Here is a 144,179-nt window from a genome sequence, read left to right as displayed (position 1 = left end):
TCAGAGCCATGTATTCAGTAATCAGTAACTGATTACATTTACAAAGTAACCCTCCTAACCCTGCGCGCAGTGCACTCACAAAACAGGCAGACAGGTCCACAGAAACTATAGGTTACTTACGTAACCCCAGTCTCAGAGTAACATGAAGTGAGATGTCTCACTATGGGATGCGCCTCATCGCGGAGCAAACAGAAGCATCAATCTCATTACGCCAATCCTGATTGGCTGGTGATCTTGACGTCAACGTCAGGGGAAATCACCCCCTATAAGTAGCCTGCGCCACGACGCATGCGTCATTCAAAATAAGCACCTCTTCTCGCTTCACCATAGCAAGGAGGGCCGTCTGGTGAGACATCTCACTTCATGTTACTCTGAGACTGGGGTTACGTAAGTAACCTATAGTTCTCATTCATAACACTCCGTTCGATGTCTCACTATGGGATATTGTAGCTCCCGTATTGCCAGACGAGCTTATCTCGAAGATCACCGATCAACCAGAATTTAACAGGTGGAGTCCCGACTCAACAAGGTGCCCAGCACTGCTCGGGCCACGCTTGGAGCGGAGACGTCTAGCTTGTAAAAGCGGACAAAAGTGAGCGGCGAAGACCAGCTTGCCGCTGCACAGATGTCTTGGATGGAAACACCCTTGAACAAAGCCCAGGATGTAGCCAGGCCCCGAGTCGAGTGAGCCCGCAGACCCGAAGGTGCTTGCAGATTCTGACTCGTATAGGCCAAAGCAATCGCCTCCACGATCCAGTGGGAGAGCCGTTGCTTAGTAACAGGCTTACCCTTGTGAGGGTTAGCCCAGGACACGAAGAGTTGGTCATTAAGACGAAGCTCTTTTGATCTGTCCATATATGTGTGTAAAGCCCGGACTGGACACAACAGATCCTGCTGCTGCTCCCCGGAGGAAACCAGCTGGGTAGGAAATGCCTCAATGTCAATCGGGGTACAAGAACCAACCACCTTTGGTGTAAAGGCAGGGTTGGGTTTCAACAACACTCTCGTTTGCCCTGGGGCTAATCTGAGTGCATGAAGGATGTACAGACAGTGCATGGATATCGCTGACCCGCTTGGCGGACGCCAGGGCCAGTAACAGCACTGTCTTGAGTGACAGATGTTTCATGTCAGCTCCTTCCAGGGGTTCAAATGGGGTCATTTTGAGCCCATTTAAAACCACTGCCAGGTCCCATAAGGGCACCAGCGACCTGGAGACAGGGAGGAGCCTGCGAGCTCCCTTCATAAAACGGCAGACCAAAGGATGTTGGCTAGCCGTCTTACCCTCAAAGCCCACATGGCATGCAGCAATAGCAGCCAGGTACACCTTGATCGTGGAGAAAGCTCTGTGTTTTTCGATCAAGTCCTGTAGGAATGATAAAATCACCCCGACAGGACATTGAAAAGAGATGTGTCCTTCTTGAAGGCACCACTCCTCAAACACCCTCCACTTACAGTCGTAAAGAGACCTGGTGGAGGAAGCTCTCGCACTCTGAATAGTGTTTATCACCTTCTGAGGGAGTCCCACTGTATTCAGATTGTACCACTCACGGGTCAGGCCCATAGTGCCCCGTGCTCTGGGCGTGGGTGAAGGATCGCCCCCCCCCCGCCTGAGACAATCTGTCCCTGCGTGGTGGGGGCTGCCATGGCTGCCCGCACAACAGCTGATATATCTCCGCCAGCCCGTATATTGCGGGCTAGGGCGGAAACATCAGAGTAAGTGTGTGGCGTTGCTCCTTCACTCTGGCCAGAGTTGGGGGTAACATAGCCAGGGGTGGGAACACGCACAGAGGACCCGGAGGTCAATCGTGTACGAGTGTGTCCCCGCCTAACGGTGCGTTTAAATCGTGCATTAAAGAGAACAGCTGTCATTGAGCATTTTCTCCTTTTACGAACAGACTTAACGCGGCTCCGCCGTAACGCACCCACAGCGGACTCCCGATCCTTGGATGAGGAGTCCAGTCTGCATAGAGTGGTGCACCTCTGGACAGTAATTCTGTCCCGAGGTGCATCACTCCCGATACCTGTGTCGCTCTCAGAGAGAGGAGACGTCTGCCGCTCCAAGGGATCAGTTTGTGTGCCAGTGTGTGTGACTGGAGACAACGCAACCTCCCCTGGCGGTTCATACACGATATCGTGTTGTCTGTCCTCACGAGGACATGGTGTCCTCTCAGAGAAGGCAGGAAGCGTTTTAGGGTGGGGAACACCGCTAAAAGCTCCGGGTAGTTTACGTGTGCCCGCTGGAGGTCTCTGCTCTAGGGACCTCTCACCGGGCGACCCTCGTAAATACCCTATCAGCCCGTCTGACCTGCGTCCGTGGTGACCACCTTCCGTGAAAGGACAGCACCCGTAGGCACGTCCCGCACTAGAAAAGTCGGGTGTAGTGCCACTACGCATTACATAATAACCCAAACTCACGGCGTGCGGGGTTTAGTTTTATTATGAGACCCATGTTGAGTGGGTGCTTTACGAGGACATTTCCCCCCGTAATCTGACTCCGCTCGGTGGGCATTATAGATAAAACCCTTCTTTCTAGGAGAGAGAGAACCTCTCTCTCCAGAATATGGGTTGACTCTCTCTGGGTTTGTGAAAACAGATAAAGTATAACTGTTTTGAGAAGCCCAGGCAGATGTCGTGAGTATCTCCTGCTGTATGCTCCTTAGAGCCAGCTGAGATGTCACGCTTACGGCTCCGGCCGGCACTGCGCATGCGTGTGACGGTGGTGCCTTCACAGCTCCAGTCGGCACTGCGCCTGCGCGTGCCGGTGGTGCCCTTACAGCTCTAGCCGGCACTGCGCATGCGAGAGACGGTGGAGCCTTCACGACCCCAGCCGGCACTGTGCATGTGCGTGATGGTAGTGCCCTTAAAGCCCCAACCGGCACTGCGCATGCGCGTGGCGGTGGTGCCTTCACAGACCTGTTTATTATCCGCCTTTTGAGAGAGGCCGTAGCTGCTCTCAGAAGGGGATTTATAGTTAACGGACTGTTTATTGTTTTTCTTTTCATTTTTTTGAGCTGCGCCCTTGGCCGAAGCCTGGATGCGTCAGCGGAAAATGGTTTATTTAAGATGTGACATGTGTCTTATGCGGACTTGAGGATGACGTTGAGGCATCTCTCGAGGCAGCGGGTGTTAGAGAAATATTTTAATGATATCTGTGCCTGGGAGAATGTTAGTGTTTTCCCTAGGTGTCCTGTTTGTAGTTTACACAGGGCACAGGCCAAAAGGCCCTGCCTCCCTGAGGGGAAGTGTGACCAAATGCACAGATGGTTGTTAATGGATCAGTCCTTGGTCTCAACATGTGTTGCATCGATTAGGATGAAAAGGGCGCGAACAGAGGCTCCTCCTTGATTATCTGTGTAGATTTGCGCTGTGTTTCTGTGTAATCTTGAGTGTTGGCTGGGGAATTACATGATGAAGTCGTGTGAAAACCCTGCCAATGCTCCCGGCCGTGACTCTCAAATAAACTCAGGTGTTTGATATAAAGCGGACTCCAGCTTCCAGTTCTTCCATCAACATTGCTGAGCAGAAGTTTCTCTCACAGCGGGGACACGTTTAGAGCCGGGGAAAGAACTTCCAGCTCTGTCACAGAGGGGAGAAGGAGGGGCTGTCAGGCCGCTCGCTTCTTCTTCCTCGACTGCTGGCCGAAATTCTCGGTTGGCTGAGCCTGGGCTGCAGCCGGAACCGGAGATTTTCTCGGCCAACTTGCCCTTGTCTCCAGCCTGGGCTGGGGACTCGGGATGGGCTGCGACCTCTGCGTCTTCGGTGTTTTAAACCGAGCAGAGTTCGAGGCAGCTTGGGTGTCGTGAGTATCTCCTGCTGTATGCTCCTAGAGCCAGCTGAGATGTCACGCTTACGGCTCCAGCCGGCACTGCGCATGCGTGTGACGGTGGTGCCTTTACAGCTCCAGCCGGCACTGCGCGTGGCGGTGGTGCCTTCACAGACCCGTCAATAATCCGCCTTTTGAGAGATGCCGTAGCTGCTCTCAAAAGGGGAGAAAATTGGCTGGCTGCTTATTGGTTTTATTGATTTTCTTTTCATTTTTTTTGAGCTGCGCCCTCGGCCTGAAGCCTGGATGCGTCAGCGGCAAATGTTTTATGACAGAGGAATCAATCAGCATGTGACATGTGTTTGTGCGGACTTGAGGATGGTGTTTAGGCATCTCTCGAGGCGGCGGGAACACATTCACGGAGGGGAGAAGGAGGGGCTGTCACGCCGCTCGCTTCTTCTTCCTCGACTGCTGGCCGAAATTCTGGGTTGGCTGAGCCTGAGCTGCAGCCGGAACCGGAGATTTTCTCGGCCAACTTGCCCTTGTCTCCAGCCTGGGCTGGGGACTCGGGGTGGGCTGCGACCTCTGCGTCTTCGGTGTTTTAAACCGAGCAGAGTTCGAGGCAGCTTGGGCAGAGGACTGTTCATCCGAGTCAGACAGGAGGAACTCAGAGGCATCCTCTTCGTCCTCCATGTAATCCAATTCTAGGACATCCTCCGCGGGTGAAACCATGGTGAGGTCCAGCCGGGAGCCCCAGCTTGGTATAGCGTGGGGCCCCGTTCCCGCGTCTTTTGCCGCCACCGGGTCCCGGCCTGATATGGCACGGGAATCCGGTTCCGCGGCTGCCGCTCTTGATGAGCCCCAGACCGTAATGGTGAGGGACTCAGTCTCTGCGCCGGACGCCCCCGCGTCTTGATTGCCAGCCGGCCAATCAGTGGACATGAGGGGATCCTGTCCCGACAGGCTAGCTTGTCGTGCTAACCGTCGGCGGAGGCTCTTCATGCACGAGCCGGGGTTGTCAATAGCCTCCTGGGCGTGTTCCAGCCCGAGGCAGGACGAGCAGACCTGGTGTGAGTCTGTGCCTGATATCTTCAACCCGCAGCCGCAGAGTCGAGCCTCCGAGTCCCTGACTCCTCTGGTGTGAAAAAAGGTGTTACCAATCTGTCTTTAATCCGGAGAAAAAAGGACAGTGTGGGTCTTTTTCCTCAAAGAATATTACCTGGTGTGGTAATATTCTTTTAATCCTTTTCTCCTCCGTGAGAAGAGAAAAGAAAAAACGTCCTCGCTACCGTGGTGTCGGCAGTGAGGGAAAAAACACAAGCTGGCAACGGGTGTGTTGCTAGCTTGAGAATCAAAACCTTACCTTAATTCCAGAGGAAGAACGGCGAGGTTGATTATAATACTAACTGGTGTGTTAGTACTATACTCTTCTGCGAGGCAGAATAGGGTAGCCGGCTAACGCCCGTCGACCGAAATTAGCTTTTGGTTCAGTCTGTGGACTGTTAAGCTAGCCCGGCTACCATTAGAGATGTGCTCTGAAGCGAGAAGAGGTGTTTGAATGACGCATGCGTCGTGGCGCAGGCTACTTATAGGGGGTGATTTCCCCTGACGTTGACGTCAAGATCACCAGCCAATCAGGATTGGCGTAATGAGATTAATGCTTCTGTTTGCTCCGCGATGAGGCACATCCCATAGTGAGACATCGAACGGAGTGTTATGAATGAGAACTACCGGTATGCTTAGTCCTACTTTAGTTACTGTACTGCAAAAAGCAGACGGCGCTGCGCTCAACACACAGACTCAAAACCATGGACACACTGGCACATAGGCAGGGGTGCACATAACTTTGTTGCCCTGGTTCTCAAAGGAGCACCTGGAGATGTTGCTTGGTGCGCATCCTTAAAATGAAATAAACCGGACCTTTTGAGGGGTACTTGACTTTATGAAGGGGGGAGGTGCGCTAGTGAGCACGCGCAGGGTTACTGTGCGGAGCGCATAAAGCAGACCCTTCACGCGATAGCGAGGGGTAGAGCGAGGGATCGCAGATGCCGTGGTGCTCGCGGATGGATTAAAACAATTAAACCTAAATAGCTCGCAAATTATACTTTGGCGGCCGTTCATGTACCTGGGCGGCCCGCCCAAGTAAAGTCTATGTGTGGGAAACCCTGCTATTGTAACGTCCGAGGTGCAACTCTCAAATATCTCTCTCTCTCTCTCTCTCTCTCTCTCTCTCTCTCTCTCTCTCTTCTCTCTCTCTCTCTCTCTCTCTCTTTTTTTTTTTTCTCTCTCTCTCTCTCTCTCTCGTGCGCATGCGCACCTGCGCACCAGTTATGTGCAGCCCTGCACATAGGTAACATAAACAATGTATAGGCCTACATTGCATAAGCTGCTTCTCTCTCTATCTCCACTTTCAAAATCTATTTAAAACTCAACAAACAAAATTCCCAAAGTTATCCTGAAATTAACTTATTAAATAAGCCTACTTAATTATTCTGATTAGGCCTAGCCTACTTTGCAAATAAGCAGACAGCGCTGTTTTTCTTTCTTTCTCTTTGTGCAGATAGCATTAAGTAGAAAAGATCGCTTTGCCAGTTATGTGCTAAAGTAGCGTTAGCCCCGTTAGCTGTTTTCGCTAAGTGCTGATTTTCTTGGTGTTAGACTTGTGTTTCGTTTAGTTAAAAATGGTTAATATCGTCAGTTAGCTGAGTTTCTTAACGTTAAGTGGGTAAGCATCATTAATAGGTTGTTACATTTTAAGAAGTCCTGAGATGCTGTTTCTTGCAAGATGTCCCACCGGCGGGACAATCGGGCTTTACAGGTTAACAAGGTGGCTGCTAACGTTAGCTTACAGCTTATTGCAGTGCTGCCGGTGTTACCGAATAAGATGTGGGCCGAACAACTGGTGATATTCTAAAGGCAGATGTATCAGGGGCGTGGCCTTTGTCGAATAACCAGGAAATACACATTTTGATCGCTTCTTCTGTCGTTTACATAAATCTTTTGGTATATTTGGCTCCAGAGGAACACTTTGATGCACTTTCAGTACAAGTGGGTGAGGTTGTGGTTGCGATGCCGATGTGCGGACACGTACAGCGAGGACTACAAAAAGACACATGAGGTGACTGGGGATGTGTGTTCAAAACATTGCAAGCTTGAATAAATCTGTGAAGCTGACAATTGAGCGGCCCAGACCAAGCAAGGAGGCAGAGGCAGCACGTCCCAAATATAACCCGGTGTGGGCATTTATTACAGCATGAACACAATACACACAGCCTCAATCCTGCTGCTGCTGTTCACGTGGGCACAGCCTGCAGCCACCGGGATCTCACACACACTACCAGCCTCCAAACAGACAGGGCAACAGACCCTAAATACACACACTAATCAGCAATTCGACACAGGTGGGGGGGAGGAGACAACACAGGGCACCAGGTGCACACAATCAACAGCCACAGACATGGGGGAAGGGGAACACTTTTAACTTGAAACCAGGAAACAGAGACTTATTACTGAATATCATTCTTAATGTGATACCAAGTCCATCTGAGACCTGTGTACACCTTCAGACAGCCTACAAGTGAAGCACACGTTGTTTACTCACAGTTTGAAAGCAGCGTGAAGAAGTCTTCAGCTGTGGAGAGCTCCGTCCAGGATAAACTGTGATACGACTTCTGTGGCTTGTTCTTGTTGTCAGTCAGTATATTATATATTATATTTGTAGCGCAAAATGCGTACATGAAGCGCTACGTCATGAACACAGGAAATCTAACCTCGTGGGGGCGCGCTCATGTGATTGGCTTAGAATTGAGGAGACATCTGATTGGCTACAGATAGAAAAAATTACAAGTATGAATCGGCTGACCGTCAGGGGAGTCTCAAAAAACCCACACACGAATGCACAGCGATCCGTGCACAGAAAGCGGTTTGTGTTTGTAGATGCAGCGGTTTTAAATGGAAAACTAATATGTGAGGATCAAAAATACACATGTAAGACTTTTTTCTGTATTTGGATTTTATTTACATGTATATGAAACGGAACACATTTGTGTGTGCTTTGAAAAACACAAGTGTGGATCCGGAAATACAAGTGTGTGTGCATGTGTATTATGAGACTGTTCTGAGCCCATATTTTTTTGGTTGCAGGAGATATATCCAACAATTTGCTCAGGTAAACTCCTTGTTTTATTACGGTATTGTTTTAAATAGGACACTGAGTGCTGAGTATTTATAAAATGTTGTAACTGAGCAAAATACTAATGTTATTATTACCAGGCGAACCTTAATGAAGCATTTCATTACTCCAGCACTATCTATTGAGGCTGAATGTGCTGAAAAAACCCACCTGTTGATGACAAACTATAAAAAAGCATGTGTGACACACCGCACTGTCCACTAAATGCTTGGAAATAATGACGTCAATAAAGGGAAAGGAAAAGAGGCCCATTTTAATATGATCCATTAGCAGTAAACAATAGTGTATTTTCTGGTTATTAGGATTGTTGTAGCAAACTTTAATTGTCTTGTATCCATGTTTACTCTGATTTGTCTTATTACAAATTAAATATCGCCTTAAAGGAAGAAAAAGCATTGTCAAATTTAACATTTACTTCTAGTTTGCTTATCCTGCACACCTGCCTGTCGGGCCTATATTGATCCCCGTGGGGAAATTCAGTAGTTTAAAAAGCAGCAGGGTAAGAATGAAAAACAGGACAGCACAGATTCACACAGATAAGAGATTCAGAAAATTAAAGATAAAATCAAAGATACAATTATAATTATATAAAGTTAAGTAACTTTATAATAATAAATGAATTAAAATGAACATACATAATTATTTGGGTCATATATACTGTACTAGATATATTTACATGTATGTGTGAAAACTGTGTATTTTATGTCCAGTACTGTTGGGCCTGATGGCTACAGGCACATGGACTGTCCGAGGCGCTTGGTGCTGTGCCGAGGAGGGATGAGTCTGAGGCTGAACTCCTCTTCTTCACTAGCTCTGCATGGAGGGATGAGGCTGAACTCCTCTTCTTCACTAGCTCTGCATGGAGGGATGAGGCTGAACTCCTCTTCTTCACTAGCTCTGCATGGAGGGATGAGTCTGAGGCTGAACTCCTCTTCTTCACTAGCTCTGCATGGAGGGATGAGTCTGAGGCTGAACTCCTCTTCTTCACTAGCTCTGCATGGAGGGATGAGTCTGAGGCTGAACTCCTCTTCTTCACTAGCTCTGCATGGAGGGATGAGTCTGAGGCTGAACTCCTCTTCTTCACTAGCTCTGCATGGAGGGGGTGGGAGGGGTTCTCTAGGATACAGTCCAGCTTCCTCCTCCCCTCTGCCACTTGCTCCAGATTGTCCAGTTTTACTCCAACTACAGAGCTAGCCTTCCTCACAAGTATTGAATGGATTTTACTACAGCTCGGAAGCCTCTGAGACAGGGTTCCTCTTCCTCATTGTGCGGCTCGCCAAGCTTTAATAGGTGGCTTGCATGGCAGTAGGCTAAATAAAGGGGTGATAGATAGGATTATACAGTGCATGCATACACATACAAACATAAACAAGCAGGGCTTTTACATATAACGCATTAGAACACTGTACGTGTTTGCTCTATTAGCATACAAATAATACAAATAGTTGATAAAAGATGCAAAAATTACGGTGGCCCTGAGAGGCCAGGGTGCTGCAAATAAAAGAACGCTGCAAATAAAAAAAACGCTGCAAATAAAAAGAAACAGAAACGCCGCGCAAATAAAAACGCCGCGATGCAAATAAAAAAGCCACAACGGAAGTGAATTACCGGGGACTATTATTGCTGATGCACATGCTGTTTTTTATGCGAGAGAAGAAGAAGGCTGGGGGATCTCCAGGAAACATCTCATCGGTAAGTTTATAATGTTAAAGTTACACAGGATGTAGATAATATCTGTCGCTGCCGTATTTATGACTTTAAATGACGTTATTTTGTGTGTGGGAGCAGATTATGTGTGTAGTGTATAATGTTAGTAGAACATAGCTTTGATCAAAACTGCAGAAAGCTATTTTCAAGTTGTTTGCTTGTCTGTGAAAACTGTTTGATTCTGCTCGATTTATCCGTGCAGCTTGAACCGTTTTAAATCTAGACACACACACACACACACACACACACACACACACACACACACACACACACACACACACACACACACACACACACACACACACACACACACACACACACACACACACACACACACACACAGTATTCTTGCGTGTTTAACTGCCTGAGGCTTGTCTTGCCCTTGTCAGTGGGGAATGTCGTGATTAAGACACACTTGCAATCCATGTTGGGATATTCCTTGTATTAAGCCAGCGTTGAAAGTAGTACTGATTAGTCTTTCCAAATGTGTTAGTGTTATTTAAAAACTAGTGCAGTGCCCGTTCGGGGCATGGCCGTTCAGAGCTTGTGCCCGTACTAAGCGGACCGATTGTTTGGCTCCCATAATTGCTGCTCGCGTACCCGATCGGAGCGCGTAGATTCGTCAAAAAATAAAGGTTTAGGGAAAATTAATCCCAAAACATTCTAAATGAAGGATGCACATCATCGTGCAATCCGCAAGCCATATCCGAAAGCTTAGGTCGATCTGACAAACAGTCAGAGAGATATGCGAGCCACAGACAGACACACACACACACACACACACACACACACACACACACACACACACACACACACACACACACACACACACACACACACACACACACACACACACACACAGACATGTCTTGATTTATAGATATATAGATAGATAGATGTTCATGCAATTGAAGCGCAAAGCAACCTAATGATACTTTATTTGTTTTGTTGCAGGTCATAATGTATTGTCCTTTTTGTGGACAGCAGCAGCAGGCTTCTAAATCAGCCTTTTGCTGTTCATGTGGCAAGGACATCAAATTCCTGTGTGATGTTGATAAAACAGGCACAAGTGGAGGTAATTTTTATTTTTTTATTTTTTGAATTAGGCTTAGGCAATGTACACTATATTATGAGTATGGGTGAGAACACTGTATGTCTCTCTGTTCTTTGTCATTGACGATTGATTGGACTCTTATTTCAAGCAGAGGCTACAGGAAAAAACACACTGGAGTTATTTCGGACATTCCGGAGTGTAAAAGAGGAGGAGAGACGAGCAGGTTTTAAGAAAAAAAAAACACCATCAAAAGACAACCTGAAGGTTGTGAAGGTACATTTTTTTTGCTGAGATATACTAATAATTTGCCGACAGTCCATTCTGTCATGTATTTATAGTGTCACTGAACTAGTTGAACATTCGCCTATTTCATTGTTTCTCTGTAGATTTCAGTAGGCCTTATGAGGCTGAAAGATGGTGTACTGAAGACTGTAAGAGGAACAGTACTTCCCCTTTTGATACGACCAGAGTCGGATGCGGACGAATTGCAGAGAGCTGCTGAGCAAAAAATGAAGACCTTCGACAGAAATTTACATGGCGGTCCCTACGTACTGCTCTACCCTGACGGTACAAAGATAACCAATATACCAGGAACAGAAGTACCCTTCACTCTAAACAAGTACAAAGAGGTAGTGGGGAAGGCCTACCAACGTATCACACTGTACATTTGTACAGCTGAAGATTTCTTTACATCTTGTAAGTAATTGTGAAATGAATTGCCAACCAAGAAGAGCTTTTTTAATGTATTTGTTTGTCAAGGAAAGCACTCTGTTGTTCTGAGTAGTCTAAAATCCTCTTATACCTGTTCTTGTATTTCACAGCTCAGGAAACCAGCTCTGAATCCAACTCATCGGATTCAGAGGTGATCATCATGAGTCCAACTTCTGCAGAATTCAATGCAGCTGATACATTAGTGAGTACTACATTTGTTGTATCTTAGATCGCTTATATTGTAAATTCTATCTGGAAGTGAAAATGTTTCTAGATTTCACATAGACGGCATATTTTTACGATGAAACATGTCCCAAAATAGCATTTTTAAATTGCGGTAATTGTTGCAGCGTCCTGGCCTACACATATTTTACAAACTTAAGAAAACAACTTTATTTAGTGCAGATCGCTGCAAAATCACACCATAATAATTTGTATGTTTTTCACTGAAAGTGATAATGTAAGAAGGATCATTGCCCCTCTCGCAAATCACATACACTATCAGTCAGAATAATATAATTCAATATTTATGTTCAAATGTGTTAAGCTCTAGTTCTGTCAAATTTGAAGTGTCACACTGATATATTGTTTTTTACTTCCAGATATGGGAACCTGCAGATGGAGAGTCAGGCACTGATTCAGCAGCTCCGGTAATTGTGGCTCTTAAACATTGTCTATTGTTCACATTTAGCCTTGTCTGAAAATATTGTCACTCAATTAATGTCTTAAACTACATGAAATAATGTGTCACACTGACCCAGAGATCCACGTTTGTGTACATTAGAATAGTCTTTTCTTTCTAAATCAGCCCTCTGACAGCCATGATTTAAAATACTTCAACTTACCTGTCCTATCCCTGTTATGGTTTGTGATTCAGGTCTTATTTTCTGACTCACAAGAGGGCCCAGGAACATCAGGAGGTGTGCTGGAAACTGCGTGCTATAGGTATTATACTTTCCTTTCTACAATTCAAGTATGTTTTATATGAAAACATCAACAATGTAAACTTGTGTATGTCAATTTCTCAGCAAATATACTCAGCTGTATGCGCCCATTGTGATAGAGGATAAGGATGACTCAGACAGTGTTGAGTGCAGTCATGACATTCCAGAGGATACAAAGTAAGAGAAAAGTTACCCTTACTTCAACTGTGGTTGTTATTTTTCCTGATCAAAAATGTGTGCTATGGTGTACCATTTCACATGGTCATAATGTATCTGATGACAGGGTGGACCAGCAATCACTTTCTGAGATAACTGCAAACCTGGCCCTAGAGATTGACCATCGAGCTGTCAGCAGATTTAACATCTGTCGCTCGAACATCTGGGATGGAGCAGTCAGAGGATTCAAAAGGGCAACATTCTCAGAAAAGAAAGACATCCTGGTGAAATTCTCTGACGATGAAGGGAGGTTTGAGGAAGGTCTCGATACAGGTGGCCCCAAGAGAGAATTCCTCTCCCTTCTCATGAAAGAGCTGAACAAACGGCCCATATTTGATGGACCTGTGGAGAGCCGCTACCTGGTCTACAATTCAACAGGTTCTGTTTTGTGTATAATGTTTTAAAAGAACCCATATTTCAACCTTGCAGTGTTTTCAAATGTGGAAACTGATTTAATATTTCTTTATTCTGCATTATCTTGGACAGCTATCAGAGAGGATGAGTATTATTTAGCAGGGAAGATGATTGCGGTGTCCATTGTGCATGGTGGACCTGGTCCTAATTTTCTGTCAGAGGATCTGGTCAGCTACATCTCAGGGCAGAGCAGTTTCAAGGCATCTGTTGGAGACATTACAGATGAGGAGATAGGGAGAGTCCTACAAGAGGTATGAGAAGGGTGTGACATTCTAGAATAGGTAAAGAGAGAGTTTTGTCCACTTAAACCATTCTTTCAAGATATACTTCTGGCATTACCATTTTTTATAATTACGTGTCATATTTTGAAATGTATGGGACTCTGTTATCTCTTCTTTTAGATTCAGAATTCACCCTCAGTGGAGATCCTTCAGGACTTAATGATACGGAACAGTGCCATGTTGCAGACTGCTGGGTGCTTCAGACATGTCAGGTCATGTGAAGAAAAAAAAACGATTGTAGAGGATTACCTGAAGTGGTACATAATCCACAGGAACAACACTGCAATCGAAAGGTAGGTTTTTGTATTTCATTGTTATTGCTAAAATAATTATGAAAAACGTGTTGCTGTTGTCCCAGTTTCTTGCTTACTTACTTCTACATGATGCACATGTATCTTTGCATGCATCTTTTAATTGTATTTTAGATTCAAGGCTGGACTTGAAAGTTTGCAGTTTCTGACAGCTCTGCAGCAGCATCCGACGGTCCTGACCCCTGCTCTCTGTCATGCCGATGTGAAGCTGTCTGCTGCAGAGATGGAAAATCTGTTCCAGCCTGAATTTAGTCAACAGGGAAGCAACAGAAGGGCTCAGGAAGAGAACGCTATGAGTTACTGGGCAGACTATCTTCTCGATTGTGAAGGTTAGTCAATTTGCTCTTGTCTGATTTGTATACACACAGATTATAAAAAGTTCCGGTGTTGATGTAGATAGTATTTACTGTCAATTGATTCCAATGTTCTCTACTTTTTAGAAAATGACAGCTCAGTGACCTTGGAGGAGGTGTTAATGTTCGCTACAGGTGTGCCATGTGTGCCTCCTGCTGGTATGAGTCCTCTGCCACGCCTTCAGTTCCTATGTTCTACAACGTCAACATTCCCAATGGCAAATACCTGTGCCAACATTTTAAAGCTTCCTCTTTTGGACACTTATGGTGCCTTCAAAGCCAACATGAACTTTGGCATTAATAATTCCCCCGGCTTTGGGTGCATTTAAACAATTAAATAACTTGTGTTAAAGTTAATGTTGCCACACACAGTACACAGTCCATTGTTTTAATGTTGTGATGTAAGAGAGATGTGAGTATTTTTCATGGCAGATTTGTCCTATTTCATATCTAACATGTGAACAACACCACACATTTGTATTGTATTGTTATTGTATTCTCGTTAGGTAAGGTAGACCGTGGTTAAATCAAGAGTTCAGAACATGTGTTAAGATGTTTTACAAATATTTACATAAACAGTAAATAAAGACTGCAAAAGGCACCTTGTCGTGCAAATGTGCCAATTTTGTTTTGGCCATGTTATCATGTTTTTACATGGACTTTGTGAAAGAGTAAAGCTGAATGACTCTTCATTAAATGGTTTAAAAGTGTTTCATTTTAACGTAAGGACTTGTTTTTCTACGTATAGCATATATGTTACACACTCGCTACAAAGATGACACGGCTGTAGCTGGTTCACAAGATTTTATTCTCAGACCCACTGTGAAAACAGAAATAACAGTAGCATATGTGACTGATGCAATGAATGTTATTGTTGATTCATCAACTTGTACACACAAAAAGTTCTGGGGGTCTGGTGGGGCAATGTGTTCTACACTCCAGACATGTTTTTCATGGAAATGTAATTCTGAACAGCAGCTGTCCAGTTCCCTGGTGGAGCCAACCCACTCCTTCTTTGCAAGTCCACAAAATGCATCTCCAGATTCTCATCACCACACAAATTGTACTGAGATGATGCTTGCATGATGCCATCAAAGTGGTGTAGGGCTTCCCAGGACACTGTGAAATCCACACTCCCTTCCGCCAAACCTAAGACCAGTCATACATTGAAACATAATGAGTCAAGTGATTACAAATGGATAATTTAACCCCCCAAACATGCTAGATAAGCATTATAACTAAGACTCCATTGAGTCAGTTCTTTGTTAATTAATTCCTAAACAAAGAGCTTTGACTTGAGAAGTTAATGTCAGGTTGACAGCAGCTCTTTCAGTCAAATATGGTCATTCTACTCACTTTCTAACACAAGGTACTTTTTGGAATTGAGTAAGATAAATCGACAGAATAGCTTTGGACATCATTTTTAAATAATGAGTTTTCAGACTAAATGAATCACGTTATTTATCAAGTGACAAACTTGTCATATTGGGCTGATACACCAAATGATATGAAGTCAGATATATTTTAAAGTAATATTACCAAACAATTTCAATACAAACCTGTGAGGCAGGTGGTACATGGCATCAGGTTTGCCTGATGGACACGGCGAACAGGTCGGATGGTGTGGTGGTTCCACAGCTGTCTGTACTCAGCGAGGTCTTTTTGTATGATGCCCAAAAACACATATCGCAGCAGACACTTGTGCTCATGGCTCCCACTGAAGAGGTGCCTCTCTCTAAGGTCACTGAAGAGCTCGATCCAGAACTGAGTCCTAATGGTGGAATTCAAAACTTTTGTATTTCATGAAAAAAAAGACAACGTCAAGTAAAAAGTCACAATATTTCTAGAAATGTTGTACATTTCTTGGTGCGCTCCTAAATTATTTCATTTGGGAGCACATAAACTCCCTTGGGAAAATGTTAGTGTATAGCTCTAATGTAATTTCACAATTTTTTTCATCCAGATTTAAAGTATTTGGGCACCTCTGTACTATATACACACACACACACACACACACATTCTTGGACCTGACCTTAAAAGGCTATACCTTTGCTTTCTGAAGAAAGACCACCAACTCTCGATGCGCTGGTTTGCAGTTGAGGTACCGTACATGTGACTGAGGGCTCCTGCAAAATCATCTGTGTGTTGAGATCGTAATGTGCAGTTAATGGCTGCCATAGTGCCATTTTCAGTTCCACAGTCAGTGCGAAGGCGGGCTGGAAGTAGTCCAAACTCCGATACACACTGCAGGTAATACTGCGCAATGATGCCCGGATCGTTGTTAGTGCTGCCACTCCTGAGCCACATAACTTTCCTTGAAAAGCCGTCGATGCAGCCACTGATGGCAATACCAAAGGGTTTAAGTTTATCATATCCATCAGCGTGCCACACTTGGTTTGGTCCTGCTGTGACGTATCCTCTTCGGACAAACCTTCGCCTGGTACGAAGTTGAACACCAGATGGATCCAGTCTGGAAATCATCTGTCTAACATCCTCCCTTTTTACTGTCAGGTGATACTTTTGTTGCAATGTCTGCCACATAGCTCTGTAACCCAACAGCCGACCCGAGCCTCTCAGTTCATGTGCAACAGTTTGGTGTACAGTGCCAATGGGAGTGTAGTCTGTCCTTCTTGTTAAGCCAGCGTTCTGTAGCCTCCTCTTTAAGGTCCTCAGACTAAGAAAAATGTTGTGTTTTTTTTCTAGAAAATCAAGTATCACTTCATAAGCGTGTCCCTCCGTGAAGTACTTGTGGATGAGGCCTGCCTCGATTCCTTCATTAGATTCTGTGACTGAAGGGAAAAGACAACAGTGTCATTAGGAATGAAACTTAATAACAAAAAACCTATTAAGAAAAAAATGAAAATGTATCAGTAATGAGGAAAATACATGAACTGTTTGATGCATAAGTGTATGTTTTCAGTATGTTCAATGCGTGAACAATTCCAGACATGAGGAGCAACAAATAAGAGAAATAAACAGGCAAAGGACAAAATATTGGGATACTTACATAATTGCTAAGGATAAAAATACATATCAATCTAGAGGTAGCGAACAAAAAGGTACCCTTTTAATGCCTGTATTTGTACATAAACGCATCAGAAGGCTCAACCCTCAGCACATGAAGGAGCACATAATTGGTCAACTTTGGTATTTCACCTGATTTTTTTTACTTGTTGGCATTTTTTTTAATCAGTAGTTCTAAATCATGTTGAAATTGCCATGACTGACAATAATATGTGTATAGCATATATTAAAATGGCAACAAATCATATACAAATAAGACATTATCACTGTACTGGTGAAATTCTTGACTTTTAAGGAGGAGCTTACCATCTTCGAGAAAGGGAGCCAAACATTCAATGTTGCTGCCACAGGAACCGCAAAACCTCCCAAAACACCCACCAGTCCCACAATATGGACAATACATTGCCTGTGGAAAAGGAGCAATGTGAATGTTATTCATTTGCAATGAAGTAACAGCTACTTGGTAAGCTATTGCAGCAGGTAATGTTACCTGCAAACAGCTGACACTAATTTAACAGCAGATATCAGCTACAATCACTTAATATCTGAACCATGCATCCATCTACAATGTCAAAATACATTAAAAAAGAAAGATTTAAAGCCAGCCAAAGGAAGCACGTCTTGGATAGGATAGAGACCCTTCTCTATCTCTACGCAGGATAAGAGACCCTCATTTATCTCTAGACAGGACATTTAGATGACTACAGGATGTTAGTGAAGATCTATACTTGTAAGTATTCAATATAGGGCTGGGCAACGATTAAAAGTTGTAATCGTGTATCCTGCGATTAACGCGCTAATAACGCGTTAATTTGCCAAGCTCTAATTCAGTAAAAGTTGTTCATTCAGAGCATGTTGAGGAGAGGACCCGAGCTCGTGTATTGAATAAAGGCATATTCAACTTACTTTGTGTGTCTTAGTCCCGTTCGGCTCAGATCCGTTTGGTTAGAAAACAGCTAACGTTAGCAGATAAAAGTAGCTATGTTCTACTAACATTATACACTACACACATAATCTGCTCCCACACACAAAATAACGTAATTTAAAGTCATAAATACGGCAGTGACAGATATTATCTACATCCTGTGTAACTTTAACATTATAAACTTACCCATGAGATGTTTCCTGGAGATCCCCCAGCCTTCTTCTTCTCTCGCATAAAAAACCGCATGTGCATCAGCAATAATAGTCCCTGGTAATTCACTTCCGTTGTGGCTTTTTTATTTGCATCGCGGCGTTTGTTTCTTTTTATTTGCAGCGTTTTTTTTATTTGCAGCGTTCTTTTATTTGCAGCACCCTGGCCTCTCAGGGCCACCGTAAAAAATAGACAAGAAACAAGATATTGAAACGTGCCATTACAGGCCATTACAAATATGTTATATGCATGCTGATGAATATGGACATTTACTTAAAAATCATTTATATGGCTAAATTGGAGCATTTAAAGTGAAGGATACGCCCAACCTGGCACTTTTTACTTTCGCTAGCTTGGCTATGATCGAATAGCTTCTCCATGTCATGCTAGTTAGAAAGTGTTTGTAGAGAAACATGTATCGATTTCTCATAATAAAATGTTGCAAACCGGGTGAACAGAAACAAAGTGTAACAAATATGACATGAAGAAAGTCAAGGAGATGCATGCATGCTTCCGCTCATCGCAGTATTAAGGTAATCCTGCTTTTAATTCATGTATATAATAATAATATTTTTATTTAAGTAGCGCTTTTCCGAGTGCTCAAAGATGCTTTACATTGCAGTATTGGTTGGCTGCATTGCATATTGTATGTTCTGGGTGGGATGACAGATTGACCTGTTAAGCCCTGAGCCTATTTTACATGTCCAGAATGAATGAATATCTTCACTTCTAAAAGGGTTATATGAATATATGTTTTTATCAAAGCAATGATACACCTGTGAGTTGGCTGTAGAAGTGTCAGAATCAATATGGATGTTGCTGTGTCAGAGTAAATTCAGATGGAACATTCCAGAGGTGTGGACTCGAGTCACCAATTGGATGACTTTGGACTCGACTTGACAACATCACAAAACACTTGCTACTCGACTTGGACTTGAACACCAATGACTCGGGACTTGACTTGGACTTGAGCCTTCTGACTTGAGGTGACTTGATAATTTAATTCAGGGGTCTCCAACACGCCGATCACGAGATGCCGCTAGAAGAGCAGACTCCCGTCGGGGAGAGCAGCATCTTCAGCCGCACCTACTCTTGTTGGGGAATCCATGCAGGCAGGGGGGGACTTCATTTTCATCATATGCGAGGTCACACTAGGATCATACCATTATGTGAAAGAAGGGTATGGGGCAGACGCTCCAAAGACAGGAGGTGTAGTGGTGGTACAGGCCAGCTACAGAGCGACAGGGAGACGGGGAGCTGGATTTAAATACATGCGTGTCGGAAAAAGTCAAGAAATTTGCGAAAACCGAAAAAAGAAGCAGCATCTGGCTGCATTTCAATGATATTGGAGAAAGCAAAACTGAGTGCAGGATTTGTAAAATGAAAATAACCTTCAGAGCAGGTTTTTTTTTTGGTAACTACTCAGGATTTAGAATTAAGAAACTACTGTAGATATTTAAAAGTTCAAATATCAGTCATTTTAAAGTGTCCCTCTGCTGTCTGCGGTCGTGAACCAGTAGCAGTTTACTTAACCCTCTGATTGTTACGGTTATCTGAGAGAACCCAAACGCAGGACACGGCAGTGTGTTACAAAGGTTTTATTTGGAGGAGATAATCCGGCTGGAGAGTATCCACTGGAGCGTAATCCATTGAAGACTATCCTCCGGAGTTTTAATCCACTTGAACGTAATCCACTGAAGCGTAATCCTGGAGCACAAGAAGAACAGGTAAGAATATATTCAGGTGTAGCGAAAATAGTCACTATACTTTAAGAAGGCTGAGAAGGCTAAGAGTTTTACCACTGGGGTTTAACAACGATCTGGCGCTGACAGGTTGTGGAGCCTCCGCTGATATACCATCCGTAATGGCTGATGGGAATCAGGTGTGTCGCAGAGGAGAGTGCTCAACTGTTTGCAGCTGGTGGAGATTTGAGCCGGGAGCCAGGAGTGACAGGCACCACGCCCACACAGACAGGGAAAGGGAAAACACACACACAAGGAAGGTGGCTGGAGAGTGCAACCACCACAGTACCCCCCCCTTAAGGGACGCCTCCAGGCGGTCTACCAGGTCTTCCAGGGTTATCCCGGTGGAAGTCCCGTATCAGAGATGCGCCCACGATGTCTCGCCGGGGAACCCAACACCTCTCCCCTATACCATAGCCCTCCCAATCCACCAGATATTGGAATCCCCTTCCACGGCGACGAACATCCAACAATCGCCTGACGGTGTAGGTTGGATGATTATTGATGATGCGGGGGGGTGGGGGAACACTCACTGGAGGAGACAAAGGACTGCTGGCAACAGGTTTCAACAGAGATACATGAAATGTTGGATGAACCTTCATGTGTGAGGGAAGTTTGAGTTTGACTGCAGATGGATTAATAATGGAGTCGATGATGAAGGGGCCGACATACCGTGGGGTAAGTTTCTTGACTCTGTCTTGAGTGGGAGATCTTTGGACGAAAGCCAAACACTCTGACCTGGTAAGTAGTTGGGGGCCTGGGTCCTGTGGCGGTCTGCGATGAGGCGGTTGCGGGCAGCGGAGCAGGGATGCTCGGGTGTCCCTCCACACCTTACGACAGCGACGAAGGTGGGCCTGAACGGAGGGAACAGCAACTTCCTCTTCCTGGGCTGGAAACAGAGGTGGTTGGAAACCCATGGCACAATGAAAAGGTGAAATACCTGTGGCTGCACTTGGCAGGGAGTTGTGGGCATACTCGATCCATGGCAGATGTGGGACCCATGACGAAGGGTTCTTGAAAGCCACACAACGAAGGGCCTGGTTGGCCCGTTCTGTTTGCCCGTTCGTCTGAGGATGATAGCCAGATGACAGGCTCACCGATGCTCCCAGAGCCTGACAGAAGGCCTTCCAAACGTGGGAAATGAACTGGGGGCCCCGGTCAGAGACGATGTCGGTGGGGATCCCATGAAGTCGAACTACATGGTTGACCAGAAGATCTGCAGTCTCTCGGGCAGTGGGAAGTTTGGAAAGAGCCACAAAGTGTACCATCTTTGAGAATCTGTCCACAATAGTTAGGATGATGGTATTTCCTTGTGAAAGTGGAAGTCCAGTAACAAAATCCAATGCCACATGCGACCAAGGGCGACTAGGTACTGGCAGTGGGCGAAGCAGGCCAGCGGGAGGCTGGTGGGAGGACTTGGCGCGGGCACACACTGTACAGGCAGCAACAAAGGCCCTGGTGTCTTGAGCCATGGAAGGCCACCAGAAGCGTTGTTTGAGAACGAACAGTGTGCGATGGACACCAGGATGACATGAGAAACGAGAGGTGTGTGCCCACTGCAGGACCTTGGAGCGAACAGGGGTAGGCACAAAAAGACAATTAGCTGGGCAGTTACCTGGGCTAGGCTGCGCTCGCTGGGCCTCCCTGACCAATGACTCAATCTCCAAGGTAACAGCCCCCACCACGCAGGAGGCAGGCAGGATAGTGTCTGGACTGGCAGCTGGTCCATCGGAAGCGAACTGGCGAGAGAGGGCGTCAGGCTTGAGGTTCCGTGACCCTGGACGGTAGGTGAGGGTGAATGAGAAGCGGCCGAAATACAGGGCCCATCGAGCCTGACGGGAGTTAAGGCGCTTGGCAGATTGGATGTACGCCAGGTTCTTGTGGTCCGTCCATACAATAAAAGGGAGTTCAGCTCCCTCCAGCCAGTGCCTCCACTCCTCTAGGGCAAGTTTGACAGCCAGCAGCTCTCTGTTACCCACGTCATAGTTCTTCTCAGCTGGGGTGAGGCGGCGAGAGAAAAATGCACAAGGATGCAATTTTTGGTCTCGTTCCGAGCGCTGGGAAAGAACTGCTCCTACCCCGGTGTTGGAGGCATCGACCTCCACAACGAACTGGCGAGAGGAATCAGGGTGGATGAGCACAGGGGCAGTGGTGAAGAGTCTCTTTAGCTCTGAAAAGGCTGCATCGCACTCTGGGGTCCAGGAAAAGCCAGTTGTGGGGGAAGTGAGTCTGGTTAAAGGACCCGCCACTCTGCTGTAGTCCCTGATGAAGCGCCGATAGAAATTGGCGAAACCAAGAAACTGTTGAAGCAGTTTGACTGAGGTTGGTTTGGGCCACCCCACCACCGCTTGGATCTTCTCAGGGTCGGACCTAAGCTTTCCTTCCTCAACGATGTAGCCCAGGAATGAGACTGTGTTGACATGGAATTCGCATTTCTCCGCCTTTACAAAGAGTCTGTTCTCCCGGAGTCTCTGCAGCACCTGCCTGACATGGATAATGTGCTCCTCCTTGTTACGAGAGAATATGAGGATGTCATCCAGGTAGACAAAGACTGATCGGTTGAGGAGGTCACGGAGCACATCGTTCACCATTGACTGAAAGACTGCAGGGGCATTCGTCAGTCCAAAAGGCATCACCAGATACTCGAAGTGACCGAGTGGTGTGTTAAAGGCCGTCTTCCACTCGTCCCCTTCTCGGATTCTGACGAGGTGGTAGGCATTGCGGAGGTCCAGTTTGGAAAAAATGGTGGCTTCCTGGAGGGGTTCAAAGGCGGAGTTAATGAGGGGTAGTGGGTATTTGTTTTTTACAGTGATGGCATTGAGACCCCTGTAATCAATGCAGGGCCGCAGTGAGCGGTCCTTCTTGGTGCCAGCACCGACCGGGGAGGAGGATGGCCGAATGACACCAGCAGCCAGGGAGTCAAGGATGTAATTCTCCATGGATTTTCTCTCAGGGCGAGATAGGTTGAACAGACGTGAGGAAGGCAGAGGGGCCCCGGGAAGGAGGTCAATGGGACAGTCGTAGGGTCGATGAGGAGGAAGAGAAAGAGCTCGCTGTTTACTGAACACCTCTCCTAGGTTATGATATTCAGTGGGAACAGATGACAGGTCAGGCGGCTCGATCTTGAGTGGTGGAGAGGCGGCCTCTGCTGGCGGTAGGGCAGACTGCAGGCATGAGGATAAGCAAAAAGAACTCCAACTAATGATCTTGCCAGTTACCCAATCAATCTGGGGGTTGTGAGTTCTTAACCAGGGATGGCCCAACACTATGGGGGCCTGAGGTGAGGAAATTAGGTGAAACTGAATAAACTCACGATGGTTTCCAGACAGAATGAGGTTTACTGGCTTGGTGCGGTGAGTGACTTGGGCCAGGAATTTTCCATTTAGAGCATTAGCACTAAGAGGTGAATCTAACACTTCGCAGGAAATTCCTGCCTGAGCTGCAATGTCAATGTCCAAAAAATTCTCATCCGCCCCCGAGTCCACTAAGGCGAGCAGGGGTAGGGACTGTTGGTTGCAGCAAAGCATGGCTTCTAGCTGTGTTCTGGGTCGGGGGTTGAGAGAGGAGGAAGGGCTCGCCAGAATCCCCACAGCTACTGACGAGCCTGACCTTTTGGCAGACTAGGACAGGAGGAAACGAGATGACTGGTTTGGCTGCAATAAACACATTCCCCAGCATGGATCCTTCTAGCACGCTCAGATGGTGAGAGGCGGGCCCTTCCCACTTGCATGGGCTCATCTCCATGGGATGAGGCTGAGTAAGGAGTCGGGAAAGATCGGGGGTTTGGGGTAGTGGCGGTTCCAATTTGGGGATCAAGTGAGAAGTCGCTGGGATTGGAGTGACGGCTAGTCCTATCCCTACGTCTCTCTCTGAGGCGATTATCAATCTTAATGGCTGTGGCTATTAAATTATCCAAGCTACCTGGATCATCCCTAGCCGCTAGCTCGTCTTTAATTGCTTCGTTCAGCCCCTGAAGAAAAGCATCCTGTAGTGACTCGTTATTCCAGCGTGAGTCGGAAGCCACTGTTCTAAACTCCACTGAAAATTCGGCTACACTACGGGAGCCCTGCCGGAGAGAAAGAAGGCGCCTAGCAGCATCCCTCCCCCGTACCGGGTGATCAAAAACTTTTTTCATTTCGGAAATGAAAGTATCATATGACCAGCAAATGTGTGGCTGGCTCTCCCTAACAGCTGTAGCCCAATCTAAAGCCCTCCCCCTCAACAGGCTCATTACATATGCTACCCTAGCCCCATCTGTGTGATAAGTACTAGGCTGCTGCTCAAAAACTAACGTACACTGGAACAAAAAGGCTCTACAATTACCCAAATCTCCAGCGTATCGTTCAGGTGTGGGAATGACAGCCTCTCGTAGCTGATGGAGGAGTGCGGCAGGAGGGGGGAAGGGGCTGTCGGCTGTGCAGCGTGCTGCGGAGGAAAAGCCTGTGAAGTGAGCAGTTCTACCTGCGTGCCGATTCTTTGCACATTAACGGAGAGGTTCCGGAGAGTCTCCAATGCCTCACGGAGAACTGTATCATGATGCCCCACGAGAGCGCCTTGACTGGCCAGGGCTTGGCAGAGTTCGTCCGTAGTTTTGGCCTGGTAGCCGGTGTCCGCTGGGTCCATACTGGCCAGATCGTTCTGTTACGGTTATCTGAGAGAACCCAAACGCAGGACACGGCAGTGTGTTACAAAGGTTTTATTTGGAGGAGATAATCCGGCTGGAGAGTATCCACTGGAGCGTAATCTATTGAAGAGTATCCTCCGGAGTTTTAATCCACTGGAACGTAATCCACTGAAGCGTAATCCTGGAGCACAAGAAGAACAGGTAAGAATATATTCAGGTGTAGCGAAAATAGTCACTATACTTTAAGAAGGCTGAGAAAGCTAAGAGTTTTCCACTGGGGTTTAACAACGATCTGGCGCTGACAGGTTGTGGAGCCTCCGCTGATATACCATCTGTAATGGCTGAAGGGAATCAGGTGTGTCGCAGAGGAGAGTGCTCAACTGTTTGCAGCTGGTGGAGATTTGAGCCGGGAGCCAGGAGTGACAGGCACCACGCCCACACAGACAGGGAAAGGGAAAACACACACACAAGAGAGGCTTCTCAATACTCAAATTTCCCCTCCTCGACTCCCCTCCTCGACTCCCCTCCTCGATACTTAGACCCGCCCACAGGAGATGCGAGCGGAGGACCGAGGAGGGGAACCGAGGAGAGAGGAGGGGAAGCAGCAGACGTTTAACAGCTGCATCAGCTGTCGAGTGTTTCGTCATATTTTATAATCTCTGTTAGATCAGCTGAACATTGTTCCCCCACATATTTACTTTGAGTTCATTGAGAGTGCGGTATAATGAGGCAATACCAGGCTACAGATGCGGACACACAGACACACATATATTTATATAAATATAAGCAATTTAAAGTATGAGAGCACTCTCATAATAACGTAACACAATCAGAGACTGGATATATCCCCCCCCCCCCCCCCCCTCTCTCTGGTCGCTGAAATGGGGAATTGAAATTACGGGCCAAAAGTTGTATTTGCAAGTATTAAAAGTAAGGACATCAAACCAACTGAGACCCGTCTGTCCGCCGCACCTACACACAGTACAACACACACCTACACACTGTACCACACGCACCTACACACTGTACCACACGCACCGACACTATAGGCCTACCACACACATGCTTGGAACAATCTTCAGCAAGAATTGAAACTGAGCATCTCATTCCTCTGCATGTTTTTAAAGCTAGGGTAAATGAAATGCTTGCTGATACAATGGGCACTTGTAAATGTCTATAACTATGTATCCTGTAAATATAATGTATAATGTCCTTATTGTTTCATGTTTCATGTGGGACCTATATGCTGCAGGTCTCCCTTGAAAAAGAGATCTATGATCTCAATGGGACCAATCTGGTTAAATAAAGGTTTGAAATGAAATGAAAACACCTACAGCTCCTAAAGCATAATCAGGCTACAGCCGTTGTGTATTTTATTGTGAAGCACTAAATGTTCTTAGAAAAATATGGACTCTTTGTAGATATCTACTAAACTAAAGCAAATAAAGAGAGTAGGCCTGTTATACTGAGTGATATATATTTTACACACTGCTCTGCTTTCTGCACGGACCTCACAGCTGTTCTCTCTGTAAACATCGCGTTGCGATGAGAGCAGTTTCTAAAATAATATCCAGGGGATGCATGCAGAGCTGTCATTGGCTGAGATAAGTCCGGCCGTGCGTCACGCCGCCACCGTTCCCGGAAATGCATCCGCGGAGGACCCGTGGAGGAACCATCAGTGTATCCTCGGTTATAGCTCCTCCAGAGAGCCTCCTCGACGCTCGATCCTCGGTCCTCGGTGTGCATTTAGAGAAATGAGACGTCCTTCAAAATGGCACGCTGAAATTCATTTCCGGGTCACTACCGGAGGACCGAGGAGTCGAGGAGTTGAGGAGGGGAAATTTGAGTATTGAGAAGCCTCTAAGGAAGGTGGCTGGAGAGTGCAACCACCACACTGATACACAAGCTATGGAAACCCCCTCTAAGACACAACATGGGTCAAAAATGACCCGTATTGACTTACAGTGTTATTTAATGCATGGTTGAGTGTTTCTTTGCTATATTTTTGGAAATCAACTTATTTCATCATTAAATACATATTCAAAATATTCATTAAATATCTTGTTTTTGAAAACCCTAAATCATTACTTTTGTTTCTCCTTTGTTAATTACTAAACTAAAATAGTTTTTATAATATTACATCAAGTTTACAGACATGGGTCAAAAATGACCCATGTGTGGTATTTAAAAATAAATAAAAGACATACTATAATAATGATTTTGTCAAAAAACATTTTAGCAGTGATTTGGACCAAAGAATAACACGTTTAATATTTGAAATGTTTATTTGTCACTTTGTCACACTCACACATAGCATACACCATACAACTGATCAAACTAACTTTGAACTTTTTGAACTGTATTGTTACTGCAGTGATGTGGTGAATGCTGAATGTTTAAAATGAACTCATGACACTCATGAAACAAACTCATGAAATGAACTCATATGAGTAAGTTGCAATCTAGTGCATACATGCCTCACAAATCACAACAACATGTGTGTGCTCCTTGCACACAGGGCTGGTGCACTTGGAACACCAGCTGCTGGCTTTTCGATCTTTGGCAGTTGGGCAGATCTTGCACCTCTTCCTCTTCACTTGGCCCTCCTGTGGCTGGCTGGTGGCTGCGCTTACTTTTTTAACCCACATCTTTCCATTGCCTCTGTGATATGGGTTTGGAGGTGGGACGTGCCCTCCATGCGTCTCCTCATGTGTGGCATGACCAGCTCTTTGCCCAGCTCCTTTATGAAGAGCCGCCGTGCATTAGTCACACCACCCATGTAACCAGGGTGTTGTGCAGTGTAGCTGGTGAAGGCGTTGAGGGTGGCAACATCCAGCACATTGTGCCAGAGCACCATGGGCCACCTCCGTGTTCTCCGCTTGCAGGTGTACGTGCGAACCATTTGATCCATTGTGTCCACTCCTGATTTTGTGTGGTTGTAATATTGGATCACTTCTGGCTTCCTCTTAACACTCTGGTCATCCACTGCTGTGTCATCATGCATTGTGCTTAGCAGCACAACAGCCTTCCCCTTTTTCGGGACATAGCTCACCATTGTCATGTTGCCACAGAATCCAAATTTGGAGCTGTACTTCTCTCTCAGTTTGTTTGGCTTCATGACAGGTGGTATGTCTGGCTTGTTCTGGCGAAGAGTCCCCACAAGCGTAAGGTTCTTCTCTAGGAGCTTCTCAGCCAAAGGAATGCTGGTAAAGAAGTTATCCATGGTTATGTTGCGACCTATGAACAGAACAAAAAAAATGAATGGTCAATTTAGTCAACATGTAATTCTCTAAATTCTAACATTAAAATAAACCTGATGGAATATTGATTATTATTATTATGGAGTACTGCATTGTATTTTATTCCATTCTATGCTTATAAATTAATCAATTTCTCACAATGGTAATACAAAATGAAATAGACACTATGAGAGAGTGGAAAAGTGATCTAGGTATTGTGCTAGAACTTCAAGAGTATATTCACTGTATGTATACTCTGTATTCTATATTCACCTGTGTGTCTTATTCCGCTGGACAACTGTTGCACAATATTCTCGCCAAGGTTCCTCTGAACATCCTCTCCTGGCTGTCGTCCTGTATAGATCATGCCATTGAATGCATAATGGACCCTTGCATCGCACATCCAAAAGATTTTGATCCCATATTTTGCTGGCTTGCTGGGCATGTATTGTAAGAACTTGCACCTTCCACGGAATGGCACAAGCTGCTCATCTATAGTGACACAATCACTGGGGACGAACACTTTCTTGCAATTGGCCAGGAAACAGTCCCACACATATCTGAATGCAGCCATGTGGTCTGTTTCCAGTCTAACAGCCCTAGTCCTCTTATCATCAAACCGTATGAGGCGGCGGATATCCTCATATCTGTGGAACCCCATGGTGGCCTTATACATCAGATTGTGCAGGGGATCCAGAAAGAGCTCCCGCAAGGCCACATCCCAGCTCTTGTCCCCCCCTGCAAGGAGGGTCAAACCAATACATGCTGTGAATTCCACTTTGTCGAGGCATCTCCACTCTTTTCCTTTTGCTGCTGCGGCTCTGCGTCCCTCTAAGTTAGTGCATCTTAAAACCTCCTCTATGATGTTATCACTAATGAACAACTCCCAGGCATCTTTTGGTGAAATGATTGTTCAACCAGATACGGGTCCTGGACACCTCCTCAGGATGTTATGGGTTTTGCTCTGCCTTGAGTGGGGGATTGCTCATTCCAGTAAGACCCCTTTTTACTTATCCTATTGGCCTGGATCTGAGTTTCCTCTTCAGAGGACTCATCAGACGAGTCTTCTAGCTCGTCCAAGGAGTCTTCTTCATCACCAGCAACTTCAGCTTGACCCTGTGGCACATAGTCTACGTCATCATCAGAGAGGTCAGAGTCAGAATCAAGGATTGCTCCATCGTCCTTATCCTGTTCTTGATGTAACATCTCGATGACCATTTCAGCCATGAAAGGTGAATGAGTGTGACGAGCCATACTGTGGATGAAGAAAATCTAAATAATATTTACAACATCAGTTGATAAATTATACAGTACACTTTTCTAATTCAAGTTTTATTTTGTTGCCCTAGCTGACATTAGCTTATACCTTTATATGACTGTATTTAAACGTATTTATTTATTATTATGTATGTATTTCCAGATTGACAAATGGGTTGAAAATAGTATAGCGTATTTATTGTGTAAGACATGATTACATTTCATACATGATCTGGCAAGAGAGTTGGCATGTATGCATTAGCTAATATTAACGACCGCGATCTAGAATTGACCTAGCTAACACAAGCTAACATTAGCTAGCTAGAATATAATATGCTAATGTAATGCTAGCTAGAATAGAATATGCTTATGTAATATTTCTCTTTCCCAACAGGTAGGGATAATGTTCAAATGTTATGTGCAGTTATCTTTTCTCAATATCTTTTTCTTAGGTAAAACAAGACTTACATGAATCAGATCTGAAGACGCAGCCTGTTTCCTTCTGACAAGAGTGGAATGTGAAATGTTGTCCAGTTGTTTAGTTCTGACCAGCGCCATATTCTGACAAGTGAAAAGTTGTCCACATTAAAAATTTTCCTAACTACACACATTTTATAAATGAAAGGTTCCTATCAAATTCACACTTGCACGGGTCATTTCTGACCCATGTTATTACATTGCATTTAGCTGACGCTTTTATCCAAAGCGACTTACAATAAGTACATTCGACCAGGAAGACACAACCTTGAAGAAAACGGAATCATATAAGTACATCAGGTTTCATACAGTAGAGCCAAACATTTCAAGTGCTACTCAACTGGCTGTAGATAAGCCAGACCTTTATTAGTATATAAGTGCTCTGTTAGAAGTTCTTTGTTAGTAATTCTATCGCTCGAGGTGGAGTCGAAAGAGATGAGTTTTCAGTCTGGAAGGTGTGTAAGCTTTCTGCTGTCCTGATGTCAATGGGGAGCTCATTCCACCATTTTGGAGCCAGGATAGCAAACCCACGTGTTTTTGCTGATGGGAACTTGGGTCCCCCTCGCAGTGCGGGTGCAGCGAGCTGTTTGGCTGATGCAGAGCGGAGTGCACGTGCTGGGGTGTACAGTTTAACCATGTCCTGGATGTAGGAAGGGCCAGATCCATTCGCAGCATGGTATGCAAGTACCAGTGTCTTGAAGTGGATTCTAGCAGTTACTGGAAGCTCGTGGAGGGAGTGGAGGAGTGGCGTGGTGTGGGAACATTTAGGAAGGTTGAAGACCAGACGAGCCGCTGCATTCTGGATGAGCTGCAGAGGTCGGATGGCACATGCAGGTAGACCAGCCAGGAGTGAGTTGCAGTAGTCTAGGCGTGAGCTGACGAGAGCCTGGACCAGAACCTGCGTCGCTTTCTGGGTCAGCTGGGGACGTATCTTCCTGATGTTGTAAAGCGTGTATCTGCAGCAACGGGTTGTAGCAGCGATGTTTGCAGTGAAGGACAGTTTGTTATCTAGGATCACACCCAGATTCCTTGCAGTCTGAGTCGGGGAAACAACAGAGGTGCCGATGTTGATTGTTAGGTCAAGAGTGGGACAAGCTTTTCCCGGAAGGAAAAGCAGTTCAGTCTTGTCAAGGTTGAGCTTGAGGTGATGAGCAGACATCCACTGAGATATGTCAGCTAGACAAGCAGAGATGCGTGCGACGACCTGGGTCTCTGAGCGGGGAAAGGACAGAATTAATTGGGTGTCGTCAGCGTAGCAGTGGTATGAAAAACCATGCGGGCTCATGACTGATCCGAGCGAGTGTACAAGGAGAAGAGGAGGGGACCAAGAACAGAGCCCTGAGGGACCCCTGTTAATTGACAAGGGTCGGACTCGGACCCTCTCCAAGGTACCCTGTAGGTACGGTCTTTGAGGTATGAGGTGAGGAGGGAAAGTGCAGAGCCTGAAACTCCAAGTTCTTGGAGAGTGCGAAGGAGGATCTGATGGTTCACCGTGTCGAATGCAGCAGACAGGTCCAACAGAATAATGACAGAGGAGAGGGAGGCTGCTTTAGCAGTGTGCAGTTCCTCAGTGACAGCAATGAGAGCAGTTTCTGTGGAGTGACCTGCCTTGAAACCAGACTGGTGCGGATCCAGAAGGTTGTTCTGATGGAGATAACAGGAGAGTTGTTTAAAGACAGCGTGTTCAAGTGTTTTAGACAGGAACGGGAGGAGAGAGACAGGCCTGTAGTTTATAACATCAGACGGGTTGAGAGTGGGTTTCTTTAGGAGAGGGTTTACTCTTGCCTCCTTAAGACTATTTGGGAAGTGACCAGAAGTTAGAGAAGTGTTGATGAAATGGGTGAGAAACGGTAGAATATCAGGAGCGATAGTCTGAAGGAGGTTTGAAGGGATAGGGTCCAGAGGACAGGTGGTAGGGCAGGCAGAGGTAATGAGGGTAAGAACCTCACTTGGAGATAGAGGGGAAAAGGAGGTCAGTGTGTGAGTGAAAGGAGGGTCTGGTGACCCAGCGGTGAGTAAAGGTGAGTCAGAAAAAGAAGAGTGAATATCATCAACCTTTTTTTCAAAGTGGTTAACAAAGTCGCTTGACAGAAGGGAGGAGGGGGGAGGGGCTTTGGGAGGGTCCAAGAGGGTGGAGAAGATGGGAAATAGTTTTTTGGGATTGGAATAGGAAGATTGGATCTTATCTTGAAAGAAAGTGCTTTTTGCCTGAGAGATGGAAGCAGAGAAAGAGGAGAGGAGAGCCTGATAGGTTAGGAGGTCGTCACGGTGTTTGGATTTCCACCGTTTCCGCTCTGCTGCCCGAAGGATGGTTCTATTAGCACGCAGTGCGTCATTTAGCGAGGGAGCAGGAGGGGAATGACGAGCCTGCCGAGATGTGAGAGGACAGAGAGAGTCCAGAGAGGATGAGAGTAGAGAGGAGAGTTTCTGCAGCAGAGTTTGGAGGCAGGAGTTGGAACGAGTCAGAGGAAGGGAGGGCTGAGAGCACCGATGAGGCCAAGGTAGAGGGGGAGAGGGAACGAAGGTTACGGCGGACAGGTGTAGGATGAGAAGAGATTAGTTTGTTATGTTTGGAAAGGGGTAGAGAGAATGAAATGAAGTGATCGGATGTGTGGAGTGGGTTTAGAACTAGTGCAGTTCCTTGAGAATATGAGATCAAGGACATTGCCAGCTTTATGAGTTGGTGGCGACGGAGACAGTGAGAAAGCAAAGGCGGTTAACAGAGATGTTAGTTCGTCTATCTTCCCTGTCTGGAGGTTGAAGTCTCCGAGAAGTACAGCGGGAGGGCCAGTTTCAGGGATGTGTGAGAGGAGATGATCTAATTCCTCCAAGAAGTCCCCCAAGGCGCCTGGTGGACGGTAGAGAACAACAATGATTAATTGTATAGTATGGGTTACTGTGACGGCATGGAATTCAAAGGTGGAAGGAGTGAAGTTAGGAAGCTTGAAGAGGGAAAAGCTCCATTTGGGAGAGAGCAGGAGACCAGTGCCACCTCCTCTGCCAGTGGGTCTGGGTGTATGGGAGAAGGAATATGCTGTGGAGAGAGCTGCTGGGGTGGATGTGTTGGATGGAGTAATCCACGTCTCAGTGAGAGCAAGGAAATCCAGGGTCTGCAGGGAGGCGGAGCCAGAGATGAAGTCAGCCTTAGGAACAGCTGACTGGCAGTTCCACAGGCCGCCTGAAACTAGATGTTGGATCTCAGTGGAGCATGTGGGATAGACGAGAGCAGGCCGGTTATAGCGATTAGGAGATACACGGGGCCAGTGATAATTGCGAGAAGACACATGAACAGGAATGGAGAAAATACACATGATTATAGCGTGAGGGGCTAGAAAACTAAAGAAAATAAAACACCAGCGGTAATTAGCGTAATCAGAGGAGGATTTGCCTCCTCTTTGCCACCCTCGTGACTCCCGCAGGACTCCAATGTCTTTGTCTGTCTGACGCTGACGCTCCAGGAAAGAGCTACCTAAAATGGACGCCTGATTGCTGAGTTCTCACAGCTGTGGGGCCACGCCCCTCTAATTAGTTAACTCTCTACAGCTGATGGGCGACAGCAGAGTGGCCCTGCCTATATTGTAATGCAGGCTTGAGTGCCCCACTGAGACCTGTGTAACAGGTTCACTTGAGCAGATCTGAGATTTAAAATCTCTCAAAAGCGCCGTTTTAGCTACAATAACTACAGAACAATTATACAGAGTAGAATAAATGAAACGGAGAAGTCTAATTAAACAAGAATATAACTTGTGAGAGAAACTTCTGCTCAGCAATGTTGATGGAAGGAATGGAGGCTGGAGTCCGCTTTATATCAAACACCTGAGTTTATTGTTAGGTCAAGAGTGGGACAAGCTTTTCCCGGAAGGAAAAGCAGTTCAGTCTTGTCAAGGTTGAGCTTGAGGTGATGAGCAGACATCCACTGAGATATGTCAGCTAGACAAGCAGAGATGCGTGCGACGACCTGGGTCTCTGAGCGGGGAAAGGACAGAATTAATTGGGTGTCGTCAGCGTAGCAGTGGTATGAAAAACCATGCGGGCTCATGACTGATCCGAGCGAGTGTACAAGGAGAAGAGGAGGGGACCAAGAACAGAGCCCTGAGGGACCCCTGTTAATTGACAAGGGTCGGACTCGGACCCTCTCCAAGGTACCCTGTAGGTACGGTCTTTGAGGTATGAGGTGAGGAGGGAAAGTGCAGAGCCTGAAACTCCAAGTTCTTGGAGAGTGCGAAGGAGGATCTGATGGTTCACCGTGTCGAATGCAGCAGACAGGTCCAACAGAATAATGACAGAGGAGAGGGAGGCTGCTTTAGCAGTGTGCAGTTCCTCAGTGACAGCAATGAGAGCAGTTTCTGTGGAGTGACCTGCCTTGAAACCAGACTGGTGCGGATCCAGAAGGTTGTTCTGATGGAGATAACAGGAGAGTTGTTTAAAGACAGCGTGTTCAAGTGTTTTAGACAGGAACGGGAGGAGAGAGACAGGCCTGTAGTTTATAACATCAGACGGGTTGAGAGTGGGTTTCTTTAGGAGAGGGTTTACTCTTGCCTCCTTAAGACTATTTGGGAAGTGACCAGAAGTTAGAGAAGTGTTGATGAAATGGGTGAGAAACGGTAGAATATCAGGAGCGATAGTCTGAAGGAGGTTTGAAGGGATAGGGTCCAGAGGACAGGTGGTAGGGCAGGCAGAGGTAATGAGGGTAAGAACCTCACTTGGAGATAGAGGGGAAAAGGAGGTCAGTGTGTGAGTGAACGGAGGGTCTGGTGACCCAGCGGTGAGTAAAGGTGAGTCAGAAAAAGAAGAGTGAATATCATCAACCTTTTTTTCAAAGGGGTTAACAAAGTCGCTTGACAGAAGGGAGGAGGGGGGGAGGGGCTTTGGGAGGGTCCAAGAGGGTGGAGAAGATGGAAATAGTTTTTTGGGATTGGAATAGGAAGATTGGATCTTATCTTGAAAGAAAGTGCTTTTTGCCTGAGAGATGGAAGCAGAGAAAGAGGAGAGGAGAGCCTGATAGGTTAGGAGGTCGTCACGGTGTTTGGATTTCCACCGTTTCCGCTCTGCTGCCCGAAGGATGGTTCTATTAGCACGCAGTGCGTCATTTAGCGAGGGAGCAGGAGGGGAATGACGAGCCTGCCGAGATGTGAGAGGACAGAGAGAGTCCAGAGAGGATGAGAGTAGAGAGGAGAGTTTCTGCAGCAGAGTTTGGAGGCAGGAGTTGGAACGAGTCAGAGGAAGGGAGGGCTGAGAGCACCGATGAGGCAAAGGTAGAGGGGGAGAGGGAACGAAGGTTACGGCGGACAGGTGTAGGATGAGAAGAGATTAGTTTGTTATGTTTGGAAAGGGGTAGAGAGAATGAAATGAAGTGATCGGATGTGTGGAGTGGGTTTAGAACTAGTGTAGTTCCTTGAGAATATGAGATCAAGGACATTGCCAGCTTTATGAGTTGGTGGGGACGGAGACAGTGAGAAAGCAAAGGCGGTTAACAGAGATGTTAGTTCGTCTATCTTCCTGTCTGGAGGGATGTGGATGAGGAGATTATCTAATTCCTCCAAGAAGTTCCCCAAGGCGCCTGGTGGACGGTAGAGAACAACAATGATTAATTGTATAGTATGGGTTACTGTGACGGCATGGAATTCAAAGGTGGAAGGAGTGAAGTTAGGAAGCTTGAAGAGAGAAAAGCTCCATTTGGGAGAGAGCAGGAGACCAGTGCCACCTCCTCTGCCAGTGGGTCTGGGTGTATGGGAGAAGGAATATGCTGTGGAGAGAGCTGCTGGGGTGGATGTGTTGGATGGAGTAATCCACGTCTCAGTGAGAGCAAGGAAATCCAGGGTCTGCAGGGAGGCGTAGCCAGAGATGAAGTCAGCCTTAGGAACAGCTGACTGGCAGTTCCACAGGCCGCCTGAAACTAGATGTTGGATCTCAGTGGAGCATGTGGGATAGACGAGAGCAGGCCGGTTATAGCGATTAGGAGATACACGGTGCCAGTGATAATTGCGAGAAGACACATGAACAGGAATGGAGAAAATACACATGATTATAGCATGAGGGGCTAGAAAACTAAAGAAAATAAAACACCAGCGGTAATTAGCGTAATCAGAGGAGGATTTGCCTCCTCTTTGCCACCCTCGTGACTCCCGCAGGACTCCAATGTCTTTGTCTGTCTGACGCTGACGCTCCAGGAAAGAGCTACCTAAAATGGACGCCTGATGGACGCCTGCTGAGTTCTCACAGCTGTGGGGCCACGCCCCTCTAATTAGTTAACTCTCTACAGCTGATGGGCGACAGCAGAGTGTCCCTGCCTATATTGTAATGCAGGCTTGAGTGCCCCACTGAGACTTGTGTAACAGGTTCACTTGAGCAGATCTGAGATTTAAAATCTCTCAAAAGCGCCGTTTTAGCGACAATAACTACAGAACAATTATACAGAGTAGAATAAATGAAACGGAGAAGTCTAATTAAACAAGAATATAACTTACAGTGGTTGCTGCGTCAATAGGTAGTGTCGTCACCCGGTCTAGATGCACACTGTGTGGAAACTTGATGTAGTGATACAAAACCTATTTTAGTTCCAAAATATAGACAGAGTAAATGAAAAAAAAATTATTTGTGGTCATCAAAAACAAGATATTTAATGAATACTTTGCAATATTAAATGATGAAATGAATAGATTTTAAAAGATATAGCAAAGAAACACAGCCATGCCCATGCATGAAATAACATAGGAAATGAATGCGGGTCATTTTCGACCCATGTGTGTACATTTGATGTAGTAATACAACAACTATTTTAGTTCCAAAATGTAGACAGAAAAAATGAAAATAATGATTTATGATAATCAAAAACAAGATATTTAAGAAATACTTTGTAATATGAAATGGTTAAATACATAGATTTTAAAAGATATAGCAAAGAAACACAGCCATGCATGAAATAACATAGGAAATTTGAATTCCTCAAGTTACTTGAGGAATTCCTGGAATTCTGAATGGTGAAATGAATTTATTGCAAAGATATTTACAATTAATACTCTAGTCGGGTCACTTTTGACCCATGTCAAAGGGTTAAAATGTGTTTGTCGCCCTCTCTAACCCCAGCAGATGTTTCTCGACAGACTGCTGTGCTGAGGGTCTGTTCCCGAGTGTAAATTCTATTCTGATTGGTTGGCCTAAACAGGAAATAAGAAAATGAGCTCTTAAGCGTAAAGCCAGTTCGCTTCCTGTGGACAGATCGTCCCAGTGGTGGTGACAAGAGTCCAGTGTGAGTCCAGCTGTGTCTGCTCAGAGTCTTAGAACATGGGGGGAGAGTGGCTGAGATTATTGACTGGAAACGGAACACGCACTTAAGACTGGGTCTGAGACCTGAGACTGGAACTGGGACTAGAGATTTAGGACTGTCATTAAAAACAAGGGGGCCAGGAAACAGGTGTCGAGACTAAAAGCTGGATCAAAACTAGAATTAAGAACTGGATGGAAATTAAGAGTGGGTACAGGAGAGCTGGAATGGAGATAATGATGGGACGGGATTTACATTTGGTTTTAAAAAACTCGATGTTGGGCTCTGCTTGCAGAATGGGAATGGAAATAGGAATTAAGATTAAGATTTAGAAACAGATGTGTAAAAGCCGTATTTGTAATTGAAAAAATAAATGAATGTTGGTATGAAAGACTCCATTTTCTTTGAATATAATTTCAGTTAATACCACTGTTTTTGTATTGTTTTGTATTTATTAGGGATGCTCCGATCGATATTCACTCTTAATAGTTTGATCGGTGCTCTCTATAAAGGCCGATCAGGAGAACCGATCAGATGACGTAATATACATGAGACTTTTCTCTGTGCACGGCAAAACAAGCTCGCCAAAATGGCTTCACCAGTCTGGCAGTTTTTTAAGGTGTCAGAAAAAGACAATAGAATAGCACAGGCATCCTCACCATGGGAGAAAGTCACTGATCATATGTGTACATTTGACATGCAAGTGAAATGGCATGCCACTAGTATGAGCTACATGTGTTTATTTATATTGTTCACCTTGGTTGTTAGTGTTAGAAATTAAAATCAATGTTTTATGGCATAATGTACCTTAAACATACCGTCAAGTTTAAATGCTATTTTATTCTGGAAAAACCCGGAAGTTCCCAATACCAAGCTTTTATTCTGAAAATCCGTCATGACGACATCCGGGACTACTGCCCATTAGTATCATTAAAGTGGCTATTGACGCCGTTAACATGTATTACATATAATGTTATGAAAGAGATAAGGAGGAGAAAAGGCATGTGGAAGTAAGCAATGAATGTAAAATGTCGAAATCCTCTGTTTAACGCGATATCGGACACAGACGAACGAGGGGGGAAGTCCCCTGCGTCACTACAGCTCCCAGAGAGGAGGAGCGAACAGCCAGCAAGCGGGAGAGACGAATGCTTGTAAGCTCTCTTCTGCACGGCCAGCACCTGGGAGAGGAATGCTGCAGACTTTCTCTCCTGACTGAACAATATCCTGCTTGTAACATTACCGCGCTTTTTATTAATTAAAGTACCAATTTTGAACCTTCTCAGAGACTCCATTTAGTCTCCTTTTTAAGCTTCTTACCTGGACGCGAGAATAACGAATCCAGCATAACATTTGGTGACCCCGACGTGATCTCGTGACACCGGGAGAGCGGTTGCAGTTTTCAAAGGAGTTTGAACAATGCTGGCAGATATACACTCGGGCCCAATACAGAAAGGTAAAGAAGTACCTGTTTATTCAAAATCTTCAATAGATTACATAGTGAACAATAGGAGTGTGTGTCTGTCTGGTAAGTTGGACTCCTGAGAGACTGCCTAAATTAATGTTAAAACAACCAAATTTTTAACAATAACAATTATATACCTTGGGGCGTTGCTTTGTCGCAAGCAGGGTGAGTTCATATTTCTTCTTTTTCTTACATTTAACCCTGCATGTTACTAATTTGTGTGTGTTAGTATTTTAACTATAAATGTGTGTGGTCATTGTACTTTGGATAGGTGTCTTGTTGCGTTTTCATGTAGGTGTCTCTTGTTACGTTAGTAGTTAGTTAGCCTATGACGTAAGGATATATATGTCCATTTAACGATTATTGTTAAGATCTATGAGACATAGCGAGTTGGTTACGGGCCAAGTAATTGAAAACCAACAGGGCATAGCGAGTCAACTTCGGGTTGAGTAACTGAAGACAGTGCTAGTCGAAAACAGTTGAGAACCAACTGTTTTAAAAAAGTCCTTTTTTGAGGAAAAGGCTTGATTTAAGGTGTAAGCCTTTATCAGTGGTCATAACTGTTCTATTTTCAACCAAGATATTGCGGGTGGAATACAGTATTTGGGGTTACGACAGCATTACGTTAAATTGACGACGGTCATTTAATAGTCGCTGATTGGTTCCCATACTACATCCACCTAGCGTGTCTAAATGGCAGCAGTTGACTGTAGTGGACTATAAAGTCAAATATTACGCAGATAAGTTTATGGCTTAAGCGTAAAGGGTTCCTAACTTTAAGTGATGATATCAATAAGATAAAGCCCATTTGTTCATAGTAAACTAGATAGAAATGTTATTTTAAACTGCAGTGTTGTTTTGTGTTGAATTTTCTTGACAAGATTGCCCCGCCATTATTTAAACCACCCCTGTGAGAGACAGGAGGTGTGTTATCAAATCCCTTTGTTCTTCAGGTTAAAGGTTGGAAAATCAGTTGCCATCTTGTTTTGCCCTCATGCTGAAAATAAGACACACGGAAGTCGCCATTTCGTGAAATGCTAATTGAAAGTACTCTGTTTGTTTTTACACACTCAGTCACACTCACATGATGCTAGGCACTCCATATTGAGAAGGACAAATCATATCTCTTGGCAGAGTTGGAACTATAAAATAGACAGGTTATCTTACCGTGGGAAGTTTGGTATTTGTAGGAGTCTGGTTTTGGAAGTATTTCTGCTTCGGTTTATTTGAGATATTCTTGTTTACAAGTGTGTATTGGCGTTTTTCATTTGAATATTCTTGTTTGCAAATGTGTTTTGGCGGTTGTGGGCTGTGTTGTTTAACCATATTCTAATTTTCTTCCCATTTTTAAGGAAATAAGCTACTTCTTGTTAAAAATATGTCAGTTTTGCAACAGCTATCCCTAGTGGATTGAGCTGGAAATTACAACCGCGCACTCTGTTGGTAATACAGAATTATTCTTGATTTTAAGTGTTATGAATGAACACATGCGCCAATCGCCAGGATAGAATTACAAAGTGGTTTCTAATTATAAGACATAATAGACTTTCAAACTACACTGTAGAATATTCAAACACCAATTGATTGACTGTACACAGGATTTAGATTAGCATATCTCAAAGTCAAAACGATACACTGTACAATTTTTGTTCAACATTTCAGATTTAAAAAATGTGCATAATTTGTATCTTTTAATTTACTTTATTAATATTTTATAAAAAAAAAAACGTTCTCATAAAAAAAAAAAAAACTTTTACAAAACAAAAAAAACACTCAGATTTAAAGTTGAGTTCGGGTGACATAGGATATTATTTATCAGGAACGAAGGTGCTAGTCAGATGATTAGTGTTTCAATGTTTGCTAACTTAAAGGGATAGTGGAAATCCGCGAATTTTGGGTTTAACTTATGTATTTTTATTAAAAATAAGCATAATAAACAATTTTTTTAAATTTCATGCGCCTAGTTTCATTTTATTTTCAATTTTACTGCTCCCGACAACGCCCTCTCAATGAAACGAAATACTTCGGGAATCTTTGGGTGATGACGAAAACAAAGGAAGACGGGCACAAACATTGGACGAGGCATGAGTATTTTATTATGTTTTCTGGCTGATTTAATGCATCATTAGCCTGTACCATTGTGTACAACGCCATTTATTGCCTGTCGATTAGGCGACCGGAGGCCTCGTCATCCGATAATCCGGTACACGGTGTCGAATGTGTACACTACAGTCATCATATAGACATGATAGACTAAAAGTACTGTGAGTACAGCCTACACTTGACAGGCAGCCTGGCTAGCCTAGGATTAGGACCATACTACGTCAAAAAACCGATTGGCTCTAGCTGTATATCATGCTAGTATACAATTCATTTAAATGTATTCATGTAATTAATGCCCATAAGGCTGTTACATATACAATAATAAATGTGACAAGATAATTTATGTGAACCTGACCCTGGTATGTTATGAAATGTACCCTACATGCAGTCATCCTCGGGCATAGCCATAGGCCTACAGTGCATGCATGCCAACTTTTGCAATATATAATATAGCGCCTAGCGTGAGCTATGCTTGGGGACCTACCAGTCAAGATTATTTGTGCGTAGGGGTGCATCATCTGGCGCCTGGTCCTGGTCATCCTCGCCATTGCCCATGCCGTGAACTAACTCCATCTCCTCGGGCTCGAACAAATAAGGACGTAATGGTCCATCGTCTGGCTCAATATTCTCACCATCGTCGCTTACTGAACCGGATTCAGATTCAGTTCCTAAAACTACATTTTCGCAGGAAAGCCGAGAGGATGTTTCTGACTCGCTATCATCACTGGATACCTCGTACAATCCTTCTTCTTTGTCTGGTATATTTGCCCTTCCACGTTCATTCTGCATAGACGCCATGGTTTGTTATTGTTTCGTCTTCCTGAGTTTTCCTCACTTCCGGTTTGGCTGACTCGATCATTTCATTTCTAAAAAAGTTCGGGGAAGCTGCAATAAAGTGCTTCTAACATGCGTAAGGCAATTATTATATTTTTTTAATCAGGTGTGATTGTTTTGGTACGTAATTATGCTTGTATATAAGTTCAAACGAAACTATTTGTGGTTCAATTTCCACTATCCCTTTAATAATATGCATTCGAATAGGAAGAGCATGTCACCGAAAGAAACTAAGTTGAGACCAGAAGCAGAGTCAGGCTCAACTGCAGATATTAAGGAAAGGGTAAAAATCAGATCAGATGCTTTAACCTTTTCAATTAAAAGACAGAAGACATGGAACCAAATAGAGAAACTGTTGGAACGGTGGCAAACAAGAGGACTGATTCCAGCAGATGATCAACCTGGACCAACCAAAGCCCATAGAAGAGCAGTACTCGACTATGAGCATGAACAATGCCTACAACAGCTAACTATATGGAGGGAAGCTGAAGAAAGATTTATAAGAGTTACAAGTCTGATACTCCATCTGGAATATGCCAGCCTATTGGCACACAGCATAAATGAGGTCCGAGTAGCAGACCTGCCAGTGAGGGAAGACATAGCAGAAAAAACAAAAGACACCGTAGCTTGTAGGAACAAGACAAGGAGAAGGGAGGGGAAACTTCCAGAGATTCAGGTGCAGAATAAAAATTCCGAGGAAGACAAAGTGGCAGAGGAGGAGAGCCACGATCAAGACGAAGAACAGATGAAGGCTGCTACAAATGTGGTCAGCTGACACATTGGTCCAGAGAGTGTCCGCAGAACATTGCACCAAACAACGGCCCTCCATGCAGATACCCCGGGGAGGTTTACATGATGACGATGGAGGCAGGGGGTCCCAGCGATGTCAAAGGCGAACAGGGGTGCCAACCATGACCCAAATGCCACTGACACCCTGGCATCAACCACAACAATGAGGAAGCTCAGAGGACCAGACCACCAGGTGATGCATCTTCAGCACAAGGGTATTTTGAAATCCAGCTACATTGAGCCATATCTGTCACCACAGGAGGGAGAGGTTTAATGTAAAACAAGATAGTGAGTAGCATATTGCATTTACACATAAAGCATAAAACATATTTCAATCAGGAGAGACATGATGTATGGAATACATGTTTATTATCGGTCACATTATATCAATGAAACATAATGACAGTTCATCACAAATGAATGAATGTTGTTTTGGCGATTAGGCCCAGGTTTTAGTAGGATATCAATCGGGAAGGGAAGAACCGTTTCCGATGAACCCCCCTGGGTCTAGACACTGGTGGTGGTGATAAGTGGTTAGGTCCGGTTGGAAGGGAGAAGGTTAAGCTTGGTCCTGAGTTCAATCAATCGATCAATCAATGTTTAGTCATATAGCCCAATATCACGAATGTTACATTTGTCTCAGTGGTCTTCACAGTTTGTACAGAATATCAGTATGACAATACGACACCCTCTGTCCTTAGACCCTCACATCGTACAAGGAAAAACTTCCGAAGAAAACCCAGTTTAAAGGGAAAAATGGGAGAAACCTCAGGGAGAGCAACAGAGGAGGGATCCCTCTCCCAGGACGGACAGACGTGCAATAGATGCCGTGTGTAAATTGAAAAGATAATACATTTGCAGCATAGGTAGTCCAATGTTTGGAAATGCATGTGTGTGCATGCATGGAGTTGAAAGCAGGAGGCGAAGGGGTGGAGGAGGGTTGCGCGTTGACACCTGGAAGACAGCTGATAGAACAGGGGAGAGCATATATAGAGGGATTAACAGGTGCGATGATTAGGCTTGTAAATGGAGGGGCGTGATAGGTTTAGCTGAGGAGAGGCGCTCCCTGTCATTTAGATGCAGGGAGCAAGTATTGCCATGACGAGCAATACGGAGTGTTAGGTCTTCCTGTCTGAACTTGCGCTAAGCTTCATTTCAATCAGGAGAGACATGATGTATGGAATACATGTTTATTATCGGTCACATTATATCAATGAAACATAATGATGACAGTTCATCACAAATGAATGAATGTTGTTTTGGCGATTAGGCCCAGGTTTTAGTAGGATATCAATCGGGAAGGGAAGAACCGTTTCCGATGAACCCCCAAAAGAATGAAGTATGAAGTACTGAATGTGAATAATCTTACCTTGTGGGATGCAGCGGAAATCTATGGATGGAAAGGAGAGGTTAATACATGTGAGGATTTAAGCGACTGATGCCTCCCGGGCATCCTTCCTGGACGTACAGGGCTTCCCGGCCGTACGGGGCATCCCGGACAGACGGGGCATCCCGGATGGGGCTTCCTGGACATACAGGGCGTCCCGGACGTACGGGGCATCCCGGAGGGGGCATCCCGGAGGGGCATCCTGGCCGTACAGGGCGTCCCGGACGTACGGGGCATCCCGGGTGAGCGGGGACTACCCGGACGCACCGAGCGACCCGACCAGTGCCCCGGGTGCCCGGAACGTGCGAGGCTTCCCGAATGTGCGGGGTAACCTGACTTTAGCAGGGAAACATTATACGGACCGGAGGTTTCACGACCCGGACATACGGGGCTTCCCGGACGTACGGGGCATCCTGGACGTACAGGGCAACCCGGACATACGGGGCATCCTGGCCGTACAGGGCATCCTGGATCGTACAGGGCATCCACACAGGGCTTCCCGGACGTACGGGGCATCCCGGAGGGGGCATCCTGGCCGTACAGGGCGTCCCGGACGTACGGGGCATCCCGGGTGAGCGGGGACTACCCGGACGCACCGAGCGACCCGACCAGTGCCCCGGGTGCCCGGAACGTGCGAGGCTTCCCGAACCTTTTCTCTTGCGGGGCAACCTGCTTTAGCAGGGACACGTTATACAGACCCGAAGGTTTTACAGCCTGGACATACAGGTTTAGATATGCAGAAATAAACATGAGCCGTGGGGCGACATACGTGCTGACATACTAAGAACCACCACCAGTTATATGCATACGTACCAATTTGTTTAAGGTTGGAGAGACCTTTGGATAGCCAGCACGGCATTGAGGTCAGGGCGAATGTAGGATGAGAAAGCGGAGGAGGACCACCGTCCGAGTTGTTGCAGGGATGAGGATGAGACGCCTTGATTGGCAGCGGAAGTAGCTGCGCCTATTCTGAAGGAGTGACCCGTGTATAGAAGGGGTGATAACCCGGATTTAATGAGGACTTGTTTTAAGTAGACATTGAACTGTCGTTGTGTTAAAGGAAAATTCCCTGAGATAAGGAATAATGGCGAGAGAGGATTAGAGGTAGGTCTAAGCCGTAGGAACTTGATCATGGCCTTATAAGGGCAGAACTGGGAATCGATGCGGGCGGCGATGACGGAGCAGGCGCCGCCGCATTTGGAGTGTTTAAGATATAAACTAAAATGGCTAGCGTGAAAGGATAAGTCAGAAAAGCTGACGTCTCGATTGGAATCGAAAGTAAGGGAAGCGGTGGTAAATTCGCCTGGTCTGAGAAAGGCATAAAAAGCTAGGAGAAATAGAGCGTCGAGTAGTGCATCGATATAAGGGGAGAATGCCCCACTTCTAAGCTTGGAGAGCATGAGGCGTAAAGTGGAGAGTGTAATAGGGCGTCTCCGGTCTAAAACGGGGGGAGAAGTTTTAATGAGACCTTTGAGGATGAGTTTGACTGACTGGTTTGTGAACAGGCTGGGAAAGCCGGGATCGGAACAGCGAACGTTAAACTGAATTCCCGCTAAGAGGCCCCTGATGTATTGAGGTTTGAGGTGGCGATCAGTGGCGCAGTAGCACATGAAGGCACACACGGTGGAGATGAGAACAGTTTTAAGTGTGAAGCCTACGGAAAGCAAAACGTCGCAAACGTTCTCCAAGCGAATCATATGTTTTGAGGGTGGACGCGCTAAGCCCTTCCTCATAAACCTGCTGATTCGAGGTGCCTTTCTAGGGGGCTTCTATTTAAGAGAGAGAGAGGAGATGCAGGGGAGGAATCCTGACGGATTGAGCGCTGGCTCCTGGGCAGAGGTTCCGGAACGTCTTGCGGGCTGACTGCGGTGATCTATGGATGAAATGAGAGATTAACATGTGGATTAAACAATCGGCCGGAATCACTGCCGGGCTTACTGTACATCATCAGATGCTGACCCGAAGGTCGACGGCCGGAATCAGCGCCGGACTTACGAGAACACTACCACTAGACAACGGTCGGAATCGCTGCCGGGCTTACTGTTCTCTGCTGGGCTTACTGTACATCATAAGATGCTTGGCCCTGAGAGCCACCGGCCGGGCTTACGTACTACCACTAAACAACGGCCGGATCAGCGCCGGGCTTACGTGAACACTACCACTAAACATTGCCGACACGATGGTCGATGACCTGCGATGCAGGGTTAAACATGCACAGATGAACACTACCACTAAATGTATAAATACCAGGGAAGAGAGATCTTGGATGGCCGTCTGGTTGTTGTAGGGATGAGGAATAATTACCTTGATTGCGGCAGGGTTGCTGCACCTATCCTGGACGAAGCCCTGGAATGCTATTAAGACACCACCACCAGTTATATGCATGTTTACCATAGGTAAACTGAGAGATCTAGGATAGCCGGCACGAGTCGATGTCCGGGGGAAGAGGGAGATGTAGACAATGTAATGCAGCTGTTAGCTTGAGTACGATGATACATGAATGTTATACCCTGGCTTATCGTAAGCCATGTGAGCATGAACCAAGATATAAATGAGTGCAATATGCGCAGCATAAAATGATGTATGCTTAGGTAAATACTGAAACATGACCCATGATATGGGACTAGCTTAATTAGCAGTTTAATTACCCCACGTGACACATAGATGCACTTGATTGGGTGATTAGACTGTCTTCTATCATCTTACGTGAACTTCTCTTTCTCCCTGAAGAAACTCCCCAAAACCCCACAGATGGGCAGCATCCGTGAATAAAAACGAAGACTCATTGAGTGTGCTGAGTGAGTAGATACGCCGCTGCTAATGTGTGGCGTTAATGCGGTGGGGGGGGGTTTGAAAGATTATTTTCCATGTGGTTCCTGGCGCGAGGTACCGGCAAAGCTGCGTTGCGCCTGGGGCATACAGACCTCGGATGAGCGTCCTTGCAGGACTACAGGTGTGGAGGAATGTACGATATGGGTGGTAGCAGACGTTTTCGTTAAAGTTATGACAAATCTTGTCGTCTTGCCTATGCTGCACCTGACGGCTTTGACTATTATTCCCGGAAAACAGCATGGGAAAGACTCTAGCCCAACAAAATAAAATACTCAGCAGGCTAAGAAACCACTCATGTCCTGAAATCTTAAACATAAAACACAAATATAAGTACAAGGAATACAATAAACGTGTAGAACAGTCAACTTAGACACCAGGCTCAAATCTCTCTCTCTCTCTCTCTCTCTCTCTCTCTCTCTCTCTCGCTCTCTCTCTCTCGCTCTCTCTGTCTGTCTGTCTGTCTGTCTGTCTGTCTGTCTGTCTGTCTGTCTGTCTGTGTCTGATCTAGATCGGCATGAAGGCACATTATGCAATGTGCACATTATCCCGCTTATTACACATGGCCACATTCTCAACAAAGTAACGACATGACTCCCAATATTAATTGAAATGCTTTTATGGATTTAGAAAATGATTTTATTGATTTAAATTGACATGCATCCGCTAAGAAAAGTAGTCCGTTGTTACTGTTTGAACTAACGTAACAAAGGCAGGAACTGCTTCGATAGTGTTTTTGAGGAGCTTTTTTATTACAGATTTGAAAACATCGTTGCTTGCACAATGTGCACAAAGTAGCACAATTGCTGCAGCCTAGCAGCTGATCTCAGAGCACGCTCCCCTCTCCTGCAGGGGGGCGTGGTCAGCTGCAGCTCACAGAATCAGCCCCCTGCAAAAACAGCGCTGGAAAGAGCAAATGGAGCGAAATGAGGCATGGCATTTGATTTAATTATAAAAGGTATAATATGTGGTAAACTGAAGAGCCCTTTGGGAGCCGAAAGAGCCGGCTCTTCTTGGTGAGCCGAGCCAAATGATCCGGCTCACCAAGAAGAGCCGGAATTCCCATCACTACCCGGCACTTGACTGATGTTATATCGCTTTGCATTCTGGGTTAACAGACTGGAAAGCGATAGGTCGCTTTTTCTGTCAATCAAGTAAACTCCTGAATTAAGTGGCAGGGAGGACAAGGGAGGAGGGATCAAAACCTGTTTTGTCTATTTTAACGGAGCTTGATTTTTTTTGTGCTAGACAGTCGAAAACGGTGCATTCCTCTGTCTGAATGTGCTGCACTTTTGTTTGTCTTTTGCATATTAGAAATGAGTTGGCACCATTCATTTCAGGTAACGCTGTGTTGAAGCTTGAAACTGCGTAAGTTACTGAGCATTGTAATGGGTAGTAATTACCCGACTGCATTAGTAATGCAAGTAATACGTTACTGAAACTCCATACTGTAACGCGTTACACCCAACACTGCCTGGAACTCACTTTACCCCTTTTGCCAGCGCTACTCAAACGCCTATTTTAGAGTGAGGCGCAGGAGGAAGTAGCTTCAATGGGATGTAGCTTGAGCCCTGCCTGCCTGCAGGAGGGGTTGTGGTTTGAAGCCAGAATGGGTAAAGCTTCGAATGCGATGAGGACCCGTTCCGCGTGAAGCCGGAAGCGCCGCATTTGAGCGGCCCTGGAGCCAGTGATACCCTCTTGAGCGACTGAAGGCGTGCGTCAATTGTTTGGGTGAAGTAGCCCGTTTCCATTAAGCCGGAGGAACTTTAATGTCTGGAGCTGGGACGAAGCCCTGCTGCTGCTTGCGCGTTGACACCTGGAAGACAGCTGATAGAACAGGGGAGAGCATATATAGAGGGATTAACAGGTGCGATGATTAGGCTTGTAAATGGAGGGGCGTGATAGGTTTAGCTGAGGAGAGGCGCTCCCTGTCATTTAGATGCAGGGAGCAAGTATTGCCATGACGAGCAATACGGAGTGTTAGGTCTTCCTGTCTGAACTTGCGCTAAACTTCATGTCATCCCACTAAAAGCACACATAATTCATTTTGGATTAAATCACCAAACTGCATATTAGATCATTATATTATTCTGTCATGCTTAGCCAAAAACATAATCCGTCTTTCCGACTAGATTCCTACTGTAATGACTCCGATGTTCCTTTCCAGTCCGTCCGTCCGTCCGTCCGTCCGTCCGTCCGTCCGTCCGTCCGTCCGCGCGCACACACACACACACACACACACACACACACACACACACACACACACACACACACACACACACACACACACACACACACACACACACACACACACACACACACACACACACACACACACACACACACACACACACACACACACACACACACACACACACACACACACACACACACACACACACACACACACACACACACACACACACACACACACACACACAGTTCTCCATTACTTACAAGCTGTATTGTGATCAACTGTGTTTCATGTGTGTGCTACAGGTTGTTTGTGCTCGTGCTGGTGGTGGTGTCTGTGCTGTGGATTCCTGTCATCCAGGCCAGTCAGGGGGGGCAGCTTTTTATCTACATCCAGTCCATCAGCACCTACCTGCAGCCTCCAGTGTCCATCATCTTCCTCACAGGCTGCTTCTGGAAGAGGACCAATGAGAAGGTGAGGTGCTGCAGCCTCAGGTGGTGTCTGTTCGCAGCTGTGACTGATTATTAGACGGATTAAATATACATATATACAAATAATAGTATACTAAGAATCCCTTATGAAACCCACCATGTCACTGTTGAACTAGACAATTAAAAGGATTACCAAAACACATTGAAATGGCACAATAACACAATCGGTTTAGCTCTGAAAGCTGCATAGTCAAAGCTTATGTTTTAATACAGGCATGGTCATATTCATTATACCAAATTGTCTTGATGTGTTACAAAACACCAGTAATTATGTATTTAATGTAGCATTATTAAATGCTAATTGTCGCATTGCATTAAGCAAAACCTAATTTGGACAGCAATGTCCTCTCTGTAAGATAAGATAAGATAGAGCTTTATTGTCTCCCTTCGGAGAAATTTGTCTTGGACAGCGAGATAATACACAAAACCTTCAGGTCAATCAGTCATAGATACAGAACAGAGTCCTGTATCACATGGCAAAGAAACACACAAGAAACATACAGGTACAGAACTTTCCCTATTGCACATACATAATCAAATTGCACTTTCCCTATTGTATTCATACACAAATCAATATTGCACTTTCCCTATTGTGTCCATACCTATTTACACATAATGCTCTTCCCCTATTTAACCTTCTCGGTTGCACAAACTACACTGTAAACATTGCACCTCCCAACAACTCCTAACACAGCATAATCACAATTGTTTCTGACTGTTCAGCAGCTTGATTGACAGCGGAACAAAGGAAAACTTATACCTGTTCAATTTACAGTTTGGTAATCTATACCTTCTGCCGAGGGCAGCAACTCAAACTCTCTATACAGGATGTGTTTGGGGTCGCATGTGATTTTACGGCCTTGCTTTCTCACCATCTCCTCAAATATCTCCTGAAGAGAGGATGGTGGAAGCATGCCAATTATTTTTCCAGCCCTTTTTATCAAGCTCTGGAGTTGTGATTTAGATTTAACTGACAAGTTACCAAACCATGTTGTGATGCCATAACGAGTAATAGACTCAATTGCTGCCCTGTAGAACATTAACATGAAGCATGTATCCACTCCATGAACCCTGAGCCGACGCAGAAAATGCAGGCGCTGGCTTATCTTTGAGCATACCTGATCCACCTGATGGGCCCAGCCTAACTGAGCATCAAAATAAATCCCCAAATATTTAAAACGTGTAACCTGCTCAACTCCCTCCCTGTTGATAAGGACGGGGCTGTGATCACCTACTGACTTGGGGTCAAAGATCATTTCCTTTGTTTTTTTAACATGTAACACCAGGTTGTGCGCCTCACACCACTTCACGACCTCTTCAATCTCAAGTTTATACATAGAAATGTCTGAGTCTCTAGTCAGTAGACTAAGTATGGCTGTGTCATCAGAACACTTTATAATGTGGTTGTGTGTGTGCCGACTCCTACACTCGTTTGTGTAGAGTGTGAAGAGAAGAGGAGAGCTAACGCAGCCTTGTGCTTATGACCTGTGTGTCAGAGACGGTCGAGCTTACTTTCACCTGCTGCTGTCTTTCAGTTAGGAAGGAGCGATACCATCTGATTAAGTAAGGATTCACATCCATCTGTTTGAGCTTTTTTAACATCATTTGGGGAATTAAAAGCTGAGCTAAAGTCCATGAACATTAATCTAGCATAAGCTAAAGGATTTTCCAGGTGTTTTAGAATAAAGTGAGTTGTAGAGGTCAGAGCATCATCTGTACCTCTACCATCGCTGTACGCAAACTGGTAGGACATATAAAACACAAAATAACTATCGGGGAACAACAGAAGAGATCCTGCATGTTAGAGCATACATAGACTGTATTCTAATATATAGTCGTGATGTTATTGGATTATGAAAGATTCACTAAAACAACTCTGGCTAATTACTGTGTTATATTCATAGTCTAAATATTAAGGTTATCTTGCTAGCTTCCTCTCTCCCTTCATACATCAGGGTGCATTCTGGGGCCTGGTTATTGGCCTGGCGGTGGGCTGCATCCGCATGATGTTGGACTTCATTTACCCTGCGCCCCAGTGCTACGAGGAGGACGACAGGCCTGCGGTGTTGAAATACGTCCACTACCTGTACTTCTCCACGTTGCTGTCCTTCATCACGCTGTGTGTGGTGGTTGTAATCAGCCTGGCTACAGAGGAGCCCAAACCAGAGCAGGTGGAAAAAACAGAATCACATCTACATTTCAGTTATAAGGCTGTTTCATGTGTTTTTCTTTATTTAATATATTTGTATAGTTCTGTTTGGATGTAGAACTAATTGTATTCATTGTAAGCAAGCCAATGTCTTTATAGTTTTTTTTACATAAAATGTTTTTGTTTGCAACTAAAAATAGTGACGAACATAAATTGCATTTCTCTCCATATGAACATGCTCTACACTGCAGCGCCACTAGGGGTCAATAACACCATAGGGAAACTTGCAGTACACCGATTTAAAACTTTGACCAAATGGATGATCATGTGGGTCCTTTGGAAAAGTATGTCTGCCTATTTTAGCTTTAAATCACACAGACTTAAGTAAAAACAGCTTAGGGTGCTGGATAAACATGTACTACTAAGAGAGTAATTTGTTTCTCTTACATTTTTGTAACTTTTCCATGTTTCTTTTTAAATAACAGATTACTCGCCTGACCTGGTTTACAAGGTTTGACCCAGTGGAGCCCAAAGAGCAGGTGTTCACAGTGGAGGGCAGCACTATGACTTCAGAGGTGAACAGCAGTCATCACAGCAATGGTGGGTTTCCCATGTGTCTATTCATTTAGCTGTAGATCACATCTTCTCCACTATTCAGAGTTTTCTCTTTCCCTCCTGAACTTTCCAGACTCTTCATCCTCCGTGTCCAGCATCCAGAGAACGTCTAAGATTATGTCCGCCGTCTTCTGGTTGTGTGGGATGGAGAGGAGGAAGCGAGGCGATGATGCTCCTGCGATGCCTCCTCCACTTGAAGAGGCTGTCTGTTCTCTGGAGGAAAAGCCACTGCTACGAAGCATTGTTAATGTCAACCTGCTCATTTGCCTCTCTGTAACTTTCTTCATCATCGGCTACTGGGCTTGACAGACAGGTTGTGACTCAATGGACACCTGGTGTGTTGGTTACAAGTTGTGTATAGATTTCTTTTTTCAAAGAATGAGAAGAAATTCCACTTTTTTTGTTGTCCTTAAACATAAATATGTCCATACAGTGATGCTTTTTCCCTTCTTTAAAAGACAAAGGTGCTTGCTTTACTTCCCACGCATTTGTAGCATGATTTTACTACATGGACGTTAGAGACTAGGTTTTATTGTGCCAACATAATGTCATATATCTTAAGATAAACGCTTTATTTACATTGACTATGTGAATGAATTACAGCCAAAGAAAATCAAACTATTATGGCTGATGCAAGCAAAGTCTTTTTCACGCTTTTCATCCACCTTTGTTTTAAGGAACAATTACAGTTGGACAGAATGAGAAATAACTGATGAGCCCGCAACACTTTAAAATGTTGAACACCTTTAATTATAAAGAGTAATGATGCATTGCAGGATGCATTATGTGCAGAAAAGCCATCATTAAAATGCTTAGAAGTAATGTATAATCAAAGAGCTGAAAATCACCCCATCAAGGTAAGATCGTCAGCCATGGTGAAAATTATACACAAAGAAATAATTGGCTGTATTTGGTCTTAGCTTTGAACGTAAGTTGGAGTGATCAGTTACAAGCTATGTATTGAAAACATGTATCGCATCAATCTGTTAAAAAAAAAAATCCCTTTTAATGATAAAAATATACTCATTGAGCTTTAAACCCATTTTAAACTTAGTCAATCTGGTCATTTGGAATGGAGTTATATTCAGATAGAAAAGTAAAATCCTACCCCACTGGATTATTACAATTACAAAAATGACAGCATATTTGCTGTGGAGAGGATACCATTGCAAGACAATTTGTTTTTATATTGCACAAAACATTTGGTCATTAACGACCATAAACAGAGGCTGGGCAGCTCTACATTTTCATTATATTTCCATTGGCCCATATTTATTTATTTGGTTCTTTACACTGGCATGTTTAATGGAGACCTGAGGTGTGTGAACATTATTAAAAAGCCTCTGGAGCTTGACAAATTGGAAACTGATAAATAGATCACTGGCAATGACTGGCTCACACTACAATCTCTCCCCACAACTACTGTATGGTGAATTAAAAAAAAAATATTCTTGACTACTGTATGTTGTGCTAGAGTGAGGTTCTCAACTTTAAGTTGTAAAAAAAGAGTGAAGAGAAAGCTTAGCACCCTTTCAGTTTAGCTGCTACAGTATGCGTTTATATTTATAAGTATAAATTGAGGCTTGATGCTATTGCTCAGCAGTCCAATCTTAGAATACCCAGCAGTTTAAACGAAACTTGAAATGCAGTGTACTAGCTGAACAGGCGTTTTGTGGTTCTGGTTTGAGCAAAACAGAAGAAAAGGCAGCTGTTTTTACATGAGTGGAGCATGACGAGCTGGGGTAACCAATGAGTTCAGTTACCTTTCTGATATTTTATTCTAAACATTAACATATTTTACACGGACCAGCTGAGTGAGAGATAATTTGGATGACAGCGATCCCTCTTTATCTTCACAGAGCTGTGTACTCTGTCTGGAACTGAGGGTCTGGTTGCGGTGCTGGGGTGGGAGCGGGCTCTTGACCAGCAGAGCTCTCCCCTGGTTGGTCCGCAATCACCTCAGGGATGAAGGCTCGTCCAATCCCCTTTAGGAAAAAGTTTCCGTCTATACAGGACAGTTAAGGGGACAAATAAATCAGGTTAGAAATGTTTTGAACTTGAGCTAAAGCTATGAACCAAACGTGTAATGGCAACACACGGTTTAACACTGGGGAGCGCACACAACACCTTCTCACACAAAGTAAGACACCAAGGACCGATCTTTCTATCAAGTCAATATTGCAATTACAGTGCCAGTCAAGTAATATTTTTAGAGGTAGGGACAGTATCCTTGGTGTGTTAATCATTAAATGCAACATTTTTCACATAGATCTGGTTAAGAAAATACAGATACAGCAGCAACACCAACAAGTATTACTTTAAAGTCTGTATTAGTATTTTTAAGAGCAAGTTAGTTAAAACAGAAAACTGTTAGCAGGGGATGGCGTGGAAATGTAAAAGCGTGTTAATAATGCTGGACAGCAGGGTGAGTGAGACAAATGCATACTAATATACATGAAAATATGTATACAGTATTTGCACAGCAACACACACATGCAGTGGACACAGACAAAGGCTAGCACGTCAGCCAATCAGATCCTTACCATTACCTGCCTTGCAAAGCTCATCTGACCAGCAGCTCAGACATCTGTAATATTTACACATTTCCTGTCATGCATCAGATCACCACAGTTATATTTAGGTGTGAAGCTCTATGACAGTGAAACCAAAAGCCAGAGAGCTAATTACAGCAACGGCCTGAGAGGAAGCTGAAATCACGCATTACTGAACAAAGTACCAGCAGATCATCAGAAGGTGATTTCAGCCGTTGCAATGCTAATACAGAAGAAGAAATCATAATTAAGAATGTTAAACATCGCTAAATATGTTTACCTGTTGATGAAATATGCATCTAAAATGTGTATAATAGAAAAAACTGCGAAAGGTGCTCACTCCCCAACAGTAAACTCCTTTATTATTTGGCTGATTAAAATGGAGGAATGTAAACAAGTATTTACTCAAGTACTGTACTGAAGTATCATTTTGAGGTACTTTAGTCAATTTACATTTCTGTTAATTAAGGGATTCAGGAAACAATATTGTACTTTTTACTTCAATTAATTGAACAACTAGTGACTTAAAACATATTATTTAAAATTTCAAACAAGATTAATAATAATGACAAACGCCTTACAGTTTATCAACAGTATATAAAGCAATAGGTAAGCTGCACCTCAAAGTTACATTAACAACATTAAATGGGTCTTGAACAATAAAGGAATATGATACTAATAGAATCCTGTCACATAATGGGTTTATTTACTTTTGATAACTAAAATTGCATTTGCTGCTAACAGGTGCTTTCTTTCACTTACTGTAAGTGGCATTTTGAATACAAAACGTTCCCTTGTTAAAAATAATGGTTTGTCTTACTGCTTTTCGTATAGTAAACAAACTTCTCTGTTCGCCCCGGCACTACACAATTAGCCAGATCGAAAAATCCATGTGCCATTTGAAATTGGAAAAACGTCATCATACGCTACACATGTTGGGCACACAAACAGAGATGCTTCTTCCACCAACATTTTAGTTACAGTACAACTACCCTTTCTTGATTTCTTTATACAAAAAAATCTAAGTCTTAAATGTTTTTTTTATGTATTGCTGGCACACAGTTTATTTTATAATCTTGTATAAAAATATTTTTAAACAGAATTTGTAAGGCACAGATTGCTTACCTGTTATGACCTTGGAGGCGGAGCCAAAGATGCCATTCGCGTCATTCGCTGCAGGTTGTGGGGGTGGTGGCATGTTGGGTCGGGGGCGTGGCTTGGGTGCCGGCCTGGAGGGGCGAGGGAGGGACCCAGAGTGGTGGAAGGAATGCTGGTTGGAGTGCGGCCCTTCATGATGTGGACTGTCAGGGGGGGTGGGAGTTCTGGGGGGAGAGGGCTCCGACTCCCCCTGTGCCTGGTGGGCTGGAGGAGGCTGGGGGGGCGGGTGGCTCGGGGCGTGGATAGGGCTTTCTTTGATGGTGTGGCGTCTGGGGGTGATGGGTGGATGATGAGTGGAGCTGGATGTCTGTGTGTTGCTGGGCTGGGAGAGTAAGGGGCTGAATTGTTTTGGTGGGGCGGGGGCCTGCTTCTTGGTGCCTTCAGATGAAAATACAATTATTATATGATATGAATTACATTGATGGTAATAAATAATAATAATAATAATCCAGAATTGGAGTGTATTATCTCACCTCTTCGAACCATGTGCGGACTAGGCCCCCTGGATCCACCCTGGGAATGAGGGGTGCCTACTGAGAGATGGGCCGAACCATTCCACTGGGGAGGGGGGGTGGACATGAGCTCACGGGCTGGGCTGTGGGAATACAATAAACCCAAATGTTAGTCATTCAACACATATTCTGTAATTTAACAGATTTTAAAAAGCAAGTGCTGCAAGCACTCATGCATGCTACACAGAAAACATATTTCACTCAAAGCTAATTTCATTGGGTAAGGGTTATCAGACAAACATCATAAACACGATTTTCTGAACAAAATTCAGAAAATCGGTTTGTGAGCGTTACATGCAGAAATCAGACATTGCCTCAAAATACTCAAACACTCAGTCAGACAAGCAGGCAGGCCAAAGGGGAATCTTTAAAACAGACTGGTCGATCATCACAACAAGCAGAAGGGAGGATAAAATGTGCCTGTAATCAAAGCAACACATGATTCTTGTTGCAATACATTCTTAACTTGTTAACAATGAAGCCGAATTTAAAAGAAAATGTTGACTTGGTTTTTCTCATTTTCAATTTGAGTAAAAACTCAAAGACCAATCCAACACATGACAAACATAAAAGGACGGGGGGTGCTCCGGATTGGCTGATTGGCTGCGAGCAGACGATGGAGTAATGTTGCTACGCTCGCTTCTCCTTACCTGCTTTCCTCTGCGCTGAGCTGGGCTACAACCTGAGGTTGCACTGTAGCTACCTGGAGCCCACCACCAACACTACTACTAGCACCACTCAGGCGGGGCTGCTCAGCCTCTGCAGCCGAGGACAGGAGCTGGGGCGGGGGCTCAGGCTGGGCAGGACCCCCGGCTTCCAGAGGAGGCAGTGGGGGGTGGAAGGTGGGTGAGGTTAGCTGTGGCTGCTTTCTAATTACAGTGCCGGCTCTACGTGGAGTGGGCTCCGGCTGTTTGTTAACAGTGCTAGGGAGGGGGGAGAGGGGGAGAGGGGAGAGAGTTCAGGAGGGCAAACCACACGCCATCAGACAGAATGAAGGAGCAAAGGAGTGAGACAGAAACATAGCGAGAGCAGAGACAGAGAGAGAGAGATGGTGCGGAAGACAGAAAGAGACGCCACTTCCTGAGTTCAATTAAACCAGTGCAGGAAGAACCCAATAAGGACATGAAACCGCATGACACTGACTTTTTAAATAGAACTTTTAACTGCGACATCTCTGCAGGGACAGAGGAGACAGATGCCGCACCGTACGAACAAAATGCAACAGAGGAAGCCCACACAAACATAAAACCAGCAACCTACAGTGAGTCCTAAGCTTTAATTGGGAAACAAAGGAGATTACACAAAAGTACATAAAAGTAACACACAAGAAGTTAAGCTCTCGACAAAAAGTAATCCCAATAATACTGAAAAATATTCAAAATGGTTTGTGTGACATTATTTTTCCATCATGTTCAGTACCAATTTTGAGGAAAACATAACTGATAAGCCTTTGCTGAAATGACCTTAACATAACAAAAATTTGCAAAAATCACAAAAACATTATTTGCTTCTTTTACTCATCAGTAGCTGGATTCATGGGAGCTACATTGGACTGTGGCACAGCTTTGAAGTCTGGACTGGGCAGATCTTCAGTGGGTGTTTCTGTGACTGTGATGGACTCGTTGGCCACTACATAGAGGGCCGACACAACAGGGCCCCGAGACTCCTGCCTGCTCGGTGTCTTGGGGCGGGACGGGAGGGTGAGGGGCAGGCTGAGGCTGAGGTGGGGGCGAAGCAGGTACCTGTCTTTTCGGGGGGTGTGACTCTCCCCTTCCTGCCCCTGCAGGCTCCCGGGACGTTTCCTATCCAGGGCGGGCTCAGGGTCTGGGGTGGGTGGGTGGGTTGGCAAGGCGAACATGCCCGACACGTTGAAGTCCACCTCTAGAGGGCAGAAGATGGATAGCAAATAGAGAAGAGATGAGAGAAAACATGATAGCGAAAATGATCTTCTATTTCTTGTAATAATTTGGAATAGTAATGGGATGATCAATAATTACATTTTTAGCTTTTTTTGCAATTTAATACAAACGGTTTGGTGATCATCCCACTCCTCCTTATACCTTGTAAACATCAGCTAACGTTAGCATTGTCCTTGTGCGTGTGTTGGCATGCCTATATACACCCTCAAAGAGGCAGTACCATGGAGGTAGACTCAGAACCTCACCTTAGAGACGTTTCACTTCATTTAGTGATTTCCCAAAATGCTATTTACCAACATACTGAAGACAGCAAACACAAAGTAAGAGGAAGATAGATTTTTTTTTGTTAGACAACACATTTCTTACTTCTTTTTTGAGAACTAGTAGAAAGAGAATTTTCTTCTGTAGATACATTAAAAATATTTAGATAAAACATGATCTTTTTTTGTTTGGGCTGTCGGGCAGGTATTTCTATACTGCCAGACAACATTCAAGCATTGAAATTGTTTTGTGTTTTTCAGTTTTCAAGGTAAGACAGAGAGAAGAATATGTCTGTTGCAAATTGTGAATACAAAAGACGGATGTTTTACCTTCAGGGAAGAACCAATCAGCATGCTGAATAATGGGCTCGATGATGGCGACCACGTGGATAGATGTTGCTGCTGCCATCTCTGCCAGCGACCTAAACCACAGACAGACAAGGACAGACGGAAGCTTCATCAACCTCAGCTTCAATTTGTACTCAGACATGACAATGAGGTAACAGTTCACAGTTCTTACCCTTCCATCTTTGCCCAGAGCAGGTTGGGCCCAAGGACAATGGCGATGTTGCTGGGAGTCATCTTATTAACATCACTGTCCTGAGCCAGTTTAGCCAGAAACTTCACCAGATACCTGAAACAGAGATTTAAATTAATTTAAAATTCTCTAAGCTACTGCACCTGGAATATGGAGCCGATTAACTTAGTATTTTGTTATTATTAATGTGTTCTATTTGAGGATATCGAAGGAGTCCTTCAACGGTAAAAAGTGTACCAGTATTTTACAAAAAGAAACAGTACAAATAAGAGAGAACTTAAAACCATTTTGTGTAAAATTGAAAATATGTTCCATTTTATTTTCACATTTGTAACCGTACAAATATATCTCGAGACCCCAGGTTGCGAATCATTATTTCAAGTAATGAAATGACTCATTCAACAAGGTGAAATGTGAAGCATCACTTTTGAAAGTGAAAAACAGAACAGAAATCACCTCCGTACTTTCAGTCATGCTGTTGTTGCAAGATACTCTTACCTGAGGTTTGCCTTGTGAGTCTTTGGCAAATGGTCACATGCCACCCACAGAGCCTGAAGTCTCTTGTCTGAGTCAGACACACTTAAACACATAAGAAATATATTTGTTACACAAGTAGGCCTCCCAGAATATCTCAAGAAAGCTGTAAGCAAACACTGATTCATGTGTGTATGCAACACCTATCAGCAGTGAGTTTGTTCACAGGATATTAAAAGAGCCATATCTATGGGTCTTCTTACTTTGAGGCCTGTGTCCACTCATCGTACAGGCCAAAAGTCATTAGAGGTTCAGGAAGTTCCCTGAGGTAGGACTTCAGGGCTCCTGTGTAATAAGAGAAGAGTTATGAGAAAATAATATGGGCCAGATGGTTTGACTTTGTGGATTTGTATAAGAGGTTGTACCGGCGACAGCGTGGGGATCGGAGTAGAACTCCTCGAGCTGCGAGGTGGAGCAGTCCAGCGCCGCTTTTAGCTTCTTCAGTTTTGACGCCCCGGCAGCTATTCTAAAGAGACCCTGCAAGGGAAATGTAGAGACAATTACTGACCAGTAATTGGTCGGGGACTGGAACCGGCGACCCTACAGCTCCCAGTCCAAGCCCCGACTGACTGAGCCACTGCCGTATAGGTCTTTGCATTTGACCCATCCTAGTGTTAGGCGCAGTGGGCTTCCATTATGTACGGCGCCCGGGGAGCAGTGTAGGGAACAGTGCCTTGCTCAGGGACACCTCGGTAGCACTTGGTCTTTCCGGGACTTGAACTGGTGACCTTCCAGTTGCCAAGTCAAGTCCCTATGGACTTTGCCACCACGGACTGGTTACAATCCTAAAATGTAAGAAGTGAGTCTAGGTTGCTTCACGAAAGGAGAAGTAAGGCAAACCACGTGTCATTCCACTACATGACTGAGAGTCTAGTTGAATTGTTTAGGGTAGCAATAGAGATGCGGCTCTTTCGGGATGAGTAGTTAGAAATATAGCAAGAGTTTTGTTTCTGTTAATAGCAACATCCTCCTTAAGGAGTCTAGTTTATGGTTACATTTGATGAGTGAACATTTTAATGCACAACATATGTCTGCACACACAAATAGACAGTGCGTATTCCCACAGCCTCAAGGCTAACTTAACTGACCACAAGTTGGCCACAGATATTTCCAGACAGTACGTGCCATCACTTCTGAAGAGCATCTCCTTCCAGCTCCAACTGAGTGGAGAGATTAAGGTCTATGTGGAGATATTTATGTTCCAATTCTTTTTAAAATGAACCTTAATCTTTGCCCTATTTTTCTCCTAAGCTTTCGCCATCCATACCTCCTCCTTCATGCCGGTCTCCAGAAGCATCATGACGCAGGCCTCGAGGGGCAGAGCGATCTCACGGCTGCTCCTCTGTAGGTGCTCCTCCAGCAGCGTGCCGAACGCTGGCTTTTCCATCCAGGAATCTAGGCAAGAGGTCAGTGCCTTTTAACTTATCTGAGTGTTGGACAGCATTTCTGTTCTGTGTCTGTCAACAGTTCTACTTGTTCTTAATGATCTCTCCTTTAATCTCTCTGCGATGCTGTCTCATACATACTTCCCCTGTCTGAAGTCTTTATCATGCATATGCATATACCGTATGTTCAAGGTCAACAATGTTCTTTCTTTCGGAGAAAACGAGCCAGGGAAATGAAGTTTCTTCTATAGACATTTACAGAATTTACACACGTTTTTTTCCTCCTCTTTAGCTCGCTGTGTTTTGAATAATTATATTTGCACTGTCAACCAAGACAGTTGCAACAAGCCATGACAGTCTACATTTCTCAACAGTACAGAGCAACTTGTTTATTGTTCAAAATTATTTGAACAGCTGCCAGCTCTAAAACCATATGAGGGTTTAATGAATAATGCATACAAAGCTTATGTGTTTTTCTATTGTTTGCAAATGTAGTAAATGTCTGTTTTTCTGTTCACCTTGCTGTATTTGGATAGTCGGTATCGCTGCCTCCAGAGTTGCCAGAGACTTCCTGTGGTAATCTGCCTGGGCCTCTAATAACTGTTATGTATACAATAACACAATCACAGGTCAAATAAACAAACCATTGGCATAATATAGTGAAGCAGGCATTCAACAAAGCATACAGTTATAGTGGAATGGACCATATTTGCATCATATTTCCATTTCCGTTCTAGGTCATTTAAACTAAACTGAAGCACACCCACCATGACATAATAGCGTGCGTAATCTCCCTCTTTGGAGGCAAAGTTGTACAAGTCTGCAGAGAGCTGGTCCTGTAGGATGACAAAAATACATGTATTTCCATACATGGCAAACTTCATGGAAACCTAAAACCTTCTGCTTTACTTTGGACAGTAACTCCAGATGACAAAGCAATGACCTTTAATTACACGGTCTTAATATTGAGCATAGTGTGTTTGTTCCCATTACAAGGCTGCCTTTGTTGGCCAGTTCATAAGATATGATCCAAACCTGATGAAGAGGCCCTGACTGGAATGTAAAGCTATTAGATTAAATGTGCCTCTATTAAATACATGATGCATAACGAAACCGCAGTCTTTGGTAAAGCAAGTTGTGAAGCAACAGCACAAATCCTATTTTGAGTCATACATAAAACATGGTGCATTATGAAAAGAGAAAAGTTACCTTGCATATTTCTACTTTGTTGAGAGCCTCGTCCATCTCGTCTTTGAGAGAATCGGCTTTAGCTGCCATAGCCTGGTTGTTAGACTTTGTTGCCTGGTACCACCTGGAGCAATAGTAATTATTTAGGCATTGAAGTGCATCAGATAATCACAAAACAAAGATATTATACAGCAGTCACTTAAAATGTTTGTTATCCTAAATATGCAAATTCATAAAAACATGTTAAAGTGATGTTGCTAAATTAGTTAGTTTTCAACCTCTATTTTAAGACTACAGGCCAGTGTACCTCGTCTTGGCAGAGTCATAGTCCAGAACCAGCTTGGCAAGTTGTTTCCTCTGTTTTAGTATATTTGGAATCTCGACCTGTGGGCAAAGCAGAGGGGATTATGAGAACAGCATGACCACACATGCACTTGAGTCAAAATTGAGGATAACACCTTTCCTGTGAGAACATTTTATCAATATGAATCACTGAGAACGGCAATATAACACAAAAAGATGCCAAAGGCCATGTTGAATTTGGCACATTCATGAGACACACGCACTGTGTACGAATCCGCTACAGGCTTACTGAGTGTTTCCATCAATAGTAAATTGGCTTATATGCTAACCAAATGCTAACCCCTTGTGCCTCACTAGGGTCTTTTTAGGCTTTTATTTGTAAATTATTTTGACTGGGTTATGCATTCGGCATACATTTTGTCAAGGTTATGAGTCATTGTTGTTATTTAGAATAATTATTTAATAAACTACATAAAGTACAGGCACTCTGACACCTTAGAATACAAATGGCCCCATAAACAACCCAATAAAACCACAGTGTTTGGTCCCACAGCCATTACATCATAAAAATGCAAGCTGTTTTTCAAATGATTAAAACAGCGGCATTTTGTCAACAAACTGGCATTTTAAAAGGCTAAAATCATTGAAATGATTGAATATTTGGAAGGGATTATCACTACTGAAGTTTGATGACAAAATATAGTTTAGTGAAATTGACAGTGGAAAATGATGCATTAATAAATGGATCACTATAGTATGCAGAGAGGTTCAGTATTTTTCACCGTATTTTTACCTCAGCCAGCTGGTTGAGAGGATCCAGGATGTCTTTCTCGATCTGAACTTCATGCTGCATCAGCTCAGTCGCTAACTTGCTCTCAGCCTCTCCACACACATCCATCATCTTGCTGCTCACACACAGGAATGTACACAAATATTGCTGTTATCAATACTACCCAGTAAAACAATTTACACACTCAAGAAGCCCCTTGTGAGGTATTCACATTCCTTTTACTTAAAGATCACTTTTAATGTTGATTTTTGGTCATTTAATCAATGGAGTTTATTTTTGGGATAGACAAGCATCTCACCCAATCAGACCGTCGTCTCCAAGCTGACTGCCTCCCTCCTGCATGGCCTGGGACAGCGTTGTCAGGGGCAACTTTTTCTGCAGACAGACCAGCAAACAAAGCTAATTTACTTTAAAAAGTAAGTGGTGAGTAAGTGTGGTGATCAAATATTCAAAGTGATCAGAAAATCTAAGATAAAGTTACAATACAACGCTGATGTGTTAGGTTGTGTTTTGTTGTATATGGGTGGTTGATGTAGGTCTGCTGTTCAGTGATAGTGAAGCGGGCAGGAGGCCAGCGCTGAATATTTGTCTCCCGAGTGCCTCTCATATCAATGTGTTGCATAAGAGGAGATGGTATGTGTTCATAACACATGATAGCCAGTCTTTGCTAATACTTAATAATGGAGTCACAGTGATTCACCTTTATTAATTTCAAAGTTGTGAGTTTGTCCTCAAAGTAAAGCTGCAGTTTAGAGAAACGTACCTGTCTCTTCTCTGTGTCCGTGCCCAGCTGACCCTGCAGACATGACACCAGCCTCTTGTGTGTGTTGTGCGACACCAAGCGCACCAGCTCCAACCGCCTTTCGATCTGTTCATTCGACACAAAATGTTAAAAAAAAAAACAGGAAAAAAAAGACAATCCTACTTTGTGACTTTCTCAAAGCAGCCCGTGTGAAAGCTACAAATCAAAACATTATCAGTTGTTCCAGCGCACATCCATGACCAAACCTTCCATCCCGCTCTTGTTGTTGAAAGATGATGGAGGATGTCGGTGCTGTGTGTGCAGCTCTGTTCTGCAGCGTGCCGTTACAACAGGCCGCACTGACAGCCAGATGGAAGGAATCATGGCAGATAAGTAACAGACTGACGGATTGTGTTCTTAACTGCGAACAGGGAAAGTTTTCTTTGTCTTGCAATATGAGGACTCCATGTGAAGATATTATCGGGGTTAACAGATTAATCATTCTGTCGGCAGGCCTGAGGGGACCTGATCTACTGGTTGTACTTTATGACCCGTAAAGTACCATGAGGTGGTTACGCATGTTAAAGCCACTTATCTACAAATCATGTGTGCTTTTCCTGACCACAGCCCTTTTTCTGGAATGTGATTTACATTTTGAGATTGATTGTCTACCTTACAGGCAGCCAGCAGTTTATTTCACTTATCCGTCCTCTTAAATACTTAAAAAATGTATTATGTATGGGTCTGTTTCGGCAAATCCAGCAATGTAAAACACTTATATTTAAGTGAATTTATACCATTGTAAAATATATGAGGATCCAACATTGCCCTGTTAATTGATTAGCAACATTCAATCAATCAATGTTTATTTATGTAGCCCAATATCACAAATGTTACATTTGTCTCAGTGGTCTTCACAGTGTGTACAGAATATCAGTATGACAATACGACACCCTCTGTCCTCAGACCCTCACATCGTACAAGGAAAAACTTCCGGAGAAAACCCCCAGTTTAAAGGGAACATGGGAGAAACCTCAGGGAGAGCAACAGAGGAGGGATCCCTCTCCCAGGACGGACAGACGTGCAATAGATGCCGTGTGTAAATTGAAAAGATAATACATTTGCAACATAGTTAGTCCAAATGTTTGGAAATGCATGTGTGTATAATAGGAAGATGAATCCACGAGGATATCCATCCAGGACCGATGATCCAGGACCACAGCCAGGACTGGCCAAAAACTAAAATATGTTACTGCTGTAGAGCACTCTATCAAAGTGTCCTAAAATCTAAATCGTATTTACCGGTAGGTTACAAATCAATCCCATAACATCAACAACCTTGACATTGTTTTGAATTTTTGTAGCACAAAGGCGGCTTCGTTTTGGCATCAAAATGATATCAGAGCGTCCTTAAATCCACCACATGCGAGAGCGCGTATTGTTATGACCATGTGACAATGACTCGGAAGTCTCAGTCAAGGTTACAGTCTCTGCTGTTTTATGTTTTCATACATTACTGAAATGAACTGAAGCCAGCGAGTTAAATGTGAAAATTGTCAAATAACTATGGGTTCCTTTAGAAAATGGTCATTAGTAATGTTAAGTATACAACTACTTTATAAAACCTGCTAAAGCACGCAATATACCAGTATGATCTTTAAAGCCAATTAACTCTGTAAGCGTTGCATGTTACAAATGTTATCACTTCCTCTTCCTGTTTCAGTATAAACATCCAGCCGTCTCACATCCAAAAGCCCCTCCTTTGCCGTCTGTTCCTCATCTTGGTCTCAGTCTTCTTCCTTTACTTTTATCCTCTCTAATTCTCTGTACACTTCACAGCATGCCAGGCTCTCTCTCTCTCACACACACTTTCCCCCCTCTCCTCCCTCTTTCCTGCAGCTGTTGCTCAATGCCAGACCACAGCTGGATTTGGCTTCTTTGCCTGGATCCGATTGACTCGCTCACAATTCAGTTGATCCTGAGCTCTGATTAATGTATGGAAGTCTAGCTCTTTCTGGCAACGGCTAAATTATTCCAGTCCTCGAAAACACTTGTGCCAAAAAGGAAAGGAAAAGGCCCGACAGACTTCAGTGCAGGCAGAGACTGGATACAATGGGTTATTGCATAGTCTCTGCTGAGTTTTCCATGAGTATACTACAAAAGACCTTAGAAAAACAACATAATATCATGTTTTAAATTGGAGTCCGTTTTGCACCACACCAAGTTGAACCATCTTTCTCCATGTTGCTTTTTTGAACCCATTAAGTAATGATACACTAATGAAAAAAACATCATGACTCATTGCCAAATAAACATCCTCACATCTCAAGCGGCGAGCTTTAGGCCTCAGGGAGAAACTGAACTATGGAAACAAACGCACTAAAAAACTAAAGTCAGAGTCGTGGACAGGAAAAGAAAGCAGGAAATGTCCCTGATCATAGGCACAGATGAGCACACATGATCCTTTCGCCTGCTTCTTAAGTTATGAAGCTGTCCAAAGGTTTACAGGACAGTAACTGCCATCTTTTCTTTTTCCAGACAGCAATGAAAAATGTGAACAAAGCGAGCTAAAGACCTCTGACCTGCCACAGCAACAAAAAAAAGTGGAACGTTTAGTGAGTCATGAGGAACTGGGAGGTCGGATAACATTTTTGTTTTCTTGCTTGGAGCTACTTTGGCAGAGTGGTTAGCTCGTTAACTGAGGATCTAGCTGGCTGACCTTGTTGGCAGGATGGCTAACTGTATGGCTAGATGATTGTAGAGCAGAAACAGGATATTCTAACAAAAGAGAATAGTTTGACATTTTGGGAAATACACTTACTTTCTCATTCATCGAGAGTTGGATGAAAACATTTGTATCCCTCTCAAGGCAGTAAATATGAAGCTAAAGCCAACAGCAGGTTAGCTTAGCTTGGAAACAGCAAGCCTAGCCCTAAAGGTGAACAAATCTGCATCTCAGGGCCTCTAGCGCCTTAGCATCTTGTTTTTTTTCTCATAGTCCAGCACATTACCCTCTTTAAAACCACAACGTTACAATTCTACATCTTGTTTTTTGTGCTGATTAAACAAAACAGATATAACATAATCATTAGCTAGCAGTTTCCCCCTGTCTTTGTGCTAACCTAAGCTAACCAATTCCTGGCTCCTGTAACATATTTAGCATAAAGACATGAGTGGTATTGATTTGTTCATCGTACTTGACGTAAGACTAAGCATATTTCCCAAAATGACTAATTCTTCCATCGACAGATCGATCCAGTGTTCTTACAGATAACAAAAATGAACTGTGTATTTGTAGGCTAAGCTCACTTGTCGGTAAACTGCTTTACATACAGTTTCAGATATGAAAATGCTCCAGTAAGCACAACAGAACATTGTGTTTCCTAAATTGTAAGTAATTTAATACTGATCAATGGGACCATTTCCAGCCTAAACTGTATGAGAATCTCCTTAGCTCCCACCGAGGCAAGACGTGTCCTGGCAAGACAAATGCCTTAGCCAACGCAGAAGACTATGGAAAAAGCAGGAAAAAGACTACGACCACTCCATGGAAATCCGTGTCAAATTTCAAGTTGGACGGTACAGAGAAAGGGGTGTGGGAGCATGTTGGGGAGGGGGAAAGGAAAAACAATATTTTCCCTGCTTAGGTTTGGAGAGATTAAACACTTTCCCTGCTAGTGGGATTGATTTGAAATGTCAATAATGATTTGTCAGTCTACGAAACAGTAAGCTACACTTTTTACAACATGTCTGTAATCAGGTTGCAGATTCTGACTTGAAGCTTGAGCTGTTAGGCCCAAAAGACATCCAAGCCACTTCCACTATGCTGACCGCTTGACAGTCACATTCCTCACCGAGAGCTGCAGCTAAAGGAATGTCTAACGCAGCACAAAGCTCCTGTCGCTCATGACGAGGACCAAAGACGAGGGAACGCATTCTCTGAAAGGGCTGGGTCGGTCTGTGCGGTGCTCTTTTGGGACAATCGTGTAAACATACATCACTTAACTGAACTATACTGCTGTTAAAGCTGTCTGTCGTGATAACAGCTAAACATTGAGCTTCTTTAGCTTATTCAATAAAAAAGTAATGAGTTTGCTCACAACCAAGCGTTTGTGCCGAGTGTTGCTGTGTGTGTAAACCACACAGGGTTCATAGTTCACTTCTTCATGTCATAAAACTTCCATGACTTCACCTTCACTCTTCTTTGTACATTCAACAACCTCTGTTTTTCAGTCTTTCCTGTTTTTCTTCACACACACACTTTTCTTAGCAGTGATCTCACAGTTTCAATAGTAAGAATCCTCCCATCCCCCAACACACACACACACACACACACACACACACACACACACACACACACACACACACACACACACACGCACACGCACATAGAACGTACATCCACTATAATTTCAAGATAACAGAACATTGCCTGGGTTCGCCTTGAGCGGAAAACCATGAGGCACTTTTGCTTCAGTGGCAAACCCCTGAGCTGGAGAGGCGTTCCTGAAGGTTTTATGCCGGCAGTTGTACTCCAAGACTGCAGAGAAACTTGGCCTTAACATGCTCAGGAATGATGACTTTAGCAGAGCCTGTGAGTAGAACTAGTGAGTCCTTTAATTACCCATGCATTTTACTGATTCTAAAAACACGAGATACACTAGAATGGTAAATGTTGCTTTTCAGTTGTATTGTACAATGTGAGGCAACCGTTTGTTCCTAGAATACAGTCAACACTTTACCATGAGATACAGTTTGTGTCTAAAGCCCCCTGAGAGTTATGATTTTAAAGAGAAGAAAGATGTCATATTTACATGTAGGAGGTCATCACTCAGCACCTCAGTTTTCTCAGCCCTGTTGAGGGAAACACAAACAAGAAGGAAAAAGTCAAACACTGACAACAAATAGAGAAATAAAACATAGGCATTGAAAAACACACCCTCGACATACAGAGATAAGACCATGAACCCCCAAACAATGTAATGCAATCCCAGAAGAGACACATCTGTCTTTGGTAATGAATTTGAACTAAATACTCAAAGAATATATAAACCGGTATTTAAAAATGTCTCACTCACACACTTCCCACTTTCTTTTAAATAGACCACGAGAACTGTATTGTAAATTTAGCAAGACATTACTTGCTCTTCAAACTCAAACAGACAGATTGCATCGACACCATCAAATTAAAGCAGAAGACTATTTCTAGCCCAACCTGTCTGCAGTTAGTGCCTGCAGCAAATTATCATTTAAAAAAAGCTCATAACTCCATTAAATCAACAAGATAATGTCACATGGTAGACCTGCCTATGTGAAATACTGGGCATCATGTATGCACACATACTCAACATGTTTTCACACATGCAGAAGCCCATGGCTGTTTTCCATGAGAGACCTGACGGATTCCTCTACCCTGTCCGAACACACACTTCCTCTTGTGTCATTGGTACCTTGTTTATTATGGCAACAGGAGAAGGTGTGTGTGTAGTTGTGTGGAGAAGGGTTGGTTAGTGGCATGTTGAGGTTTGAAACACACTGCAAATTGTAGCAGAGTCTGCAGAAAACAGGATAGTGACATCACTCTGTAATGTTGATCAAACGCTAAAAAAGAACCTCTGAAATAAGACACGCATTTGCTTCTTTATGTGACTTCAAACTTTTAAAAACATATTTTACGTTTTTCATATTCTTGCTGAGCTAGTGAGACTAGCAAACAAGCATATCGTTCATCCTGTCGATATCCAACAAATGCATTGACCTCCGATGTAACACACACACACACACACACACACACACACACACACACACACACACACACACACACACACACACACACACACACACACACACACACGCACACACACACACACACACACACACACACACACACACACACACACACACACACACACACACACACACACACACACACACACACACACACACACACACACACACACACACACACACACACACACACACACACACACACACACACACACACACACACACACACACACACACACACACCTGAAGACTTCTCCCCCTTCCCAGGCCCACCACAGTATAGATTTAAATCTCACAGAAATCAATTAAGCCCCTCCCAGACAGGAGCTATTACCTAATACTGCTATAAATGACACCCTACGTATTCAGGCTTACCTCACTATGACTTAAACATAATTGGAAATCGCCTTAGGCTTCAGTCTGCAGAAAGGAGCTTGTACCATAACTACAAATCTTCTTTTCGACTGGTCACAGACTCTTATACATATTTTCCATTATGTATGATCAATGATTTGCTTTTTTGGCACACAGTATAAGTTCTTGTATTCATACTGAGGATACACTTTTGGTGCACAAAGTGTAAAAGTGCCCGTTTTCCTTGGTCCTCTATGATAGTAAATAGAAATTATTTGGGTTTTTGACTGTTTATACAATGCAAGACATTTAAAGACGTCACATTTGGTTCTAAGATATTTTGATGGGTATTTTCTCCTTTTGCTGACATAATCTGGATCAAATTATTAAAAAGAACATCTATTGATTTATTGATAGGAAATAGTAGTGTTTGCATCAAATGCCTGGTAAGATTCCTAATCCTCCATACAGTTTTATTTGATCAGAAACGTTACAAATTCACATATTTTTACATCAACAGTTCATATGTACCATATGCTATATGTGACTGAATGATATAGGACCTGCAGCAGAGAACCTACACTTATCCACACAATCACATTACACATGCTTTACTGGATTTCTACAGCAATCTTTAGATTCCTATCCATATTGAATCACCATTGATTTGACTGGAGTGCAGTTTAGCTCTAGCTGGCAGCTATTGTTCTAAGAATAGACTCCCACAATGCCCAGACCTTAAAAGAAAACTTAGAGCAAAAAACACAAAAAGGCATAAAGAGTAGAAATGGTAACTGTGTGATCATTAACTTTATATAACTTTAAATTACTGATGAGAAATCTAATCAAACAGAAAGAATAAATTGTAAAAACGTGTCTGTGTTCAAGTATTATGAGTTTTGTTGAAAGTGTTCTGTGTGAGCTTATCTCGCCAAAGTCTCCAGAGGTATGCAGGAATTCACAAACCCTGCTACCCTGCAAGCTTGAACCACAGTGCAACAACGACATGTAAATCAAACTGCTTCCTCTTTTATAAAAACACCCCTCTGTGGCGGTGTGACGTCCCCAGCCCTCTGCTGTGTCCCCATCAACAAGCGTGGAAATGCTTACTCCACAAAAACACTCAGTGCCAGGCCCTTCCTGTGCAAAACACACAACCATGTTATCACATATTGTCATGGGGTCCACAAATTCACTGTTTTTTTTAATTAAAAGTGGAATAATCCTAGTGCTTTTGTGGCAATCAATCTAAAAGTCTGTTATTGCTTGTATGTGTTGGATGGTATTCTGTATCGAAAAACTGTGTATTAAGGGAAGGGTTGTTGTTGAGAATAGACACCACTGAAGCCCGATGGATTTATGAACATTCATAATGATTTATAATTTCCTTTATTTTAGTCATGTACAGCAACAACAACGTGTCTATTAATTGAGTAGGCGATCAACAAAAAATATATTGGCAATCATTTTCATAACGGATAAATCAATTGGTCTTTAAGTAAATATTTGAGTGTTTGATGTTTCTATCCCAGAGCCCTAATCACAAATAAAAAGTCTCTCATAAGTCTTAACAAAAGTCCTAAATCTAATGAACTGATTATATTTGGGTTTGGGACAATTTTGTCAGACAAAATAAGATGTTTGAAAATGTCATTCTAGGATCTGGTAAGTTGTGATTGGCATTTTTTCGTCCATTTGAACTAAGAAAAACACATGTTTAGACATTTGACACACTGATTTGACCTAGCAGTTACTTGATCACTGACCTCATAGTTTGACTCAACCCACCTTTAACAACGCTGCTAATCTCAACCATTTATTCGTATAACACTATAACTTACTTGAGTCATGCAGAGCTTCAAATGGCACTCAGTGGGTGTGTGTGTTTCTGCCTCTCAGTAACCAGTCTGTTATTCTGCTGACTTGAGTTTATGGCTCTTACACAACATATGGAGGAATGCATGAGAAATCCTAGGCCAATGGCTACAGGGCTATTGGTTAGAAGGTCATATTGAAGGCATCATCTGTAGTTACCATTAATGCAGTAATAACAAGAGACTGTGGTCTCAGTGCTGGCTGCTGATAGAGAACAGGGCGGGAAACCCCTGTGGGGACGAAGATGAAGGGGGAGAGGAGGAGATGGTATAGATATGTGTGTGGGTGTGTGTGTCAATTAACAACCAGTGTCACCACACTTCAGGAAGTATGTGTTTGTGTGAACACCCTTGCCTACAGAAATAACAGTAACTGAAAATGGTAATATGACATCATCTACTGAAGTCAAAAGATGACAAGGGTCCACAGTCTGTCCGTCTGTATTCTGACACAGATAGATAGGAATACATTTTAAATAGTGACATTAATCTATCTTAATAGGACTCAAACAATTGATCAACTGAAGAAAAATGAAAAGGGAACTGTTTAGATAATCAATTATTGGTTTGAATTATTCTAGCAAGCACAAAATTGCCAAAAATACCATACCATCTTAACTGAGAGCATTTTATTTTCTTAGCTGTATTTTATTATAGTATTAACACATAATATGAAATTATGTTATTTTAAAATGGATGATTTTGTGTTTTAATGTTCTGGTCAAAGGCATTTAAAGAGGTCATCTTTGACTTGAAGAATGTATGATGGGCATTTCTTCTACTTTTTTAGGGTTAAATTGTGACTGACTTTTTAACTAGACACACTAGTCTCCACATGGATAGAATGAGAATATAAAGCCTTTAATATGCTACTTTATTGAACAACATCTGGATAACAATCCACATTTGAAGAGTCTTGTATTGTTCATGGTATTGTTAAATACATCAAAGTTCATGTGACCTGTGGGGGGGCAGGTTTAGTTTATCTTTGACATTATTCACCTGCAAACGAATGCTGTATTCTCCTAAAACAACCTAGGCCTACCAGGTATTTATTACGCAAAAACGTAGTCCAGCCCTTCCGACACCAAGGGAGACGTATGAAGAACAACACTGAATGTTGAACAACCTTAAGAAGTAACAGAGTTTGCCTGCCAGAATAAACATGTATGACATCAAGTTGCAAACAACCCTTGTTGTTGAAACAATTTCTCACCTTCCCACAGTCTGGTTGGCGAGTTGCCTCATGCGATTAAACTGTTTCTTCATGTTTCTCCTCCTCTGTGTCTCCTGCTCGTGTGTAAAAGTCACTGCTGTCGATCATCTAGCGCTGATCCAAAAGTTGCGCTACGTCGCAGCCATTGTGGCAGAAAGGGCTGCGCTCGGATCACTTTAACGCACCACAGCTGGATGCCTTTTCCTGATTAAACTCGGTGTCATTGGCCCTAGAAAAAAACGCCGAAAAGTCAGTTGAAACAGTCACTTCAAAGCTTTCTAGATCCACATTGCCACGATTATCCGGCTTCTTCCTTTTAAACTGACTGGTTTGTCTGCAACCAGTGCGATAGGAACGAAGGAGGAAGTGCCTTTACTTCCCTACTGTAAGCTGCACAGCCCCATGGTGACATGTGATACCTTTACAAGAAAAGGGGAAAAAAAGCCTTGACTCAGCTATTGGTCTCTCATGGTCGTGGCAAAGTCATTTTCGTTTTAGTTGACTATAGAAAGTGGTTTTCTGTAGAAAATCGTATCTTAGTGTTACGGTCTGCTGGATATTTAAAATAAACTGCTGAATTTATTGGGTGAAATTGGAGAAACTTGAATTACACAGACTAAACTTCACCAACAAAGATAAGTTGCAAAAACGGACCAAAGGCTTTTAATGGCATGTATAGCACTGATCCACGGTCAGTCTTCGTCAATGTAAGCCGTTTAATGTGTTTCTCTCATAGGCTTTGCTTATAGACACATGATACGCACTCTGCTGCCCCCCTGTGGCTCTTGCTCTGTAATGACAGGCTCTATCTGGAAATATAATTCATATAATATCATTTGAGAATAATTCAACTCTAATGGTTATTATTATCGGAATGAAACACGTTCAATATATATCCCTATTAGTATCTAAACATACAGATAATATTGGTTTTATAATATCCACCTCCTATTTTTGCACCAACCCAAATTCAATAGCGATTGCATTTTTCTCAAGTCAGTTTCCCTGCATTAGAAGTAATAGTGAATACCTTTGAGTTGAGTTTGGTTGTGTTTATGATATTCTATCCAATAATAGCTCAAATGCTTGTTATTAAGACATAAAGCAAGGCAAGTTTATTTATATAGCACCTTTCAGCACCAGGCAATTCAAGGTGCTTTACAAAAATGAAAGACATTCAGATAAAGGCATTTAAAAACAGTAAAAGATAATAAAAGAAATATTAAAAGAAAAACAAAAAATGAAAGACATTAAGAAAATGGCATTTAAAATCAGTCATTAAAAAGAAAAGCTAATAAAATAAACATTAAAAGATAAAAGTTACAGTGCAGTCTAAGATATGAATAGTTCAATTATTTCGGTTCTTGATTTTTTATTTATTCACGGAACCTCCCTTTGGAAATCCGAACATTTCCGTCCCGATTGTTAATTTAGACTGATTGTTTTCACCATGTTATGCTCGCATGACATCCACAATCGGACCCTCAGGAGGGTGTACTAGCCCCCTACTCTGCTTTGCGTTCCATAACAAAGTCTTTAAGTGTTACCTGAACACTCCGTGTTACCAAAACACTATTTTCACCGTCGGTGCTGTGATACTTGTTCCTCAGTACAACTCACCTAAAAACTGATCGTAAACCCTGGCTACGATGGATATCCCAAATATCCTACTTTCGAGCAGTCCCTCTCATAAATGTCATGGAGAAATTAATTAAATTTAAAACATTAAAAGAAAAATACATGGATAAAAGTTACAGTGCAGTCTAAGATATGAATAGTTCAATTAAAAGCAGCGACAAAAAGAAAAGTCTTCAGCCTGGATTTAAAAGTAGTCAGAGTTGCAGCGGGCCTGCAGGTTTCTGGGAGTTTGTTCCAGATATTTGGAGCATAATAACTGAATGCTGCTTTACCATGTTTAGTTCTGACTCTGGGGACAGAAAGCTGACCAGTCCCTGAAGACCTGAGAGATCTGGATGGTTCATAATTTAGCAGGAGGTCAGAAATGTAATTTGGGCCGAAACCATTCAGTGCTTTATAAACCAGCAGCAGTATTTTGAAATCTATTCTTTGACACACAGGAAGCCAGTGTAAAGACTTCAGAACAGGAGTGATGTGATCCACTTTCTTAGTGTTAGTGAGGACTCGAGCAGCGGCGTTCTGAATCAGCTGCAGCTTCCTAATAGATTATTTAGTGAGACCTGTGAAGACACCATTGCAGTTAGTCCAGTCTACTGAAGATAAAAGCATGGACAAGTTTTTCCAAATCCTGCTGTGACATTAGTCTTTTAATCCTAGATATATTCTTTAGGTGATAGTAGGCTGATTTAGTAACTGTTTTAATGTGACTGTTGAAACTCAGGTCAGAGTCCATGACTACACCTAGATTTCTGGCTTTATCTGTTGGTTTGAACATTGCACACTGAAGCTCAGCGCTAACTTTTATATGTTTTGACTTTGCTCCGAAAACCATTACCTCAGTTTTATCTTTGTTTAATTGGAGAAAGTTCTGACACATCCAGTCATTGATTTGTTCAATGCACTTACTCAGTGTTTGAATTGGAGCATAGTCTCCTGGTGAAATTGTTACGTAAATGTGTGTGTCATCTGCATAGCTATGGTAACTTATTTTGTTGTTTTTCATTATCTGAGCCAGTGGTAGCATGTAGATGTTAAAGAGAAGAGGCCCCAAGATGGAGCCTTGAGGAACCCCACATGTCATATTTGTCAACTCAGATGTGTATGTACCTATAGAAACAAAGTTGTTTCTGTCCTTTAGGTAGGATTCAAACCAATTTAGAACTGTTTCCGAAAGTCCCACCCATTTTTCCAGTCGGTCGGTGTGGTCAACTGTGTCAAACGCAGCACTGAGATCTAATAATACTAACACTGAAGTTCTGCCACTGTCTGTGTTTAAGTGGATGTCATTAAAGACCTTTACAAGAGCAGTCTCAGTGCTGTGGTTTGGACGAAAGCCTGACTGGAACACATTGAAACAGTTATTTAAATGCAAGAAATTACTCAACTGTTGAAAAACCACTTTTTCAATGATCTTACCTAGAAATGGGAGGTTTGATATGGGCCTGTAATTGTTCATTACTGAAGCATCTAGATTATTCTTTTTTTAAGAGCGGTTTAATGACTGCAGTTTTCAGGGCCTGTGGAAAAATACCTGAGTGAAGAGATTTGTTTACTATATGAAGTAGATCTGAGGCCATGCAAGGCAAAACATCTTACATAGGGCAAACCTTTGTCTTATCTGCCATAAAGAGGGTATATAACAAGGGCCAACATTGTAAAGGCGTTCCTGTCTGCGCAACATAATGCCGTGGGACCTATGAACTGTTTGTCATGAGACTAATAGTGATAGCCTATATGATCCCAATAAATGGAGGTAAATGTGAGAAAAGAGGAACGTTTTGAAACTTGGTCAAGGAACTTTAACCCTGGTTGTTGATGTTAAAGAACAACTATTGGCATCTGTCAAGTAATGTGAGGCTTGATTTGTTCCTGTTTTAGTTGGTATCTAATCCTTGTTTAGCTATTACATTTTCTTTCACATTTTACTTAGTAGGGCTGCTTTGAAAGTCTTGCCACTGATAGCAGTTAATGATTATAAAGGGATTTGCACTCTTGTATCCATGCTTTTCAAATGATAGAATGAGATGTGCCGCTCCAAAAAAGGTTGAAATTCAGTTTTAATGTGCTTCTCATTAAGAGGCTCTTTCAAATGATTTTTGCACAGGAGATGCTGATCTTCTGTTGATGGTGCATCGACCAAAACATGCACGTCTTTTTAAGCAGTGTGTGACATTTGTTCATAGATAACATTTACTTTTTTGGTCCTCAAGAAGGACATACATACAAAAAGGCCTAAAACATAGACAAGCACACTCAGAATGGATTTCTTGTACATTAAGAGGAGTTTACTTATTCAAAGCATGTGTGGCTGTTGGGAAACAATGTTTGCTCTAACAGGACATGGGACGTCTATACCTGCGTCCAGAGGGAAGTTGGCTCAAGTGCTTTATCTTGGCTGTGTGAGATTGTGAGGGCTTTGCGGGTCAGGTGTAGGACAATCATTTGCATCTTAAGAGCCTTGTTTACTTTATCTGTTGATGCGCAGGAAACTTTTCTGAGATAAACAAAGGTTTCTATTCACAAGATTCTGTAGGTTTATAGTATATAAACCCAAAGGATCTTGAGGAGTGGTTGATCTCAACCCATGTGCAGACATATTTCCACAAGCAAACCTTCAAATATTTGTATAGGCCTACATCCTTTACATTAAAACAATATGTTGTATAAAAACAGAGAATAATTGAAAATGACTGTTGTGTTTTCTGCCATTGATCTGTTAGGCCATGTGTGCTGTGTTAGCAGTCTGTGTGCAAACTCTGCACCATCTTCTCCATTCTTTAATTTCATCTGTGATCTCTTTATGGGAAATGATTCATTAGTAAGTGTAATCTTTTGGAGCCTGACATTATACAGTTTAACTTAAGAAGTGACTTTAAGAAATCTTTATTCATATATAAATAATGAGTCACAGACTTTACTCTTGGGTAAACATTTATCAAGTTATCTGGCTTGCAGTTGTATCTGTTTTTGTCTAAAGCCCTAATGTATCTGGAAAAAGAATCCAGTAAATTGTGCTTAATCTATAACAAGATGTTTTCTGCATGGTTTGCCATGGACACTAATGTGTTCGGCTTTGACCCTCCCATAAAAAAGTAGCATCTGAAAACATGTTTTTTTTGCATGTGCACTAGTTATGGGAGGGCGTGAGATGACCAGACTATGCTGGATTAATACGGAAAAAAGGGTCTGGTCAGTGGAGCTATTCTAACTAGACATTAACCTCACGCACCAAAGTCCATGTGATTAGCAGGCAAAGACATATTAGTAATCTCACCTCAGGTCAGTACGCTCAGTGTAACATCCTCAACTCGTACAGGCAGACCTCCCTGAGACTCATGGCTATAGAGAAGATGGAGATGGGTGAAGTTGGGACGTCTCTTATGTCCTTAGAAACTAAGCCTCCTCCAGCGAGACCTCCAAACAAATTTGAGAGGTTATTTCAGCCCTGCCTGGCCGAGTTGGTGGGAACTACTTTCTTTGTGTTCATCGGGTGTGTGTCGGTGATAGAGAATGTGGAGTCTGCAGGGAGGCTTCAGCCGGCTCTGGTGCACGGGCTGGCTGTAGCCGTCATGGTGGCATGCATGGCTGAAATCAGGTGAGGGTCATCGGGTGTTTCAGATGCATTAAGCAAATGTATTGTACATGAATAATGAATATTTTCTTTAGATTGCATGGAATGAACTCCTTTATGTTGGATGAACAATGATGCATTGCAAATGTAACTACAGAAACAGGATTTTTCAACACTTCATCTGGTGGCTTTGAGTGCCAATTTAGTAAGTCTTTTTTATCCAGGTGACATTAGTCATTTGTGCTCTTGTAACTTCATATTTTTTTCACATGATTCTGTTCATCACATTACAACAGTTTTGTTAAAAGAATAATGGTATTTGTATATAAAAGAACCATCTGAAACAAGCACAGGCTACAACCCACTCTGCCCTTATATCATTCACAGTTTCATTTATTTGTTCTTGATACATTTACTGTTGTTTACATTTGAATTATACTTGCATTAAATCTAAGTATTTCAAAATAATTGCATTTTCATCATCACCAGTAAAACGTTGATTTTGTTTTCTTTCTTTAGTTTTTATAAAATATTGCAAAAAGAAATTAAGAAAAGAGCCATTTAAGCGAATCAGCCCTGATTACCCATGAACTAATTAATTGCATTTTCAAAATCACTTGTACCACTTTAAAAACTTGAAGATAACATGACTAAACACCAAGAAGTTTCCTGCATTACTGAATTTTCTGTCCTGAATATGTTCTCTCTAGTGGATCCCATTTCAACCCACCATTCACCCTAGCCATTTATCTCTGTGGAGGGATGGAGTTGAACATGGTGGCTCCTTACCTTGTATCCCAGTTGGTTGGAGGTGTGCTTGGAGCTGCTATGGCAAAGGTGAACCTAATGTCATTTAAACATCCATCTTTGACTGTTTGATATGTCCAAAATAAAGATCTTAATTGTGTTGAACTGATGCCAACAGGTCAAAATAAAGATCTTAATTGTGTTGAACTGATGCCAACAGGTGATGACCTCCAGGGAAAACTATTTCAAAGCCAGCGGGGCTGCGTTTGCTCTGCTGCAGACGGACAGTGATATTGGAGCCGCTGTGTTTGGAGAGGTTGCTATGACCTGCCTCGTCACCATGGTGGTACTGCTGGGGGCCGTCAACACCACCACCAGAAGCCCTATGGTGCCATTTATGGTGGGCTGCACTGTTATCATCAACATTCTGGCTGGGTGAGTAGTAGAAGAAGATATACTTTATTAATCCCTTACAGGGACATTTCTTTCCCCACTCTGTTGTGTTTATACACATTACACACACAGGGGAGGATATACATGCACACACACAACCAGATAGGAGAGGTGGCAGAGCAGAGAGGCTGCCAGGTACCTGGCGCCAAGGGAGCAGTTTCAAGGTTAGGTGCCTTGCTCAAGGGCACCTCATCAGTGGCCTTGGAGGTGAACTGGCACCTCTACAGCTACCAGCTCACTCCATATTTAGTTTTGGTCCGATCGGGACGTGAACCGGCGACCCTTCGGTTCCAAGACCAAGTCCAAGTCCCTACAGACTGAGCCACTGCCACCTCGAAAGTATTACTTATTGAAGAGAATTGTGCATAAGAAGACTTAATATCATCTAAATATGCATTCATTATTTTCAACAGGTCTGCCAAAGTGAGACATTTTGAAATATCACATCTTGTTTGCATTTTCATGTTTCATGTTTATGCTCCAGTAGTGATGCAAATGCAGCATAAACACTTTTTTTTCATATTGGGGAACTTATTTGAAAAATCCAATACCTGTTTCTTTTCTCAGTGGAGATGTTTCTGGCACATGTCTGAACCCAGCCAGAGCCTTTGGTCCGGCCATAGTGCACAACTACTGGGTTTATCACTGGGTGTACTGGGTGGGTCCCATCACTGGAGGCCTGATTGCAGCAGTACTGGTTCGGTAGGTGCAACACAACATACACTTTATACAATGTTCCCGGTTTTTGTATTTTGATTAAAGATTCAATACTGACTGAACAGATTACAAACTATGTATCCTGTTTTTGCAGACTGCTACTTGGCGACAGGAAGATTCGACTCATTCTGAAATGAGACTTAAGTTGGTCAATCATTAGGTGGATTTATCATCTAAAGTCACAATATAACCCTTTTTTATGTGCCACTGATATGCTTGAGATGCTTTGCTTTACAATAAAATTTGAAAAAACTTTTTCTTTTAGCCACGTGAAGTGTGTAACTTGTCTCTTGATTCTCTATGAGTGCTGGATTTTGTTTTTAAAAACAAAGTTTGTACAGAATATAATATTATGCTTAGCTTAAAGGTCAATTTAATATCAAACCAAGTTGTAGATGATTAGTAAACTGAGTCTCTAGTTTAGAAAAAAACACATTCTGGTTTTGTTTTTGTAGTTCCTTGATTCTGTGGATTATTTAAGAACACAAGGACATTAGGAAAATTGAGTTTTCCAGCAGGTGCATGAGTCAAAACAATATTATAGAGCTTTAGATAAACTCTTAAACTAATTAACTTTTGAATTGAGAAGCACATTTACAAAAAAACGCCTTGAGCTAAAATGTAATTACTTCAAATTTCCAAACACAAATGGCGCCTACCGTCTAAAGGAGACCAAATGGCAACCTTTTGAAAGCCAGGAGACATCTCTGCTCAGCTTTGTGTCCTGCGGACCCTGTCCCTGTTCTCCACAGCCGGAGCCGTGAATGCCTGTTCGGCACTGGAGGGTATCATGCTGTTTCCATATTGTACCCCTGGGCCTCCCCACAGCAGTGGCCCACATGGGAAAGCAGGCCAGGCGGTGGGATAAACCAATTACCCCCCCGAGTCTGGGTGGACTCCTGCCGGCGCTCCACGCAGCGGCTCCCGGCCCGGGCCCTCCTGGGCTCCTTCCCCATGAGAGCCAGCTGGAATTCCCAGAGATGAGAATTGTGCGGCCTCAAAAGCCGGCAGAGAGGCTGTATTTTGCTTGGAAATTTGACATGCTGGCCCCCTGGGACAATAGTGAGGGAGGAGACTTCAAACTGAGCTTTTGCAGAATAAGAAAGGTTTAAGGAAAGCTTGATTTTTGTCTGGCACCTATGAAAATAAGATGTTTTTGCAACCCTTGTCTTTTATGCTTAAAACTTCACTCTCACACTCTCATGTGTCCAATCTAAAGCGTTTTGGTCCAGAGATAGCAGTGTCTAAATAATAATTTGTCTATAATAAAACTATGAAATGCCTAAAAACAGTCCCAAAAGTTTGTGTTTAATGGCTGAGATTCCTCAAATATATGTTATACTTGTCTATAATCTGTTTTTCCTAAAACTGAAAGACATAAAATGCATTAAAAGAGGAGCAATAGAGATACATATAAAAGATAACATGGATATAAAGCAGTAATACACAGAGAAAATGTGGCAGGAGTGAGATAAAGATCACACCTCCTCTGGCTTCTTGGATTCATGAGCCCTGATGGTTTCTAGATGACAGCAGCCGTGACAATGGTCATTATGTCTGTCGGAGGCCTTGTCACTGCAGAGTCATTGTCAGGGCCCCATTCACCACAGCGTCATTTACACTTTCATTGGCAGCTATTTAGTCCTCGTAAAAAGTTCAACACACCAATTTGTGAGCCCTGCTCAGCCAGGGAGAAGTGTGGAATAGGCAAAGAAAGCAGTTGCTTTAAAAGTCATTTAATTGTTCCCCTTCTGGGAGGGGCTGAGGGGGAGGATCCCCAGGCTTTGGGGCCCCACATCTGGCCATCCGTCTTCTTGCGCTGTGATGCACAATCAAAAGTATTGTCCAATTCACTCAGCTCAGAGCTTTGCGCCATCTAAGGAAATTTGTATTCCATTTTATGGTAGGGTTATCCTATTATCATACGAATCTGATTACAGGGGAAAAGATGGGATGCAGAAGGAAAAAGGCAAACTTAAACTTGTAGGATACTTCAGCTCTAAATCTCATTCACCTATAAAACACAGATTATGCAGCATGTGATGGGTAATGGGGGTGTAAGCTCATTTAAGCTTTAACTCAGTCTCTTGAGGGACCAGTGTATTCTCGTGAAGCGGAGGGCCTCATGAAAATTAGATTTGTATGCACTGTTCATGAGCTCTGTTCACTACAAAACACTTCATCAGGCACACAGCTAAATGATCGGTTTAGATTATCTGTTAAAATATGTTAAGAAGAAATCCACCAATTACAAAGATTTGTAGACAAGATTTGTATCTGACTAAGATATGCACAAATTAAACGTTCATTTTTTAATAGTTAAAACAGTTTCGGTAAATCAGAATTGGGAAATGTTTGATTTGGTGTTACTGCAAATGCAAAAAATAAATATTATTAATAAAAATATTAAAATATCTAGTCTTAATGAAAGAGAAAACAGAGACTTAAAGACATTTCTGATTTATAACATCAAGTTGAATTTCACGGGCCCTTGATTTACATTTGTAAAATAACTACACTGAAAGAAACTGAAGAGATGTAAAAGTTTTTCTCAAATTAAAAACAAAGAAATATGCAATTCCAAACTGCATTGAACATTGTAGCAAATCATCATTTTTATAAATGCAAAAAAGGTGATCACTAATGTATTAGTTTTATTTTGCATATTAGTGGCAAAAACATTTATTTGAATGTGTAGAGCACAAAACATATAAATAGACAAAACAAAACACATTTGAAACTTATTTCACATATTACAGCACATATTCATCCGAGTAAAAACAACTAACACATAATATGTACAAGCATATTGAACAAACTGGTGATTAGGAAAAAACAGTCCTTCAGTCTTCCCTCCCACTTTAGTTCATGGGGCAATTGTCACACAGAGCCAGCAAAGTGAACAACGGATGATGTTGGGAGACGCACAAAGAGGGAGCAGCAACCCAACCCCTTCTCAGCCTCCCAGGACTGAGGGCAGTGATGGGGGGGGACAAAGGCCGGCCCTCTGAGTCCCTGCTGTTTGCCCCTGCCCTGCTCCTCAAAATGTGCTTTTTTTAAAAAACCCACAATTGAATTACTTGGTCCCTGCTGGTGATGCTGGATGCCACCTTGCTGGCACATGAAAACATATCCCCACAGTGCCAGTACTGGCGTGAGGATGCCTGTGGATAAAACAACACTTCCTCAGTCCAAAGGGAAGTCGCAGGAATTCCGCCGCGCTGCCCAGGCAGTCTTGTAGACAGACAGGAAGTCTTTGTAACGCGGGGCACACCCTAGCCAAGCTTCCCCAAAGTGTTCTGACCCTGTGAAGAGAAACTCTCCGTCCCCAGGCTTCACGTGGCACTGCAGGAGTGTGTGGATGTGCCCGGAGCGGGGGGACCCAGGGGCCGCCGCTTGGTGCTCAAACACTCCACTGCGCTGCCAGTACACCCTCACTGCTGAAACCTCCAACAAGGAAGTCTGATGCTCAGAGTCGTGGGAGACATTTTTGATGTGCCCTCGGACCACTGGAAGAAAGAGCAGAGCCAGTGTGCCATGTTATTTTATTTTCTCTCCTTCCTGTCTTTCTCCATTCACACCTTTACTATGCATTATCTTTAAATGGACATGGCAGGAGTGTGAAATTGAGGCACAGAAATGAGGACCTATTACTTCTGCTCTAATGAACTGCTTTCACCCATTCTGCAACGCCCCCCGACATCTGTTTGACCTCTGCTGCTGCGGTCAGGGCATACAGCGGACCAGCTTCAGACTTTTATATTGGTTACTGTTACCAGGGGTTTAGGAGGTATTTAGATCACAAATTCAAAATCTTCCAATCTTTAAAGTACAACAATAATATAATCAAACAAATGAAGGACTTAATATTAATATATTATAGGATGTATTTTAGTGATGCAACATGTAAGCAACATGTAATGAGGTAAGAGGCTATTGTATCAAGTTGATATTGAATTGGTGGCTAGAATGTATTACTCTGAATCATATTTTATAAAGTGATCTGCAGTTTTGTATGCAGGCTAAAATTAGGAACTAGTAAGTGTGGCTGTGTAAAGTAAAAACGTCAACATTTGTCACAAGTCAACTAAAGACGAGCAGAAAAAGAGCTATACATTGCATGAAATATAACACTTTAGTAAAATAGATTACTTTACATTTACATTACCCAAAGGAATCTATACAGGTTGGGTGTCTGGTTGCCCAGACGAAAATCGAATTCATATTATTAGGTTTTTGTTCACACTTTGACTAGTATTCCCTAATTGACATGACTTATTATAACTTGATATCTTAGTGGCAATGTAATGGAGTTGTTCAGTTTGTATATGCAGTACAGTAAGTAGATGTGCGGTTTGTAGAGTGATTTGTATACGCACCAAAGTCACTGTTGCAGATGGCCATGAGGAGTTCCGTATCATTGCAGGGTCGACATGACGCTGTAGGGTGAGAAAAGAACAGAATAAGCATGATAAATACCTGCATCAAGTCTGGCATTCCTATCTCTGTTCCAAACCATACAAGACCCACAACTCTTTGACTGATAATGATTGATAGATTGGGGTCTTGTCCTCCCTCCCACTCCATGGACTTTAAATCTGACACACATACCAACTGCTTCATCTCCCTGCTCACATGAAAGAGTAAAGAAACCCGGTCGGATGAAGGAATGCTTCTCCTAAGTGTTCTGCCCACCACACTGCCTCCATATAAAAAACTCTTGACCCCATGTTTGACTCCTATTATCTCCACCGAATTGAATGACCCTGTGCCAATGCAGGAGACTGCAGGAGTCAAACACTTCTGCCGGACTGGCAATGCAGAAAAGATAGACCAGCAGCTGTCTATTATGGACATAGAATGACATCATCACATTGAGAAAGGCCCGCACACATGGATAAATGCTACTAAACAGACATGCACAATGAAAAGGCATTTGTGGAATTTGCAGACTACTTGTGGTCTCAATTCAGGCCCTTTGGCCCGGTGCCCTTCAGCCGCCCTGTGGTCCGCTCTGTCCTCACTGCTTTGTCCCCCCTGATGGAAACCAGACAGCCAGACAAAACACACAACTGACCAGCAGCTGCATGCTCCAGCCAGCATGATTGGGGTCTGTAATTAAATGACCACTATTTCTCCCAGGAATTAAGACCGGTCCATCCCTTAATGTAATACATGCTTTAAAATGTGATTCCGATTTGTGGTGTCATGTTCTACAATGCACTCTTTATAAAAGGTTTCTGAGTTGCAAATGAACGCACTTATTGTAAGTCGCTTTGGATAAAAGCGTCAGCTAAATGCAATGTAATGTAATGTAAATGATGTAATAATTGCATGCACTAAGCAGGCTAGGCTATTTTATGGGTTGCCAGGTTGTGAAAAATCCCCACAAATGTGCCCTTTATTTAAGGCAGTTGGTAACCCATAAGTAAATGATCTGCAGGGTTTCTCATAACGAAATGTTTTCTTTAACACCCTTAATAAACGCTGTAAATGCATGTTTTTCCACTCACTCTGCAGCCCGCGGTGGCCCACGTTGGGTGCAGCACTCCTGTTGCCCAGCAACTCATATCTGAAGCCCATGGTGCGTCTGCTCCAGGCTCCGTCACTCTGCGGGCCGGACTGGAGGTAGATGGCGGGTCTGTGTGGACCATCAGCCCGAAAACAGTACACCTGATGCCGGGGCCGCCTGCCCTCGGTCACCAGCAGCTCCAGCTCCCCGGCCCGCTCGATGAACACGCTGGCTCCGCGGAGAGAGGGGGACGGCTTGATGCAGACGATGGTGCGCCGGGCTGAGGACAGGTTGGGCTCCAGGACCACCCGGAGAGCCTGGCCCGGGTAAACCCACATCACCGAGCCTTCTGTACAGCGCAGCCGCACCTGGAGAACAATCCTCGAGTCCACACCAGCTGCAAACCCGCTGGATCAGAGGGAAACCGAGGAATAGATTATCAATATGAAAAAGGTTTCATTCAAATGACTGCATTACTACATTGTGTTTGGCATCATTAATGGTTACTAAATAATTGCTGCTTTAAAGAAAATTACAATTACAATACAAAACACAAGAACACTTAGTTGCAGATTGTAGAGCATGCCATGCTGGTGTTTAGTCGTCCTTGTTGATACAGTTGTAAATGTTACAATTCAATAATAAATAATCACATGTTTCTTGCTGTCTATACGAATTACATTTGCAGTTATCAAAGTTAGGTCATTAATGACATTTGTTAAACACAACATCTATAACGCAAAATGTGTTTTTATTAATGCATTGTAATGGTTTAACAAAGCCTGTGTAGGCCTAAATAATTCCTCAAGATTGGTTAAACCATGCACCACATGTAAATGCCCCAGCTGTGTTCCCGCTTTAAAACGCAATAGACTCGCAGAAAACGAGAGAAAAGTTCCTTACCTTCCAGTCCAGTTGCACAGATCAGCCGAACAGTGCCGTAGCTGAAGTCCCAGCATACACATCAGAATAATCACATTTGGCAACATCTCATCCGTATAAGAAACACAAATCTAGACAGAATTGGACGGCAGAGCATGGCTAGAAAGTTTGTTTGTGAGTTATCCAGAGTACAAGCGCTCTGCTGCGACGCGTGACTCAGCTTCACAAGATGTTCACTCTCTCTCTCCACACACACCACTCTCTCTCTCTCTCTCTCTCTCTCTCTCTCTTACTCACTCTCTCTCTCTCACACACACACACACACACACACACACACACACACACACACACACACACACACACACACACACACACACACACACACACACACACACACACACACACACACACACACACACACACACACACACACACACACACACACACAACTCTCTCTCTAAACTTTTCAGTTAAAAGGGCAGAATTTTCCGAACAATATGTACATGAAATAAAGTTATCTATAATCCAATAAAATAGAGATGTGTCTTATTTGTCCAGTGTGGTTAGACAATGCTGCATTGATTTGGAGTCACTGGGTCACATGCTGACATTGAAGCTAATGATGTCTGAATAATATAAGAATAATAGAAGGACTTTAATCCAATAAGAGGTGTGTCTTAATTGTCAAGTATACAGTGTTGTATTGATTTGGAGTCAACATGGTTATGACATATAAGCTTTTGACAATTAAATAAATAATCTTTTTTTTTCAAACGCCTAACTTTCCGAAGAACGTTTGAAAAAATATAGGAAGCACTTAAATGCAATAACAAAAGTTGTGTTTTCCTTGTCAAGTGTTGTAATATAATTGTAAGAGCGTTTTAATGAAAGGTCATGTTTGGGTTTAAGCTGTCACATAATCACCGTGTGTGCCATAGGGTGTCGCTGCTTTATTACCTTGGGCACAGGTACATAAGGTGTGTCAGGTCACATGACCGGAAGTTCATAATGGTTTTCGACCGCCGTGGCGCGAGTGTTTTAAGTAACCATGATTGTTTGGCCGGGCAATGAATTGAATAGTGATGGGCTCTGACGGGAGTTAGAAAAACAAACACGAAGCACTGGTTGAGTTAATTTAGGCCTTGTAACTGATTCACCAGCACTACGGTATGATCTTGCTTGAAGTGAATATATCTGCACTTTCCTTGTTGTTCGGAGTTTGATTCTTTATGGTTGTTGCGCTTATTGGATACAAGCATCAGCCAAATGATATGTAATGTAAAACACCACAGAGCTAAGGCCAACGCTCCTGCAATATTATTGCATTGATTTGGGGTGACGGGGTCACTTGGTCACATAACATGGAAGCTATATAGAGACTTTACATAAATAAATAAAAAAGAAAGAATCATAAACCATTTGCTAAAGGAATAATTCAATGAAAATAAACGTGTTTTATTTATAATAAAATATGGTATTGGATTTGGAATCATGGTCAAATTACACTCACTTGATCACATAACATAGAAGCTGTTCTCTTCTATTCAAACATGTGTGTAAAATCATAACATTGTAACATGGCTGTGACATAAGAGCAATTAATCAATTGTTTATGCATTTCCTATAGTTAGCCCATCTGAAATGATATTGGGAGGGGTGTATCTGAGTTTGAGCTTCATCTAGTGGCGGGATGATGTAACGCACACTGCCCTAACTGGAGGTCTGATGCTTTCTTCGGGAGGGGCTGTAACTCAACAGCCACTAATACTGTACATGAGTACAAACGATACAAGCTTTCACCAATGATTAATCCTCTGTGGATGAGTGGTTCCACTTCATTTTAACTCGCAGGGTCTTTGTGGGGAAATAATTTGGCAGAGTTTCAAGGTCTTGCTGCTGTCGACATCTTGTGGAGGTAAAGTCTGGAGTGTAACCAGACAGGCCTCTCGAGGTTTGCATCCAGTTTATAAGGGCCCTCAGGCAGAATCAGATCAAAGGGTTTGGATTCTTGATGGGTAGCCATGTCGTTGAGTAAATTACACTCAGGTGGAGAATCTGGCAGGATGTTGTCACAGCTGCAGGACAAGTTTTGCTACTCTAGCCACTAAATCTAGGAGTTTGGATGATATTGAATGTGTTATACATGTCAGCGCACGCAGAACATGACAAGATACACTTTAGACATAGTTTGCGAAGTTGCATTATTTTTGTTCCATGAATTCGCGTCAAAATGTGTTCCTAGAAAGCAATGCTCCACCCCCTTTTTTTCATTAAACCAACACATCAAATTCAGATGTTCCTATATATAAACAAATTAAACATTTAAAAAGAGCCTTTGGTGAGACAGAATACAGACGGAGTTTCCTCACAGGAGTCCCGGATGGTCAGATTGGGTCATGTGTCCTCTGCAGAGACAAAGCGAAGTCAAATGAATGGAGGCTTTGTGCATGAAAGAAGTGGCCTCTTATCAGCGGAGTGCAGCCTGGATGCTTCATGTACTATAAAAGCCTGATCGAGCAAGGTGATGCAAGTTAATGGGATAAATAACGGCCTACACCACAGTGTAACGCCCTAAAAAAGAGGAACCGTTCAAACCATAAACCTCCGTTCACTCAACTCGACACGGGGTCACATAGGAAACTCCTCTTGTAATTCTTTCTCACAGTTATGTGCAAATTAAATGACTCATTGATACTATTCCTATTAAAATCATTATAGCATCAGAGTGTTTCAATTAAAGCTGTCAAAAACGTCTTGTTCTTGTACTGGCTGTCAGCTTCAAGGCCCAACTCGCTCTTTTGAAGTATGCTAATTTGACCGCTTACAATACTCGACATGGTGGTGATGATAATGTTGCAGGGCATAAAGCTATAATATGCTTATCAGCTTCAATCAGTAATCAAGTCCACCAAGGTTAGACAGGCTCTGATATTTATGTTTTTTCTGATTATGATACAAGGCGTTTAAATGATGGAAAAAAACAACATATTTGGGATTTCTTGAATTTGAGATAAGGCCCGTGTAGTTTGAAGGGAACCGGTTGGGTCTTAATGCGTTTTTAGGTAGGCCTAGTTGCGTGTGACCAGGAGGCCAAAGTAGCCTACACCTGAATAGTCTATTTTTGTTTATCCAAAGTACAATCAAGTTTAGTATGTCTTCAATTCTGTTTACCAAAAAGAGGTTAACTTTCTCATCAGAGAATCTTCAAACAGAAAAGCCATCACAAAAGACGTCATCCAGCAGGATAATAAAACATTTTAATATGACGCATGGTAATCTATTTAGGTGTTATATATTTCGATCTTTTGAAGTACTGCAGCTTACACAAATTCATATAATACCTTATATAGATATATTGAAACCTCCTTTTCAGAACCGTGTTAGACTCAAGTGGCCTTGGTTTAACTTAAACACGTGAATGACTGGAAAGTATTTCATTTCAGACACACCTTCAGTAAATCTTCATTAAAGCGTTAACTAAATCTCGTAATGAGGGAACACTGTCAGAATCAATAACCGGATGCGTTTATAAGCAAAATTGGGTTCTAGAAAGTTATGGTTATTTATGATGACATCGTTGAAACGTTTTTCTTTAAAAACTTTTTTTTTTTTTAAACACTCAAAAACAATACACTCACAAGGACACTTTGATTTTTGATTTTCTCAGCAGTGTATTAAATATTTGTATGTACATAGTTGTAAGTTACATAGAAAAAATATATAGCATTGCAGTAGGCTTGTTAGTTAGTAGCTTGTTAAACTATTATGCTTTTTTTTTTGTTTGACCCACATCCGAGCATACTCATCTCTTCTCTCTGAAAAAGCCTTTCTCCGTGCTGCTCTCTCTGACAGTGACTGTCAATAAGTTCATGGTGACATCTGTCACTGTCACAGTGTGCAGGTTGGTCAATCTGGGGGTCCAGCACGAGGCTGGTCGCGTGGCCTTGTCATTGTTCTCAGTGGATCTGACAGCAGGTTGACTGCACTCCTTCACCTGATGCTTCCGGTGCTCTGCAGAGCTGCTGGGCCGCCGCACAGACATCAAATATTTAGTCATGTGTTTCAACTGATCCCTTTTACGCACATCTGGATTGAACGCGCTGAAAGACAACCCTGCGTGTCTCTGCTCGCTGCTGCTGTGTTTGGGTGTGATGGTGGTCTTCTCCTCAAACCTCCGTGTCAGCTGCATGAGACTGTGATCTGACGCCTCCCCGTGATGAAGCAAGTGGCGTGACATGTTGGAAAATCCGTGTGACACCGGCTCCTCGAGTGACCTGCTCCGTTTGGTGTCCGGCTCTGCTGAGAGGTCTCCATCGACTGTTTCATTGAAATGTAAATGCAGCTTCGGTTTGCGCCCTCTCTTTTTAGGTATCCGGACGCCTTCTAGGTCTGTCAGAGCAGCTGATGGAGTCGGTCTTGGCCTCCTCTCTGGCTCCGGTGGTCGGATTTGGACACTTTCCCCTCTGTTGACTGCGCTCGGTGGGAAGATTGTGGGAACCACGGTACGTAAACCCTCCCGGGCCCTGGGAGTTATGACAGGCTCCGGGATTGGATAGGAAACCTGGATCGCTCTGGGAGCCTCTCTTCTAAATTCATACGTCTTTTCTTTGGCTTTGGCCTGAGGACAGAGCATATAACGTTTATGAGAGGAGTTTACCAGAGATTAAATGTTGATATCTCCTGGGGAAATGTAAAAGTTTAAGAGAAGCAGCTGCACCCTGGTTACGAGCGTTAAGGCCTCGTCCCTAAAGCTGCTTGTTTTTTTTTGGGAATCCATGTCAAATACATATACATTTCTATAATATAAAAGGATGTTTTAAATGTAAAAGCACTGTAGCTCAACCTCATTAGAATCCCTGGGGGAATCACAAGTTATTCTTAGCTCGCAGATCTCACAGTAGGCATGCAATATTTTATGGATCACAAAAAAGTTTCAAACTCGATAAGGTTTTAACTTTCATGAAATCGAAATGAATCATATCATCTCACATTAGAAAGGCGAAAAGATAACATGAAAAACCGAGAAATACATCACATGATTTACCCACCTTCAAGAGAAATGTCTCAGGTTTGGGTCCCCTCTTCTTCGGCCCAAACAGCTCCCTTTCGCGCTCCCTGATAAAGAAAATCACGATTCATCACAGATTAACAAATATATTTAGGCTACATGTTTTATTTGGACTAGGCTATAATAAAATCGGGAAATCTCTTTTCTCACAAGTGCCATTTACTCATGCTTTGATTTAATCGTATTTTAAACGTTTTTTTAATTAGAAATACGCTATAAATTAGATAAAATCATGTCAGAGTAAAGCAGATATCCCGTTTATGATAAGAAGATGACATAATGCATTGCAACAATCTGATTTGGAAATGGAATGACTTCGCTCCAACGACGCTTGTTGTCACTTTCTTTACTAGAAAAAAGTTTGCGAGATCCAAATAGAGAAAAAGTCGGATTTAAATGGGCATGTTTGCGGTACAAAATGCACGGTGCTGTCTCCTGTCTGCAGAGAGGCCTATGCTGCGCTGTCAAACCCTCACCTCTCCTCAAAAGCTGCGAACAGACGTGCATCCAGAATGTTTTCCTCCGGCTCCCAGGTGCTGTACCTGTGTCCCAAACACAAGGAGACACATATTTTAGACAGATATTCTACAATCACACCGCTGCGTTACACTTTAACAAAGCGATCTTGCTGCTTGCGCTAGTAAAACAAAGTAGCTAGTAGCGGACAGTGGCGCATGGTGATCCCAGCCATTGCTAAAGCTACTTCAATGCATCCCAGCGGGTTTACGCTCAGACCTCGACAGCCCCATGAGCCACCAGACATATAACAGACTGCGCTTCAACACATGGAGCAGATGATATGATAAGAAACGAGCTGTATAAACAATATGTCTGAGGTGTTGCAGTTATACGAGCGGCCAGAATGGAGCGCTGTCCTTCACAGCCTCGGCTACAATACTCACTTCTGAGACCAGCCCTTCCATTTCACCAGATATTCCCAGCAACCCTGCAAAAACAGATCATTCAGGGTTATCAAAGCATTGATTGTGAGCGGCGAACAAACAAATGGTTGCGTATTATGTGTGGAGACAGCCTGTGGGCGAAAAGCAGCGATTACCCGTCGGATTCTCCGTTTGAGGATGGACTCGGCTGCGAAGACGCTCTCACCGACAGCAGAGAGCTCCATTATTCCATGCACCTCGTTTATTTCTGTCTCTTTTATTATTTTTGGCTTCCCCGCTTGTCCTCTTCTGGTTGTTTAATTCCGCACACCCCATAACACGCAATCTGGAGAGGACGTCATCACGTCTTTTTCTGTTGCCAGGCACCGCAGTCGGTAGGACGGATCGCACATTGGCTCGGTTGTTGCTACGTGCTCCGGTTTCTGAGTGAGGGGGAGGAGCCCCGCTGCTCGGCTGCTGTAATGGAATGTCTGGCACGGGGGGGCAAGCGAAGTCAGAGAGATCCACCGAGCACCTAGGGGTACAGAGTCCAAATGAAAATGTGTAGTTTCACTTGCATTTAAAGAAAGAACCGAAAAATAGGAAATAAAAGAAACGAGACAAGAGAATGACTGGTGTAATACAGTGGCTGAAAATCCTCATCCAATAAACATTTATGTAAACATCAGTATGTGTAAAATCATAAATAAATTAACAATACAATTATACTGACTAATATCAGAAATAAAAAATCCCATATTTAATGTTTGTCTGATGGCATCCTAAACGTTCAAATATCAGCCCCATTTAAGGAATTTTGAAAAACCCCTCCGATGCATTTTGATTTTGATTCATCCATATGAATGATTATTTTAAAAATATTTGATAATTAGGTGACAAACTGCAAAGCTGTTTATGTCCAGCTCCTTTTTTCCTATCAAACGATATTTAAAATTACTATGTAATACCATAATGTGCGTGCGGACTTTTGCACATTCATGTTTTACGCAGCACACAATAATTCACTCAGTAGCATAAGGATTGCGATGATCAAATAAAGACCAAACAGACACCCAAAAAAAGCAAATCATGATTTCAGTCGATTAGTTTTAAATGTAACTTCCATAGGGTATTTCTTTTAGGCATATTGCACGTTAACCGTAAGGGAAATTCGGTTTATTTAGACTAAATTATTGAATGATTTTTGAAGACCAACCAAATTAAATGAAAAGCAAATATAGTCCATAACGACCTCATTAATATCGTTTCTTAACTCAAAAACATGCAGAATATTCACAGTCATAATTTATATAAATACATTTTCTTCTGAAGGACTAAAGGACATTATAATAATTCCTGGATGAGTGTTGATTATTTGAATTTATTTGGTAAACTGGACTCCAAAAGGGATTTCCCTACAAAGTTTGGCAACATTTAAATGACATATTAAACCAGACGAAATTTAGAGTGAAATAAGTGGATCAATGTTTTGTGCATCCAAATACAATTTAAAAAAGGATCGTTTGTTTTAATATAATTACATTTTTATTCTGTTTTGTATAAATATGTTGAGGGCCTGTAATTGATTTTCAGTAGTAGTAATACTTTGTTCTGGAACATTAGTGTCATTGTTTATATTATTATTATTGTTATTATTATCACTGTTAAAATTATTTAAAATGATAAAATGCTAATACTATTATTATTGATTTTCTTAAAATTATTAATTACAAATGTTATGTTTTTTTACTTCTTGTTTGAAGCTGTTGCCTATCTCAAAAATAAAACGAAGCATTTCTATTTTGATTGAACACAAAACGTTTGTTAGTCTGCATTCGGTAGCATATTATTATTTTTATTATTATGTTAATATTGAACGACAAAATCGATGGTGAAGAAAACCTTAACTCAAAAATAATAATCGCATAAATAAAACCACATTGTTTAACTGAATAAACTGCCAACTGAAGCTTCATTTTTTTAGGCCTCAGGTGCAATTATCATTATTGGTCAGCTATTCATTCTAAATGAAAATAGTAAAACAATTCTACAAACACATTTTGACCAAAACAAACATTTTCCCCAAGATAAACATGGACGTATAATAATCGTGCAGTCTTTCTCATGCCAAAGCCTTCAGGTCCTCCACATTACCATTAGATCTGTTGAACGGAAGGTCAAATAGATAACACAAATAATAAGCAGAAAGAAACATTGGCACAATACTGTATTATTTCATTTTCAGGTTTTTATTCCCGTTGTCTTCCCTTTTTTCCATGTCTGTCCATTTCAAATGAATACCAACAATCATGCAGACTGCGCAGTATGAGCAGTCCTGTGAGATTTCAAACATTTAATGAATAAAGAAGGGTGAAATTGTATCTGGTATCAACCACCAAAGCCTTTTTTGTTGATGTTGTGGGCCAAATTGTTCCACTGACCCTGACGGACAACACAATGTTTGCCACTGTGGCGATTTTAAAAGACCTGGCAGCCTCCCCATGACACATGCAACCTAAAGGTGACTTTATATTAAAAAAAAGTGCAGTTAATTCACACTCATTTGCCACACAAATTAAGAATGATTAGAACAGTCTACAAATACATTTCTCTACATTTATGCTTGATCTGTGCTTATCCTCATGTTGTTCAAACTATAACATCCTTCAAATGTCCCCTTGATGACGCACATGTATAAAGATACACAGGTGTTTTAATTGGTTTGGATTATATTTGAGGTTAATTAGAAGTGGAATCATTTCCTGCAGATGTGTGAAAGGTAATCGCAACATGAGCAGGGAGGCGGTCTGTCGTTCACCCGTCTTCGTTCTCGATCAAGTTAAAGATACAAGATATATATTTGCGGCTATCTGTTTAAATTCTCCCCGCAATGGAGGAGACAAAGGCGGGTGCGCTGCGGACAAAAGATGCGTTGTGGCTGCCGTCGAAATATGAACCACCATTTTGATAGTCACAGCCTGTAGACCGACATTTCCTGTCGGTAGACTGCTATAATGGCTCTGCACCGTTTATGTTCAGAGAGATAGCGGCTGGTGCGCGCTCAGAGCAGGCAGCCTCCATATTTGGCTGCGTGTCGATGAAAAGTGGGTCTGCGGGAGCCGCAATGGCGACAGCCGTACATGAATAAACAGTGCTGGCTCTGTGAGAACATTATTGGCTCTCTGGTTTCCGGGCAACTGCTGCACACAGCTCGCTGTTCTCTGTCCTACTTTACCGGGCGACATTTTCTGCTGAAGGTGGCTCACACACACAAACCACAAGCGAGAAACTGTGAAGCCATATTTCAGCGCATGCTTTGAATTAGAAAGCATCCTTTACAGCAGCCTGATAGCACCACACCACAGCTCTCATTTCTCACACTAGACCTATTTTAGGTTGCCTCTATTCGTGTTCAACATGATGTTCTACAATTTAGGTAAACAATGAAAGATCCAATCTCGATTGTTTTATGTGTTTAAAAAGAAAACCCAAGAAGTCAACAAATAATGACTCGAAGCACGTTCCTTTTTTGAAAACAACACAAAATATGTATCTATGTGAATCTAGTCTTGAGCAACAGGCCTCCTCCGGGTCACACACTGAGCTTTAAATTATCCAAACGACCCTTTTGCTGACATGATCCTGTGAGGCTGCACTGTGCGGGATGAAACCGACACTGTGCAGGCTGCTGGTGGCCACGATGATAAAGGGGGAATGTGAAACATCACACTTGGTCTATAAATATGTTCCCCTGCTCAACTGTGTTTCAGTTTCCTACGGATGCATGACTGACTCGCATGCTTCAAAGCCATGAAAGGCCTACAGAGAGCCTTCACAGAGAGAGACAGAAACACGCGAGCTGTGTGTGTTCATGACATTTCAAAGTTGCTCATATCAACTGATATAGACTGAGTTTCGCAATTGAGAAAATGTGCTCTGTCATGCGTGTCCTTGGTTGCCAATGCCATTCATAGACAATCCCCTGTGCCTGTTTGCAGTAATCGATTAGTTATCATATTTTTGCCCTTTTCAGACCCCTAAACTCACACAATAACAACGAACACATTATTTATTAAGTTACTAAAATATTCATTTATAAAGAGGCAACACTCGGCCATTTTTGATCAATTAACCCCTTAATTTCCTTCTTGCGGGTTATTATACATTTCCAACACGAGATCAGAGCGGTAGAGGAGATGAAATGCGTGGGAAGGAGTTTTGGGACAAATATCCAAATTAGGTAAATTATTTAGGTAAAAAACTCTTCCTAATCCATGAGATCCCCATGGCATATCTGTAAATGTGTTGAGTTGGGTTACCATTTCCTGTATACCATGGCCTTTTTAAGATTTAGATATCATTTTCTGACTCTTCCTTAATGTTTATGTGATATGACTCTAACCTGGCAACACAATCAATACCACACAAGAGTTCAGAGAGAAAGTTTATTTATTGTCTAAATAGGTGGTGGAAATAATGTAAAATGAAGGTATCCTTAATTTATTTTCATCAGATTTAAGGAATGTATACACGAACACTGATTACCAATGTTTCTGTTAGGTTTCTCTGTTTGTGTCACATTCTTTGATAGGAAACTCCCATGACTAAACTAAAGAACACACACGCACGCACGCACGCACGCACGCACACACACACACACACACACACACACACACACACACACACACACACACACACACACACACACACACACACACACACACACACATTCCCAGGCCTTTTATCACTCAATACATTCAAGGGCTAATCTCTTTACAAGCTTGAGATTCCAGTATATCAACAACAACAAAATCTGCTTACACGTCCAGATCAGAGTGCAGGCTACAGGCCTTTTAATGATTCAAGGCAGTTTTATTTAGCCAAAAATCACAAATCAGATATTTGGGCGTCAAACTGTGTACAGTATAGGACACCCTCTCGTTAGATTAAAGCTGTGGAAAGGAAAACTCCCCTGCCGAGCCAGAATATAAACTTTTAACAGGGAAAAATTGAAGAATCGTCAGAAAGAGTAAGAGATTCCTCTCATCTGACAGACAGCCCTGCATTAGATGCCCTACTATCAGAATTATCAACATAATACAATTGAAATATAGACAATACTGACATGACAAGACTGAGGCAGCATTTGGCGATGTATTGAAAAGTCAGACATGCACAAATGTGTATCTGAAGCTTTGCATTTGTGAAGAATGTGTCTTTATGAGTCTGAACTTGCCTCTACATTTTACCGTATGATGATAATGTAGTGAGAATTGCTGTTTCATTGTGAGGCGGCCCTTTACGAGCCAACACAGCCCTTTAAAACAAGTTACACAATGTTCGGAAAGTGCCACGAAGCCTTTGGCAGACACATTACATTTAAATGTCATAATTGACGGCTATAACTGTCTCATTGGGCTGGAAGGCACTCAAGCTTATAAACCATGTGACGGCTGAATACTTGCCCTCCATGACGCCTTTCTTCTTGATAGAATCTAAGAATTACATAACACACTTCCCTCTATGTTGTGTGTTTACATTCCTGCTCGGGGTCGAGCTGCAGTAGAAAAATAATGCATGGTTAAAGTTTTAATAATACAAGTGGCCGGTGCAGTTATGCAATACAGAGAAGCCTTTGTCGTTTGTGATTATGCAACACAATCTGTTTTTCTATTCATGGTTCACAACCACGTTTCTAGTGTTTATTGTTCCATTCTTTGTCAGTATGAGCAAAAAGACTTCATAACAACGGATAGATAAGTCTTTCACTGGAACACTATAGAAAAACAGTATAAAAAGGTTATTTTAGTGCATTCAATATATCAACATCAACCAAATATCAACACAACAACAAATCAGGTAATTTATTTTTTCTTTATTGTGAAACATCCACATGTTGTGCCAACAGCAATAACTCAACCAACTTGTGGTAGAACTTACTTCATATCAATCATCCTGATTTTAAACCAAGTGCCAGAAAGAATGATCAAAATAAAGTAAAAGATATAAAAGTAGCAAATAGATGCAAAATATCTTCTGACTGGTTCAGTGGAATCACTGTTCACTTCTGATGCAGAGAGCATCTTTGTAGTTGTTTTGTTAACAAATTAAATGTTATTAAATAGGCTTCATTTTTTTACATTATAGCATTTTAGCATTCTTACTGTTCTGCATTAAACGTACGAAGAAGGCAATTTCGACTCAAATGTAGGTTACATCCAACAACTTTGACATTTGAAGTTTCAGCAGCATAATCAAAACAGCCGGCACTCATTGGCAAGCAGCCTCACAACTCACATTTATTCCGTGTAACATACTCATCAATGACCCTGGTAGCTCTTTCTAATTTAAATAGTAGTAATGTATTTTTTATAGATAATAATAGCTTCCAAAGCTAAATTAGATGAATATCGCTACTCTGTGTGAGATTAGAAGCCTCCTAATGAGATTACCACATGTATTTTCAAAGTAACTCCATCACTGCGAGGTCAACAGAAAGGAAGGAAAACAGAATCTATTCAAGGTAACAATTGACAAGTCAGTTTAACGGAAAAGTCTCAAGTTTGATAAATGACACTGTTTTCCTAATGTTTGAGATGTCACATTTGATTCCATTCATGTTTGATAAAGGTGAAATGTGCAACAAAGTAATAGATTGGGTTGCAACAGCATATTCACTGACAGCTTTGTTGCATCTAAACGGCAGGATACAACCTGACTAAACAAGAATATACCGGAGCATTTCTAAAAAGTTATTTACACAGCGGTGTGTGTGTTTACACTGTATTCAGACACACCTACTGTTTAAATTTGCATGTCAAGTCATGGCTAATCATGTGGCTCAAACAAGCCACAAACAAAACATGTAAAAAGTATGCCAATTAAGTTTGAGGGTACTTAAAAAGTAAAATAAGACTTAAAGAGAGCAGCGGTTTCTTCACTTGTAATGACACAAACCAACATATGAATATGTAATTAATTGCTTTCAATTTGATCCCTATATACTCAACAACATCCTCTACCTTCTATCAGGACCAAAATAAGTGATATTATTCATACAAAATTATGTTTAAACCTTCATACATCTCAGGTTATAAGTTTGGTACAGGTATGAAACGACAGCAAAAGTATTCCATTAAGCTTGATATGACAAATAAACAGTATATTTTTTAAAGTGGAACACATCCACCTGAATGCATTCGCTCAAATCCTCGAGGGCACTTTCTTGACTACGACGTCACAGAGGAGTTACAGTATAAAACATTATAAGAAACATATTTAATTTGAATTATAAATTATACATTTTCACATATACAAAATTTAGATGTTTTTACAAATGTACATATTTACATGATCCAATCGAGTGAGTCCCATTTAAGGTTTCTTAAAAAGAAACATATTCCTTGAAGGTGACGGTTAGACTGTTCGTTGTAATGTCTGTGATTATGATATTTCCCATAAAAGGGGAGACTTTTTTAACAGGTGCTTCTTTACATTTCTCTGTGGATTTCTGTGTTTCTTCTACCACAGGAGGTGTGTTTGTGACGGCAGGTTCAGGCTCCGGATGGATTTCCGGCTCCACCTGCGTTTTAGTCTTTGGGCAGCTGAGATCCATCGGCTCCTCTTGGCTGTCCACAACCTCAAACGTACATGTGCTGCTGTGGCGGGGGCCGCTACAGTGGAGGTCCATAGGTTTGTCCTGAGGTGGTGTGACAACAGTGCTGGGCACGCTGAAGCTTCTGGAAGACAGGTACGTTTTGGAGACGCTCCTGTCCTCCACAGGATCTGATAGCTTTCGCTTGCGGTCCTTAGGAAAAGAAGGGATCCTGATGGTCTCGACGGATGTAGGGGTCAGGATATTGGAGTCAACAGACCAGGAAGTCAGTGGCGAGCTAGCAGTCAACTGGAGAGGCAGATCCTCCGGTAAATCAGCCTGACCGCGAGCCACTTCAGTGTTGTATTCCTCTGCTGTGCTTGGAGAAGGTTTGGAGAAATGTCTGTCCTTGTGGGAACACTTAATGGGATGCTCTGCAGCCGGGAGGGAGCTGCCGTTGCAGAGCTCTTTGGGGATCCCATTCTCAGGGTGCTCCACTATTTTGGTTGTGTGTGCTGGATTGTTTTCTGACGGTTTGGCGTTTTGGAGTTTCACTTCGCTCGACGATTCCCCGTGTTTACCCTTTGCTCCGTTAACCTTGCCGTCCATATATTTGCTCATGACAATAACAATACGTCCATTTTTGTTTTTGTTCTTGATTATCTTCATTTTGCTGCTAATAGAGCTAGGCAGCGTTGCATCTTTAGGATTGGGTTTAAGGGCATGTTCGCTCTCAGCGTCTTTTACAGCGGGTTTCCTCACCTCCACTGCCAGCTCTTTGACTTTGCTCAAGCAGCCTGTGTCCTTGTCTCTAATCCATTTCTGCTGCAGGGCCAGCGGTAAGTTCCAGCCAGGATTTGCCGGTTTACTGGCTGGTTCCTGAACTTTGACCACCTCTTTGAGCCTGGAAGCCTGTGCCTCGTACATGTTGGGGTCAGGCTCATAGTGGTGGTGCTTCTTGCTGTTGAGCTGGTAGATGAACTTCTTCTTGCCGTTGATTGGCTGATCAGCGGGAACCTCGTGGCTGCTGGGCTGGTACTGATGGTGCTTCTTGCTGTTGAGCTGGTATTGCTGAGCCTGGGGACGCTGGACCAGGATGGGATCGGACTTGAGGCTAACCTCGGCGTCCTGAGATGAATCCGTGAAACCTGCAGGGATACAGGATCTCCTGGCAAATGACGGTACCTAAAAAAGAGACAAACACCAAGTTTAACATTTGAAATGTTGTTGTCAAGACAAAAATATGATCAGCAAAATGAATATAAACCCAAGAAAAACGACAAGAATTCTTGGATCTCTTAAAGTAATCATTTGATTTAAACAAATGTGTATAATTGGGACATTTTGGGGTTGAAAAAAAAAACATGACCGATCAAAAAAAGCAACAGTGGGCTGATTTAAGTGAAAAGTAAATATCAAGTTCCATAAAAACAGATCACTCATTTACAATAATACAACTACTTGCCTAAATACATTTTACCCTCCCTGCCTGGCATTTGCTCACTCCTTTCAAACACTATACCACAGGTTTGAAACGCAGGGATTAATGTTACACATTTGTCCTGGCTTATTAAAAGCAACTTGATTTATATAAGAAAGGTCTGTGTAATTCCCTTTTGAAAAGGGGCTCTCACAGCAGCTACAATTTACAAAACAGCATGCTGAAATTCAAATGAAAGTGTATCGGAAATATAAATAAACGTTTAGGTCATTGCTAAGCATACGACATCCCCTCCCACCATCTTGTCCCCTCCCCCTCTCCTGTACAGACTGACCCTTCGGGCCGTCAGAGGGGAACTGCAGCGGAACGCTCAAGACTCTTCGGCTGTGACCCCGGGTCACAGAAGTGCCACCAGACATGTCACGCTTTATCCCTGATTTCTGGCCATGTGTGACTCTGGCAGAGTGGTATGCCTCTTAAGGAGTGACACTGCATAGCAATCAGCTCAGAGTCTCTCAAAATATATAATCACATTTGGCTCAGGAAGCAGTGCTGTAAAGGTCCGAGTTAAGATAGTCAGCCATTTATTCTTGTGTTTTTCCAAACACAGAGATGAAATAAAACATTCTCTCAATACAGATTAAAGTGGTGCAAAAATTATCCTTGTGTTCACTGTTTTGCATAAAAAGCTATTTTGCATAAAGAAATAATGAACATGCAGATAAAATGAGTGCACTCAAGCGACGCTTGCCTAACCTCAGGCCACAAACCCTCATGATGAGTGTGCAGTAATAACCAGCTGTAGGACCCTATCCATGCTTCGCCTTTTACTCTATCTCTCTCAAAACTCTATTAATAACCGCTACCATAATGGCTACGGCTCTAAAGCACCTGACAGGCCCCTTCCCCCTTTGTGGCCCCTTAAAGAATGAAACTTACAGAAAGGCTTAGAAAAGCAGCACATGGCAAACGATCAAGTCTGTGATGATGAAGAAGATAATTACCTGGAGTAGAAGATGTTTTGGTTTTGGCCCCCGTTTGCGGTATCCCATCAGCTGCTCCTGCCTCTCTCTGTGAAAACAAAAGATAATTACATTTCCCTGCACCATGTTTACCTTCGATATACTACATCTCATTTGACTGACATGGCTTCACCTTTCCGCATACAAATCTAATTATATCACAAACAGAATGACAGGTTTAACATTTTAGAGTGTTTGTTCATTTTCTTCTACCTATTCAAGGTCAAAAGTGGAATTTAGATTTGGATGACTAATGAATGCCCACATGTGACCCGCTGCAAAGCATTATGGTCCTTATTTGCATAGCTCTCCATGGTAATCTGCCCATTCTATATTCTCATTATCCAGGAGAAATTCAATTAAGGCAACGGCAGGGAAAACCTCTCCTTGTCTTTCAAACATCCTCCCTCCTGCAGCATGCCCTTCCTTCTACATTCAATCTCTAATTAGGGTCATGAGGGATGGAATGGGATAAATACAACATTGTGGAGTACTTCTGGGATACATGCTGCTGTTGAAAACATGCAAACCACCACCCTTGTGCAACACAACGCCTACACCCTGAAATATAGGGTGATGAATATCCAACTAATAACAAACATCTATTGGAACTGTTTTTATAAGGGGAGGGGAGAGGGATGTGGTTATTGTTGTACTGACTACTAGACCAAGCACTTGAGTTGTCTGTGAAATATTGCTCCCTGATATAAACCTTGACTCATCATTGGCTCATAAATAACCAGCGGTGGGTGAAGGCCGGCAGCACACGGGCTCCACCAGGCATGCGTTAATCCAGTCTATTGTTGGCCTCTTGCTACAGATGTTCAAACCATCAGAGCTGCCGGAAAGTTGCCTCAATAAACAGTCTACATTTTAATGCTATAATGTGTGCGATTTTCAAAAAGCGTCCAACGGGATGACCCCTATTCACAGAAGATTTGGCAATTACAGCCTCCCTTGTCGGATCCCCTCCCCCATCCTCTCGGAGCAAAGAGGAATCCACACACACGGCGCAGAGGCAGCACTCCATGACCATCAGCACAGAGCCAGACATACACACACACAGACACTCACACAGCCAGGCAGGCTGCAGGGGAGATTTGAGAGCGGTACACTGGAAACGCTGGAGAGCACTGCGTGTAAATTAGCCTTTTTAAAAATGAGAATTCCTTTCTCGAGCCATCGTGTCTTTCCCAGTCCCATGAGCGGCCTGGTGGCCTACTGAGGGGGAGTATATCTCTCAGGCCTCATGGGTGCAACAACCCCGACAAGATGTTGTTGTGCACGCGCCACAGGGCCAAAATGACAGCTGCATTTGTATTCATTAACATCTCAACCTCTGAGATTGGCATTGATGTGTTTCTGATTATCTTACAGGCATCTATTAAGCCTCTTGACCTATAGGATTGAAAGCAGGTTGACGATGTATACACCCAAGGTGAGATATTCTGTTTCCACAACATTACATTGCTAAATAAAGGCAGCAGTTGCATCTGAAGCATCAAAGCTAGTGCTTTTAAGGTTTTCTCTTGGGTGGAAAACACTGCATGAAATAAGCCTGCAGAAGTAAAGCACAGCTCAGCCTGATAGCATATCTCAGCCTGGTATAGTGATGAGAATCCCATCAGGCAGCAGCCTCGTCACAGGAAATCAAAACAAACTGCTGCTCTTGTGTCCGCCACCCTGAATGAAAACAGCTCTGGAGTTCAGCTGCTAATTCCTGCTCAATCTCCAGTTGCAAACTGATAAAACCAGAATTAGGATCAAATCCACGTGGGGAGCATTGCTTTTCAATTTTCATTTCTCCACCATGCACCTTCTGGCAAATGAAAAGGCAACTAATTGAGTTTTCTCTGTGAAACTGGGTCATGGCATGCTGTAGAGCCCTCTGATTCCTGACAAAAATCACGTAATAAGATGATAATTTGTTGCAATGCAAGTCTTTATCCATGAATATTTCCGATCCTCCCATTAAGTATGATTTAGTATATCTCACTACCACCTCCTCAGCCTATTCCCCAGGAGACCGTCATGGGGCAGGAGGAGGAGGAGGAGGAGAAGGGGGATCAGTGCTAGAGTTACTGGAGCGCCCCTCCTCCCATGCCCATATATGGTCATGGCTGAACTGGAGGCTGCGCGGCCTCGTCCGAAGTCCACCTCTCTCACCTGTGTTGAAACGCGACGAGAAGACGAGGGTCCAGAATGTTTTCCTCTGGTTCCCATGTGTTGTATCTGCAGAGAGGAGAGAGCAACTGTCACTGTCTGAGCTGTCACGTGCAGACTTCCTTTTTCTAACTGTCACACAGGCCTTAGCCTCTGTCCGTCACACACATATTCATCATTACTGTGAAGTCACTGTATAATGCACAGGTAAGGCAGGCCACCAGTTTAACATAAAATAGTGTTTTTCTGTGTATTATTTGGACTTCGATTTAAAATGTTGCACATTTTTTTTCGGCTTCTCCAAATCACCCTTGAGGACGTTCAACTGCACATCCAAAATGTCAAAGACAAATTGTCTAAATGTGCTCTTCGAACGGTCCTCCAGCACCAACATACAGTCGGCCATTTTAGCACCACTGTCTCGTAAATTCGCTGGCAGAGCAGAAATAATTAAAACGGGATTACATGGCTGTGCCTACCCCCTTCCCTCGCATAAATTAGTGAAGGCATCCGCGGATACACTGAAACACATACCGAGCGCGCTCTCCCAAATACACGCACACGTAGCCACAAACACACACACTGTGCGCGCACGCCCTTGATGAATGCCATTTTTAAGTAACAAGACTTGAATTTGTTGCGAAAATGTGCATTTGTCCATTGCAATTGGAGAAAATGTTGCATTCAGACTTACTTTGGAGACCAGCCTCGCCACTTGACCAGGTATTCGATCTTGCCCTGTGATGGTGGAGAATTTTTTTTTTGGTGAGGCTCATGTCAAACGCAAAAATATGTCAGCGTTCTGAGCGCGTTTTGCAAACATGCTCCCTATCTGTTACCTTGCGGATGCGCTTCTTCTCGATGCCCTCCACCGCAAAGACATGCTCTCCGGCGGCAGGGAGCTCCATTCTCGGCTGAATCCGATCGCAGGAGCCGGGGGGAGTGAAATGTTGGCTAGGCACCGTCGATGTGCCTTCCGCTCGGTGCGTGCTGTGCGCGCTTGGTAGTTTTCCAGTTGTATCCAAATCAGACTGTATTCCCTCCACCTCTCCTCCTCCTCACTCGCTCTCTCTCTCCCTCCTTTGCACACTCCACAGTCTTGGATATGAGCATACAGATATTCACAGTGCGGCTGCGAGCAGCTCTTTTCGTGCAATAGCTCCAGCTCGGTGCATGACGTCAGGAGGGGGAGGGGGAGAGGGAGACCTTGCACAGAGGTTGGGGGTTGATCCCGTGCGTACTGGACTGCGTGAGGGATATCTGGAAATTCAAATCTATCACTACCTTACTGTTACAGCACGAACGAATAAAATCCACTTGAGCACATTCAATGTTTCTATCGATAGCAAGGCTCCTGAACCCCTCCTCCAACAGCTCATTTACAATTCACTTGAGAAGAAAAAGTTGTATTCAATTATATCGTAGGCCTATGGATGTTGGTAAATAGAAGATACATTTTCAACAGATGCATATACTTCTATTGATATGCACACACTGCTTGGTTATAACTGCATCAGGAATTTTCAGAGCAGTAAACTGGACCCGAGGGAGTTGAAAAAAACTATTGTTGTCAACCACCTTCAAACCTCGATCTCTTTTGAAAAACTGTTTTATAAGGACAGTTGTATAACAAAGCATAAACACACCTAGCCCTTTATCTTTCAAAGTAATTGCAATGTGTCAGCAAATCTTGTTTTTTCCCTGAATTTAGGCACTAATGAATAATAAGTTCCCTTTTTTAATTTCCGATCCCCTTAAAGCAGCAGTTGTACATGTGCAGACAGAGGCTCACACTTCGATCTGCTGACAGCGCCCTGCAAATATAGGTCACACTCACTCTGGTCGTCAAACCAGTGCCATGTCCTCTGGGCTCAACTGCCATTAATTTGACGCACAGCAGAGGGTTGCTGTGCAGCCCTACGCCTACCTGTGGCAACTTTATAATGGTGTCACAGCTTGTTCCTCTAAAACCAGAACTACAGTCTGTTATCGGTTGTAAAACTGGCTGTCTATCTGCATCTTGACAATTTAAATCCAAAAGCATAAACCACATCACCAGTTAGGATGTACTCTGTGCTGTAAATGTCATCTGCATTAAGTCACCGGATTTATGGGCACCTAATTGGAAACATGAGAGAAAACCCGCGTCTTTGCATCGAATGGTTTTTTTCGTGCGTAATATGACATTCGTGCTCATGATTGTCAATAAAAATACGCAATTCGATTGTGTATATACCATTAGTTGCGTTAAAAGAGAAATGGCAAAATCTAAAAGCCCGATGCTTGTCTTGCTCCAAGAGTAATTCAGCACGAGAAGGGTTAAAGCCTCTAAACAGAGCGGCAGCGGCCAGCCTATTAAATACAGGCACGATATATCTCTGCCCTGCCATATAAGGCAATGGGGAAAAGGCGACGAAATGGGGCATTTTGCACTTAATAATTCTCGAGTTTCAGTCATGAAATGTGTACAAGAGGTGGTTTAGAGTCAAACATTGCAAGCATTCTCGATGAAAACTCCGTAGTTTCGCCTTAATCCTGTTTTTTCCCCGTGCCCTTCAGCCGCGGCCAGGGAGCGCATACGCCCTGCTTCCCTAGCAACAGCATGAACGGAGAGAGAGAGAGACGCAGAGACACAGAGAGAGAGAGAGAGAGAGAGAGAGAGAATTTAAGTTTGTACAAACAAACGAGCTCCTGATTTTAAAATAAATGGCAGCAAGGGGCGACCATGCCGTTTGCTCAAACATTGTTTGTCTTTGAATAGATCTCATTGAATCGAAATGCATATTGAAAAGCTTGGAGATCTGGGAGCCTTTTAGAGCATATTTTGGAATTGGGAGGTATTCACTGTGAGCCCTTGTTTACTCACCAGGTACCCAAAATACAAATTATGTATCATTTAGTGTTTGCACTTACGGGAATGACGCCTAGTGTCTGCGTCAACAGAGATAATCATTTGGAAAACCCTCTGAGTCACTCGGAGTCTCAGATCTGATCACAGCTCGATATAATATAACTATATTTGGTTATTCTTCCCAAAAAAAATCATAGGACTTTATCAGAATGGGCAGCAATAACCTGGCAGTCCTCTAAAGTGAACGACAAGGAACCGCAGAATGACTTGTTAATGTATAGCGCTCAGGTTGCACATCAAAAGGTTTAAGGAATTAGAAACCATTCGTTCTTTTAAAATATTTTTTTCGTCTATCTGAAAATCCCCTCTCTGTGGCAGAGATATCCAAACTGCCCGAAGCACCTTGGTAATTGCTGATCATTTTAGGAAGTGATCTGATCAAATCCCTACAGAAGCATTAAGATGTGTCTTCATCTTCCAAATAAATGTGAATATGTTCAGCGTTGACGTCTGTACGCCCTCTAGGAATGCGCTCAGGTGAGATCGTGTCTCCTTTTACAATTGTTCACCTGCGACGATGACATGCATGATCTTAATAAAAGCCGCTGACGAAGTCAACAAGAGTTTCGATGTCCGACAGCTAAAAGAAAACGGCAAGGAAATACAAAAACAACACCAAAATAAATGGAATTGAACCCGCAGCTGATCAAAACCCACCGGTGCAAATCAAGCGATTTTTGTTGCACACGCTCCCATTTTATGCAGGTATTGCGTGAACTGTGAAGTAAATGTTCATGTATGTTCTTCTCTCAAAAGTCTCTTTCTGTTACACTTTGTGGATCTTTTTAGGATAGACTTGTTTAATGTCCATGAGTGCTTTAGTAAAAAAAAAAAAAAAAACCTTTCAACGTTTATTTTGTCCTTGCTGAGACATTCAAGGTCATGAAAGCTGTTATCTAAAACATGAGGATAATCTCAGGGTTGGCCAGTCTGTTTTTTATGTCCTGTTTGAATGGGCTTTATTCATACAATATTCAAGTGTCAATGCTTTATATAATTGGGCTTTATATGAAGGGAGAAAGAATATTTTTATTTTTGGCATGTGAAATAAAGGAAATACTTTAGTACACATACTTGAGTACAAATACTTTAGTACAAAAACGTTGTCCGTGAGTTTAAAGGAGGTTGTCTGATAGACTATACAGAGAAAAGGAGTGGACATGTTGTTCATGTAAGAATGTCTGTGGAGTGTATTTATGTGGGTGTAAACGTGCCTGTAGCACCAGGGTCAGGTTAAGCCCTGATCTCTGGTCTGGTCTCAGCAGGAGACACACTGACCTCAGCCTTGTGACCTTTTTTCCATTCCAACACCAATTTATTCCGTTTATTGTCCCTATTTTTGCATTTCTGCATGCATACAGCTGGCTATTGCACTACAAGCAATCCACAAAATGGTGGCTCATGGGGAAGCCAGGAGGCCTCCCCTCCTTGGCACACAACCACCCATGGTGGCAAGAGTGCCAACTGAGGGAATGGAGAGATGAGAGGAGAGGGGGGGGGGGTATAGGGGGGAACCGGGAAAGTGTGATTGATGCAGAGGGCAAGGAGAAGAGAAAGGTGTGGTGGGAATAGGGAAAGAGGGAAAAAAAGAGACAGGAAAGAAAGAAAGAAAGAAAGAAAGAAAGAAAGAAAGGCCACTTCGTCTGCAATAGCCAAGCATCCGATTCATTCCTCCACAGCGACGAGGAAGAAAAGAGTTGATTGGTTTAAGGGGCAGAATGCAAGGACATGGGTTTGGAGGAGACGAAGGAGGGGGGTACTACAAAAATGTTAAGAGGGCCCTACAGCCATTCTCACGGCGCTCAGCGGGCGGTCATTAAGCTTCACTATCAAACTGGCTGATGTAGCAAGGACATACAGATGAAACATGCACACAATGGCAAGAAGACAGAAGAAGCAAGGTTCACACTGTTACTGAAAACACGACGAGGGAATCGCTGACAGAATTACTGAAATAGAAGCTTCTTGGTGTAAATAATGCAGTATGATTACAATGCACATTCAGGCTAATTATGCTGTAATGATATAGCTATCCCTTTCCAGTGCCTGCATGCCTTCTGCTTCAGGTGCTAACACAGAAATCTCACGTTCCCTTTGTCTGCCCCTGACATATGTTTAATTATGATAATTGTAACAAATGAAAGCTATTAGGAAGCCATTCATCTTGGCGCCGCAGATTTTAATGTACTATGAAGATGGGGTAGGGAGGTAGGTGTGTGTGTGTGGGGGGGGGGGGGGGGGGGGGGGGGGGGGGTGGGGGGGGGGGGGGTTTGTGGGGAAGCGGAAATTCCTCCTCCAGTGTCATTGTCACGGCCATTGTTGCACCGAGGCGACAGGTCCGCGAAAGAGGGGTGCTCCTCTGCCAGGGTGGGCTCCCCTTCCTCCCCCCTCCTCTCCCCCTCTGCGCCCTACCGCCTGCTTGCCTGCAAGGCTGCCGTCGTGTGGGGTTCACCCCCCACCTCCACAACCACCAGCACCAAAATAAGCTTCCCCCATTGATCCCCCTCAACCCAGGAGCCTGAGCAGGAGGTGGGGGAGTGCAGGGAGCCTGGGAGAGAGAGAAGAGGAAGAGGGGGGGGGCCTTCGCAGAAGAGCACCAGGCTTCCAGGGGGGAGGTAGGGGTGAGGGCCAGGATCAGGGGCGGAGGAAGGAGGTGGTGCAGTGGAATTCTGGCAGAGTAGCCGACTTGTCGATAGGGTATTGAGCTGCAGCGTGGAGGTTTGAGACCCCTCTGTTCCTGAATGCAGCACGGTGCTATACTGTATGTTGAAATGATTTATTCACTGCCATCAATGATACTCTGTGCAGGAAATCACAGCTTGTACACAAAAGCACAATAGTAATCACACAATGGTACGCCTCAGAGAACAATAGCTGGAAAAATCCACTGAATAATTGTGTGGGTTTTTCTAAGGCAGAAGTGATTCCCTCTGCACGGGATGGGGGGGCTATTTTCATCGGCGTGGAGACCTTGCAGTAGCAGCTCCTCTAAATGTGTCTGTGACCCAGTGTTCAGATTTAGCTCCCTTCAGTCTAATGCCATGCTAATGATGAGTGACGCAGGCCCTTATCCTGAGAGCCCTTTCCTCCATTTCCTCCCCCCCTCTGGGGAACAGCTTATTTGCCTGTTTTTAATTGCATTTTAATTTACATGTAAGCCTGGAAGCACCATGATGAGGAGCTGCCTTCACTCTTCTTCCCCCTTTTTTTTCACTACTGAGAAATCATGAACTGTAGTTTTTTACAGGAGGAAGAAGAAGAAGAAGCTATATTGAGCAATGAGAACCTTAAATGAACACAACAAACCGTGGCAGGAAAACCAGCCGCAGGTTCCTCTTTACGGGGTCAACATGGATTCAGAAACAATCAAGTGTCCGGGGCAGATAGAAACACGCCACGCAGAGAGGGTTGGGCGGGGGGGATTGGCAGCTTTTCTGGGTGAGGATGTTGATGAAGCTGCCATCTTTCCATCAAAATGTAATAAGAGGAAGGGTGGACAGTGAGCTTGCAGATAGACAACTTTAATGTGCTCGTCTATCTATATGGAAATTCAGCTCCGCAGGCGTTCGCACCACTGCTTCTTTTTCTACTTCTTCTTTTTTTTTTATCATAATTCACTTTAGGGTTTGATTGGCTGCGTGGCGAGCAAAGAGAAGGAGCTTGAGAGGAGGAGCTGAGAGATAAAGCAAGCTTCTTTGACTTGAGCAAAGAGCACAACAGGGATTTAAGATTTGTATTAAATTAAGAGAGATAATCGAGCAAACCGCCAAGTGTCTGCCATTTCCTGACAATAACTCAGAAACCGCCTTCGCAGCAATTTTAAATCACAATACAAACAAAGGAGTTCCCGCTCAATATTATCTACTGTTTTCTAGCTCTTTTTCCTCTTTTGTCCTTTTTCTTTCTTGGGCATTTAAATTGAAATATCTTGTTGCAATAACTCAGGCTGTTTACCCATCTTCTGTGCATTCAAAGATATCCTGCATTGTAAAAAAGACTTCCCAGACAATAAGCCATAATTCCCACATGGCTTCATAATAACCTCTCACTCCTACACTGCTGCCCTAAGGCAAGATTGTCAGGAGGACTCACTTAGGCAGAGTGTGTGTGTGTGTGTGTGTGTGTGTGTGTGTGTGTGTGTGTGTGTGTGTGTGTGTGTGTGTGTGTGTGTGTGTGTGTGTGTGTGTGTGTGTGTGTGTGTGTGTGTGTGTGTGTGTGTGTGTGTGTGTGTGTGTGTGTGTGTGTGTGTGTGTGTGTGTGTGTGTGTGTGTGTGTCACTCTTCACCCTGCCACGTGGCCCAGACATCATACACTCAACACAGGAACTCAGTGTGTGTCGCAGGTACTGCAGATCACCACATCAGAGAGAAGCAGGCCTCTTCCTGAACACAACAGCACAGACAGCCCTTTGTCTGCTGCGTGTCCTGTACTGTCACTGTGTGTCAGTCACGTGTTAGAAAATGTGCTTACACTAATAACACAACTACCTAAATACGTACTTAATGTGGAGAGAACAGATTATTACTCTGAGTGATGGAAACACATGAAACATCAGCTATGAGCTCATACATTCTTCTAAATACAGTTTGGGTAAAGTGCTTGGGGAAATTAGGTGAAGAGTGCCTTGGAAGGATTTAAAATATTAATTCGAACTATGTTGACATGAACATAAAACATCTCTGATTACAGTATGCCACTGAAGCTAAGGTTGTTGTTTTCCTTTGCTTATGTGAAGTTGGCAACTAGAACATCCAATGTGTTACCCATCAGCACACATTGTGAACATGGATTTGGTATTTGAGGGTCAAAACAAACCTTCTGCTTTGAATCTCAAAAGTGAATGTTTTTTATGTCGACATCACACATAATAGCTGTTTACAGCATTTTCTAGAAAGACAGGTTGACGTTTTATGAAATCTGTCTTTAATCAATACACACACGCTCCTTTGTGCATTGAAAGAGTAATATGTTGCTGCTCCTAAGGCTCTAAAGAGATCTCTTCCGAACAAAATCCGCATTCAAATCTTTTTATGTGCAAACTACAAATTCTTTCTCTCAAGATTGAGTTTCCTTGCTGCTTCGGGGGAACAGTCTGCAAAAAGAATGGAAAATTACCAAGCTAGTACCACTACATGTTTTTAAAGCTCGGTTGGATGCTAGAAAATCAGATGCTGTTGGTACCTGTACTTGTGGTTAAATATGTAAATTGTAATCCCTGTACATGTTGCTGTATGATGTCCTTTTGTTGTTCTGTTGTTTATGTTTTTATGTCTTCTTGTGGAACCTACTGCTGCAGGTCTCCCTTGAGAAAGAGATCATTGATCTCAATGGGATTTTACCTGGATAAATAAAGGTTTTGAATTGAATTGAATTGAACACAAAACTGTTGATTTGGTCAAACTTCAAATGAGCTGTTACATTAAAACCACATTAGGAGCACGTCTGCCTACAACCAGGATGAAGAGGAACAATTACAGCGACAATAACTCTTAAACATTTTTCACTTTTTATAATATTGAGTGTACTTTGTTGTTCGAATATAATTTTCAGACTATTATTTCCAATGGCAAGAATTCAGTTTCAGACTACAATCTAGCCTAGTTTCGAAGTAGAGCAAACATTTTCATGCTTACTGGGCGATATGAATACATGCAGATTATTGGAGTACCCTCTATGTGAGGAGGAACCCCCCCCCAACAACAAACACGTTCCGGGTATCTAGAAAAGCCTGAATCAGCAAAGCTTAACATAATTCACAAGCTTCGTCTTTGTCAGACATAAGACACACAGAGAAGATTGCCTCGCTTACAACGGGCGTCCCATGTGTTCCAATTCGATATGGTTTCTCCATGATATATCTCTCTTGTCTTCATGTGATGGTTATTTAAAGGGAGAGCAATGGATTTTCTCCCACATGCAACATAATGGCAAATCAATAACACAAGGCCATATGAGGAGAGTAAGCATTTCATACAGCGGCCTAAACGATGGGAGGCCAAATTGAACTGGAGTTTTGGCAAAAATAATAGATTGATTTTCGAACTGTATTATACAAATAAATGTAAATCATTCTTGCCATTTATGGAGTTGAATACAACATTTCTCTTGATCATTGTGTTACATGTTTGGCGGCACACGTGAGATGTTCCTTCTAAAGTCATGGAATACATCCATTTTAAAAGCATGGTTTCTCTCTCTGGCGTGTGTGCTGTATATAATTTCAGCTGGTTGTGTGTATTTACCGTGTATTTGCACACATGTGGAACATGAGGACGGGTATGCTGATGTGCCTGCAAGGTCCCTGTGGTGTGAGCACACACACTTAAACACACTTATGCATGTTTTTCCCAGGGCAAGACCTGTCAGCTAGCAGACGTCTGACATCATGCTCTGAGCGAGGAGGGGGCCTCCTGTGTGTGTGTGTGTGTGTGTGTGTGTGTGTGTGTGTGTGTGTGTGTGTGTGTGTGTGTGTGTGTGTGTGTGTGTGTGTGTGTGTGTGTGTGTGTGTGTGTGTGTGTGTGTGTGTGTGTGTGTGTGTGTGTGTGTGTGTGTGTGTGTGTGTGTGTGTGTGTGTGTGTGTGTGTGTGTGGGAGGGAGAGAAGGAGGAAGACGGTTGTTATCATGACTTATGGATTGGACAGCAGTTTCCTACTGGGCAAAGAAGACAGGAATGGTTACACAGAGGAATGCTGGGGTTCTTTCAGAGTGGAGAGGTTTGGAGGAAGGAATGAGAGGATGACAAGAAAAAAAAACATGGAAATGAATCACCACACCAACCAGCAGTAAAGACAAAAACAAAGGCAGAGAAGAGACAGATGTCAAAGGAAAAGTTGCCTGGAGGTCGTCTGTGTTTACACTTTCCATTCTGTCAGTCACTGCCTCCTCCTCCGCCGTCTTTATCTCTGACACGGCTGGCAATCCCTCCATGACTCACCGCTCTCTGTAGTGCTGCGAACATGGCTTTGCCTGAGGAGAAGGGGTGGGTAAAGGATCGACAGCAAATCCTGCTTAATCATCCCCGCCACAACCGATAGCCTCTGGGTATGAAAGGATGTTGCTGCTGTGGGTGGGAAATAAGGGAGTAACACTTCACATCCAGATATGGTGACAGCTGAAGTAACAGTTTGTGACTGTTCAGCTTTACCCACGCTCACACACTGACAAAGGGAAGGTTGTCTTTCCCTGTGTCCCAGGTTGGAGAGCCGTCATCAGGTCGAAGCTCTCGCCAAACTCCTTTGGTCGAGGCTTGTTTTCAAAGAGCCTCTGTGCGGCCTGAGACGAGCAGATGACTAAAAGACTGTCAGTGTGGGACCGTTTTCTCAGTGTGCACACGGTCAGATCAAACCTGATGAGCCTCCTATTCATGTTTTCATTGATCTGTAAACCTGGACAAAGCATTTCTAGACACAGACAATAAGCTGCAAATAAACCTAACCTTACTCCAGTCAAAAACAAACTAAAACACACACACATTCAAACATACTACACACATTAGCCCCCTTCTCACACAAACAGGCACGCCACAGAGGCTGATGCTGCAATGCTGTTTTATCGACAGCTTTGTGCCACTTTTCACACCTTTGTACAAACTGCAACTGCATTTGCACCGTGTGTGCACACAATCACACACACCTTTTCCATTCACACTGAAGAAGCCACACACAAACAGATACCCAACAGTGCTGTGGCTGAAAGTGAAAAATCACAGTTTCCCAGGGTTTTTCCAGAAGACATTTATGGAGCTGGAATTGGGGCCCGGAGCAGGGCTTGGATGTGTGATGTTAATCTAACACTTTTTAGTTTGAGAGTGAGCAACACAGAAGCTGAACTCACACTGTTTTATCTTCTCACTGAATCTGACTTATCACCTTTACAGGCGCATGCACGCACACAGTCAGGCAGATAGTCATAGCGTTTTTGTCACTCTGGTTTTCACATAGAATTGAAGCTGAAACAATATTTCACTTATGTCAGTGGGGCAAAACATTCAATGGATGGTTGTGATTCAAACAAATATACAAATGTATGCAAAAAAGCGAGACAAGCTTCTGTTGTACCTGGATGCAGCACAGAGAGAAGGAAAAGACAAACAACACTGTATGTTTGAGGCAAAATGGCATTGAACTGCTCAGACATCCTGCTAGATGATAGATGCAGCTGCAGAGATCCAAGCAAGCAGGCTGTGGAATAAAAAGGCTCTGCAAACACACTACAGACATAAGAAAATCTTTCTGGTTATAATGCAGACACTTGATCTCTCTAAATACACACACCATCTTCTTCTATCATACTTGTCATCTGCTCTCTCATATTTCTGCAGAACTGCCAGATCGTGTTGTGGATACCAGCTCAGCTCAGCACACACACACCATGAGCTATGAGCACATGTTTGAAGCTGAAGAGAGAAACCGGGTTGCTTAGCGCCACATAAACAAGTCTGCTCATTAGCTACTGTCCACTATTAAAAGTATAAAGACCTCTGACCTGACCTCACAAGCAATCAATGCTTCACAGCGTAATCAATGATTCTAAAGACATTAAAACCTTCTCTTACCAAGTGTAAACAATCTAAATGAGACATTCTCCTCGAGACATTCCAGTTTGTAAATGTCTCTTTGAAGTCCCTTTGGGTTTTCTGCAGAAGAGCTCCTTCAAAGAATTATTTTAAGCACCAGAGAGAAAGTGTGCCTCGGGGATCCATAAAAATAGAGCAAAACAAAAAGAGAAATAGCAACTAGGAATGCAAAAAGACAGCATGCCGGATAATACACTGAACTGTTGTTTGTTTTTATTTTCTATATTGTAAGGTGTCCTTGGGTGCTTTGAATGGCGCGTCTAAATAAAATGTATTATTATTATTATGAAATGCAATGTTGTTGTATTACATTTTTGATTATATCTTTTATTGCATGAAACTGACCAATTATTCATCAGAAAATATAATGCTCACCGGCTGAACCCAGCAGACTTGAGGACAACTCACATGTTCGAATCATCTTTATCTTAAACCTTGAGGCTAAATTGTATTTTGGTATCATGAAACAATATACAAAGTGATTGATTGATGTAAAATAACTCAAATAGAGATTATTTGTGCAAATTCTTTAGCTTTTTCAAATGCTGCCAGTGTTTCCGAATCACCCTCCAACAGGAAGTGCAGTCGCCACATAGCAACTAATGAATGGCCCATTGAACCAACAGATTGTAGTAAATGGCTGGTAAACTCCAGATAGTAAAATGAACGCTGTAACGATGCCATAAAACTGAAGTGAAGCCTCTGTCACGTGATGCGACCTGGAGATTGACTGCAGTTCCCTCGGAGGGATTGATTGAAATGGCCACATGAATGATTGCATCAGTCAGATTATTGATGGACACGTGGAGAAAGACTGTGTAATCAAACAGTCCCCGGTGTGTGCTCAGGTCACCCCGATGGCTATCAGCAATAAACACAAGACGGAAGAAGATCAATGTCTGAGTCTCAGATTTCAAAACGGGAAAACATGGCACGTGACATGAAATCATGGAGAGTAAAGGTCAGTTTTGAAATGTTTCGTGTTCAAACGTTCACACTTGGTGGTAATGGGCATCCTAAAAGCCTGCATGTTGTACAACATCATCAGATGTGGCCGATTATTCTTCATATAAACTAATTCTCCGTCACGTTTTAATGTCACACATATGTCCAAATCTTTTTCCCTGCGGGCCTGTATGTGCACGGTGACCTCTTCCATCATCTGCAGCGGAGAATGACTTTGATTCCCATTCCAGCGCCTCGTGTCATCCATCTCTCGCAGCTCTATTGTCTGGGGCTGCGTTTAAATGACAGTGATACATAAGGAGCATTACAAAGACAAAAAGGGTGGACAAGGCCCAGTTTCTGCACCCATAAAAACCGTGACAAAACCACACCGAGGCCATGCATGAAAATTCAAGTGAGCTGGGAATGTATCGGCCCCCGTTTTAATGGCGGCATCCAGAGACTTAGTCGGGTGTGTGTGAGGATCCCATTAAAATGCACTACAGAAAATGAGATTTGGGGGAGCCCTGTGGAAAACCATGCATGTAATCATCTCTCTTCCCCTCTCAGTTTATCTGCAAAAGGATTTGGAGGAGGCTTTGGTTCCCCACCCGCTCTGCCCCTCAACCTCCCCCGCACCACACATTAATATTCATAGAGAAGATTCTCTCCTTGCTGTCTGTTGCCGCCTGTAGCCCACAGACTTGGCTTATTAGGAATCTAAAATGTGGCCAGCAGACTCTCAGTTGGGAAAGGCTATTGTGATTTTCATATACTCCGAGGCTCCACACGGCATGAATCAGGTTATAAATCTATGACATCTTTAGTTTTAGCAAAAATGTCAGACTTTATTTGGCTAATTGGTCCATTGTGATTTTGTGGTGTTGTGCGGAGCAATAACAGCGTCACGGTTCAGCGCTGCAGCGTGACTCCAGGCCGACTGGTGGAGCTTGTGGCTTGTTTCGGTCAAAGTTGTGTGAGTCAGAGTGAAACTGCGCTCCACTTTGCCTTTCCTGCTGCGGTTCATGATGCACACTATAGAGCGGGAGAGAGATGGAGGTGACTCATGCCTCCCATGAACAACCTCAGTAATTACATGCTTAAAGTCATTAGGTCCACCTTGTAGATCTCTGAACAAGAAGCGGTGCAGTGAACACACATCGCAGCATTTCCTTTCCTCTGCAGGGCCACCTTAATTCGGTTTATATCCCCTCACACAAATCATGAAATACAACTAACTTCCGAGTTTTGCCTCCGTCATTTATCTCGTTGCAGATCAGGTGTGGCAGGATGCCAGATGTTGGCCTACATGCAGTATGCAAAACATCCACCTGTCTCACACGGACACACACACACACACACACACACACACACACACACACACACACACACACACACACACACACACACACACACACACACACACACACACACACACACACACACAATACATATCAATATTATGAAGAGTCATCTCCATGTACATTTCCATGAATGTAATTCAAATAAATGATTGAAAATGTTATCAAAGCCCGTATTTGACTCTAGAGATAGACAGGAAACCAAGCAGTGAGGTAGTTCACGTTGAACAAACATTCTGTGCCCCACATCTCCGACCACAGGCCACAAGTGCACTCAGGTATTCATGTCCTCAGGCTAACTGTGACTACAGGCCGGCCAAATGTATGTAGTTGCACTAAAAGTCAAAAGAAAATCAGCAACTTGTGCACGAGTGCATTTAACCCATATTTGGCTAGAAACTATATTTAGTATGATGAAAAGAACAAGCTTCAACACTCCTTCAGATGTGTCTTGATGGTACACACATTCTGTGGACAGGCATCTACAAGTACAACTTCCACATTTTGAGCTGTGTCTAATGAGTGCTCACACTTTTAACAATGATTGAACATGATTTCTTTTTTTAAATGACATATCTAGCATTGTATTCCTTAAAGGTCTTTGATATGTGTGTATACTGTTCATATTCATCATGGTTTTAAAGATAGCACACACTTGATTGTGCTCTTTGTAGTTTCTGGGATACAGATTTCATTATGATAATATTTTGTGTGTGTTGGCACATGGGACTACGCTTTTATTTGTATTTAAATATAATGAAATAAAAATAAAAACAGCATTCCCACGTGTCCAAAGACTGAATTGTGTATAGCAACAACAACTAACTTTAGGGTTTGACCGATTTTGAAAATGTTTGGGAGCTCAGGGAACTTTTTTATTTTTATTAACAGATGGGTTAATATGATAAACTGCAGGCAAATCAATAATTAACACACACACACACACACACACACACACACACACACACACACACACACACACACACACACACACACACACACACACACACACACACACACACACACACACACACACACACACACACACACACACACACACACACACACACACACACACACACACACACACACACACACACACACACACACACACACACACACACACACACACACACACACACACACACACACACACACACGTAGATGGTCAAAATGTTGGTTAAAGCTTCTGCAAACATTTGCCTGCGCCCTATCTGACCCTCTCCTTCAGAATAAAGTGAGTGGAGTGCAGCAGAGTGTAGTCTCTCTCTCTCCCTCTCTCCCTCAAACCACTCTCCTCTTTCACATGTAAATGAGTCTTTAATCTCCGCTGCTCTAATAGACAACCATGGCAACGGAGGAAGGTCTAATGAGGCAGAGGCGCAGGTTAAAATCTGCCTGCATGCTTCCAACATTCGCACGCTCAACAGTTTAGATACAAAAACACGCTCAGTCACGCGTACGCACAAATTCCCACTCACAGACCAATGCATACATGGCACACATGCATATATGAGCGAGCGTCATACCTCTGCACTGGTAAATTAATGTGAAAATGTACATTGTTAATGTCGTATAAATTGAGATAGGACTAACAGCAGATTAAATGTAAAGCTGGAGCCTTTACAAGCTGTCACTGTGAAGCATTGACTGAGTAATTAGACAATCCATCCAAATGAAGCATGAAATGAATCATAGACTGACAAAAAATCCATGCATCGGTATAAAACAAAGCATGACATGTAGGATGGAGAGAAAATCATAAGAGGTAGTGGTCTTAAGAATTTGAAGGAGCAAAGAATAAACAGACAAAACTGACCACGCACACAACTGTGTCTGCTGAAAGATGTGTGTAAATGAAGATGCTGCACACACACACTGCTGACACAACTTAGAGTACCGGTTTAAAGGCACTCAAGTAGTGCTCATTTCCATGTGAGTGGTACTGATGCTCTGCCACTCTGGTGACTATAATTTACAGCCATATTAAATCCATTAGACCAACATGAGTTCTCAGAATACTTCTCACCACAGACGAGCTTTGCAGCGAGCTGTAGCCCCAAACCTCAAACACAGAGACACATGCTATACGCTATACAGTCAGCGGGCTGAGAAGACCGTGGGGGGGTGTGTGTGTGTGTGTGTGTGTGTGTGTGTGTGTGTGTGTGTGTGTGTGTGTGTGTGTGTGTGTGTGTGTGTGTGTCTGTCTGTGAGCTGAACTACAATTCAACAGCAGTGTTACAATATTTTATGAGAAGATTTTTATTGTTAACCTTTAAATCCTGTTTAACTGGTTACTAAAATCCCTGACAGACACACACACACACACACACACACACACACACACACACACACACACACACACACACACACGCACGCGCACACGCGCACACACACACACACACACACACACACACACACACACAAACACACACACACACACACACACACACACACACACACACACACACACACACACACACACACACACACACACACGTTCTGTATGAAACTGTTTAACCCTCTGGCATACTGTTGCCCTCAGGCAACAAACCACTTTTTTCGACCTCACACTGACCAACTAAATCTTTTTATTTTTTTAAATGCACACAATGTCACCTGACATGCTGGTGTCCAATACAATAAGGGAATTATATGGGTGTGGCATTTTGTCTGGGGGTGGAGCAGTCCTTTCTGCAAGCAAAGCTGCAGGGGACTCAGGGCCACCACTTGGTAAGATACATTTCACTTTTTAACATATTAGAAATGTACACAACTTAAAATAAAAAACACATGCATGTGCATGAATACGTAAAGAAGTATATTTGATTGTCTTATTATGTATTTATTAATTATTATTGTGTTTTTTTGTTCGTTGCCTCAGGGCAACACTGTGCCACTTAGACCACTTTTTTCCAGGCAATATCATGCAAGTGTGCTCAGCTGTAAAATGATAAACCTAATCAATGTTTTTACATCTACTGATATTTACAGGACATGGACCCCAACACATGTTATGGGCAGAAGGGACACGATCAGGCTGTTAGGGCTATTCCGTCTGACAGTGAGGACAGTGAAGGTCAAGATAGGGTTAGGCACACAGACACACACACAAAGACACACACACACACACACAGACACAGACACAGACACACACACACACACACACACACACACACACACACACACACACACACACACACACACACACACACACACACACACACACACACACACACACACACACACACACACACACACACACACACACACACACACACACACACACACACACACACACACACACACACACACACACACACACACACACACACACACACACACACACACACACAACCTTTTGAATTCATATAGAGTTGTTTTTTCTATTTCTTCTGAATTGTAGAAATCCTTGGTGTTTCCCCTCGCAGCACATTGTTGCCCTGAGGCAACAAACCAACCCCTGGTTGAGGGGTGTGGGGGGTCACATTTTATAATTGATAAAATATCAGGACCCCTACGCTCCTAAAACACACGGTGAAACATTTTTTTCCTCCCAAAATAAAAAGTCATGCCAGAGTTGTCTGTTGCAGGAACATGAGAAACTGGCACTGATTGGTGGTTATATTTCTTTCCATTAGTGTTTTTGTTCCTGAAATGCTACGCTGACATGCTGAGGATGTGTGTTTGAACAAATGTGGTCACTGGTTTTGCCCCAACCAGTTCATTAGTTCAGGGACTTCTCCCGCGAAAAGTTAATTTACATAGAATTGGTTCACCATGAACTTTAAGTTTAAAATAAAAAGAACTGTGTTGCCAACATGTGTACAGACATTCTTAAAACTATGTATACAGAGTTGAAATGATGCATTAAATGATTCAGGTTTGTATTGCATCAGCTGTACGTGTAAAACAAGGAAATGAAACACTGTCTCAGTACTTGCTCTTAAATTACTATATCAACTGCAGTGTAGCAAGTGATCCGTGAAGTATTTGCACAAATACCACCGTGCCGATAAGTACAACCTGTCACATTTGTGAGCGCTCCTCTCTGTTCCTTCTCTTAGAGACACTCAGGAACAGATGTTGACACGCTCCTACAACACCTTTTATTGTAATTATTCTGTGTACACCGACACAGCGCTATCGCCTCACACAGGGGTCTGTTGCTACACTGGCCTAATTAGCAATTAACAGTCATATAGTCATGAAAACACTGTCTATTGGGACTCACTGGGGGATAAAGGCTGTAAAGGAGAAAATAAAGGAAACTTCACAAAAGAACAGATCTTTTCTCTTATCCTGATAATACATAGCATAAAAAGGAACCATTTTATTTTTTAAATAAAAGACACATTGTCCTAAATATTTTTAATATAACATAATTGGGTCCTTTGTCTTAATAGAAAGGCGGCGGCTGGAGAAAGACACAACATTATCCCTCTCTCTGTCTTTGGTGCAATGTTATTTTTGCCCTGAGGCCCAACACAATTAACACCCACTGCCAACTGGTAAGTTGTGTGGGTGTGTATCTGTTGTGTTGTGCATGCATGCATGTGTTTGTGTGTGAAAATGCTGTAATGTGTCTGCTCCAGATACATAAACTGGTTTAATATGTTTATTCATTCACGCAACAATTACAGTTACTTCCAACAAAATGTGTGTTTTGCCATAATTATGGATGCATGTCTACAAATGCACCATGAGGGAAATTTGAGTTTGATTGATTTAGATTTTCATCATTTCCTGCTCCTAATTAATTGCTCTTCAGAAGCTAATTTCTCAGCAAATGTAAAATAAATACGCAAGAAGGCTGTGTTTAATTTGGCTCACAGAGGCAAATGAAAGGAACACACACACACACACACACACACACACACACACACACACACACACACACACACACACACACACACACACACACACACACACACACACACACCGTTTGCCATGCGGCATCTGTTAAACAAAACACAAATCTCCCCAGATTGATCACTCAAACGCAAATCAATGGCATTTGGCCATCATGGAATTTTAAAGTAAATCAATTCAACTCCCTGCAACAATAAAGAGTAAACATTTCTTCAGAAGTAATAAAAGAGTACACCCTATTCTCTTAATTTATGGCCTCCCGTGTGTGAGTGTGAATATGTGTGTGTGTGTGTGTGTGTGTGTGTGTGTGTGTGTGTGTGTGTGTGTGTGTGTGTGTGTGTGTGTGTGTGTGTGTGTGTGTGTGTGTGTGTGTGTGTGTGTGTGTGTGTGTGTGAAATATGAGTGGATAATCACAGGCCAGGAATTCTTCCAGCGGTCCGGCCGGCCGGTATGCCGTGTGGAGGAATGCGGAACCTGGAAAGTCAAAACAATGTTTGCTAATGGAATGAGGGAAAAAATGACGAAGGGCGTGAGGAGGGTCCAGGAGGACAGGAGCGACGGAGAGGGAAAAAAGGAGTGGCAAAGAAGTGGGAGAGGAGGAGGAATGAAGAGGGGAGGATTTTTTTTTTATCAGGCTGGAATGAAAATATATCCCAGCCTTTTTAAGTGGCATCCAAATCTGTCAAAGCAGTGGGTGAGCTGAGTCCAGATATGAGGCATAGCTTGAATAAAAAAAAAAATCACCCTGCTTTGAGTGAACATGCTTTTCAAGAACCAAAATATCCATAAGTACTCTTTTCAGGTGTTGTGTTTATTATTTAGCTCCAAAATCCCCCCATAACTGGGGGTTTACCACGATAATCGCTCTTATTCTCCACCTTCTCCCTGCTTCAAACCTCATGTATAGCCTCCCATGCACCATCCAGAATCACTCTTAATCTGTGTAAATAAGGAAATGCCCCTATTTCGACGCACGCCACAGAATAAAAGATGCATGAAAATGAAATGCATGAAAATGCGTGAGCCCCATAACATAATACAATTCAGAGGTGTGGAAATCTCCCCTCCTTAATCCAGAAATCAGTGCGGTGGAAAGAAGGATTTGGGGCTGTCACTGCTAAGCTTCTTGTCCCTGGTGTATTATTGGAGCTGTGGCATAGAGCAGAAACACTGGGAGGATGATGCCACTGCTCAGCGCATTGTAAACAGGTTTCAGTGTTTGGAATTAAGCATCTTGCCACAACCAAGTTTCCAGGAACGTAGGAAGAATGATGGCATCGACGACAGTGGACGCTTATCTCTGCGCTGCATCTGCGTGCATCTGCAGCTCTTACTGCTGAGCTGAAATCTTTAGATGAATAAACCGTGTACGCTGGTGTCTGGTGCAGGACAGGTGGGAGAGAATGTGTGCAGAATGCAAATGAGTCACAATTTAGTAGCAGTTTCACACATTTTACCATATTTTTCAGCTCAAAAGGAGCACAATGCACCTGAGACATTCAGACACTGAGATGAACTGAGATGTGTGCACATTATTGGAGAACTGTGTTATAGTGCCTTTTATCTGAACATTTAGAGCATTACTAAATACCCTATATGGTATGTAAATAAATATGTTGGTGTTGCGCAGCATGTTTTTGGGAACTAGGTGTTGTAGCAGAACTACAGCCGAGTAGAAATAGGGCTTTAGGGATTCAGCATGCAGGAGTAATGCATAAGACATGAGCTATGTTAGGGGGTTGAGTGGGTCGCAGCTCCAACCGTGTGCTATTCATAGACCCTGCCGATAACAGGTTGATTTCTCTGGGAAAAAGCTGGCAGCGAGAGGGGGCAGGGTGGTAGACGAGAGACAAAGGAGGGAGCGTGCAGGAAAATTCACCTGTGGGAAGAAACTAAAACATGGCTGGGAAAGAGAGGAGGATGTTTTTGGGCTGAAACAAAAAGGAATGGATGATAACGCGAAAGAGAAAGCGTCCTTCTATCCACACACCTGCACTGCAGGAAAAAACATAAATGAAAAAGGGGAAATGAGACAGTTTCCACCAAACAAACATCCTCATGGCAGTTACATCACAGTATGGAGGAGAATCACCCTGACTAATGTCCCTAATGTATGAATACACTTCTGTCATCAGATGACAACAAGGTGACTCAGGACGCTCAAACCACAGCCTCCTTCTACAGCAGCAGCCATCATGTGGCCCAGTGTGACTAACTACAATCATGTCATCCCTGTGACTACTCCCTGTCTGTCTTTCACACTCTCACGCTCCATCTTCGAGCTGAAGAGAGGACAGAAAAGAGAAGCAAGAAATACAAAATTACGTCTTTCTGTCCACATAATCTATGCCGGTCTTTTCCATGGGTGTATAAAGAGAAGGGACAGCATTGAGGTAGGACCTACATCGTTCCGGAAGATACTCAGCAGAGCATGAACAATAAAAAACAAAGTTAACAAACAAAAAATATATAAGTATACATTTACCAAAATCTGTCCCATCGGTAGATTGGGTAGATTTAGAGCACAGCAAAATCGTAAGTGTTAATTTAACTCTTATAGAGTTAAAATCAACACTTACTTGGTGTTTATATAATCCTCACCAATTGGGAGTTAAAGTTACACTTTGGAAAGTGTTAATGTTTTAACTCTTTAATAGTGTTAATTATCTAACACTGACAGTGTTGTTTTATAACCATTTTTAACACTAAATTGTGTTATTGCTTTACACTGGGAGTGTTGATTTATAACATTTAGAATGTTGTTCAATTACACAGGAAAGTGTATTTTTAACACTAAATTGTGTTCTTCCCCTGCATTGCGAGTGTTCATTTTGAACCTTCAGTGTTTTATATCTGAAATGGTATTATTTTACAATATTAATCTATGCACTGTACACACAAATAATTGTTACTATAAGAAAAACACAATCTCTATAGGTTAAATCTATTAGCTCTATTTACATTTAGATACATTTGTTGACTTCCACAAGACTTAAGAATATTTAATAAATCATTACAAACTCTCAATGTTGTCCTTTTTTATTAAACACTGCAAACATTACAGCATCTGCACTTAACAGGCGTCGTAAACATGTTACAGATAATGTGTCTCTCCGCTCTATCCAGCACAGCATAATGCACATTTTCTTTTTCTAAAGAAACAACTGACAACTGGTCAGGACATGTGACAAACAGTTTATGTACACAACTATACAGTATATGCACATTTAAAAATAAAACAAAGGCACGACATATTCACTCATCTCCACCATAAGCACTTTGTAAGTCAAAGGGCTTATATATTACAAGGCTTTCTGCTTTGATTACATCTTTTTCAACACTTTCAAATACTTTGTAGGCATGCAAATGTTCACTAAAATGGTCAACCACAAGCTTTTTCACAAGGAAGTAGATAGCACTATCAACTAAAAGGACCTTGTTTATTTTGCAAAAAACAGGCATTCCATCCTCAACCTCAATGCGAAGGACTAGTCCTGTCCTGTACTCTGTCCCACTGATTGTAACCCAATTAGTAGAGAAGATGTCTTTTGGTACAGCAGGATGCAGAGCTTGAGAAAACCTCTCACTATCCTTATCCAAATTAAATGGTTTCAGTGGTCCATATGCAATATGGCTTAAAGGTGATGTATCCCAATGATATCCTATGGACATTTGATGTTTTTTGGCAAGTGATTTGGTGATGTGTTTGAAGTTTTTGAAGACTGGATAGTGTATCATAAAGTGATGTTTTGGAATTAGGTTTCTATGTGGATACAGCTGTTTGATCAAGTCATGATGTTCCATTATCAGATGTTTCAAAAGCACAGTCATGCCTGCTATCCTGGCTCCAAAATGGTGGAATGAGCTCCCCATTGACATCAGGACAGCAGAAAGCTTACACACCTTCCGGCGCAGACTGAAAACTCATCTCTTTCGACTCCACTTCGAGCGATAGAATTACTAACAAAGAACTGCTAACAGAGCACTTATATACTAATAAAGGACTGGCTTATCTATAGCCAGTTGAGTAGCACTTGAAATGTTTTAGCTCTATGAAACCTGATGTACTTATATGATTCTGTTTTCTTCAAGTTTGTATCTTCTTGGTCGAATGCACTTATTGTAAGTCGCTTTGGATAAAAGCGTCAGCTAAATGCAATGTAATGTAATGTAACAGAAGGAGAAAATATGATGTTGATTATCTGCAGTAAAAGCAGCAGCAAAAGCCAGTTTTGGTTTCCTTCTGGCACAATGTCACCAAAAAGCAAAGGAATGTTTCTCACAAGACAAAGAGTCTGAATGGAATTGAGGCCTATATTATTGCCAATGCTGTCCAAGTTAATCCTTGTGGGACGGTTTTTGCGCTCCAAGTACCCATGGTCAAAAGCATAAATTCTAGAGAGCAGATCAGATTTTGACAAAAGATTTTCTGACAGAAACTCAAAAAGTAACATCTCGAACTGAGCAACCCCTTCGAGAATGTCATGCATTATGTCCAAAGAATAATTGTGACTAACATGAAAGGACTGTAGGTTGTTGAGAGTTGAATTCTTTTTTAAACCAAATACTGATAAGGTCTGTGGGATTTGATTGCAACTCACTGCAGTGCATTTCAAAAAGCTCTTTTCCACGCAAGATTATCTTGTGGTCATCCTCATTGTACACAGTCTGGGCATCAACTTTTTCGACCAAACACAGTAATGACGTGCATTAAACGATTCTGTAAACCCAAGAATTCCATGCATCCCCAAGTTGTCCCCAGTTATTTGTCATATAGTGCCATGGACTTTCTCAGTAGAGAATGGCAAGTCAAGGCCATGACTTTCGAGATTTTTGATGTCTTTAATCAGAGGCTGCAGAATAGGATCAAAGCCATATTTGTTCACATCTTCACTATGAAACAGTGCAGCCAAATGGATGTTCATCAAAACAGAGTTAAACATTGGTGGCAGATTTCTGAGGACAAAATAGAGAGCTCCCATTTTGTGAACACCTCGTTTTGAACCCAGTGGGTTAGCAGTTTCAAAGTCATCATAGTAAATCTGAATTTGTAAAGCAAGCTCTTAAAATAACTTCCGTCACAAAAGTCTTCATGTCGGTTTTTGATACAGAAGTTTCCCCAAGCAATTTGCAAATGTCCGAATTCCGGCACATACATTGGATTGTCTCCAAAATTGGAATGTAAACGAAAGTGTCTTTCACTGGAATTTGATCATATGTACCAGTTTGTTTATTTCGTCTTGTATCAAATCGATGTCCTAACATTATTTCTAATGGCTCAACAACCCCCCCATTTCTGGTTGAAATATTTTGTTCTTTTAGTTTCAGTATTGAAGCTTTCAAATGGGTTTTCAAAATTCTCAAGACCTTCTTCTAATCTAGATCTTACAGCACTGAAAATGTCTGCTTTATTTGGTTCTGTTCTACAGACCTTTGTGAAGCAGCTTTTTCTGGCACAGTCTGGGCATCAACTTTTTCGACCAAACACAGTAATGACGTGCATTAAACGATTCTGTAAACCCAAGAATTCCATGCATCCCCAAGTTGTCCCCAGTTATTTGTCATATAGTGCCATGGACTTTCTCAGTAGAGAATGGCAAGTCAAGACCATGACTTTCGAGATTTTTGATGTCTTTAATCAGAGGCTGCAGAATAGGATCAAAGCCATATTTGTTCACATCTTCACTATGAAACAGTGCAGCCAAATGGATGTTCATCAAAACAGAGTTAAACATTGGTGGCAGATTTCTGAGGACAAAATAGAGAGCTCCCATTTTGTGAACACCTCGTTTTGAACCCAGTGGGTTAGCAGTTTCAAAGTCATCATAGTAAATCTGAATTTGTAAAGCAAGCTCTTAAAATAACTTCCGTCACAAAAGTCTTCATGTCAGTTTTTGATACAGAAGTTTCCCCAAGCAATTTGCAAATGTCCGAATTCCGGCACATACATTGGATTGTCTCCAAAATTGGAATGTAAACGAAAGTGTCTTTCACTGGAATTTGATCATATGTACCAGTTTGTTTATTTCGTCTTGTATCAAATCGATGTCCTAACATTATTTCTAATGGCTCAACAACCCCCCCATTTCTGGTTGAAATATTTTGTTCTTTTAGTTTCAGTATTGAAGCTTTCAAATGGGTTTTCAAAATTCTCAAGACCTTCTTCTAATCTAGATCTTACAGCACTGAAAATGTCTGCTTTATTTGGTTCTGTTCTACAGACCTTTGTGAAGCAGATTTTTCTGGCATGAATGTCATGAAATCTAAATACGGAACAAGACTGACTGATGGACATTTAAATGACTCTATTAGAGTGAACCTAAGTGGGTACACTCCAGCATACACCTGTGTGGTGGACTCCAGCAGTGCCATTCATCTCACTAACTGTAAAAAAGAGTGAATGCACTTATTTGATATAAGTGCATAAGATGCTTGTCAGGTGGTGATTAAGGACATTTATGTGAATGTTCAGTGACTTACTTACTATGTGGGCCATAATAATATGTGAGACATTTTCGTTTTCTTGGACCTTGATGTGAAGTTAAGATTTGTGATAAGCTTTAGGTATTGCAATTTCACACATGTACAAAAGTATAGCTTAATTCAACTGATGAGTGCTATGTGAATAAATGTAAGCGACGTGATGCAAGTAGCTCTTGGCCACTTTCATTTTTTCAAAGTAGCTCTCGGATGAAGAAAGGTTGGAGACCCCTGCCTTTCAGGATCATCTGTAGGCACCGCAGACAGTATTTCTTGCTTAACTTGGGAGTGCAGTCCAGTGGCAAGTTCTTCCAAATCACTAACAATTGTTGAAACAAAACTACTTGCCATAGTACTTCCTTGGAGTTTAGCAACAATTGAAGCACAAATATGTTTGGTATGTTCTTTGTAGAGATTTGATCCATTGTCCTCAAAACCCCCAGCATTTAGGTCATGTGTGACATTTGTTTGAGCAACATGTGAAGTACCTTGGAGACTGTGACAAATAGGTAGAAATGACGGAGAGTTTGCTGCATCACCACTTTGACATAAATCCCTCTCATGAACACTATTTAAATGTTTTTTGAAACCTGAATATGATAAAAACTGACGCCTAATGGATTACTGAAGACCTGCTCATCACCTTGATCCAGGAGAGGCCAGCTCTGTACGACATCACAGAGGTACTCGAACCGAGTAGTGAAAACCGGACTCTGGCGAGAGATTGAAACGCAACTTGGTTTCTCGGGTAAGATGATCTTTTTCATCAATTGTGCTCTTTAGCAGATACTGTTGGCTTTTATTGTTTGCCAGCGTACAGTGACGTTAACGTGAAATGTAATTTGTTATTTCAACCTTGTGTTTTGTTGTTATCTTGTTGCTAGCTGTTGCTAGCTGTGCAGTTTGGCACTGCATATAGATATGAATTGGACATGCTAACTAGCCACAATGCTTACATCGTTTATTTGTGTGCTTCAGAGAAAGAGCTGAGGAAGAATTGGGATTATATGCGAACCCAGTACACCCGGTACAGGCAACAAGTCCTCCAACTCATACGACCAAATGGGTCGATTGTTTAAGCCCTTATTACGACCAAATATGTCGTTTGTTTAAGCGCTTAATACGACCTATAATTACGTTTGAAAATTGTCGGCCTCGAGTGCTCCCGTTGAATGCAAACGTTACAGAGGGTTGTTTATTCACAAATAACCCTCTCTGTAAAATCCTAAATTGTAGGATAGTTTGGCCATTAAAACGCTTTATGATTAGATTTCTAGCGAGAAGTATATATTGTACTTTTAGAATCCACGTCCAGTCGATATGTAGGATCTATAGTTTGATAGATATTACGAAGATGATTTGAGATTTCGTCAGGAGAACGCGTATATGCGCAATCTTCCATGTAAAGTTACGGGTTGAAAACAGTATTTCCGGCCTCGCCGTTTTCATAATAAAACCAATGATCAAATGATTTAACAGTGATATCTGCACTACTCATCCACTAAAAAAACATCAGTTTATCCTAGTTAATTATACGACATTAATTGGTTTAAATTGTGTACAATGCTTTTGTGTTTTTCCCATAGGTTTTTCTCTTTCGATTCTGAGAGACACATTTCTTTTTTCAGAGGTTTTGATAGGCTAAAATCACGCCGCAATGCACGTCGGGATATGGTGTTTATGTGATATGAAATCGGAAAACGTTAAAAAAAAAAATAATAATACTTTATTCCGAGTGTTCTTGCTTTTCTCTTTGAAAGTCATCACATAACGGCATTGTAATACACGGTTCGGCTGCATTAAATATTACATATCTGCCGTAGTTCTTTATTTATAGAGCCCTGATCAGAAGACCTTTTGACAAACTGGAAGAGATGCCGCCAAAACTGAATACGTGACATGGACCATAAATATATCAACAATTAAACAACATCTTCCATTTCTTTTCACACAATACGTCTCCTTGCAGTATCAACACTAATTCGGCTGACTTTTATATTTGATCCAATTAGTAGATAGTCTGTATTTACACCATAACGGTGCACAGCTGATAGAAAGGGACTTTTTTGTAGTTTTTAAAGATATTACTGATTTTCTGAACTACCTTTCCAACTCCTCATGCAGTTGACTGTTACAGGTTTATACAGGTTCATGGTACAATGCATAAGCTTCACATCGAGAGACTGAAACTGTATTTTCCTTTACCGTTCTGTTTTAAACTCACAATAAAGTGAATAGTCATATTATGTACGATATTATTATGTTTTATTAACTAGACCACTGGTCTAAACCGCACCTCCTAGTGGTTAAAGCACGTTATTGAATGTAGTTGTTGAATAAGTTATATTTATTTAGTTATTGATGAAAACATTTAAATATTAAGAGTAGCCTACATACAAAATAGGGGTCAATGATAGAAATATAGAATGGAAAATATCTAGAAGATACTGTAGTGATCTCTACAATAAAACAGTTTAGTGCAGGACGTCCAAAGACATTAACAGGAGGATGTGCAAAACAGACAAACTGATAAGGCTGAATTTTACTCAGGTGTAACTAAAGTCTGGTTTAAGGGTTGTTTATATTTCACATCATTAATCAGAAATCTGCAAAGTAACTAAAATAAATGTAGTAGAGTAAAAATACCAGTTAACCTCTGAATTGTAGTGGAGTAGAACAAAGTAGTACATGCTGCTGTAACAAAAACATTTCCCAACTTGGGATCAATAAAGTATCTTATCTTAAGATGATCGATGGCTACTGCCATATTTGCTAAATGTGCATCTGAACCTTGACAAGTGCATGTTTCAGGCTTATCAATTAACAACAGGAGGGGTCACAGACATAAGACCAGCTGTCATGTGGTATTAATGCTGCCCATTATGGACACAAGCGATTTTCACCCATGTATTAATTATATGTTTTAAATTTGATAACACCAATGTGTTTCGTGTCCCCTAAACCTCCAGGGATGTATACAGTTTAATACTGGCAACTTCTAATTGTGGGAAATACGAAAATGTCTTTTAAAACTACATTTCCCAGTAGAGACGTGCCATAGAACAAGTTGTGAAACACACAATAGCCAGCAAGTGTAATTCTGGGGGGGAGGGCCGGGCTGGACCCGTCCAAGTCCAGTTTTGGATAGTCTGGCGTGGTTCCATTCCATTTCAAAGAGCTTTGACGCTCAGCGTAACCTTGTCGCACTGCCACTCCAATATCCAATCACAGAGCTTGAGGGCTAATCACGGGGTTTGTAAAGCAAGGCGGATGTTGTAGTCCCAAACGATAGCTGGGGATTCTGGGTAGTGTAGTGTCTTCGGAAACTCTGTAGTGTCTAAACTCCGAAAAAACAATTTGTTTCTCCGAATCGAAGGTTAAAAACACAAAGCATTGTACACAATTTAAACCAATCAATATTGTGTAATTAACAAGGATAAACTGATGTTTTTTAGTGGATGAGTAATGGAGATATCACTGCGTAATCATTTGACAGTGTGGGGAATACTTCCGGTTTTATTATGAAAACTTCGAGACCGGAAATACTGTTTTCACCCACGCTAACTTTACATGGAAGTTGCCCCATATACAGAACACGTTCTCCTGGCGAGACCTCAAATCATCTTCGTATATCTATCAAACTGTAGATCCTACACATCCACTGGACGTGGATTATAAAGTACAATATACACTTCTCGCTAGAAATCTAATAAAAAAGCATTTTAATGGCCAAACTATTCCACAATTTAGGATTTTCCAGAGAGGGTTATTTGTGAATAAACGACCCTCCGGAGCGTTTGCAATCGACAGGAGCATGTTGTTTCTTACACGACCACTAGAGGGGCTACACTTTAAAACGTGTCTCTGGGTCGTATTTAGCTGCTGAACAATCGACCTATATGGTCGTTTTTTATAGGAGGACAGGCTGGGTACAGGAGACTTGCCCCTTCGGGTAGTTGTGGAGCACAAAGGACTGGCAGACAGCAGTGGATCATAACCAGGCTGCAGTTTTTAGAGCCCTACACAAGAAGGAAGGAGAGTACTTTGAACCTCACCATCACGGTAACTATTTTATTTGTTGAGTACAAATAAGTTTTTCTTGCTTCTTTCATTTACAAAACATTATTTTCATTCATTTGGGGGTTACAGTGTTAAATATAACAATAACAATAATAATAATTATTGATGTGCTCATCACCTTAATGTTGCAGCTGGTAAAGGAGGAGCTAATTGAAATTACATGATATACTGCTGGGTAGCTTATGAAATTCACCATGGGATCAATAACGCTTTTATCTTAACCTATAATAATACATGATAAAATATGTCTTATATTTTGTAGTGTTCTGAATCTTCTAGAAGTATGTCTTTAGCATCTGAATAGAGCCATCACAATGTGTCTACAATGTACCTCTCACACTTGACCACACCCCGAACTAATGGCACACACATTTCAGGGTATTGTTTTGTTATGAATGCTTAGTAAACAGTTTTAAGAAGCTATGGTATTAAATCCAACTAACTGTGCATTTATTTAAAAAAAATGTAAGGAACGTCCAGTGGCTGCAGAATCTCGAGATTCTGCTGGTGCCCCCCCCCGGTGGCACCAGCAGTGAAACCTCGACCAGCACCACCGAGGAGTCCTTCCACTTTGATGCTGAACCCTGCACTCCCCTGGCAGAATCCACCATCTGATGGATGGATGATGATGATGATGATGATGATGATGATGATATTATTAAATGAGATACTGTCTACCGCTGTTCATTGTTCAAGATTGAAATGTGCCCGTCTGCCATTTTTCTGCCACTCTATTCACATGTAGCCTTTCATACATGATGGTTTCTTCATTCTCGAACTGTTGTGGAGCAGAGCTATACAGTTGCAGGATTAGTCTCAAGTACCTCAATATAATTATAGTATGTCTGCACTTTGTGCTCATTTCATCATTCATTCATTCATGTATTTTATATTCTACTAAAACTGAATCAAACCATAAACAAGGTGGCCTGTTGGGATTAATATATATATACAGTTGCAAGAAAATGTGAACCCTTTGGATTCTCCACACATAGCATTGTGTGTTCCTTCCAAACAACTCAACTTTGGTTTCATCTGTCCACAGAATATTTTGCCAGTAGTGCTGTGGAACATCCAGGTGCTCTTTTGCAAACTTCAAACGTGCAGCACTGTTTTTTCTGGACAGCAGTGGCTTCCTCCGTGGTGTCCTCCCATGAACTCCATTCTTGTTCAGTGTTTTACATATCGTAGATTCGTCAACAGAGATGTTAGCCAGAGATTTCTTTAAGTCTCTAGCTGACACTCTAGGATTCTTCTTCAACTCATTGAGCATTCTGCGCTGTGCTCTTGCAGTCATCTTTACAGGACGGCCACTCCTAGGGAGAGTAGCAACAGTGCTGAACGTTCTCCATTTATAGACAATTTGTCTTACCGTGGACTGATGAACATCAAGGCTTTCAGAGATACTTTTGTAACCCTTTCCAGCTTTATGCAAGTCAACAATTCTTAATCATAGGTCGTCTGAGAGCTCTTTTGTGCGAGGCATGGTTCACATCTGGCAATGCTTCTTAAGAATAGCAAATTCAAAACTGGTGTGTATTTTTTATAGGGCAGGGCAGAGCCATATAATAGAAGAGTTACGACATCTCCGTTCACTCCAATGGACCACTCTTTTTTACAGCAATGGCGGATCGTGGAGCCTCTCAATCGTTCCCCGGAAGTTAGCGCCAAGGCTAGCAGAGCTGTAGAGTTGCAGCATAATAGACCGTTCGTGACGGACTTTTAAAGGTAAGAAGAAGTTTAAAGATTTATATTGCGGATATTATCAGTACATCTGATTCAAATTAACATGTGTATTAAAGGATGTCAGTGGATTATCCCTAAATTAGTAGATTTAGGGAACGTTTACAGATAACAGATTAAGCTAGGATACCGAAGCAAGTTAGCAACACACGTTGAACAGCCTTTTAATTGTAAATTCCGTTCTCTTAATGTCTATTTGGTCCAACGTTGTTGAATTAGAGAAGAGGGGCTTCTAAACGGGATTGTATGCGGGGGTGGAGGGAGTTAAATATTAGATAAATATAACTTTGGTGCGTGTAAGAGTGAGTGTTTTTAGCAGAGCCATATTGTGTCCTTGTGATTATGTTGATTATTACCTGTCTGTATAATGTTGCAGCTCAGCTGATTTGGATTGATGGCAAAGGGAGAGGGACTTAAGTGAGAGTGAAAACACAAGGTAAGTTTAATACTACTGTTTTATATAAGTAAGCATACTAAACATGTATTCTATCACTGTATTATATAAGTAATCTTGTTAGTAACCTACTGTATGGCAGGTGGAGGGGCAGTGATGTTACAGGTGGAGGAGCAAAACTGCAAGACTGCAAACTCACAAGACAGAGAAATCAAAGTTTGTTCTCCAGAGAAGAGGTTGATTTCACTTCAATTTTTTATTTCATATTTTCTAAAGATGTGGAAATGGCACAAAAAAAAACTTGAGAGCTGTAACCAAGACAACTGTAACAACATGAGTAGAGAGCCACCAAGGTTTTTCAAGTCCCTCTCTTACTCAATTTTTACCAGATATGGGACATCGGGCATGACATAAAGCTGCCTGTCTGGTGTTGCTGGATGTGGCACCGATTATTATTTTGGTCCACCCCAAAGGATTTCCACATGGCTCGGTTAGGGCTACCCATGTCGGTGGTGACATCAAGCACATGTAGCCCTATGGATGCTGCCCTCTGTATTATATCAATAATGATTGGCCTGTACTCTGCTCCATTGGTAGAATTGCCAGTGTAATGATATGCCACTACTTGCTTCCACCGTGTTGTGTTTCCAGCCAACATAAACACACAAGCATGTGTTGCCACCCCTGTGTGACCTGGTAAAGTCACATCACCGTACAGTTTGCCTGTAATCATGTCTAACTCCACACTTGGTGTGATTGCCATTTCATCCAAGGTCAACACACACTCCCTTTCAAGGTCTGTCAATCAATCTGCCTTCAATTTTAGGAAATCAAAGACCTCTGTCAACACACCAGGCTCAAACTTAACACATTGCATCCTTCTTTGCAGTGTCCTTATTCCTGGAAGGGGAATCTTCAATTCCTGCAGAGTTTTGTAACCCGTTGGTCCGCACCCAAAGCGAATTTTTAAAGCCTTCTTAATTGTCTCATTGCTCCATTTCATCCCCTTTGTGGTGAGTCTGCCTAATGCCTTAAGTTGGTCTTTTGAAAACGTTTTCTTATATTTCTTGTCCCTAATTTTCATTGTTGTCTTGAGAGCTGCATTTTCCTTCCTGATTTTTCTTAGTGCAGCCTTTGCTTTTTTGGTGATTCCTTCTTGGCTCTTTAATTTTCTCTTTAATTGTTTTAATAGATCTGTTTGACTGGCTGCTGGTTCCCTCGTATGCTGACTGGCTGCTGGTTCCCTCGTATGCTGACTGGCTGCTGGTTCCCTCGTATACTGACTGGCTGCTGGCTGATGTCCGCCCTCCCTGTCTCTCCTCACTAGCCATGTCCTCTCTTTCTTCACCCTCACTTTCCTTTCTCTCAGTCTCCTCATCCCTTCTTCCCTCAATCTTTGAGACTAATGTAAGTAGAAGACATGGCACTGTACATTTTCGAACATTTTAAATATTATACCACTTAAAAATAAGAAATATTACTTTTGTTACTAAGAGTTCATACTTATTATACCTGTGTCACCTTTCACACTATAGCTGTGATCATGAGCTATGGGCTTTGTAGATACAGGTCCCGGGGTGAATCGTGGTGCAGGGGCCCTTCTCTTTTTGACCACAGGGCGATGCACGAAGATGGTGGGTATAGCCTCTGCTCTCAGCCTAGTCTTGCCCTTTTTTGTCTTGACAAACTGGTCTGCATCAAAATGTGCCTGCGGAGTGACTTGAGGTTACTTCACACACAGAACAACTCAGTTTTGTCTGCCCACATACATATTCCATAGTGGTTGAATACACAGTATTAGGAAACACTTTATACTTACTGGACATGTTATACTCATTACATACTGTATATAAAATATGACCAAGAATGTGAGACAACTTTATAGAAATTCATATCACATCTGTTACTGATGCCATTTGTCATACTTTGTTAAACTCACAAATAATAAAGTTCCATAACTTCAGTTGGGAACAAAGACCACACCTTATCTCCCCAAGGCAATTTCCCATCCAATAGGTGTGCTATATAGGTGTGTATAACCCTTTCTCCTGTCTGTTACTCCCTCTTTCAGCACAAGAACCAGGGGGATTCAATGGAGCCTGAATACCTGCACTGAGACCCTCATCCTGAGTCTCAACTCTGTGTTTTTCAAACCTTTCCCTGTTTTTTTGTATTAAACAAAACATTAAGCTTTCCCAATGGCGTGGTTTTCGTTTTGTGAAAAAGTGCAAATGCAGTGTTTGTATATAATTACATCACATATATAATCATATCACAACATGCTGTTGGTCGTGAAAATGCTCCTGCTGACTTGAGCCAGGCATTTTTTCCTCCGCTCTGTGTCAGTGGGGAAGCCGTACATTCGTATTCCTTTCTCGGAGCGATTTGAGCATCCCCAGGCAGCACAGCAAACCATGGTGGCGACTATAGTCGCCACCATGGTTTGCTGTGCTGCCTCCTATAGGAGGCAGCACAGCAAACCAGGACAACACGGAGGAAAATGCACCGACAAACTGCATGGTATGCTATTCAATGTTTATTGAATTCCATGTATTTGCAATGGATGTTCCTAAAACAACACATTTAACATCATCATCATGCTGCTGCTGCTGCTGCTGCTAGTCCTTTGATAGTCACCTGTCGGTCTCCTGTCCTTTCTGAAAGCCATAAAGATGACATTGGTCATTTAGATAACTTGTGTCCTCAATTACCATGGGATTACTGAAACTACCATGAATTTAAGAAAATGGTAGAAATTAATCTAATCTGAATTTTAAAGCATTACTTTAGATCCCCTCCCTCTAAATATATCAATAAACATTAGAAAGTGATGCTCCTGACTACCATACAAGTTTAAGAAGATAATATTGGTTTTAAAGAATTCAAAGCTATAAATAAACAGCAACAGGCTCTTTAACCAAGGCACTGTTAGCCTAACATGTAAACTAGTTGTTCACACTAATCCTAATATTATCACTTAATATTAGCAAATTCTATTTTATTTTTTAAAACATATTGATGTAAATACATACACATATCGATTTGTTGTATAAATGTTGCAAATCAAAACCTTTATTCACTAATAATTACCAAAAATCGTAGTTCTATCTCCTGTTATCAATGCATTCACATTGCCCACCATGAACTTCCGGGGAACGATCCTCGTCTACATGAACCACGTGACGATAACCGTTTTTGGACTTCCGTTGTCGTAACTCTTCTATTATATGGCTCTGGGGCAGGGCAGCTTTAACCCAGAGCCGTTGAATCCCCCTCTGGTTCTTGTGCTGAAAGAGGGAGTAACAGACAGGAGAAAGGGTTATACACACCTATATAGCACACCTATTGGATGGGAAGTTGCCTTGGGGATATAAGGTGTGGTCCTTGTTCCCAACTGAAGTTATGGAACTTTATTATTTGTGAGTTTAACAAAGTATGAAAAATGGCATCAGTAACAGATGTGATATGAATGTCTATAAAGTTGTCTCACATTCTTGGTCATATTTTATATACAGTATGTAATAAGTATAACATGTCCAGTAAGTATAAAGTGTTTCCTAATACTGTGTATTCAACCACTATGGAATATGTATGTGGGCAGACAAAACTGAGTTGTTCTGTGTGTGAAGTAACCTCAAGTCACTCGTTTGTCAAGACAAAAAAGGGCAAGACTAGGCTGAGAGCAGAGGCTATACCCACCATCTTCGTGCATCGCCCTGTGGTCAAAAAGAGAAGGGCCCCTACACCACGATTCACCCTGGGACCTGTATCTACAAAGCCCATAGCTCATGATCACAGCTATAGTGTGAAAGGTGACACAGGTATAATAAGTATGAACTCTTAGTAACAAAAGTAATATTTCTTATTTTTAAGTGGTATAATATTTTAAATGTTCGAAAATATACAGTACCATGTCTTCTACTTACATTAGTCTCAAAGATTGAGGGAAGAAGGGAAGGGATCAGTGCCCTCCACCTGCCAGAACCCAGCCAGAGGAGCGCAAAAAACAAAAACAAGCAAGGGTTGGCAAAATGGAGTAAGAGAGGGACTTGAAAAACCTTGGTGGCTCTCTACTCATGTTGTTACAGTTGTCTTGGTTACAGCTCTCAAGTTTTTTTGTGTGCCATTTCCATATCTTTAGAAAATATGAAAAAATTGAAATGAAATCAACTCTTCTCTGGAGAACAGACTTTGATTTCTCTGTCTTGTGAGTTTGCAGTCTTGCAGTTTTGCTCCTCCACCTGTAACATCACTGCCCCTCTACCTGCCATACAGTAGGTTACTAGATTACTTATATAATACAGTGATAGAATACATGTTTAGTATGCTTACTTATATAAAACAGTAGTATTAAACTTACCTTGTGTTTTCACACTCACTTAAGTCCCTCTCCCTTTGCCATCAATCCAAAATCAGCTGAGCTGCAACATTATACAGACAGGTAATAATCAACATAATCACAAGGACACAATATGGCTCTGCTAAAAACACTCACTCTTACACGCACCAAAGTTACAATCCCGTTTAGAAAACCCTCTTCTATAATTCAACAACGTTGGACGAAATGACATTAAGAGAACGGAATTTACAATTGAAAGGCTGTTCAACGTGTGTTGCTAACTTGCTTCGGTATGCTAGCTTAATCTGTTATCTGTAAACGTTCCCTAAATCTACTAATTTAGGGATAATCCACTGACATCCTTTAATACACATGTTAATTTGAATCAGATGTACTGATAATATCCGCAATATAAATCTTTAAACTTCTTCTTACCTTTAAAAGTCCGTCACGAACGGTCTATTATGCTGCAACTCTACAGCTCTGCTAGCCTTGGCGCTAACTTCCGGGGAACGATTGAGAGGCTCCACGATCCGCCATTGCTGTAAAAAAGTGGCCATTGGAGTGAACGGAGATGTCGTAACTCTTCTATTATACGGCTCTGCTATAACCAACACCTCCAATCTCGTCTCATTGATTGGACTCCAGGTTGGCTGACTCCTGACTCCAATTAGCTCTTGAAGAAGTCTTTAGCCTAGGGGTTCACACCCCCACCCTGCACTGTGAATGTTTACATGGTGTGTTCAATAAAAACATGAAAACATATAATTGTTTGTGTGGTATTAGTTTAAGCAGACTGTGTTTGTCTATTGTTGTGACTTAGATGAAGATCAGATTTTATGACCAATTTATGCAGAAATCCAGGTAATTCCAAAGGGTTCACATACTTTTTCTTATATAATATATCTGCATTATTTTATCCTACTTTATGCTTTGCTCTTGCTGCTTGTTTTACACAGATTTTATATCTTATTTCTTACTGATGTATGAAAGGTGCGATACAAATAAAGTTATTATTATTCAGATGGATGTTTCTCTGTTCATTCTCCCATTATCCTCCTCAATCTGCCTAGAAGTATTTTAATATTGTAGCTGTTACTATAAACGATACTAATGCTAGGGCTGCAACTGACAGTTATGTAGGCACATTGTTATTGTTTCTTATCGCTGTGTGATTAAAAGAACACAAATAGCAGGATAGGCAATGCAAAACTTTATTTCGCACCTTCATACACATAACACCACATTAGAATGAGCTTTTATCAACGCCTACATGATGATAACCTGTCAACATGACATTAATACAGAGCGGGCAGAACCCAAATCAAGCTCCAGTGCCGCACGAAACATGTTTTCGATGGACGAGAGTGAAAATGGAACGCACATGCACACGCTATTTGTTGTTTGTTTATATCACGGTCTGTTATTCTTCTCTGTCTTCCGGTTGTTGCCTCTTTTGAATGACGAATACACACTACCGCCGCCTGCTGGTAAGGAGAGTTATTGCCACTCACGCGCTGAAGTCTTTGCGGTGTGTTCCCGTGCGACACATGGCCAAAACGCAGGAGAACACGGCGACGCAACAGCCGGCGTCGGCGAGTCCTCTGGTGACTGCTTGGTGTGTCAGGGCCTTAACACAGCTGCAACTCATCTCCACCTGATTTCCCGCTTATGGTCATCATGGCTGCATGGAAATTACACATGACTTTTCCCAATGTAATACTAGTGAGAATCATACGAGCAAAAGCCTCCACACCAGCCTTGACACATTTGAGTCACACCCTACGTGACGTTTATACATACTTTTAATACAAAAATGATCAGCATAAATGATTGAATATACCTGGTCCTTATCTTTTTGAAATAATGTAGGCTCCCCTTCTAGACACAGGTTGTTCTCTGCCATGAGATGAAGAAAAAAGGCACACTAAAACCGGAAGTGTAATTAACTCCAACTAGAGTGCATGTAATCAACTCCCTTAAAGAACACCGGCCTTAGAGCTTTTTCAGCACTGCAAGTGTTACAAGAACACCCAAATCAACACTTATCAACTCGAAATAATTTACACTGAAAAATCGACACTATTTACACACCACAGAATTTGCTGTGAGCAAGTAAAGAAATGTTTTCCTTATGTCCAAGCCGCTTGGTCTCAGCTCATTAATAAAACCAACAAAAAGTCTGGATTCAATGGGTATTTAGGTGTTCTCAATGGGTAGTGGATTTACCTCAAACAAAGGGATCTTCTGATTTACAGACACCTCCTGGACATTGTCCAATAGTGATGTACCGCCAAGAGCCAGAGCCCAATCTTGAACCAGTCTTCTTTTTTGTATTCAAACTGTAGAGGTGCCAAAAATGGCTTCAACTTTGGCACCAACTCTTAGCCCGACCAGCACCAAAGCCAAACTCTGCATACGTTTCCACATGGTCGAGTTGGTACTTTAAAGGTCCAGTATTATACTGTTTTTCATCAATATATTATAGGTCTCAGATATATACAAACATGTCTCTGAAGTGTTTGGCTCGAAACACCAAACAGATCATGCATTGTGGCACCCCATAAACCCAGGGCCGTCCCTCCCTACAGGCTGATCAGGCAGACTGCGTGGGGCCTCACCTTGCGGAGGGGGCCTCATCTTGCGGAGGGAGCCTCAACTGAGCCTCAAATGAGTGTGGCCTTGCATAATCCCCTCTGTTTCAGCCCTGTTTCCAAAGTGCTGATTCTCTGTCTTTTACTTTAGATGAAAATAAGGAGCCCCTCCCCACGCCCCTCTGCGAGATATTTGGTTCAAAAGAACACAATGGTGCTCTAGGAGGAGATTCAGATGATAAGGTGGGGGGTTACCTTGGTTGCTGATTGGCTAATGGTTACACACGCCAAAAAAACGTTATGACATCATAAAGTGGCCAAAATCTGATCACCTCATTTTAAGACAGACATTTTATATAAATGGATCAGGACAAAAAGTGAGCGAATCTTTTTTCCTGAAACTTTCAGAATCTCTTAAGGGGACACATGTTTATGCATAAAAGACATTTTGCACAATAAGTGACCTTTAAGTAAGTGATCTCTCATTGCTGTCACTGAGGAACTGCACACTGCTAAAGCAGCCTCCCTCTCCTCTGTCCTCATCCTGTTGGACCTGTCTGCTGCATTCGACACGGTGAATCATCAGATCCTCCTTCGCACTCTCCAAGAACTTGGAGTTTCAGGCTCTGCACTTTCCCTCCTCACCTCATACCTCAAAGACCGCACCTACAGGGTTACTTGGAGAGGGTCTGAGTCCGACCCTTGTCAATTAACTACAGGGGTCCCTCAGGGCTCTGTTCTTGGTCCTCTCCTCTTCTCCCTGTACACAAACTCGCTCGGATCTGTCATTAGCCCGCATGGTTTTTCATACCACTGCTACGCTGACGACACCCAATTAATTCTGTCCTTTCCCCGCTCAGAGACCCAGGTCGTCGCACGCATCTCTGCTTGTTTAGCTGACATCTCTCAGTGGATGTCCGATCATCATCTCAAGCTCAACCTTGACAAAACTGAAGTGCTTTTCCTTCCGGGAAAAGATTGTCCCTCTCTTGACCTAACTATCAACATCGGCCCCTCTGTTGTTTCCCCGACTCAGACTGCAAGGAATCTGGGTGTTATCCTAGATAACAACCTGTCGTTTACTGCAAACATCGCTGCTACAACCCGCTGCTGCAGATACACGCTTTTCAACATCAGGAAGATACGCCCACAGCTGACCCAGAAATCGACGCAGGTTCTGGTCCAGGCTCTCGTCACCTCACGCCTAGACTACTGCAACTCCCTCCTGGCTGGTCTACCTGCATGTGCCATCCGACCTCTGCAGCTCATCCAGAATGCAGCGGCTCGTCTGGTCTTCAACCTTCCAAAATTTTCCCACACCACGCCGCTCCTCCGCTCCCTCCACTGGCTTCCGGTAACTGCTAGAATCCACTTCAAGACACTGGTACTTGCGTACCATGCTGCGAATGGATCTGGCCCTTCCTACATCCAGGACATGGTTAAACCGTACACCCCAGCACGTGCACTACGCTCTGCATCAACCAAACGACTCGCTGCACCCTCGCTACGAGGGGGACCCAAGT

General features: G+C 42.7%; 7 protein-coding genes across 12 annotated transcripts; 3 read left to right on the top strand and 4 right to left on the bottom strand.

Moving 5' to 3' along the window:
* Positions 1–10,512: 10,512 nt before the first annotated feature.
* On the top strand, positions 10,513–14,585 carry LOC117450848 (uncharacterized). Its single transcript, XM_034088840.2, has 11 exons — positions 10,513–10,737; positions 10,868–10,989; positions 11,103–11,412; positions 11,538–11,629; positions 12,030–12,077; positions 12,305–12,372; positions 12,456–12,548; positions 12,655–12,965; positions 13,403–13,575; positions 13,708–13,922; positions 14,034–14,585. Exons 1-9 carry the CDS (start codon positions 10,623–10,625, stop codon positions 13,501–13,503), a joined length of 1,260 nt encoding a protein of 419 aa, XP_033944731.2. The 5' UTR covers positions 10,513–10,622; the 3' UTR covers positions 13,504–13,575; positions 13,708–13,922; positions 14,034–14,585.
* Positions 14,586–34,955: 20,370 nt separating this feature from the next.
* On the top strand, positions 34,956–51,997 carry slc5a11 (solute carrier family 5 member 11). The gene is made up of 5 exons (XM_071203894.1): positions 34,956–35,014; positions 48,612–48,780; positions 50,753–50,968; positions 51,432–51,546; positions 51,635–51,997. Exons 1-5 carry the CDS (start codon positions 34,956–34,958, stop codon positions 51,865–51,867), a joined length of 792 nt encoding a protein of 263 aa, XP_071059995.1. The 3' UTR covers positions 51,868–51,997.
* A 291-nt stretch (positions 51,998–52,288) lies between these two features.
* arhgap17b (Rho GTPase activating protein 17b) lies at positions 52,289–73,084 on the bottom strand. Of its 4 annotated transcripts, none has more exons than XM_034088818.2 (21): positions 72,674–73,084; positions 68,257–68,296; positions 63,464–63,568; positions 62,999–63,075; positions 62,704–62,815; positions 61,915–61,991; positions 61,629–61,731; positions 61,187–61,255; positions 60,938–61,019; positions 60,302–60,429; positions 59,400–59,511; positions 59,238–59,319; positions 58,999–59,079; positions 58,483–58,596; positions 58,293–58,384; positions 57,526–57,664; positions 56,434–56,706; positions 55,745–55,866; positions 55,239–55,649; positions 54,105–54,148; positions 53,476–53,566 (listed from the first exon to the last, which is right to left on the bottom strand). In XM_034088818.2, the coding sequence occupies exons 1-20, from the start codon at positions 72,724–72,726 to the stop codon at positions 54,141–54,143; spliced, it is 2,280 nt and encodes a 759-aa protein (XP_033944709.1). In that variant the 5' UTR covers positions 72,727–73,084; the 3' UTR covers positions 53,476–53,566; positions 54,105–54,140. The 4 variants fall into 4 exon arrangements, with proteins under 4 accessions (XP_033944708.1, XP_033944712.1, XP_033944709.1 ...); XM_034088819.1 differs by having other exon boundaries at positions 53,479–53,566; positions 54,111–54,148; XM_034088817.1 differs by lacking the exon at positions 54,105–54,148 and having other exon boundaries at positions 52,289–53,566.
* Positions 73,085–77,500: 4,416 nt separating this feature from the next.
* aqp8b (aquaporin 8b) lies at positions 77,501–80,073 on the top strand. Its single transcript, XM_034088846.2, has 5 exons — positions 77,501–77,906; positions 78,593–78,719; positions 78,850–79,064; positions 79,650–79,784; positions 79,894–80,073. The coding sequence occupies exons 1-5, from the start codon at positions 77,647–77,649 to the stop codon at positions 79,934–79,936; spliced, it is 780 nt and encodes a 259-aa protein (XP_033944737.1). The 5' UTR covers positions 77,501–77,646; the 3' UTR covers positions 79,937–80,073.
* Positions 80,074–82,277: 2,204 nt separating this feature from the next.
* Positions 82,278–86,640, bottom strand: LOC117450850 (meteorin-like protein). Its single transcript, XM_034088843.2, has 4 exons — positions 86,215–86,640; positions 85,313–85,719; positions 84,179–84,238; positions 82,278–83,308 (listed from the first exon to the last, which is right to left on the bottom strand). Exons 1-4 carry the CDS (start codon positions 86,298–86,300, stop codon positions 82,986–82,988), a joined length of 876 nt encoding a protein of 291 aa, XP_033944734.1. The 5' UTR covers positions 86,301–86,640; the 3' UTR covers positions 82,278–82,985.
* Positions 86,641–89,431: 2,791 nt separating this feature from the next.
* cbx8a (chromobox homolog 8a (Pc class homolog, Drosophila)) lies at positions 89,432–92,654 on the bottom strand. 3 transcript variants are annotated; one of them, XM_034088838.2, is made up of 6 exons: positions 92,319–92,654; positions 92,164–92,207; positions 91,738–91,803; positions 91,242–91,308; positions 90,366–90,811; positions 89,432–90,215 (listed from the first exon to the last, which is right to left on the bottom strand). In XM_034088838.2, the coding sequence occupies exons 1-6, from the start codon at positions 92,385–92,387 to the stop codon at positions 89,996–89,998; spliced, it is 912 nt and encodes a 303-aa protein (XP_033944729.1). In that variant the 5' UTR covers positions 92,388–92,654; the 3' UTR covers positions 89,432–89,995. The 3 variants fall into 3 exon arrangements, with proteins under 3 accessions (XP_033944729.1, XP_033944730.1, XP_033944728.1); XM_034088839.2 differs by having other exon boundaries at positions 89,432–90,212; XM_034088837.2 differs by having other exon boundaries at positions 89,433–90,811; positions 92,319–92,652.
* A 5,338-nt stretch (positions 92,655–97,992) lies between these two features.
* Positions 97,993–105,520, bottom strand: cbx4 (chromobox homolog 4 (Pc class homolog, Drosophila)). Its single transcript, XM_034088825.1, has 5 exons — positions 105,202–105,520; positions 105,057–105,100; positions 104,366–104,431; positions 102,182–102,248; positions 97,993–100,921 (listed from the first exon to the last, which is right to left on the bottom strand). Exons 1-5 carry the CDS (start codon positions 105,268–105,270, stop codon positions 99,527–99,529), a joined length of 1,641 nt encoding a protein of 546 aa, XP_033944716.1. The 5' UTR covers positions 105,271–105,520; the 3' UTR covers positions 97,993–99,526.
* Positions 105,521–144,179: the final 38,659 nt, after the last annotated feature.

The sequence above is a fragment of the Pseudochaenichthys georgianus genome, chromosome 8 (genome assembly GCF_902827115.2).
Source record: "Pseudochaenichthys georgianus chromosome 8, fPseGeo1.2, whole genome shotgun sequence".
NCBI classification, from domain to species: domain Eukaryota; kingdom Metazoa; phylum Chordata; class Actinopteri; order Perciformes; family Channichthyidae; genus Pseudochaenichthys; species Pseudochaenichthys georgianus.
This window is presented reverse-complemented; position numbering and strand designations above follow the sequence as displayed.

Excerpts from the sequence above, each read along its gene's own strand:
- LOC117450848 (XM_034088840.2), top strand. The coding sequence starts at position 10,623 with ATGTATTGTCCTTTTTGTGGACAGCAGCAGCAGGCTTCTAAATCAGCC. Across the intron at positions 11,413-11,537 it reads TGAAGATTTCTTTACATCTT|CTCAGGAAACCAGCTCTGAA; the intron begins GTAAGTAATTGT and ends TGTATTTCACAG. Across the intron at positions 12,549-12,654 it reads GACATTCCAGAGGATACAAA|GGTGGACCAGCAATCACTTT; the intron begins GTAAGAGAAAAG and ends ATCTGATGACAG.
- slc5a11 (XM_071203894.1), top strand. The coding sequence starts at position 34,956 with ATGTGGATGAGGAGATTATCTAATTCCTCCAAGAAGTTCCCCAAGGCG. Across the intron at positions 48,781-50,752 it reads GGAAGAGGACCAATGAGAAG|GGTGCATTCTGGGGCCTGGT; the intron begins GTGAGGTGCTGC and ends TTCATACATCAG. Across the intron at positions 51,547-51,634 it reads CAGCAGTCATCACAGCAATG|ACTCTTCATCCTCCGTGTCC; the intron begins GTGGGTTTCCCA and ends TGAACTTTCCAG.
- arhgap17b (XM_034088817.1), bottom strand. The coding sequence starts at position 72,726 with ATGAAGAAACAGTTTAATCGCATGAGGCAACTCGCCAACCAGACTGTG. Across the intron at positions 59,512-60,301 it reads AGACCGGCATGAAGGAGGAG|GGTCTCTTTAGAATAGCTGC; the intron begins GTATGGATGGCG and ends TTTCCCTTGCAG. Across the intron at positions 59,080-59,237 it reads GAGTGGACACAGGCCTCAAA|TGTGTCTGACTCAGACAAGA; the intron begins GTAAGAAGACCC and ends TATGTGTTTAAG.
- aqp8b (XM_034088846.2), top strand. The coding sequence starts at position 77,647 with ATGGCTATAGAGAAGATGGAGATGGGTGAAGTTGGGACGTCTCTTATG. Across the intron at positions 78,720-78,849 it reads TTGGAGCTGCTATGGCAAAG|GTGATGACCTCCAGGGAAAA; the intron begins GTGAACCTAATG and ends TGATGCCAACAG. Across the intron at positions 79,785-79,893 it reads ATTGCAGCAGTACTGGTTCG|ACTGCTACTTGGCGACAGGA; the intron begins GTAGGTGCAACA and ends CTGTTTTTGCAG.
- LOC117450850 (XM_034088843.2), bottom strand. The coding sequence starts at position 86,300 with ATGTTGCCAAATGTGATTATTCTGATGTGTATGCTGGGACTTCAGCTA. Across the intron at positions 85,720-86,214 it reads CTGTGCAACTGGACTGGAAG|CGGGTTTGCAGCTGGTGTGG; the intron begins GTAAGGAACTTT and ends CCTCTGATCCAG. Across the intron at positions 83,309-84,178 it reads CATCTGCAACAGTGACTTTG|TGGTCCGAGGGCACATCAAA; the intron begins GTGCGTATACAA and ends TCTTTCTTCCAG.
- cbx8a (XM_034088837.2), bottom strand. The coding sequence starts at position 92,387 with ATGGAGCTCTCTGCTGTCGGTGAGAGCGTCTTCGCAGCCGAGTCCATC. Across the intron at positions 91,804-92,163 it reads TGGAAGGGCTGGTCTCAGAA|GTACAGCACCTGGGAGCCGG; the intron begins GTGAGTATTGTA and ends TTTGGGACACAG. Across the intron at positions 90,812-91,241 it reads CTGAGACATTTCTCTTGAAG|GCCAAAGCCAAAGAAAAGAC; the intron begins GTGGGTAAATCA and ends CTCTGTCCTCAG.
- cbx4 (XM_034088825.1), bottom strand. The coding sequence starts at position 105,270 with ATGGAGCTCCCTGCCGCCGGAGAGCATGTCTTTGCGGTGGAGGGCATC. Across the intron at positions 105,101-105,201 it reads AGAAGAAGCGCATCCGCAAG|GGCAAGATCGAATACCTGGT; the intron begins GTAACAGATAGG and ends CCACCATCACAG. Across the intron at positions 100,922-102,181 it reads CAAAACATCTTCTACTCCAG|GTACCGTCATTTGCCAGGAG; the intron begins GTAATTATCTTC and ends TCTCTTTTTTAG.